Source organism: Cavia porcellus, unplaced genomic scaffold, assembly GCF_034190915.1.
Source record: "Cavia porcellus strain 051 isolate PalLab524CR breed Dunkin Hartley unplaced genomic scaffold, mCavPor4.1 scaffold_5, whole genome shotgun sequence".
NCBI classification, from domain to species: domain Eukaryota; kingdom Metazoa; phylum Chordata; class Mammalia; order Rodentia; family Caviidae; genus Cavia; species Cavia porcellus.
The window spans coordinates 75,724,337-75,868,515 of record NW_026947488.1 but is presented as its reverse complement, the minus strand read 5'-3'; the positions used below and the strand labels follow the sequence as shown (position 1 = coordinate 75,868,515).

Genomic DNA, 144,179 nt, shown 5'->3' with positions numbered 1-144,179 from the left:
TGTAAACAGGCATGATAGTTTCAATGAACAAGTAATCCCTTTCAAAGAGTTCTCAAAAAAGCTTTAACACAAAGTAGGCCATAGACCAATATGTAAACAACAACAACAACAACAAAAAAGTACAGCATCTGGAAGAAAACATAAAACAAATCTACATGACCTTGGGTTAGGCAATGACTTTTAGATAAAAACATGATCTGCATAAAAAAGTGACATATTGGTTTTTAAAGAACTTTTAAAACTTTGTTAAAGACGCTCTAAGGAGAATGAAAAAACTAGTTATACACTGGAACAATTTTTCAGGAATTACATGTCCATGGAAAGCATGCACTCAGAATATATAAATTATTCCCTAAATGTTACAAAAAGAAAACAACCAATCAAGTAAAGCTGAGCAAAATATTTAAACTAAAAAGGGTATATGGAGAGAGGAGGGAAATGGGATGAAAATAAGAATTAAAATGTGTTATGTACATATATCAACTTCCCACAGGAAATGTAAGCATTATGTAGTACATACACGAACTAACAAACTAAAAAAAATAAATGCATCCCCTCCAAAAGATACATAGATAACAAACTAGTCCATGAAAAAATGTTCACGATTATATTCGTCATTGGGGAATGCAAATTCAAATCACAATGAAATATTGCTATATACTTATGAGATGGCATAAAATAAAATTGATAGTTCCAAGTGCTGACAAGTATATGGAGCACTGGATTTTCATATACTGCTGGTAAGGAAGCAAAATCTTATAGACACTCTTCAAAATAGGTTAGCAATTTCTTGAGAAACTAAACAAACACAAACTATATGACTCAGCGTAAGTATTTAAAATAGAAAAATAAAAATTCAAGTTCACACAAAAACCTGTATCCAAATGTACCTAAATATTGATAGTTGTATTAGTGGTAATTGCCAAGAAGGAATCTGTCAAAATGTCCTTCACTGGATGGATGAATGGGTAAACAAACCATGGTCCACCCATACAATGGATGCTACTTACCACTAAAAAGAAAAGACCATCAATATATGCAACAATATTGATGATTAAAGGCATGTTAATGATTGCTGATCAAGTGCTTTGTGCTAAGTGAATAACAGTCATAAAAAGTTATATAGTGTAGAATTCAACTTAAATGTCATGGAAAAGACAAAACTATATGACAAAGTTGTGAGGATTTGGGCAAAATGAGTGCTTTGAACTATGCTGAGAAAGTATCGGGGACACAGAATGAGAGAATTATTTTGTATTCTCAATGCGACTTTGGTTGTATGACTTTCGACATTTGTTAAAACTGACAGAATTGTATCCCCATACCAAAGATTAGTTTATCACATGCAAACTGAAACTGGAAAAAAAAGTTCTGCAAATAATGGAAGTGAAAAAATATAAAGTTATCAGAGAGCTATTCCAGGTTAATCATGAAGCCTTCATTTTTTTCTAAGAATAATTCTGCTTTTCATGCTTAATTAAAAGACAATGAATACAAATGAACGTTTTCCTGATACTGTATTTACATATTACATAGAGTGACCCTTAAAGCTATTCCCAAACACAGGACAGCTATACTTCTTTGACTTTCCAGCCAACCTACCCGACACTCACGATCCTGTGACTTCGGGAGAATTCTGGCTACCTAACAAAACAAAACACTGATAACACCACACCCTGCAATTTTTCACCTGAGCAAATGTCACCAAGACTTCAGGCGCCTCATCTGCTTTGGTAAGCATGTGGCTTGTGTACAGAGTCTGGAGGAAATTTCCTTGACCTTCTCACCAAATCCTCCCTGACCTTGCCCCACAGATTAGGGCTTCCTTTGAGGACAGATGAGACCCAATGTAGACAGTGTTCTCTGGGCTGGGCTCACCTTTGACAAGAAGAATTTACATTTTGCTTCTTTCCCATACAAATCTTGTCTTTAGTCTCATGACTATTTACTGATTAGAAATCACAGGCTTCCTTGAAGGCTTTTGCGTCCTTGCAATCCCTCTGCCATGCTCTTGCCACTGCTTTTCTCTGCCAGCCTGACGCCTCTGTCTAAGGCTCTAGGGAAGTAGGGCAGAATTCAGTCTCCACATTCCATGTTTTACCTCTTTATGTTCTTAAATTGCCATGCAATTGAAGCTCCTCAAACTCCCTGGGAATATCATGGAGCTCTTTCTGCCCAGGATGTTTTGTGTTTTTGTAGTCTTCCGAAGCTGATTGTGTGGAGTACCTTATCAGTGCTGTATTGGAGTTTGTCATATGTCTGGATAATGACTATGTTTCAAAAACACAACTAATAGAAGTTTTAGCTGAATTTCTAAGGCTGACAGAGTTGTGTCCTTTTTCCTTCTCTGGCTTTCACTCTCTTTCTGTCTCTCTGTCTGTCTCTCTGTCTCTGTCTCTCTCTGTCTCTGTCTCTGTCTCTGTCTCTGTCTCTGTCTCTGTCTCTCTCTCCCCCTGGGTCCCTCCCCACTTCCACCAACTACTAGGGCATATATTAAAGGAAGACTTGCCAAACTTGCTTTCCTGAAGAAATTACCTCAGAAATGGAACTGAGATTCCAGGGGTCCTGGCTTTGAAGATGATCTAATCCAAGAAGACAAGCAGAATCAAGAGGCCTAGGAAGACATCAAGTTGGAAGGAAAAATTCACAACTAATTTGGAAGATGAATAAAAATGTAGTTCTGCAAAATGTGAACACATTTTTCTAAGTTCTCCAGAAGAAAAAGGGGCCTGGGGATATTTCAGGAGAATTGTCTTTTCCATCATAGCCTTTTTCTCTCAGGTGTGGCCTTCAACCTGAGCAGCCACAGAGGGCTGTTCCAACGCCCTGTGTTTACACAGCTTTACCCTTCCTACCAAGGGTACAACAACATCATAGCTTCTATCAAATTTTTGCAATTTCATTTTGATTGCTTATTATTATCTTTTTTCTATTTTTATCAGCCTTGGTTCTGAAATTTCACTTATTTGGAGGGCTTTTCCTCTGCTACAGGTAGAAGAGAACTACAATGAACGTAGTCTCAAGAGTAAAACTGGGTAGTATGTGTTTCAGAGCTAATCATTTTGCTAATCTTCACATTCCTGCTTTTCAAAGGAAATGTGATCTTTATGATTTTACCTTATTTATACTCCATTTACTTCTCCTTTGCAAGACCTGTGTGATGTCCAAACAGCCTCTTGATACATGTATGCCTTTCCATAAGCCTCTATAATTTTTCCAAAGTTGGAACCAATGTCCTTCTAACTATACACTGAGAATCTGATTAAATGTGTGATTTAAGTAGATGCTCTGAAAGTCTACAAAAAATTCTATGGTGTTCTATCAATTAATTAATTAATTAATTAATTGTTGGTACTGGGGATCGAACTCACTATCTTGTGTTTGCCAGGCAGGTACTTATGCTGCTGAATTAAATCTCCAGTCCTTAATTTATTTTTTGGTATCAATGTGCTCTGATCCTATAGCTAGTCTCACCAGGTAACCACATATTCAAATTCTGTAGGTCACATCTGTGCCTTGTAGCAATGCTAGAGATGGGCTCTGGAGCCAGGCACTGTGTGTTTGAATTTTATCTTTAATCTTTATCTTCTTAGATAATTTTAAATATTAAGTGGATTTCAACAGTCAAAGCACTTAGCACAGTGCTTGATACAGTCAGTCAGTCCCATTAACTATGACCACTAGGTTTTTGTGCACTGCTTTTGGCAATTATTGGGAAGAAAAAAAGAAATTACTTTAATTACAGGAAGATATTTTTACAATTATTGCAAAACAACTTTTAAAAATACTGATCCTTTTACTTTTCAGTGTCCCTCATGGAAATATGCTTTTGTTGAGTTTGAATTGGATACTTTAACAAAACATAATCATGTCTTTCCTGACTGACTAATGATAATCTTCCTGAAATATGGTAAAGTCAGTGAATGGCTGGACTATGGAGGATGGGAAAACTTTTTTTAATTCTTTGTTTTATTACCAAGAATTTAGGATTTGTGTTTAGTTGCAGTAACTATCCTGAATTTAATAGTAATACCTAAATAATAACTCTTACCTGACTGATATTAAGAGCATTTTAAAATGTTTTTGTATAATGTTTGTACTACCTCCAAAATGTAAAAAAAAAGGGGGCTATTGCTGCTAGAAAATATACCTGAAATTAACAGGGTGTTTTTGAGGCACTTATCCTGATTCTGAGCTGAGGTATTTCTTTTTGATATCAACTGGATGAAAATACGGTCAATGTTATAAATTTTAGCAGCTGTTAAAATTATAGCAATGGTCCATTCATACTATCTAAAGTTACACTGTGGTGAATTTGTTGCTAGTGTACAAGGAAGGAAATCACCACCTAGACACTGATGAATACTTATTAATTGGACATACATATGGACAGAACACTTTTACCTGTCCCCCACTTTGGATCTTATACTTTGTTGTACAAAATATATAGCTAAGGCCTTCCAGAAAGGTTTCTAATTCTACATGTCCTCCTGAACATGCACATAGATATAAAATATGTGAATGACCAGGTCTATGACTATACCCCAGCAATTATTATCCTAGATGTACCAGGCCAGGGGGCGATCAAAGAGAGTACAGAGCCAGATGAGAACTCAAAGATTCTGGATGGACTTTATCATTTTTCATCTGAGATGGGATATTTTAAGAATGAAAGAGGGCACAACTAATGATTTTGCTAGAACTATAGATATAAACATATCCTAGACAAATTAGGATGTATTGTCACCATATCTAATAGGATCAGATCATTCTGAACCTACTATAATGGCTTCTGGGGTTCTGAGAAGGATTTTGAGATAGAATATTTTTCTATCTCTTGTTTGTTCCCTACTGCTGACGTAAATTTCACCTTTCCTAATTCATCCCTTTAGATCATAGATTCTCAATTTGGGATAATTTTGACTGCAGGGGAGTTACTGGCAAACTGATGATGATTTTCATTGTCGTGACTGGCCTGCAACTGGCATCTAGTGGGTTGAGAACAGGAATTCTGCTAAATGCCCTACAATGTACAGTACTGTGCCCCAGAACAAAGAAGTTTCCAGCCCAGAGTCCATAAAGTTTAGAAACCCTCTTTGGATGAAGCACTATCTCTCCTTTGGCACACAAGGGTCAAGAGAATGAGAAGACAAGCCACAGATTAGGAAAAAAAAATATTTGAATAAAATATTTTACAAAGGACTAGAGCTGTTGCCTAAAATTTACTAACAACTCTAAAAATTTAGCAATAAAATTTAAAAAGAATCTTAATTGAAAATGGGCAGAAGGCCATGAATTATCACAGAAGATCTGTGGCTAGCAAATAAGCATTAGCAGAAAAGATACTCACTATCATGTCATTAAAAACAATACTACTGCAGTTTAAAACCAATACTACTACTACACATCTCTTAGAATGTCCAGGAAATATCCTGAACATGGGCTGGCAACACCAAGGGCTGGCAAGAAAAGTGGAGCAACAACAATCCTCATTGGTGTTCGCAATGCAAAATGGTGTAACTGCTTTGGAAGCCAATTTGGCTTTTCCTCCCCACCCCCACCCTGTCCCACTGGCACTGACCATCAAGCCTAGTGCCTCTGCACTGAGCAATACTCCATACCTCTTACTCCCCTACCCTTTTAAAATTTTGTGACCAGGTTTTGCTAAGTTGCTAAATTGAACTTGTGATCCTCTTGGCTCAACCTCCCAGGGTGCTGGGATTACAGGAGTAAAACACAATGCCTGGCTATGTTTGCTATTTCTTACAAAACCAAACACACTCTTAACCATATGATCCAGCAACTGTGTTTCTTATTTACACAGAGGAAATGAAAGGAGTTTATGTCCACACAAAAACCTGTACACAAAGAATTGTTTATGCCCACACAAAAATATGACTATATACAGCAGTTTTATTCATAATTGCCAAAACTTGGAAACAACCCATATGTACTTCTGCAACTGAACTGATAAATATATTGCGGTAACTTCAAACACAGGAATACTAGTGCTAAAAAGAAATTAAATATCAAGTCATACAAGGGACATAGAAGGAACTTGAATGCATACTAGTTGAAAGAAGCCAAGCTGAATGTCTACATATCATATAATTCCATCAATATGACATTCCAGAAAAGGCAAAACTATACAGATGGTAAAATGATCAGGGGTTTCCAGAGATTAGGAACATGTAGGGGTGAATAGGTGCAGCACAGAGGATTTTTAGGCCTTGAAATTCTGTACGGTACTATACTGGCAGATATACGCTGTTATACCCTTGTCAAAATCCCTAGGTATACAACACTTAGAGAAAACCCAGTGTAAACCGTAGACTTCAGATGAAAAAACATGTCAGTGTCTATTTGTCCATCGTTAACATTCCCACTGCTCTGGTGTACCATTTGGACATTTGGGGAGAGTGTGAATTTATGGGGGCATGGGTATGTAGAACTGTGGTACCTTTTGCTCATTATTCTTGTGAACTTAAAACTGCTCTGCAAATAGTCGATTAAAATATAAATACATGAGAGAAAACACATAAATACTTAGATTTCCTATTGAGTGATTTTCTCAAATGGTAACAGCAGATGATAGATACAAAGGATCAAAGGTAGAAAAATTACCATTTTTAGCATATGGCCTATCCGTATTCTATCATAGTAGATAAGAGATAGGTGGTCCAGAGATCCTGGGGGTGATGCAACTCCCTGATGTTTTGAGAGACATTAGAACAATCATTCAATCAGTGGTTGATTCATTTTCCAACAAAGCACATTGTATTATGTACTTGCTGTTTGCCAAAATGGGCTTCCTATGCACACGTGTGTGGTGGAAAATACCTCTAGAGCTTGAAACACTGAAGCCTACTTTCTGGTCATTTAGAGACCATAATTTAGCATGCAGTCATTAGACCTATGCCATCATCATTAAAAGTTTGGGTAGAACTTTAAAGCCAGGCTATTGTTTCCTCATTTATGGTGTTACTCAATGATTAAAGAGTCACCTATCCATCTTGTGGGGAAACGCAACATTGCAACAATGCCAGGTCTCTGTGACCGTGTAGATGGGCTGTGTCAGAAAGGCCCTACATCCTAGATCTTCAAATAAGTGGAAGATGAAGAAGATCCTCATTTTTCTAGAGAAATATGTCCCTCAGTGTCCCACACATGCCAATAATTGGCTTTTGTACTCCACTAATATCCGAAGCGAAGCTACACAGAGTGCCAGTTTTCTTCCAGAGTTTGTCCTGCTGTCCCATTTACTTTAGACTTTAGAGACTTTCACAGGTATCCAAGCAACACCTAGTAATCTCAGCCCTATTACATCAGTGACACCAAGTCCCCCGAGTAGATGCCCTGGAATGGCTGTTATCAGAGAAAGAAGAACTGACTGGATCAATGGTGGCATTAACCTGGGCTGAGCCTCAGTGGAGGGCTTTTATTTCATCTCATTCTTGGCAGCTGTGATGAGCTTGTTTCTCCCTCACCTAAAAAAGCAGAGAATCCTTGGTTTTTCCAAAAGTAGGACGATTTGCCTGATTTAAACAGCAGATACAACCACAATCTCATCTCAAAGACCGGTTTAAAAGGAATACTTTTGCTGTGGAGTTTCAAGTAAAGAAAGAAGTAGCTTCCTGAGTACTTTGATATTGAGATGTTGTAACTCTGAAAGTTTCTGTGAAATTATTATTCTAAGCCAATTTTAAAAAAATTTATGAGTTTAGAGGGAATTATTTTAGATACCATTTAACCTGTCCCCATTTTTTCTAGTTATCTTCTCTTTTTCCAAATCCCCATGTCTTGAAGTTGTAGATTCTCTTTTCATTCAGACATCTGTTTCTGGTTTTTATAATCCTTCTTTCACTGCTTTTCTTTTAGGTCAGTCTGATGCCTTTTATTCTTTTCTTTTTAAACTATATTTTTATATGAACTTTGGTACTTATTTATTCCCAGTGTCTTTGTACTCCCAGTTTAGTGCCTAAGATTCCTTTTTCTGTTGTGTGTGATTTTGCTTTTGCCACTAGTATATATTCTAACTTCTAGGGATTGTTTCATTTAAGAGAAGCTGGAAAGTGAACATTTTATATACTTTGATTTGTGATCTCTGTTTATATTTTGAGTTCTCCTGTTTGAGACTCTCTGCTTGCTACAGAGCTTGTCCTTCTGGGACTCTGACAATCTGTCATGGTATTGTGGTCTAACTTAATTAAGTGGACCGAAGTAAATGGCAATGAATGATAAAAAAAAACTGGGCTGAAATTACTGCCACCATTTTTTGCATTATTTGCTAGAAGACTTGATCTTTCCTTTGGGATCTGGGGCTGGCAGAGCTCCTTTTCCTGGATGGCCTCTGCAAATATATTTCTCTCTCCCTTGATGACATGTGCATTAGAGAAGCTTCTGGAATAGACATTTAATAACTCGTATTACTCTCTGAAGGAAATTACCTTGTGTTGCCAGAAATCTCAGAGAACAGCTAAGAATGCGGCAGCCTGAGCAGAAGAGTGGGAATATCACAAAAAAGAGGTTTCAGGAGTTGAGAAATAAAGAAGAAACCAGAGTGTTCCACTGGTTAAGGAAAATCTCAGCACGGGCGGTGTCTGTGAGTTCCCTAGTAGCTGAGTTGCATTCCTTCCCCTGTCACTTTGATGAATGGCTATTTATATTAACCCACACTGTCCATATGGGTTAAGCTTTCTCTTCAGAAAGCCACCCGCCCACCTCCATTTCCTAACACCTAGTGTCCTAAGGAAGAACTGCAGAAACCTGACTTTGTACATAGGGATTAGTAATTTAAATTTGTTATATAGAATTCTGTAGTTCTTTCAAATAAAAAAAACCACACAGATGTTAAGCAGTTTCTAATATCTCTTGAAATAGGTAGGCCACTGGCTTGGGTAGAATCGTTCCTTTGAAGAGAAATTGCCTATACTAACAAGAACTGGCATGCAGTGTAAATTTATTGAGGGTTAGAGGTGTGTCTTTTACAAGCTTATATGTTCAGAGAATTTAACACAGAGATTTGTATATTGTCAGCACTTAATAAATATTTGTTGACTTAATGCGCAAGGGCACATATACCAAATTTCAGTTGGATGAGGTTGGATGAGGCTCTAGTGAGCAGTGTGTGCTTTTGCAGTCTGACTGAGGTAAATGGACATATGCATATGAAGGGTTCCTTCTTCCTCAATTTGCTTTCAATATGGGAACAATAGGGTCAGTTCTTGTTCTTAAGGATTCATGGAACTGGCACTCGCAAGCCAATTTGCAGTTTACAGAGTGCTCAGAAACAGTTTGATGGAGACAAACTCTAGCAGGACAAGTATGTATCACCTACCAAGGGCCTTCAGCAGTCAAATTGGGCATTCAGAACAAGCTTTGTTAAGCAATTGTATAGCTGAGGCAGTGCTGGAAAGCCAAGCAAAGTTAAATACCAAGAGACTAAAATAATGCTTCCTGAGAAATTATATTCACAAATTGATTTACAGGTCTGATTAGGCATGAAGCTCTTCTATTTTCTACAAAGTCAAGGAATACTGGTTTAAACCAAAAGACTTTCTCATTTCACTGGCGGAACAAAGTGTGGGTTTCTGAAAATACTCAACACAAATATTGTTAGAGAATTTATGGTGTTGTTGGTGAACCAGGAATTTTTTCTTCCTTTTAAGTAGCCTGTGACTGATGATTGGTTAGTGACTAAGCAAGCAAAAAACAAGTATAAGAAACTATTGGTTGTTTCTTATCAAGGGGGACAATTATATCAGTTTACTAGTAGTTAATTATGCTATTTGCTGCTGAAAGTCTAAATCAAGATAATATTTCTACAGTACAGACCTGGAGTCACTTCTAGCACATTCACTGACTGTGAGCAAGATTTTGGCTCTCTTCATTGCATGAATGTTTACTGGGAAACACCAGGTGCCATGCACTAGGTGCCAAAGATAGAGAAATCAAGGACATTGCAACTGCCTTAACAAACTGGGCTATGTTGGTGCCAACCCAACCTAAAGGAAGCTGAGAAACTTGATCTTCAATATCTTTTCCTTCCTGTAAAATAATGGATATCTTGGTGATTTAATTGACTTCTTGCTTCCATCCTCAACCCATTTTACCAATCTTTTTGTTTATTTGTTTGGTTTTGTTGACACTGGAGATGGAACCCAGGGCCTTCCCACTGAGCTACACCCTCAGCCCTTTTTTATTTTGACATAAAGTCTTAAGTTACTAAATTGCCCAAGATAGATTCAAGCCTGTGATTCTCCTGCCTCAGCCTCCTAGAGTGCTGGGATTATAGATGTGTACCACCACACCTGGTCCACTACAGGCTCTTTGAGAAGACTTAATTCAGACAGGATGATATGATTTATATCATGATAGTACTTTTTAAAAAGATTTTTAAATGATGTAAGCTACAAAAAGTCTGTTGGAAACTATGCTTTTACAGACATTTTAGGTGATACATTTTTATTAGTTGACAATACCTAATACCTAATAGTTATACAATATTTATAATATTTTCTAATTGAGCCTCATATAAAAATAAAATTAAAATCTTATCATGTCATGCTATGGCTACATTGAAATATGATATATTAAGATAGAGCATTGATTCATTTAGCAATTATTGGCAAATAAAATAAATGTGTTATTTGCTCAATGTTATTATTTGATTACCTTTTTCCAGTTATGTTTTAAAATAACTTTTCTATTTTAGAGCCAACAAATACAGCAGAAAACTTGAAAAGCAAAGCAAGTCAAAGCCAATAAGTTATTTTAAATTCTACTACACAGAGACAACTTCCATTATGCTTGGTAAGGCCTGGTGATTTTTTTCCATGTATATTTATCTCACCTTGCTTGATAAAAATTGTATCACGTAGTACAGCTTTGATTCTGATGTCAAAACACGTAGAAACACATTATTTTGAAATTCTTAATAAGATTCTGATTAACGGCTGAATTGCCTCAAACTGTGCTACCTTTGTGCTGCCTTACCAGGGTCCAGTGGAAAAGAACCCCTCAAGCAGTGGTTTTCTCCACTCGGAGAAGCTGGAGAAGTGGTTCTTTGCATTCTGGTAGAGTCCTCCCCTTCGGAATGTGAGGCTGATGATGCCAAGAGTGTCCTTGACCTTCTGGGCAGGATGGAGAGCTCTTTTATTTTCTCAGGCTTCTGCCTGATAAGAGTGATCAAACAGCGAGATTCATTTATTACTTGGGAATCTAACTTATTTGCAATTGTTTGGAACTTTCTTCACATCTCAATCCTGATCCTTTTACCTATTTGCTGCTTTATTTTAGAAACTCACCAGCTGAAGCCAGTATGCATCAACATACCCCAAAGGCCTCAGGCCACACCCTGTTACAATTCTAAATCCGTTTCGTTTTTCTGTTATGCAATCACTGCTGTAGTGATCAGTGTCAACACCTTACGTTTGTCTAGTACTTTGTGTCTACAGAATGCACCTAAAATATATCTATCAATTTTTAAACATATAAATCAATGGAAAAATCTATTTCATAATTTTATTACCTTGTGAACATGTTAGAACATGTATATATATATGTGTGTGTGTTTACTTATACCTTTTAATAAAGCCTCAGTTTTAAAAACTGTTTCTTTCAAATATATTAATTCTAAATTTCTAAAAGTATTAGATCCTGTGGTTTGGCATCTTGATAAATTTTAGAATCCACATTTAGGAGTACTAGAGATACCTATAATAAATAAAAATAATAAATTATTTCCTAATCATAATAATAAAGATAATAATCGCAGTAACAATTAACAGGTATTGCACTCATAATATGATTTTCCTGCCTGCGTATTTTTATATATCATGTTTTTCCTTTTTTTCAGTTTTTATTTTTATTGGCACATTTGCTCTATATAATGTAGAGAGCAGAGTTGGTGCACGTATGTAGTGATGTCTTAACTTTTATCCCCTTTTCTTCTCTACCCTCTCTTTTCCCCATCTCTTAATCCCCTTCCCATTTGAACAAAAGCACTCTCTCTACTTCTTATTATCTATCTTTTATTTTGTCTTTATTTATATATTATTTTATTTAACTTCTCAAAGCAGTCCTGGAAGATAGGTGCTATTATGAGGCCATTACTCCAGATGAGGAAAATACAAGTTAGAATTCTTAAAAGGCTATTTTTGGACAATTTCACTGTCTTCCGCCTCTAAGAAGCTCAGTATAGAGCTTCCTCTCAAAGTTAGTAATGATATTATTATTATTATTTTTATCAGTACCAGGGATAGAACTCACAGACGTGTGCTTGCAAGGCAGGTGCTTATGCCGCTGAGCTAAATCTCCAGCCCCACTAATGATATTATTAATAGCAGTATGAGTCATCATTCATTGAGTACAAATCATGGGGCAGATGCTTCATAAATATTACTCTTGATCCTCACACAGTTAATTATAGGTGCTACCTCAAGACTATCTCTCTTACCCATGATATTCTGTAACGTGACCTAATCATTCTCCTGGCAAAGAAATCTGTTTCTCAATCTCCTCCAATCAAGAGGGCTCTGTGAGTATTTTCACCAACAAAATATGGCAGAAGTTATGCTGTGCCAGTTTCAGGGTTAGGCTTAAGATTCTAGCTTCTTCCACTTCTTGACTCTCAGAATACTTGCTGTTGGAAGCCATTTATTATATAAGAAATGTGACCACTCTGAGACCACCATGCTGAGAGAAGCTAAAGATACATGGAAGTGCCCTATGGTGGGGTTAGTAAACTATAGTCAGAAAGGCAAATCTAGTTCACCCTCCTGTTTTATATGCCTAATATGGTAAGAATGGTTTTTATAATTTTCAGTGGTTGGAGCAGGAGTCAAAAGACTAATATTTTGTGATATTTTTGTGATATGAGAAAAGTAAATAAAACTTAAATTTCAATATCATAAATAAAACTTTATAGAAATACAATCATGTTCCTTTGCTCATATATTGTCTGTGGTTGCTTTTATGCTATAATAGCCATAATTGAATAATAATGACAAAGATCATATGGTTCTTTCTCTTTGGTCCTTTATGGAATATTTCCACCCTAAATGTATAAGAGACAGCAAGAAGAAAGGATAAGAAGGCCAGGAAGAACCAAGGTACTCATAAATATAAACTGGCCCTATGTCTTGGACCTCTAGCTTCAGTCAAATCATACATTGTAGAACAGAGAAAAATTACCCAGCTGAGCTCTTCCCAAATTCTTGACCTACAATAATGAAAGCAAATGAATGTAGAATGTTGGGTAGTAGACGATAACTGCAACATTTTACAACTACCCTACAAAAGAAAGTATTGTGTCCACACACTAAAATGAGGAAAAGGAGGTTCAAAAGGTTAATTCATTCCAGTTCACATAGCTAGCAAGTAGGGGAATGATGATTTCAAGCTCTATCTTTTGAATTTTTAAGCTTTACTTATGAAACAATTAACTCCCAAATAGCCTTTTCTCTACTGCTATGTATTGTGTACTCTTGTCGGTCTTCATAAAGGCAATAATGCCTGTTAAGAAGTCCCATTGCATGGAAATGCTATAGTGAGTTTTATGGGAAAGCAAAATGAATTCAGATGGAATCTGGAATTTTAACTTTCTACTTAGCTAAAAAGACCAAGGATTATAATAATGTGGCTATATATGGAGCACAGTAAATTCAAATTCAAAATACTTATTTTGAATTTGATGGCCTTTTGAATCCCACCGTGGACAATCAAACTTGCAAAACAGCTCTGCACTTAAACAATGTCACAGTTTTCAGACATTTGAGGGGAATAAGTCAGCAGTCAGTGAACAGATAACTTTAGAGCTCTTCCCACCTACCCACACAGTTCCACATTTGTTTTGTTTTATTTTATTTTATAGTTTTCAGATTCACTGTCCTCTTCCATGTTCAAAACATATGTAATCATACCTGAATGGAAGTTACACAGCTGGAAGCCATTAGGATTGAATGGCAATGACAAGCAGGAAGCAAAAGCCTAGAGTAGGTAATTTTGAAGGACCAGGGTAAGGAATGTGAGGAAAAGTACTGAAGGATATTTCAAGTGGTTTCCAGTCTTTTCCTGAGGTCACTGCTGTAGACATGTCAGTCAATGAAGCAAATGTGATCAGCTTGGAGAACATTTAGATGAATTATACAGAGATAAAACAGAAGCAATTGGGGATTTAAAGGGCCTTTCTTTGTTTATCATGGGCGCTTGCTTCCTCAGTTGACTTCTTGAGGGCAGAAGCATAACTCACTCCGAACACACCCTATCATTCTTGCCACTTTCCGAAGCAATGCCAGAAGTCCTCTTTCATGTCTTTAGTTCTGCTGTTGCAGTCACCTCTGTGTCCTGAACTAATTTAAAACATTTACCTTTCATGGTTATCTTGACTTTGGGGAAAAGCCAGAAGTTGCAGGCTGCAAGTTCTGGTGAATAAAGTGGATGAGGACACACCGTAATGTTTTTACGAGGCTGTCTTCCTATTGGATGTCGCTGGGCAGCAGTCTTTACTGCAGTTTTTATCACACTGTGTAAAGACAGAAAAGAGAACTGCCCAAACTGCTTCAGAAAGTGGAAAGAATGATGGGATAAGTGAGGAGGATTAATGGCAATATGTCTTTTACTTAAATATATTTTTAAAATTTAAACATTTGCTATATATTTCGGTTTCTTTTCTTGTTGCTAAGACAAAACAACCAGAACACAAAGTTAAAGGGGAAAAAGATTTTTTAGCTCATAGTTTGTAGAGGTTTCAATCCATAAGTGGATGTCTCCAAGGCAGGCTGGCACAATTCATGGCAGCATAAGACAGCAAATGCAACAAGGGAGAGTGAGACAAACCTCTTTCTGTCCCTTATATTGTTCCTTACATCGAAGCTACTGAATTAGGCTGGTGCCAGTTCAATCAGTGGACTGATCCAGCAATTATCCACCTTTAATTCCAGCACCCTAATCTTAGCATCGCACATAAAATCAATCACACACTCTAGATTCAGCTGCCTCTGAAAAAATTATGACTGCATGAGGCTTTGGGGTGACAGCTAGACATAAATCATAACACTATGTATTGCAATTACCCTTTGCAGTTAGTACTTTGCTGGACTCTACTGTTTATGAGAGATGTTATATTTTTAAGAATTTTTGTTAGATAACTTGAAGTCAACCACAGTGATGATATTTATACCATGGAAATGTGCAAATATTATAGATTAGGCCCCTACCCACTCACCCAGAAAGACAGTTTACTATTACACCATCAAGACAGAGTTGATTAAAAATTACTAGCAGTGTAGTCTGAAATCCTTTCCATAAGTCATATATAGTGAAACAGAAGACAATTATTACATTTTTACTTTTAAGTAATTTTATAAATATGAAAAAAATCTGAGAGCAAAAGTTTATCTCTAATATAGTTTTAATACATTTAACTATGCACTGAAAAAAATAAGAATGAAAACGGATCAGTGTCTTCAAAGCCCTTGTCTTTAGGTTGTGATTTTTTTGTTCTATTCATTAACATGATGTCTTTCTGAAAGGTTTGGCCCAGACAGGACACTGTAGCCAGGAAAGCCACAACCGGAAGCAGGAAGCCCCATCTTGCCCTGCCCCTAGGAAGTTACCTGTGACGCCATCTTCCCGCCCCTGGGAATTTACATATGGCGCCAAACCTAGGACCAATGGGCTACCTGTGTATCCCTAATGCCCGCCTTAGGTTCCACCCCAAACCGAGGCTATTTACAGGCCCCCACGCCGCGTGTCCGCCGGAGAGATTGCCGGACGCCAGCGGTGGGGTTGCCGGTCATCTCTCTCCATGTTCTCAGAATAAAGGCCGCTTTTTATTTTATATTTCTCATCTTTTGTTAATATTTTTCATCTTTTGGAAATAACTCTATCATTTGGTGCCGTGACTCTATCGGCAGGCAACTGACTGTTGGGCCACATACCCAAAGTCTTCTAGCCGATAGCCAGATAACATCCTGGATTAATCCCGAGCTTTTTCCTCTCCCGAGACGTTCCTGTCGCCAGCCGCCTGCACTCCGAATCGGCCAGACTGATTTCAGGTGAGCACTCCCTGGGGAACTTTTCGCACTGGGCAGCCCCAGTGGAATGTTCTCCCCGTTTGCGTGGGTCTGTGCATTTTCACGTCCTTAGGACCGCCCAGGGCAGGGTTCTTTCTGGGCAAACCTGCGCCCACAAAATCTCTCACGTTCTTTGGGTTCGGATAGCCCAAAGCAGAGATTTTTGGGACCGCCCACACTGAAAGAATGCCTCACTTCCCTTAAAGCCTTGTGCTTTCACGGGCAAAACTGTTACTGACCCCACGTAGACTCCATTCGTAAATCTCAGTGACGACTGGAGTTTACGGTTTGGAACCGTTCCGCCGCGTGGTACCACAAATAAGTGACGACTTTTTTCTGGACCTCCGGTTTTTTTTCTTGCCTGAATCAGTCATGGGGAACGTATTTTCTAACTCCCAAAAGACGCCTTTAAAATGCCTAATTTCCAATTTACGTACTCTAAAACTTAAAGGTACCATAAAAACTAAACAACTAACTTTTTACTGCCAGGAGGTCTGGCCAACCTACCCGCTTATCGGCAAGCCTTGGCCTCAGCAAGGAACATTTGACCCCTGCATTCTCAGGAACTTGTATGATTTTTGTCAAGCTGGCAACAAGTTATTGGAACTCCCTTATGTCCAAGCCTTTCTTATTCTGAGAACACGCCCATCTCTCATTAAGTCTTGTGCTCCCGCTGAGATACTTTTAGCTAAGTCTACTGCGCCACAAACTTTTCCGTCCTGCCCTCCATTGTTTTCCCAGCCGCCGCCTGCCTACCACCAAATTCGTTCCCTGCCGTTACCTCCCGCCGGACCGCTTTCTCCTCCCCCTGTGCCTGATTCTCTCAGCAGCTCTAATTCCTCTCCATTGCAGATACCTCCCACTGTAAGATCGTCTCCCTCTCCGCCTTCCAGGACCCATAGTTCTCCCAGCAGCTCTAATCCCTCTGTGTCGCAGTTATCTCCCGATGTTCCATCCCCTCCCCCGCCTTCTCCTGGGACCCATAACTCTCCCAGTGGCTCTGATCCCTCTGTTAGTGCTTCCTCACAGTCTCCAACTTCTCCTGAGAATTCTCTATCCCCTACAGCATTCTCACCGCCTGCCCACCATACTAGGTCTCGCTCGCTGTGTCCTTCCAGCAGGTCGCGTGATTGTTCCAGCTTGCGCGGGGAACAGTCGCCATGTTGCAACCCTCTGCCACATGGCATGGCGCCGCCATGTTCTGGAGGGCCACATGGCGACAGGGCGCCGCCATGTTTTGGGCCACGTGACAGGGCGCCGCCATGTTCCCAGGCGCCGCCATGTTTTGGGTCACGTGACAGGGCGCCGCCATGTTTCCAGGGCCTTCACTGTCAACAGGCGTCTCCTTGTGGCTCCTCTTGTGAACTGCAACAGCCGCCCTGTTGCAGTGCACATGACGCTTCATTGTGCTGCCAACAGCAGTCCTCTAGCTGCAAGGCACACAGTGAGACGCCATCTGCTCGTGTTTCCCACGGTGACCGGCAGCAGCTCTGTAGCTGCTCTACAGATGATTGCTCACATGCGCCTACCGGAAGGATGGCTGCCCAATGGCCCTGTGCTCTGGAATCTTCTCCTCAGGCTCTGCTACCACGTCGGGAGCAAGCTGGCCCCGAGAGACTTGTAAACATCCATGTGCCTTTTTCCCTTTCTGATCTATCCCAGACTGTCCATAAATTAGGTAGCTTTTCTGTTGACCCACAGAATTATATCAGGCAATTTAAATTTATTACTAATTGTTATGATTTACATTTTAAGGACGTTTATAATGACTCTGGGCCTATAGCTGTGCCAGAGCAGGACAAGCATACTAACTATAACAAACTTTTAAAACAGGTCCAGGAGGCTAATCAAAACCCAGCTGTGTTCCTAAATTGGCTTTCTAATCCTCGAGCCCTGCGAGCAGTTCCAGCTTCACGCGCTGTGTCGGGCCGCCTCCCAGCCCCTCCCCCATGTGCCGTCCCAGCCCCTCCCTCCCCCATGCGTCGCCGCCGCTGCCACCTTACACGTTTCCGGGGGCAGTCCGAGCCCGCCCCTGCGTGCTACATCCCAGCGCTTGCCCCACCTACTGGGCGTGCTCTGCCGGAGCGCCGCGAAACAGCAGCTCAGCGGCTCTGCTCAGGCATGCTTTTTTTACAATTTGGCTCCGCTCAAAAGATGCTTTTTATTACAATTCTCAAACCATTTAATCAAGGTTATTGGCCACCTGATAATTTTACCAGCCTTGTTTATCAATCAAAGCCTTCACCAATCTCCTGTTTAACAACTAAGGTAATAAATTCCTTTTTGCTGGGAACCACTAGCTGTATTTCAAGACAAGGGTTTTCTTAAAGTTTTATTTTATTTGTCTTGGTTCATACTACTGCAAATAACAACTTTAAAAGTAAATGTGTTCAGAATTTAACAGTATTAGATCAGTTTTGATTGATTTATTCATAAGACTGCTAAACCTTTACTGCAAAATGTTTCCATTAAAGCCTTGTTTGGTAGACTAAAGCTTTGTTAATTCTACATGTCACCCTAAAAAAAAAGCGATATGCCATCCAGATAAAGCCTGCTCTCTAATCCAAAATGCCAATATTAAATTCCTGCATACTTACTTAATTCTACTATAGTCCAAATCCCAAACAAAAAGGCAAAACTTGACCTTCAAACCTTAGAGAGATCTTAATATGGTTTTTCATATTTTTAATACTTGTGACACTTGGAGTTCTGAGACAGGTAAACCTACACAAGGTGGAGCTGCCTGCCCCCTCCATGGACCATGCTCAAATGCAGCAGAAGATACTGGACAAGAAAATGCCCCATCCTGGCATTCTTTGAGACCTTACTCCAGGGCTACTGGACTGTCCTAGCCACCAGAGAGTGGGTAAGCCATCCTAAGTTCTAGCCCTCATAGGAAATGTCGACACTGCCAGATTCGTCACCGACAGAAAATCGCTGCTGGAGGCTGAGGGGGTTCAGGGCAACAACAGCCCCCTTTAAGGTGTCTGTCTCAGATTCCAAGTCGCACAAAACTCTCAGGTAAGACATTCTCTATATTTGTGGACATAGAGGCCATATATACAGAGTTCTTCCTGAGTATTCAGGCTGCTATATTAAGTCCTCAATCTCTATGATGGGGTATTGATGGTCAACCTATGCCATTTACAAACAGGGCCTATTTTGAGCAGGTCCCAGTCCTAAATCTTAAAATGCCTTTTATACAGGCTGACTTAGACACACTGAGGCCTCAACAGCTCCTACCTGTTGTTGCTGGTGGACCCTTCCTCAGTGATATAGACCACCCCCTTCCTTTCTTATTCACCAATTTCTCAGGTAACCCTAGTCAAGACACAGATACATTTTTATCTTCTCACTTGGTTTATACTTTTTCAGGATATATAAAAGCCTTTCTCATACTTGCTAAAGTTCTGTTACAGCAAATCATTCCAAGGACTACAACCATGCCCAAATCAAAGTTGCTAGACTGCCATTCTGGTTTCACATCGCTCAGGCTAGGTGTCCTTCCAGCCCTAAATCTGATCATTCTGAGTGGTCATCTCATCTTCTGCCGCCTACCCGTCTCCGTCTCACAAAGGCCGCGCAGCCACAGTTAACAGGCTAAGTCATGTTTTGTTATCCATTTTGGTTCTTAATTTCTTACATTCTATTAATGATCATTTTTACAGCAGGACTCTTTAACAGTAGTGCCTACAGACTCCAACATCATGCCTTCCAGAGACAAGCCTCACCAACCTACTGTCTTAACTTTTATGCTTTCAGATGGGGGAGTAATCACCTCTCATAACTCCACTCCTCCTAACCCCACGTTTAATTTTCAGAATTCTGCCTCACCATGGAAATGTTTCTACCTCAACATGGTCCTGATAGAATGATATGTCTAAATCAAAGGCACCTTTCCTTTTACCTCACCTGGGTCCTTAAATATGACAGTGCCATGTCTCCTCATAACATTTTGTCTCTTTATTTTTCCAGTCTGACATACGTGCATTCACCAGTGAAGTTGTCCTGGCTAAAACACCTGGCAGCAGCGTCTACCTGGGCATCAACCTTCATCCCGTTGACTCCCCTAGGCTCCAGTACAGCGCCCTTTGCCAGCAGGAAGTAGTTAAAGAGAGAAATCTTCGCCCCTTTTCATAATAATAACCATAAGACGGGATATGAAAGGTTTGGCCCAGACAGGACACTGTAGCCAGGAAAGCCACAACCGGAAGCAGGAAGCCCCATCTTGCCCTGCCCCTAGGAAGTTACCTGTGACGCCATCTTCCCGCCCCTGGGAATTTACATATGGCGCCAAACCTAGGACCAATGGGCTACCTGTGTATCCCTAATGCCCGCCTTAGGTTCCACCCCAAACCGAGGCTATTTACAGGCCCCCACGCCGCGTGTCCGCCGGAGAGATCGCCGGACGCCAGCGGTGGGGTTGCCGGTCATCTCTCTCCGTGTTCTCAGAATAAAGGCCGCTTTTTATTTTATATTTCTCATCTTTTGTTAATATTTTTCATCTTTTGGAAATAACTCTATCACTTTCTACAAAAAGTAAGTGGTTTTTCTCTTAATTTAAAAATCCATCCTTAAAAAAATGATGGACCTAGGTATTAACATTTTTTGTTCTGTGCACAGTAGTGACTGAAAGACTGGATAGAGGAAGAGGCAGTGGAAAAGAAGTGCTGGCTATTGCTCTAAGTTTCAGTACTGCAAGAGAGGGGGTCAGGAATAACTACCACAGTTTGATGGAGACCGGGAATTCTGGCAGAATGGGGGAGAGAAATGATGAGGGAGGTGGAAAGAGAAACAGAAACAAGCAGTAAAGGTAGTAGAAGGAATCCTAGAAGGAGAATTGAAAGTTCTGCTCCTAGCAGCTACACTAAGAACCCATGTCATGGTCTTTCACTTTTGGGGCATCAATTCTCCATCTCTGTGAGTAGCTTGCACAGATTTTATTCTAATCAAGATGGTGAAAATGATCCACCTCTTGTGGGCAGCCAGATTTCAAGGACAATGTGGGAAAGCTTTCAGGTCTTTAGGCAGAGAAGAGCAGTGCCTGAAGGTTTGGTGGAGGGACTTTGCTGGAGGGGAAGGGAGTGACTCTTGTCAAAATGAGCGCCCAAGCTGTCAGTAATGGTGATGCCAGAAGAAAACTCCTGATTTAAACTCAAAAGTAGTGTTGAAGAGATGCTTGGGAACAAAAACAAGGCTCTGATTTTGTTTTATTTTACACAAAAATGTTTAAAACACATCTCACAGACATATTTCTAACTTCTTCTGAGGAATTTCTGAATGTCTGCATGACATGATCCCCTAGTGTTATAATGAGAAAATCAGGGATCTTCTGTTATACAGTTCCAGTTTCCGGAACTCAGTAAGTTCCATCTTATATTGCTGTAGACACAACTCTTAAAAGTCCTTATCTTTTTTCCAGGATCGTATTATAAAGTAAACACAGCTTAAATTTATAGTAATATTTTCATTAGTTTATGACTGTGATCCGAGTGTTGTTAGATAGGAGTGGAAACTGTGGTTCTGTGTATTGTTTTATGTTTGGCTTCTAGTGATCTACACAAAGTTGTTTCTTATTTCTACAATAACTTTATATCTATCATAGTTATTCTCAAACATCTGAAAAGGAAAAAAAATCACCTGATATGAGGAAGTACTATGGTTCTTATGCAAATATTTAAGATTTAATTAAAATTTAAACTTGATTCAAGATATGCCACATGTGTTTTTTTCTCTAGGAGCACGGTATTTTTAAGATGGCTTTGTCAGTAAGATAGCCCTACATATACATATAAATTGGGAACTAGTTGTTTCTCTTTCTCTGTTTAAATTTTAGAGATTTGTAAGAAAAATATCAATGTCGCTTTGCACTGTGTCCATCTTCTCAAATATACTTGTGCAAGTCTAACTTCCCCCAAGGCCATGGCCCCAGTGCTGTGCAGGGCTGGACACTGAGGAGACTGACACATCTGTAACCAAACCCGAGAGTCACAGTATGAGCTGAGAGACATTTCTCTGGAATGAGGGCCTTTCATTCCTTTGTTCTCAATATTTCCTGGCAACGTGTCCACAAGCACATGCTATTAACAGATGGTGGAAGGCATAATTGAGATTTTTATCATAACATATCCCCCATGCTTCTATCATACACCAGACACAGAGATGTATGAGCTAGCTGGCTTTATCACAAGAAGATTAAAAACATCTACTTCAGACCTCCAAAGGCTTCAGGGCCTCCACTACCAACACAGTCATCCAGTTAGATGTGGTTTTTGGTCAGAAATACAGAGCGTACTTGGATAGACATCATATCAGATTTCTTTTAAGATCATTTGTTAATATGAGAAAGATTGATATCCTGGAGCTGAGTTTCTTGGTAAGTTGAGGCATACATCTGTGCCGCAGAGCGAAAGCCTATGGGATTGGCAGAGAGCCCTGAACTTTATACAGACAACTGTGGCTCGAAACCCACAGAGATGAAAAGGTATCCTTTGCTTAACCCCATAGCTATGTGCTGAGCAAGTAAAAAAAGAAAGCAGGAGAAGTACGGAAAAGAACTTACCCAAAGAACCTAAGAGGATTAATTTCGATTTTTTTGTTATTTGTGTTCCAGTCTAAAGTGTGTTGTCTGGGTCCAAAATCATGATTGCCCAGGTCTGTGTGTGTGTGTGTGTGTATTTACATGTTTGTTTCAAGAAAATTAATCCCTTCATGGTTAACAGGTGTCTAAAGAAGTGCTGTCTGCAATATTCATAGGACTCTTGTACATTAATGAAACTGGCATCATCCAAAGAATTTGAGGGTTTATTTTTTTTTGTGTGTGTTAAAAGTACTGTATCTGCTGGTTGGGAACCCCTACACTACATATAGGAAGACTAAAATCACAAGACCATTCATTTACAAATGTCTGAGCATTGTAGTCAGTGAGATTTATGGTTGGTCATCTATAGTACAGCGAGAGGAGTGCATCAGACAGCTTGAAATCTAAGATGGCACTGCTTATAGGTGGTGATTATAGCCAGAAGGGTAGGACTTGGGTTGGTTTGAATCTGAATCTTCTAGCTAAATGACTTTGTTCAAGACACTCAGCTTCTTAAATCTTGAAATTCTTATTTGTCAATAGGAACAAAAATATTACCTACTTTAAGGTAGTTGTGAATTTGAAATGAAATAATGTATGAGCAGTACTTAACATAATGCTCAGAGCACATAGGATGTGTTCAAAGAACATTGGATCTTTTTGTTTGGACAACATGAGAAATGAAGATAGCTGCATAATTTTCAGACTCTATGGAGAAGAGAAAATGTGGGGTCTTTTCTTCAAGTCTGAAACAATCGCCATTTAAAGTACTAAAAGAAAAAATCTTTCCCTTCCATGTTTTCTCTCAGCTTGTCATGGTGTTGTTGTTTTTAATTAACTGGCTATTTTTAGAGCAGTTTTAGATTTGCAGAAAAATCAAGCAGAAAGTACAGAGAGTTCACATGTAACTCCCTCCTCCAGTTCCCCCTTATTAACGTCGTATTAGTAGAGTATATTTGTTACATTTGACAGAAAAATACTGATATGTAAGTTGTTAACTGAAGTCTATGGTTTACATTAGGTTTACTCTGACTGTTGATTAGTTCTATGGGTTTTGATGAATGCATGGTGTCATGTATGTATCCTAATATATTATACGGAGCACTCTTGCTGTTCAAAGGACTCCTGTGTTCCATCTAGTCAGCCCCTTTCCACTCTCCCACCAATCTCTAGGAGTTGCTACCTTTTCACTATCTCTACACTTTTACCTATTCTCAAATTTAGTAATACAAGATGTAGTTTTCTCAGACTAATTTCTTTTAATTAGCAGTACTGCATTCAAGGTTTCTCCACTATGAATTTTATGGCTTGATAGACTGCTCATTTCTTTTTATTGACGAATTCCATTGAATAGATGCACCACAGTTTGTTTATTCACTTGTTGACTGAAGATCTTTGTGGCTTCTGATTTTTAGAAAGTATGAATAAAATTGTTATAAACATTCATGTATTCTGTGTGTATAAGTTTTTAACTAATTTGGATCAATAGTTAGGTATCATTTCTGGATTATATGATAAGATCATATTTAACTTTATAAGAAACTGGCAGATTGTCCCCCAAAGTGACAGAACCATTTTGTGTACCTATTAGCAATTAATAAGAATTGCTAGCTACTTGCTAGAATTCGATGCTGTTAATGTTTTGGACTTCAGCCATACTGTTTGCAATTCCCTAATGACATATGATATTGAGTTTCTTTTCATATGGTTATTTGTATCTACATATCTTCTTTGATGAGACATCTCTTCAGATCTTTTGCCCATTTTTTAATTGAATATTTTCCTTTCTTATTGTTGCATTTTAAGAATTCCATGTATATTTTGGATGACAGCCCTTTCTAAGGTATGTCTTTTACAAATATTTTCCCTCAATCTGCTTCTTGTCTTCATTCTCCTAATGGTGTCTTTCACAAAGCATAAGTTTTCAATTGTAGTTAAATATAAATCAGTTTTATCTTTCAGCAACTATGCTTTTGATGGTCTTATAACTCATTATCTAACTAAAAGTCATCTACATTCTCTATGTTATCTTCCAGAAGTTTGCATTTTTTCATATAGTTTGCATTTTATATCTAGTTCAAGATCCATAAGATGATTTTTTGTAAGGAATAAGGTCTTATTATAGGACTTTGTTTTGGAGGTGTTCTTGTATTTCGGGATTTTTGCAAATGGCTATCCAGTTGTTCTAGTATTGGTATTGGAAAAGACTGTCTTTTCTGGAATATTAACTTTGCTTTTCAAAGATCAATTGGCTCAATTTGTGTGGCATTTTTCTAGGTTCTCTATTCTGTTCCATTGTTTTATTTGTCTGTTCTTTCAACTAATAAATGTGGTCTTGAGTCCCATAACTTCATAGTAATTCTTATTGTAGAATTCCTGTTCTCTGACTTTATTCTTCAATACTTTGTTCACTGTTGTGGATCTTTTGTGCTTTCATGTAAATATAAAAAAATAACTTGCTTGGATTTTGATTGGGAATATTTAGAATGTACGGGTCAGTGTAAGAAGTACTGAAATCTTAACATCATTGAGTCTTCTTGTTTGTAAACATGGAATATATCTCCATTTACTCAGATCTACTTTGGTTTCTTTCATTAGAATTTTGTAGTTTTCCTCATGTGCATAATGGTATACATGTTTTTAGATTTATTCATAAATATTTCATCTCATATTGCTTGTTATTTAATATTGTTCTGAATAAAAATTATTACAAATTTTACTGTTTATTTGATATGCAATTCTAGTTTACGTTACAATATAAGAACATTGAGCTTATATGTACAATAACCAAAATTACACAATTTTTATTTTGTGGCTTATGCATGCACTGTATTTTTTCCTTCCAGAACAATGGAAATGCTGTACAAACATTATTTAATGATTAATTTTACTTCTTGATATCTACAGATTCTATAACACTCTACCCTTAGCTTCTAGGTATAAGAAAGACTTGAAAGAAAAAGATCCATGAGTTGCCCTACCTTTTTCTTTCTCTTTATATCATCAATTCTTTGCATAAGTAGTTGACTTATAAAGGGAAAGAACACAATGTCTTTCACAAAGCAGAATGTTAGCATTCCTTGGTTTGCCATGCTTCTTAGAATGCCCTGCCTTTTTTCTCTGTGTGAAGCAAGTTCTGGTTCGAATAGAGAACTTGGCCTCTCTGAGCCATCAGTACCATTGCTTACACAGTCAGAGATATTACAGCCTTACTTTAAGCTTGTTTTGGGTCTTGCTGAACTGCTTTGCAATATGCATCCCCTGGGATTCTGTCCCCATAAGTACCTAGAATACTACACTTTTTGAGGTGGCAGGAAACAGTGGTAGATATGCATATATTATGTATCTCCTCTTTAATATGCTACATTAGCCCCTTGAATTTCACTTAGAACCACAAGTTCAAAGGTAAAGTTATCTAAGAATTTCAAGAGGACATCAGTGCAGTAGCAGACCAAGCACAGGACACCCTATACGTGCAACTTGGTGCAATTGCCCAGGATGAACATCTGCACAGACACATCTACTGGTAAACGGGAAGTGCAGAAGATATAAGGGTCCTAACAAATGAGGGAATAAAGAAGGCCTCAGCTGGAAAGGAAGCAGAATTAATCTCTGGGTCAGGAAATGGGGCTCATCATGTGAGTGGTCAGGTGCACATGAGGAAGGAGCAGGATGAGGACTCCTTTTTCATTCAGGCAGAATTAGTGAAATACACAATATGACATTCTTTCAGGTTTCCCCATTCACAGGATTTCATGTCTGCTAACATCCAAAAGTTATTGACTTGGTACTTCTGGAAATATCCAGATTTATACCCTGGGAGGCCAAGCTGAATCCCAAAGCAGTTATGAGTGTGGCAGATGTCACAATAACTTTTGTCACAAAAACTTGTTGAAAGATTTAATTAGTTCATCATAGTGATAGTTCTTTAGTACTATGTGCTTTTCTTGCTAGGAAATAGAAAAGGACCCAGTATTCTTCATGGGGAGAAAAGTGATTGGGCTATGCATGTTCTTAGCAGCAATTTTTGCCACCTGAACCAGGCTGAGATGTGGAGAAATCATAATATATTTCAACTTATAAAATAGTTGTGTTATTCTGTGCTATGCATTGGGAGCTATACAGACTTCATTTCAGAAAGAATTCTCTTACATGAAAATAAAGCTAAAAATCACTGATCTACTCATTTCCTTCTACATAAACCTCTAAGAATGGTCACCAGATTTATCATAGATGCTCAACTAACATTACCTACTATTATTTCCTGTAAATGGAGAATTTAAGACCTAGGTTGACTTAAGTATGTTGTCGAACATATATAGACATTTAGCAGTGAAGTCAAAAGTTCCAGTGTGCCCTGACTCCCAAGATTATTTCTCTTAAAATCCATTGCAGCTGCCTCTAGATCCTATAGGAACTACCTTCTAATGCTAGACTGTGGCCCTACATACAAATTTAAATTATTCAGAAGTCCTGCTTTTGAAAACTTTGCAGCCAAATTTATGCATCATTTTAAAAGATGTTCTCAGACCACTCTTCTTTCATCCTTTTGTCAGAAATCTAGTTACCCGGGCTGCTTCAGTCAGCTGGGCTTTACCTCATATGCAGGGTTGATCCTTGTCTGTAGCTTTCTAGACTGTGAATGCCTCTAAATTAGGGCTAATATTGACAACTGAATAAAACAAACAAACAAAAAAGCAAACAAACAAACAAAAAAAACCCGTGAAGACCAAAATCCCCTAGAAATAACTAAAAATGTGATTAAACTATTATTTTTAAATATACATAGCAAGGAATAGGAACTTCAATATATGCTCAAATTAATGAGTTGGTTTTTTTTTTTACATATTCTCTTATTTTCTTTTCTGAATATTTCGAATGGCCTATAGGTTAAAATGGTGGCTGAAAAGCACATAGTTTGAGAAGGTGAACAACTCAAAAACAGCATTGTCTTGACAGGGAGATTTGCCCAACCCCACACCAGGCTGCGGGCTGGTGGTTTAGTGGGGTGAGCGAATTGCCCTAATTCAGCCGGCTCTAACCTACTCCCCCTTGTGGTCAGTGTAAGACGTTTTTGAGGTGGTTTGGATTTCCCTCCCATTGTGGCTTTCTGTACTTTTAGCACCGTATTCTGATCTAGAGATACAGACAAGACACACACACACACACACACACACACACACACACACACGAAAACATCTCGAAACCAAAATAGTTTGACAATAGACTAACAGTGAATGCGAGGTAGCCCTAGGAAATTGGTCTCTTTTTTCCCCATCCCTTCCTTTCCTGATCAGTTCCTTCACTTTCAAGACTCATCTCTTAAAACAGACCTCTAGAAAATTTTCTTGCTCTCTGGGTTTTGAGGCTCCGTTTGTGACCTAATCATAGTGCCAATCATTCTCTGCGTGTCTGTGCATTGATCAGTTATCCCTACTGGATTGTGAACAACTTGGGCGGAGGGTGGAAGTGTTGCCTGCTGTGCAGTCTATGTTTGGCATGTGTTTATTGCAGTTAAATGTTTCTTCACACACACACACACACACACACACACACACACACACACACACACGCATCCCAGCCCTAGGCAACTGGCATTGTTGCGTTAAAGACATTTAGGGATTTTGAAAATGTTAAAAGCTTTCTAGCTTTCCCCAACAGGTTTTAAATTTCTGTATTGCTTCAGTTAATGAACATCAAAAAATGTTTATAGCTATGAATTGTAGAACATTAGTAGTTAATAAATTCTGTCATAAAATAAAACTGTGTCCAGGCTTTTATCAAAAAAAAAAAAAAAAAGATAAGAGATAACAAGTGTTGGCAAGAATATTGAGAAAGGGAAAACTTGTATACTATTGGTGAGTGTATCACTGTGGAAAATAGCATAAAGGTTCCTAAAGAAATTAAAAATAGAGCTACCATATGACCCAGCAATCCCTCTTCTGGGCATATGCCCAGCGGAAATGAAATCATCACCTCATAGATATATTTGTGCACCCGTGGTCACTGAAATAGTATTTACAATATCCAAGATATGGAAATGACCTAAGTGTCCACCAACAGATGAATGGATGAAGAAAATGTGGTACATAGACACAATGAAATATTGTTCAGTCTTAAAATAGGGAGATTGTTCCTTTTGTGACAATATGGATGAATCTAGAGGAAACTATGCAAGACAGATACAGAAAGAAAACACCAAATGATTTCACTTACATATGGAATCTACATTTTAAAAAAGGAAAAAATCCCAAATACATAGTAGAATGAACATTTAGGGCAGAGAGATGGAGAAAATGAGAAGATGTAGATTAATGGGAACAAAGTTGTAGAATAAATACAGAAAACTAAGATACACAAGGACCACAGGTAATAGCATATGTACTATATACCGGTAATCTTCTAAAAGAGTGGAGTTCAGATAATTTGGCCACACAAAAAAGTAGTGAGGTTAATGGACATATTATTTTTTGACTATAGTAATCACTTCACTATGCATATGAAAACAACATGTTGTACACCTTTGCACACACAATTTTTTAAAAACCATCCCACATTTAGGAAACATCAGAAAAGGTTTAATACAAGTTTAGAAGTGAGGGCAAATGAGTGTTTATTGTATCATCCTTCCAGGCTTCATTGCTGTAAGGATCTAGTTCTACCAAAGGCAGAGAGATTGGGTGTGTCCCAAAGGTAGTGAAAGTTGGAAATTTGTTTTCCCTGGAAAAGAAATTATTCAAAAACAGTGGGAGTATCAGGAGGAGACAGTCCTTTCAGAACTGAGGTGAAATTTTTTTCAAGTTAAACTAAATTTGGGGCCTTGTACATAGAAATGAATATTTCTGATAATTAAATTAGGACAGGAGAAACCTTTAACTAGTGGGAAAACAGAGTTTTAAGGTAAAAGGAGGAAAAGTACATTTTTTTTTTAAGTAAGAGAACCTTTGCTGATAGTTTTTTTTCTTTTGGTTGGTTTTTGGTTTGCTTTTTGTTTTTTGAGCCTCATTGCTAGTTTGTAAGTATGGGATGTTAGATTATTTTTTAAATGGCAGATGAAATAGAGTTATAAGGCCTGCATTTAGCTTTACAGCAATCTTGCCAGGAGCATACTCACATGCAGATCTGTTCTTCTGGCAGGTATCTGGGATAGGGTTGTTCTGTTAAAATTGCAAGGACCCCTCTTTTCTTCTGGGGCATTTTATTCTGCAAGGTTAAAAAAATCTACCACACTCCTTACCAAATATTATAAAATGATGGAAAGAGTGATCTGAGATTTTGAAGATATGCATGGGAATTCTAATATATTGAACTCATATTATTTTTGAGCTGTAACAAATAATTTTAATATATCTTCATGATAACAAAAATTTGTTTCTCTAATAATGTGTATTGTTTACAATGTGATGGCTGTTCTTAGGAAAATAGTTATATGTTCATATATGGTCTTTTTAAAGGCTTTATGGCTCCATGGAGCCTGGCATCCCAGGGACACTTAATAAGCATTTGTTGACTTTTAATAGAGGTTACAAAAAAAATTCCTCTTATGCTACAAAAAATTTATATGGTATATCTTAACCACAGTAGTGATTTACCTAAAATTCACATTTTTCTTTTTTACATTTGGATTTCTTGACTTTTAAAGAGTAGAAAATAATTTTAGGTTATTTTTCTCAAACTTGTGCAATAAAATATTCTCTAGGTTTTACTTCAAAATAATAAACCAATAATAAATCAAAATAATAATAATGACTATACATTGCTCGTTGTTGAAGTTAAAAGATTGACACATAGGGGCACCAATATACTATTCTCTCTCTCTCTCTTTTTTCTCTCTCTCCAGATACACACACACACACACACACACACACACACACACACACACACACACACACACAGAGACATATTTAAAAGCCTGTAAGGTTAGTTTTTAAAAGACTGGTGAAACTGAGATAAACACTTGGTAAAATACAGTTCTTGCATCTTTCCCAAATACGTCTTTCTCCTTCTGGATCCCTTATTTCAGAGATGAAGAGGTGCTGGACCTGTCTCCAGGCTCCAAAAGTTTGATAGTTTTATTTACCTTCCTAGATTTGGGCTTCCTCTCGAACAGTTTCTGGGCAGGAATGAAGTCTTGTGGAATCTTCTCAAGACTTTTACGTGAGCAGCCTACTTTAGTTCCTAGTATCTTTCCCAGGATTGGAGGGAAGTGACCTTTAGTTTCAACAATCCACAGGAATGTGGCAGGTAAGGTGGCTGCACTGAGAGAAGACAATGGCCGCATTCCTCTCTTGGAGAAGGGGCTGTGAAGGTGTTTTCCTGTTGCCTCAGGGTCCTCCAAACAGCTCAAACAGCTATTGCTGGGGGAGGCCTGTAATCATTTTGTAACTGTATTGGCAACTTTCCCTTTTCTTTAGCCTTTGGAAAAGCAAACTCATCTCACTGTTTATTTAACTACCAGAAGAAACACAAGATTTATAGCTGAGCTAGTGTACTCTGACAAAACTGTATTGTGTCCTGTTAGCGTGAACTGCTGCCATAGTGGCCATCAAATGGGAATTCTTTTTGATAACCTGTGATTTGCAGATAATATTTAAACAAAAGAGAGAAACAATTCAAAGCCATCTTTACTTTTGCCTTGTGAGATTTTCTGACACCTCTTCCAGTGTCTTCACATGGTTTATATTATAATTGAACCGGCGTCAGCTTTAGTCTTTCTCTCATTAACAAATGCTCATATCTATATATGATACAATGAAATCATATATATGTACCTCCCTCAAGCAGTGCAAAAACTAATGCATTTGCATTTGTAACACTACAATGACGTAAAAGTTGGTTTTGTTTAACTTTGCATGATTAAATATTGACTAGCAGAATCAAAGAATTTACCTTTCCAGAAAGGATTTTTATTTTTTATTGTTGGTATTGGGAGTTGAATTCACAACCTTGTATTTTTAAGGTAAACTTTCTTACTTTACACCATAGAAGTACTGAGGAGGCCCAGAAAAGCAAAAGTGTCTGGTTTATCATCACAGGTCCCTTGAAAAAATTTAACTTGGTTTTTGTTCTCTCTGTATGGCGGATTAACAGGGTTTACAAGAAGACACGCTTAGCACACCCATTGTATAAACATTAGTAGCATATAGGAGATAGAGCAGAGTAGAAAAAGGAGGTTAACATTTTCAGTTTTATTTCATTCAAGACAAATACCATGGAGTCCCAAGCTTTAGAGTTCTCCTGGAGACGATGCAATGTTTCTGTTAAGAAAAAGAAAAAATCGGCCATGAAGAGATTCAGCTCAAAAATTCAGTTCATGTGCATTTGGGAAATCAAAATATCCTTCTCGTATTTAAAGAAAATAATTACTGTTAAGGTCAATTTTGCAGAGGTATGCTTTTAATAATACTTTCTCTAGAGAATAGTCACACAAAAAAATTGAGAAAATAGATTCAGCCTCAAGTCAAATGTTCTCTATGCACCATACTGACAAGAGAGAAATAAAAGGGGGAAGAGATTTTTTTAAAAAAAGAATCAGTGGTTGGAAAGTGTATTACCAAGTGAAATTCAGTTAGCATTTTATTTCTGTTGAAAAAGCAGAATATTGGTAAGAATCAGCTTTCTTCTGCTTATAAACTGTGTATTAGTATTTATAACTATGTAAAGAAAATAGAGAAAGGCTACTTACAGCTGTTTACATTTGTTCCTCCTCTTTTACTTTGACTTACTCTGATCACTGCCACCACACACAGAATCCTTCCCATTCTAAAGGAGGCAGAAACTATTTTATCTGACGACAGTAGCTTTCCAGACTTATCATGTGGCTTTTAGAGAGTGGGGAAAAGGGAGGGGGAAAGAATAAGGAAGGTAGAAGGAAGAGCTCCCTTCTAACAACCTTTTAGAAGTAAGATTGTTAGAAATATTTAACTCTTGTAAACTTTGCCTTCCATGTTTGCCAAGTGCTAAGCGAGACTGACAGTCTGTAATGGCTGGCTATAAAGATGGCAAGAAGATGAAGATAGCTAAGAAAGAAACAGTGCCTGCCCACAGACCCTGGAGAAGGAAGCAGAATCTTGTTGGAGCTGTGAAGCACTCAGCCATCAGTACATCTGTGGTTCTGAAAGATAAAGGGCATCTTACACTTCCTATTTTAATTTCAGTTGACCTAAGTGCTTGAAATCTGGCCACTGGATCACTAATTCTCCCTGCTCCTACTCATGAGAGGTTGTGAACTGAGTCATTTCAGCCTGTCATGTGGGAGCCTGATTTTCTATCAAAATGAATTTTAAGCTGCTGACAGTGGGACTATGGAGAAATTATATTTAAGAAAGTTGGAGAGTGAATGGATTTTTATACTAGTAACATTTTATAAGGCATTATTATAAAGATTCTCAAAACTACTTGCCTACACAGGAGCCACTGTGAGGAATACATTTTGTATCATGACATTCATATCCATTTATGAATGTAAATTACTGATACCAAAGTGTTATCAAAAATACTTTTTTATTAGATATATTATGATATTTTCCTTTTTACCCTATTTTTTTTTCAAAAATTCAGGCTTTATTTTGTTTTGTTTTTGAGAAATTCTCCCTATGTAGTTCAGACTGGTTTTGAACTACACTATTTAGCCCAAGTTGGCTTGGAACTCACAGTGATCTTCCTGCCTCAGCCTCCTGAGTGCTGGGATTATGGATGTGTGCCACCCTGTGTGGTAAAAAAAAGATTCTGCTTTGTAGTCTATTAAAATGATCTTACCACCCTACAAAGAACTGAGACTCTGAGTGGGAAACATAGACATAAGCCAATCAGGGAGCTGGTTGGACTCAAAATTAATATGAAATTCTAGTCTGTTTTATCTGAGGCAAATAAGTTTTGTAGAAGTCAGAAATGACTTTGTGGTTTATTTTCCAAAATGTAAAACTTTAATTGTTCTGAAATCAAGCATTTTTAGAAACAAAATATGGCCCATGCTGATAAAGGATGATTTGGTAGTATAGCTCTTTAAATTAGATATTGCAATGAGAAGAACATTTCTTAACCCAGGAGTTTTAAATATGAAGTTGCAACCTAAGATAAGAAAGAAAATCTTCTCATGAAAAGTCTCCTAAACAGAGAAAACAATCTTCTAAATGGAAACTGACAACACCCTGGAGATAGGAAAAGTTCTGAAAAATTACAGAACACTCTCTGTGACACTGTATGTTTACCACTGAAATCAGCTTTCCACAGAAAAATGAACCTTTTCAAGAATTTTGCAGTTAAGGGATCTTAAAGTTTTTCTACCCAGTGTTCCACTTAGTAAATGCAGGGCACCCCTTTGTGTTATTTGTTCAATTGTTAAAAAGATATTATTGAACATCTACCATATATTAAGAAATAGAAACAACCTAAATTTTAATTTTTAAAATTTTTCCTTTTTTTTTCCAATCAGATTTTATTGGTACATTTAGTTACACATAATAAACACTTTCATCGTAGAGAATTTGTACCTGCACATGAGTATAAACAACCCAAATTTAAAAAGCTATCTCCTAGATACCTACAATTCCTGAAAGGAAATAAAAGATGAGCAAAATACCGGAAGGCAAAGTGGACAGTTATTCCCACAATCGTCTCCTTATTGTCTCGTCTTACAGTAACTCGGTTTCCTATGGCTGCTGATTTCCTTATTAGACAGCACTGGATTTTAGAGAGCTTTTTATATTGAACAGTTTTCTAGGTGAGATCTCTGACCCTATTTCTGTTCTTGCTAGCCACATAGTCTAGTAAGAAACAAATTTAGAGAAAACTCAACTTTACCAGACTGACATCAAGAAAAGTATACATACCCAACTGTGAAAATTTGACACATCCACTAGCATTCCTAATTCTAGGGAGGCTAAATCCTGGTCTGAGTCCTAAAACAGAATCAGAACCACAGACTGTTTCAGTTGATAGAGATCCTGCAAAGACAGTTCAACCAATTTCTATAATTCTTCAAATAGGAAAATGAATTTGCAACCTATTCCACTGAACATTTTCTAGGAAATGTGATTCTGATTTCATTAAGGATATCAGTGGGAAAATAGCATTTACTTTTCAGAAGTTTAATTAAGTCAACTTAGGTGTAACAGATTTTTCTACTGGAAGCTGACATTTAATAAGTTTTAGCTTCCAAAATAATGTTAAACATGAAACTCTATATTTTACAATGAAGAATATTGTATAAGCAATTTTCTCAAATGAACTAAAAGTACGAGGAGTTATTATGAACAAATGATATATTACAGTGTAGGTCTTTTCAAGTTTTAAATAATTACTGTTATTCTATTATTTACACAGTTTACAAAGTGTGTTCACAAACCTGCTTCTTTAAAGCCCCATAAGAATCTTCAAGATGGATATTTTTCATCCCTTACCTTACAAAAGAAAACTAAGGAAGAATACTCCTATACTCTTAATGAATGAGTGTGATAGTACAAGGCTTTCTTTATTTTATAGAACTCGATGAATGAAAGGTTTAAGCTATGAGGCAGATGAGAATTAGATCTCAGGAATAAGACTCTCTGGAGAGGTCTTTGCTAAGGTTCTGTACATATCTGCCAGAATTCTATGGGAGTGTTTTTTTTTTTTTAAAGTCACATTAGTTTCCACTAACCATTTATAAAATAGAATTATAGTATACCTAAAATTTACCTATTGAGGGATCAGTTGGTTATAGCTTGGACATCTTTCCACATTAATATTGGTGTTGCAATCTCCATTTTATTTTCAAAGGGTGAAATAATCAGTGTTCAGTAGGTTTACGTTATGGTCAGTGTATAAAATGTTTCCACATTTGGAGCCAGCCATCGGGGACTGAAACTTCTGAAAACACTAGACAAAATAAACATTTTCACCTTTAAATTATCAGGCATTTTGTCCCAGCAACAACAACAACAACAAAAACTGGCCAACCAGGTATGGTGCCGCACACCTCTAGTCCCACCACATGGGAAGCTGTGGTAGGAGGAGGATTGCTGTGAGTTCAAGGCCAACCTGAACTGCATGGTGAGACCCTATCTCAGCCTCCCCAAATAAAAAAGCTGACCAATGCAGTATGCTCCAGTGTCACCATACCTATTATCTCTGGCCATTGTCAGTCCTTGACTTGCTTGTGCCCACAGCAACCTGGCCATTTGTAGATATTTTGAAAACTTATTCCTGCACCTGACTCTGTGTTCCAAAAATAAGGCAAGTGTGTATTTCAGTGCTTGAATATAGCCAGCTATATTTCCCAAGAAACCCAGAACCAAACAAAGACTAAAGCTATGTGGTAATTAAGCAATCTCTTCACAGAACAGAGTTGGCACTCTGGTGTTTTAAGAGTAAGGCTCAGTCTTCTGGTAGATACCTGGGCTGAATTTGGAAACTGATACTATATCAACTGATATCTTTTGTTCTTTGATTTTTAACAAAAATCCTGACTATTGGAGCACCTTTCATGGGTTTTCTATTTTCACTATTTTGAATTAATTTAAAGGGACAGTTAGGTTTAATGATAGTCTTTGAGAATTAGGAAAGTGATTTTCTTCCTCCACAGCATCTTGAGTCACAATTGTACACATGCAAGCAGTTCACAGAATACCCTTTGATGGAGCTATCAGTATGGCTGAGAGGGGCAACAATTTGGCAAAAGCTAGTATTTGGTATTTGATGGTAGAACTGGGGGAAGGAATTTGATGTTCTTAATTTTTTTTCCAAAATTCCTACTTTTGGAAGAATGTAAAGTGGAATTATTTTTTTTACTCCTAACATAAAAAAGAAAACGTTCACCACCGTTCCTGATGATGTTCTTGTGTACTCAGTTTCTTATGTTTCTAGATTTATTCTTGCAGAAAAGCAAACAATATCCAGCATTTTAAATTAGATTTTAGTGATTTCGACTCATATGTCTATCAAGATGATAGTCACACATCATTTGCAACACACTGGAAAATCCAGGGTCTTCTTTTGCAGTAAATTCAAAACCTTCATTAAATCAACATTATTAACAGGGAGAATCCCTCATTGTTATCTAACCTTCAAATAATAATAATAATAATAGTGTAAAAATGAGAATAACTGAAGGGAAAATGTCTACTTAGGTTTGTCAAACAGTGGATGAGGCTGATAGTGGCAATAGATGGTGTCTTGGTTACTCTTCTTGTTGCTGACACAAAATACCTAACACCCAAAATCAAAGGAGCAAAATTTATTTCAGATTACAGTTTATAGAGGTTTCAGTCTAGGTTGACTGGAGAAACAGTTCATGACAAAGCAGGGCAGGCAGAAAGTAGCCAGCAGTGAAGCAGCAGCTGCAGGAGCAGTAGCAGTCAAGCCCGTTTTTATATTCCATCCAGGCTTCCCACGCTTTGGGCAATGCCACCCACATCCAAGGTGGGGCACCCTTAATACCAGCATCACATTTTAATCCCTAACATAACACACTCTAGATCCAGCCATATCCATAAAACCCCCTATGACTGCATGAGCTTGGGGGGACTTTTAGATACAAGCCATAATAAGTGATATACTTTCTTTTTTCTGGGAACTTGGGCCTAGAACTCTGATGAAGGAAATTTTGTTTATTTTGTATGACACATGTGCTAACAATATCTTGCACTGTTTAATGTACCCATTGCCAAATCTAAACACACTTACTTTAATAATTCACTTATTTCTTGAAGTCATGATATACTAATTTATGAGTTGGAAGAAATAGAACAAGCATCATATTTTTAAAAGCTTTATTTTAAAGAGAATAAAACCAAACATAGTGAAACAAAATAAAGCCAATCAAAACAAAACAATGAGAGCAATACAGGACTTCAAAACAAGATAATAGGAAGTCAACACTGGCTACCATAATGTCTTATGTTGCCTTCAAAACAAACATCATATTTTGAAGGTCTAACTTCTGTATTTATTTTTTTACTATGGAGGCATATATAAAATTAAAATATAACTGAGCTCATCTTAAAACAGAACATTCTGCTCATAGGATGACACAGAACAATGTAAATCGTACTACAGGTATACTGACTTGACAAACAGCTAATAAACATGTCCTAACTTGATTTCATCATGGGAGCAACAATGAAGACCTTCTCATTTTAACTTCAGATTACCAGACCAGGTAATGTAATGTGACTAAGGTTTTTATATTTTATGTACCTCTGTGAAAATAATAGAGAGACCACTTTGATTCTGTTTTTCTCCTGTCCCCTGGACAATACACAAATATATATGATTTTTCAATGGCAGAACAGATGTCTGTTAGAGGGTCTGTTGTTTTGACCTCAGTTTTGACCTGTACCAACAGGTCTGTAGACAAGATCTGTATATTTGCTCTTAGATACTCTTTTCTTTGATCTAAGGAAACAAATACTGTCTAAGCAAATGTGAGCACACCTAAGAGAAGTAATGTATAAAGACAGTAGCAGTCATTAGCATCATAGCATAAATCATTCAGTTTAGGTATTAATATTTATTATAGGACTTCTGAGGGCCTGTATCAGGCCAAGTGACAGTAAAACCACGCTTATGAGGAATATTAGACCTCTTCCACTTTTTACTGGACAATATTGGGCAAGCTTTGGGTTCAAGTTTGCATGCATGAATTGAAGGGATTAGATTAGAATGATACTTTTTATTTTAAAATCTCAAAACTTTCAGGTGTTCCCTCTGGGAAGGGAAGTTCTTGATTGACTTACTTATATATTTGACCTTTTTGCAATGTTTTTTCAGAGAAATATTTTTGCAATTGGAATATTAAAAATTTCACAGTAGAAAGTGACCCTATTGAAAGTATTTTAGAATTTTTTTTAAAATTGTAACATCTGGTTTTTTTTTTAAATTTTATTTAAGGAGAAAAAGAAAAAAAAAACAGAAAAAGGGTACAAGTTATACAGAATTTCAGAAAAAAAAAACCAGTAGGAAATCACTAGTTAATGGATTACATATTGTCATCTTAGAAATATTTGTTCAAGTTACAAAATTAAAGCTTATAAAGTGGACATTCAAACATGAGACTGCAAACAGTTCTGTTCAATGATCCAACAAAACTCAGTAATATCATTGTCTATCTTATACACTTAAATATACATGCAGTTATATCATTTAGAGCACTTTCTTTTGTACAATGACTATTACACTTTGGGTTTTATTACTCCCACAGTTCTTATTACTTTTTTGGAAGAGAGTAAAACCAAATGTGACATAACAGAACAGAATCGGTCAAATCAAAAGGGTGGACATAATAGATAATGTAAAAAATATAATACAAGGTGATCAACAGTGGTTACCATAATGCCTCCTGCTATCTCACATAGAATTGCCTATATCATCATTTATAATAAAATTGAACAAAACAGTAAAGAACGAAACCAACAGAACCAAAACATTGGAGACATTATAGGTCTTCAAAAGCAGATAATAGTCAACCAGAATGGGCGTCATAATGAATCTTCACAGCTGTTGCCTAAACTTTCGAACCTGGTACTATCAAGCAAAACAGAATAGAGGAATATCAGTCAAAACAAGACGGTGAGAGCGATACAGGGCATCAAATCAAGTTAATAGAAAATCAAAGTGGGTTACTATAATATATCCTGCTATGTTTTTATTTACTTTTCCCTTAATTAAAAGGATAAAAATAAAAAAGTAAATAATAAAATGGAGATTGAGATAAAAGAGGGCATAACAACAAAACAGCGCAGATCAAAACATTACCATTTAAGCAAGATAGTTTCACCACAAGATAATCCCGACATAAAAGTAATTACCATATTTCTCTTTCCTTGAAGTCTTTGAGTATAACTTCGTATACTGTAGCATCAAATATATCAAAACAGTGTAAAACCATTCAAGAGATGACAATATTACAGGGTATTTAGGATCAACTAACAGAAAATGAACAATGGTTTCTGTATAATCTCCTTGTCTATAAAAGTTTTTGTTTATACTATCACATATAATAAAATCCAATAAGATACAACATGTTAAGACCTATAGAGACAGAAGAACAAAAAGCTTGATGGGACTTCAAAACAATATGATATTAAATCAGCATTACCTATTATGATGTCGTTTTCTCCAAAATAGTTGTTCCTATCATCCAATCTTCTCTGCCGCATTTCTGTTGAGCTCTTTTTCTGTCATTAGTTGTCAGTTTGTCTTCTTCATTTTGTTTTCTGCTCCATTCATTGTGGCCTCTCTGCCACTATTTCTGGATTCTTCGTATTTTTCTTTTTTAGAATATCCTGCAGTATTCTCTGTAGAGTTGAATTGGTGGTTGCATATTCCCCTAATTCCTCTTTATCCTGGAAGCACCTTGTTTTTCCATCAATTTCCAGGGATAGTTGTGCAGGACACATGTTGGTTGGAGGTTATTATCTTCCAAAGCTTGAATTATTTCCCCCCACGCTCTTCATGATTTGATGGTTTGTGCCAAGAAGTCTGCTGTAATTCTGATAGGTGTTCCCTTGTAAGTGATCTGTTTCTTGTCTCTGTTGGCTTTTAATATTCTGTTCTTACATTGGATTTCTGGTATTTTGATTATTATATGCCTGGGTGTAGCTCTGTTTGGGTTGTAGGTGGCTGGGGTCCTGTATGCCTCATATATCTGAGCATCTTTACCTTTTGCTAAATTAGGAAAATTCTCCTGCATTATTTCTGTGAGTAGGTTTTGTAGTTCATTGTTTGTGTCTCTACCTCTTCTTTTATGTTCTTAATTCTTAAGTTATAGATCCTCTTATCATCTTCTAGTCTTTGTATTATTGCCGTTTGTTTCTTTGTTATTTTTAAGAAGTTTTTCATTTCATGCTCCCATATTACAAATCTGGCCTCTAGTTCAGATAATCTATCCTTAGTTTCTTTCAAGCTGTTATGCCAGTTTTCAACAGAGTTTTTAGTTTCCTGGTAATCTCTTTGAACCTGCTTCATGTATTCTATGTTTTCTCTATTTTCTCCATCAAACAATTCTCCCTTTTTTTTCTGTTCTTCTATTCCACCATCTGTTTTTTCTTGGGTGGTGCTTAGCATTTCTCTAACTATTCTGCTTATGTCTTGCTTCAGGTCATTAATAACTTCATTCCTGAACTCGTCTATGAGGCTCTGGAGAGAGCGCTTTATGTCTATTGGTGCTATGTCTGCTATTGCCTGTTTCTCAGGAATGGGGGCCGAGGAGCTTTTCTTGTTGCTCCCTCTTCCCATATTCTTTGTTCCTTATATACAAGCTATATAGGAGGCCCAGCTTCCTACCCTGTCAGCCACAGTCTGAATTGCGCCGGCTAGGTGTTCCCATCCACCGCAGTGCACCAGGGAGTTACGGACTGGGGAGCCTATGCAGGGCCCACCCCTCCAGGTCAACCTACCAAAGGCTTCACTGCTAGGGTGCACCTCCAGGCACTGGGACCTGGGTTGTGCTAGCCTACTGGGTCTCAGCCAGCAGTGTCACGTAGGCTAGGCACTGCTCACCAATCCCGCTTGAGAGGGAGTATGTGACTGAAGTCACTACAGCGCCCTGTTCTGGCAAGTCTGCCCAGTTTCAGAATGTCCTCTGTTGTAGCCTCCTAGACTGTGGAAGAGTCCCAGTTTCCCTCACTCACCACAGGTCGATGCATGGCTCCCCGCCGATCCCGCTCTCCACTCCGTTCACCGATTCCTGTTCTCAGAGCTTTTGCGTGTCTCTCTCCCTGCCGAGCAGACTCAGACACAGCAGCGGCGGCAGGTAACCCAAATCGTGGCTTCCAATGGCGCAGGCTCCAGCTTCCATGCTAAGGTTTTATCTGTTCCTGTTATAGCACCAGGATTGCATACCCAGTTGGTTTCTCTCAGCCCAGTTCGTTCTTGGGTCAGCAGGGTATATCTCTTCTTGCTTAGGATTCCTCACTCCGCACCATTCCTGGATTCTAAGCTGGGTCTCTCAGAGAGCCTCTGTAGCTGCTGCTATCTGTCTGCCATGTTCTCCCGGAAGTAAATTGTAACATCTGTTGACTTTCTATATCCTTAGTGACCTGACCCTATTTTCTTGGTTTATACTGGGATAAGCTCCTGAGGGACATTTTCACGAAAAGAATCCTGTCAGGACACAGAGCTTTGTAACCAGTGGTTTCCAGGTGTGGGTCAGAGGGAGCCCAAATTCTTGTACTTGGAGGTCCGTGTGGATTTGCAGCAGGTAGCACTGTTTGCCCAGCCAGCTGGTTTCTCAGTGTTTCCCAAGACTCACCATTGCACTATCTATTTCATGGGAGAGAATCATCTACTTCATGGGAGAAAATTTCTATCTGAGAAACTTAACACTTTCCCAATGTCATCTCTTGCTAAGACGTACATTTCTGGCCACTTTTCAGGAAATAAATTTGGGGTTTTAATAATTTCATGGCCAGACCTCACCAAACAAAATGTAGCTTAAAAATACATATTTTAAAAAGTGCTTTCTAGATGATGATCTTATCAGGTATAAAGAAACTCTAAATATAAAGCATCCCATGACTTGTCTGTTCCTTGGTACTAACTTATAACTTTTTCTGGAGTTGTTCCAGCACAACTCTTTTAACAATATCCAAAAAGATTTGAGGACATTATACAAAAGAAGGGGTACTACTACTGTGATACTTGGATTGGGAATAAAAATGAGGAAGTTTGGGAACTGTCTGGGATCTTTATCACTGAGATCATTAGGGTTTGAAGCTTGAGAGAAAATGCCCTCCCCAGTCCACTAAAGTCTCAGCAGTTAATGTCAGAATGAATTTCAAAAAGCAAATTTTCAAGAGCCTGGGAGTAGTTGTCAAAAAGGAGACAAGCACAGGGTTGACAATGGGCCTAGGCATCTTGGCATCTCTGTGCGGTCCTGACCGTGGCAGTGTATGTAATTGTAGTAAAGTGGGAGGACTTTTGCAGAGACTGGAGGGAAGGAGACAAAGCTAATGTCAGTACATACTGATGGCTACCTTCCAGACTTAAGGGAAGGTAACATGGGTTTGTCTGTGGTCATGGTTCAATGATCATTGAAGTTTGACAACCTTCTAAGTGACTTCTGGCAGAGGACAAGTCTAAAATGATGTGGGTATGGATCTTGTTAACTCCCATTGTAACTGGGAGAGCATTTTATCCCAGATGGAATAATATAAAATATATCGAGAGAATGCAGATGCCCAGTGAATTCTCATTGGCTATACTTTTCTCTAACTGACAAGATCAGAGCAAGTACAAGGTACATGGTTAGAGGGATGAGTAGCATGGGGACTGAGAAAAAGTCTTGCTGCATTTACCAAGTTGTGCAGTCAAAATTCCAGCCTTCACTTGGAAAGTGATCTTCTCTTTTGGAGGATCTGACTTGGCTCAAGCTCCTTCCTCTTTTGGGTATAAAATGCATATACTGCTAGTTAGGAAAGATGCTCAGAAGATTGGCTCTAGGTAAAATTCTTCTCCGTCAGTCTAAGGTAGGTATAGATTGCCCGTACTTTCTGTTAGTTTTAACTCTATCCCTATTGCTTTTTAAACAGGAAGAGGTTGAGTATGATGTTTCCTATAAAGCTAAAAGTTTCTAAAAAAGCAGGCTATTGTAAGAACAAAGTCAAAACAATAGGATATTTGTATTTTTAGAATAGTAAAATATTTTGCTGTTAGATTGGTGACATTGTGTATTGTATATCATAGTGCTGTTTTATACTTCTGCTAAGGCCTGGTAAAAGATCTACAAACCCTGTGTTGAGAGAAGACAGTGTTCTTGCAAAGAACAGAGGAGACAGTGTTTGATAAAAGGGGCTGTTCCTGCAAGTCAGAAGCTGTAACTTCTGATTTGGTGGTATCTCCAGTCAATGAAGTTGCAAGGCGAGATCATTTGGAACATTTTTCATTAACTTAGGGGAGGTAGATAAAAGAGGAAGCACAATTTTAGAATGTGAGAAAGATTTAATCAAAATCAGAGAACCATGACCTATTTGAGACTAGAAAGAGAAAAGGAGAATATGACAGCAACTTGTAATAAATACCCAGCCTGCTGTTTCTACACTGGTTTCTGCTTAATGGGAAAACTGTAGTTCTCCAAACTAAAGACAATAAGTCTGATTAGTGATCTGCCTGGAACCAGAGTGTACTCTGACCTCCTGGAGAGGGGTTTTGCCTCTTAGGCACCCTGGTCACATCCTCTGTGTACTCTGAATGACTAATATTTATTATAGAGCCATGTGATGGAAAGGTGAACAAAGGTTGTCCCTGGTCACCTTGTGTCCATCACCACAGTTGCACGTCCTGTGAAATGTGACAACAAGTACTATTTTATATACACAGCTCAGAAATAAGCTTATCAAGTTCCTCACTCTGGCTCTCAGGGGCATAAGGGTTTTCTCAGTGCCTCCTTTGCCATCCTAGGTGTGATTTGATTGGTTGAGAATGATGCCTTGACACTTTTTACTTAGTGAAGGCAAGGAACTGAGTACCGCATCCACATCGTGTTAGCTAATAGGAGAAACTGAACTCATAAGCCTCAAGCCATGTGGTGCTCATTGACTCTGAGGCTCTGATGTGGTAATCAATATGCCAACTAGGTGTCCTTTATTTTTGACAGCTTTTGCAAGTTTCTGTTTGCATTGGTTGCTTCCTCTTGAGCTATCTTTGTAAGTTTAGTATTTCGATCCTGCTGTTAATAAGCTGAGTCTTTCTGTAAACATAGAGCTATCTACGCACAGTTTGAAAAGAAATTGGCAGACAAGTTTCTCTGCTGTTGGGAGCCGCGGCCGAGCCCGGTCGCCTTACTTGGCGGACGTGAGGCCTGTAGGAAAGAGCAAAGCCTGAGCTAGATTACCCCTCCCATCGAGTGTGCTAAGATGGCGCTTATCTCCTGCTTGGTAAACAACCCGCCCTGTAAGATCTCCTGCTTCCTGCTTGGTAAACAACCCGCCCTGTAAGATCTCCTGCTTCACAACCCGCCCTGTAAGATAGTCTGCCTAGCAACAACTGAACCCTATAAAAGTGAGTGTCTCTCCCGCCAAGGCAGAAGAAGCACGCAAGGAGCCGCGGAGAGCGGACCGGTAGAGGCTTCGGGACAGACTGTAGGGAGAAGCACGCAAGGAGCCGCGGGGAGCGGACCAACAGAGGCTTCGGCCGGGAGGATTCCCGGGGCAGGCTGTACGGAGAAGGAAAATAAAAGAAAAGGTTGTCCACTGCCAGACTTTGTTGTGTGTCCTTCCTGCCGGCCGGGAGTGACACCGACACTCTGCCTTGACAAAGTTTTAAGACAAGTAATCTTTGTTTATAATTAACAGTTTAAGCACCAGATCTTTGCGGTTCGTTTTTATGAAGCACAAATTAGAAAGGAGGCATGTGATGAGGTGGCTGTAGAATCTATTATTAAATTTCATGAGTTTAGTCTAGGTTAGGTATCTCTCCAGCATTTCCAGAAGGTAGGAAAATGCTTAATGTAGATTCTAGGAGTAACTGTTGAAATCATAGATAGGAGTGAATGTATACAGTAATATAAGTTAGGTGTCATGGAATAGACCAAAAAATTTTATTTTTAGCAGAGATAAATTCTGCCAAAATTTCACAGTTTTTTTTAAAGGATGATTATACCCTAGTGTATGTAACAACAATATTTTTATAATTAGTTTTATTATAATTTGAGGGTTGAATGACAAAACAAAAGCTAGGAGCTCCAATTAAAGCAAAATTGGGCTTCAGAATCCCAGGGGGATCCTGAGGCAATACTCAGTCTAGGAAATTTAATGCTTTCATATCCTCATTAATTTGTTCACATGATAAACCTAACAAATTTGTAGATGCTGATGAGGGACATTTTACATAATTTTAGCATACTCATTAGAAGCATCTGTGTATCAAAAATATTTCTCAAAGCTTGTTTCACTGACAACTTTGGCTGGTTTCTCAGGATTTTGAGAAGCTACATTATTGTATCAGGGGATTCTGTGTCACTCTCTTGAAACTGCTTTCCTGGGCAAAATTCATAATGTATTATGTTATTATTATACAACATTCATTTTCTGAAAATGCAAATATATGTTGTATGGATAAACATAATCTAGGATATTTATTAGAATATATATTTGTCAAAGACCTATTAAACTTCTTTAGAAAAATGTTTGTAGGCACTAACCAAAAATATCTGAAATTTTTAACTTGGAGATCAAATGACTATAGAATGTATTTAAAGTTTAAAAGTTCTGTAAAGAGTTATCAATGATTTGTTTGGTGCTTTGTAGATCTATGGCTTAGATAAGATCACAAGGATCTAATGATAATCTATGAACCACAGTGCCCAAGTTGTGCTCAGGTAATTCTTGTGGTGGGAATTTATCGTTTGTAATGACCCTTCTACCTTCATATTCCAGGGGAAATTCAGCTAGTTGAATTTGGGCATCAGTTTTAACCTGTCTGAGTCTTCATTTTTTTCATGTGTAAAACTGTTCAACAGTTTTTCAAATTTCTACTATGGGTCAGGGAACCCCAAATCTTGTTTTTACGAAAGTGGAGACCAAAGCAGGGCCTAAATAGACATGTAAGTCATATGAAAAAAAGTGCCATGCTGAAGTTTTTAGACTCTGGGTAAAATATATGAGACCATCTCTAAATGGAAAACCTGGGACATTAACAGATACAAAAATGTATAGAGCGATTTAACAAGATTTGTGGAATTCTAGGAACACTGAAAGGCCATAGGAATGCTTTCACTGACTTTTTAAACACCTCCTTCCAATTTAAAACACTGATTGCCTTTAAAAATTGGTCAGTGGCCATTGTCTGGATCAGTATTTCTCACCAGTCACTTCCTGTCCACTCCCTTTAGAGTTCCTTAGGCTGTACATTTCCATGAAGGCAAAGACCGCCTTTGTTTTGTGCATCTTTTTATCCAGGTTCTCACATATATAGATTTCTAATAAGTATTTCCTGAATAAATAAAGGAACTCTATTCATTAAGTAATGGGAATTACTAAAGGAAGTTATGTGAAGTAGTGATATAATCTTCCCATCCCTTGTTGGGCCATCTGGAAATGTCATTCAGGTAGCAATGGAGACATGGATCAAAAGAGACTGAAGTGAAGGAAACTATGCAGGAGGGGATGGCATTAGTTCAAGTAGGCAGCCATGAGAAAACAGGTGGTAATGAGGACATTATGGGGTGGGGTTGGTGACCTCCATGGCTAAGAATTGGGAGATGAGAAAGTGAGAGAACTTGAGGATCACTGTCTGAGTTCTGGTTTTATATCATTGGTTAAAGTAATACACATGGGAGGGGAGCAAGTTTGAGAGATGGGCTGTGAATTCAATTTAGAGCATATAGTGATGAGTGTGACTGTGGGCAACTGGACGGTGAGACACTCTCTAGGCATTCATCAGACCAGTCTGGGGCCAACACTGCAGACACTGCTGTTGATTCCACAACACCTATCCACTCTTCTCTCAAAGTGATTTGGGAAACTGACATCATCTCAAGGTGGGTCTGCTTGAATATATATATACTGAAAATTCTGAGAAGCCATTCAGTTTTTTAACTTAGCTTTTTGTGGCTGCAACAAAATTCCTGAGATAACTTAAAAGAGGACAGGTTTATTTTGGTTCAAGGTTTCAGTCATTGGAACCATCAGCTGGTTCCAAGGCAGAAGGATGTAGTGAAGAAAGTTACTCATCTCCTTGCAGACAGGAAACAGAAGGAAGGACAAAATCCGAGAAGATATGAGGGAAAACATATAGTTCCTGAGGTCAAGTCCCCCAGAGCCATTCCCTTCAACTAGGCCTTCCTCCCAAGTTTTCATTATGTCCTAATAGTGGCATCAAATCTCTCTGACAGATTGATTCATGGATACTAGGTAGAACCCTCATAATTCAGTTACCTCCCATGAGTCTCACTTCAGAACACATGAGACTTTGGAGAGACATTTTTTATCTAAAAGAAACACCATCCAATCATGAATTTGGGCCTTTGACTCAAGATTCTTTTTTAGTACACTCAATCTTCTTTAGTAAACTCCAAGTCTATCCTTCAGCAGGTAGCTGTGTTTCTAAATATGCTATTCTAAATATGGCCATTCTGTGTTTCAGTGATATCAGTTGTATATTGTGGGAATGTATTCAGTATTCTTATACTCACCTATCTGGCTAATTCAGGTTTGGTGAGCATATTTTTATATCCCTGAAGCATATACAACTGTGGTATACCCTTTTAAAAGCTGGATATACAATCTTGGAAAAGAAAAGTACAAAGAAGAGGCCTTGAAGCATCAAGATCTGTTTTTCCCTCTAGTTGTCCATAGTCATACCACCTAGAATATAACCAATCTCGTCTGTTTTCTCCTGGTTAACTTCAAGGTTATTGTGCAGACTGAGTGAGATAAAACATGTAATATGACTAGCACAGTCAATGTTACCTGGCATGATTATAAATTATTTTAATAATTAAAATAATGACTAGTGAAAAAAATTAGCATTTTCTTCATGTTAGCTTTCCTTTCCTATCTCAGCTTTTTAGTTTTTCAGGTCACCAGTTTTCAGAATGAAGAAATATGATCCCTTTTGGATGGGAAATTCAGCATAGGGAGTTTCAGACCCATCTCTGAAACTGGGAGCGTGATTCCTGGTGGAGAGTGGTGCCACTCTGCATTTTCATGCTGGAACACAGCGAGAAGATGAATGTTAATTAGGGTTATGGTACCATGGAAGCTTACTGCTCTGTGAGAGCTCAGGGAAAAGAGAATGCCACTTTTTTTTAGAAACAATCTTGAGTGTCATGTGTGTATTAATTCTTGGGCTCAAGCCAAGTTACTGTGGGTGTGGGATGCCATTTATGATTTTTAGGTCCTATTAGGTAGGGATGTAGGCTATTATTTTAGGTTATTTAGCTTAGTCAGAGGTAGGTTTGGCTAATTTTAGATGATCAAGTTTCCTATTATGAACTTTCCTTAAAAAACTAATTTTAATGTTATCATTCTTAGTCCATGCTTATAGAGAGCTTAATATTTGAAGCGTTAGTTGGATCAAGGGGATTTCATGCCTGGGTACTTTTTGCATTTTATTGTTTTCCCACTTACTTGCTTGATTTAGGATTCCTACAGCTTCTTAAATTCCATGAATAAGTGAGTTCAAGAGAAAAGCATACACACCCAAAACAAACCAGTACTAAATTCTCTCCTCCAATATCACTACTGGCCTCAAAAAGATATATATAAAGTAAAAAATAAAGTGACAAGTTTCCTGTTCCATGAATGCCTTGAATTTTAATGATTTCTTAAAGAAATTTAAGACAAAAGCTTTTGTAAATAATGTACAAATCATTAAGAGCGTAGTCTCTAAACTCTATTACATAAAAATTTACACTGATTGCCCAGGATGATTTCCAAATGTTTACTCTCTCTGCATGTAATCAAATTTTAGTAAAAAATATAACTTATTCAACAATTGTTCTTTTTTAAAAGAACAACCCTCAACAGACACACAAAAGTGTTTTGCACTGAGACACTACCAGGAGCACTATCACAGTCCTCATGAAATCTTCTTCAAAAATCTGTCTGACATAGCCAGGCTTGGTGGCACACAGCTGTAGTTCCAGTACTCAAGAGGCTGAAGCAGGAAGATCACTGTTAGTTTGAGACCAGGCTGGGCTACATAGTGAGTTAAAGTCTGGTCTGAACTATGTAGCAAGATGCTATCTCAAAACAAAACAAAACAAAACAAAACAAGACAAACAAAAATGAAAAAAAAAATCTGTTGGATTTAAATCTATCTCTAATTTTAACCTGAGAAGGGAAAGTTGAGCTAAGGAATGTGATGGATCAATCACTTCAAGCCCATCAATTTGGAGGAAGTTGCCACAGAATTTGCATGACAGAATAGAAAATTGGTATAAGTAAATTATTGGGTTTGTATTCACAGAAGTGAAAGGAAATAGGAAGAAGATTACAATGGGCAGTAAAATTAAATCTTCAGGGAGAATCAATATATTACAGTAAAACAGGATATGAACATTGTTTTCTTATGTGTTCAGAATTGAAATGATAAGTTTGTGAAATGCTTGCAATGCATCAAGTGGAATGTGACAGTGTAACGCGCAGCAGCTGGAGAGGAGACAGATGCCACGCTGTGAATGGAGAAGGGAGTGGAAAGGCAGGTACACAAGAGAGCAGCACGAAGACATACATCATGCAGAAATCACGACGATCTCTTAATGAAGGGAGATGGTAAAATAATCAGATTCAGACTCATAAAGCAGATGGAGAACACTGAGAGGAAAAGGAGAAGGAAAAATAATTTGACAGGAGGGAAAGGATGAAGAGGTAGACAGCGAGCACGCACTGATGGAATGGTTCTGTAATGACCTGTTTCTCATGAAAAATGCATTATCCTAGAAGGGAATGATTTTTCTCCTCCCTCACACTACTTTGATTTGTGTGTCTACAACACACCAAACCCGGTGGGATGTAGCCAATGAATTCAGAGCTTCCAGAACAATCAGCCGGAGACTGCCATTGCAATAGACACCAAATACAGCGTAGTTAAATATTGATGCAAGTCAACTAACATTTTTTGAGTGTGTACTCCTAGAATGATGCGTTCATCGGTATTCTGACAGAAGTTTAAGGTCTTAACAGAGAAGCAAAATCCCAAATGAACCACAAAAGTGATTTAGGGGAAGAGAGACTCAAAGGGATAAATGTAATTTAGCTGGGTAGTCTTCAGTCTTTCTTGAAATGACAGACATCTTTGGAAATCTCATGAAAACCTCAGACTTAAGCCCAGATACATATACATTTGTTTGTACCAACAAAATTTTGTTTTCATCAGGAGGCTTATAGATCTCTTGATGTTTAGCTGTATATCCCTTATTTTAAGATTTTGAGATGATTGTTGAACTTAGTAGACAAGATTTTTAATGGTTGTAGTTAAAAGGAATTACTGAAAATCATGAATTTAAAATTGGTAAAGAAAGAAAAAAATTAGTAAGAGTAGGAAATAGAAGTCTTCCTTTTGTGAAATGTTTAACAAAACAATTACTTTCTCAGTACCCTTTGTGGAATACTATTTTTTGGTTTATTTATATATTTATTTGTATCTTGGAATAGTCCATAAAATTTTGACTTACAGGATGGGGAATAACTTAGTTGCACAGTGCCTGCCTGCCAAGCATGAGGTCCTAAGTTTGATTCCCAGTACCAAAAACAATTGACTTATAAAAATGCATACACACACACAGAATCAGACTGAAAAGTAAACATGAGTTTAAAAAAATCCAAAGACAAAAGTAAACAAATCCTGTGGTATCATGGTACACGTAAACTCAGCTTTGGAACTTCCTGTTAGAAGGCTAAATTAAAGACAGAATAAGGTTAAATTAAAGTTATGACAATCCATAAAATAAAAATAAATCTACATTTTATGTTGTTGGCAGGGAACATTAGGTTTCAAGTAGCAGACAACCAACTGATGGCGGTTTGCATGGGTTGGTGGTAATTTTTCTCATACCAGTAGGCAGTTGTTGTGAGAGATGCAAGCCTTTTCTGCCTGTCTTTTCCATTGTCTTAAGTGTTGTTTTTCTTCACACTTGCAGATTCATTGCCTCAAGTGAGCCTCTGTAACTCTTTACATCACGTGAGAAGGGGTAAAGGAAACCTAGGGTACACTTCCCATCTATCTTTCATCAAGATGTAATTGCCAGGCTAGAACCCTCTCCCTTGATTTCCTTTTATGTTTCCTGGTCAGAATGGGATCGTATGAACATCCCAGGCTATGAAAGGCTGGGAAAATAAGCATCTGCCCTTTTGGTGATTTTAGAGAGAGGGAGACAAAGGATGGACTTGAGAATGACTTGAACATAGTGTCTTCCACACAGGGTGTAAATAGTTTTTCTTCACATTCAGCAAATTCACTGCTGGGTGTCCTCAGAATGAGGGTACTATGGGAAACATCAGAATATTCCCTAAACTTCAAAGCCCACTGTAAATATAGCAGTGAGTTCCATAGCAGAAGTACAATGGAACTTCTATTTCTTCTTTGTAGGTTGATTGATGTCTCAGGTTAAGGAACCAATTTGGAGAAGGGAAATAACAGGAGAAAAACACAATATATCCAAATATACAGTCCACTATAATCTGTTTTCATCCAAGAATAGCATGAATCTTATCATAATAATGTATGGGCACTGATGCCTTCGAATGATTCTTTTGTAAAAATTATTTCTCATAAGTAGAATTTGAATATGAACGGAGCATTAAAGGCTATAATGTCCAGCACCAACCTACCTAGAGCACAAAAGTCTATACTACTGATATGGACCAACTAGTGAGAGAATATGTCTTAATAAAAATGGGATCTTAATAAAAACGAGAAGCCAAAGCAAGACATATGCCTAATGAACATTCAGTGACTGTAGAGATGAACCCTAGGAAGTAATTATTCTTCCCACTATATTCTCTTAGAATGTGTCTCTATTTCAGTGATGATGTGTACAGTCCCTATCTATGTAATTCTATTGTTGGCCATGAATCTGCTCATTTTGTAGCCCCAGATCGTTTGCCTTTTGTATAACAGGCTTAGGTCTGATTTTCCTTTATGTATTTATTTTTTTGGTACTGGGTATTGAACTCAGAGCCCTGCATTTACCAGGTAGCCACTGTGTCTCTGAGCTATAACCCTGGTCCTTAGGTCTGATTCTAGAGATATTTTGAAAAAAAAGTTTTTTGAACTATAGGGTAAAAGATGCTTAGATAACATTTTGAGGGACACTTGTGCACAAAAATTATGTGATGATTTGTTTCAGTCTATTTTCAATAGTAACTGCCTACTTGAAATAAAAATATTAGCATTATTTGATCTCTCACACTTGAAGACCAGAATAGACTGAACATGAGTGGCCAGACCCTTGATGGAAGAGAGCTTTGGCTTGAAGAACCTATGAACTAGTTCAAGAAAGGGACGTGTAAAAGATATCTGATAAAGGAAACCTGAACTTTTATAAACACTGTTGTCTTAATAAGGATTATGACTGAAAGATAAACATTTGACTTAATTATGATGCTTCTATGTCTATTTCTATGTTAAATTTTCTTGCTCTGACACAAAGAATTAAGATCTGTGCCTTGCTTTAAAAGTAGACGCATTAGTGAATGAAAAGAATTGCTGAATGTAGCTTCCATTTGTGAAAATTTAAAATACATCTCCATCATTTACAATCAAGCTACATCTTTTGTACTAATTGTTGGTTTAGACTAGGAACACAGAAACACAATTTACTAATTGTTGTTTTATTGCTGCAGACTCAAGGAAGCATGCCAATCTTATTTTTGGTTTAGTAACAAATGGAAAATAGCATGATACAAATTACTCATTTAATTGCAGTAATAATGAGAAAGGAAATCTGAACAAAATGTGAGGAAAACAAAATAGGCTTATTTGTTGCAGAAAGTTTAATAAGTGATGGAATGTGAAAGAATGAAATTTTGGGGATAGAATGTCAGATATTATATGTTCAGAAACAGATTGATGGTACTTCTTTATTTCCAGTATCACATTATGGATTCTTTGAGGGAAAAAACTATTTTCCAGTTTTATGTTTATTCACTTAACACATATTATGACACTATAGGGAATCAAAAATAAAGAAGAAATGACCTTTGGCCCTCTGTGGCTCATGCTTTACTAGAAAAGAAATGACACTTGCACAAAAATCTGCAATAGAAGATAGATTGCTTTAAATCCCACAGCAGCAAAATAGAACAAATTCCTGGAATTCTGGATGAGGAATGATGATCTCTAGCTGTGCTGCATCAGGAAAAATTTCAGAGAGGAAGAAACCTCTGAGCTGGATACTAAGAGTGCAGCAACACTTTGCCCCTAGCAGATGGAAGAGAAATGGAGCTGAGGATAAAGAGCCGATGACAGAAGGTCCCTAAGTAGAGAACAGGAAAACGTTTGATTTTCTTCATCCATGAGCACTCATTAAGTGGAGAAATGAAAGGTAACGTTTCAAACACGAGTTGAAGTCAGGTTCTGGATAGTCCGTTAGGTTTCGACTAAGGCGCTTAAACTTTTGTCTGATCCATAGTTAGATGCATTATCCATTGTGTCACTGGCCCATTTCTGAATTTTCTCTGACAAAAAAAAAAAAAGGAGGTAAGCTATTTTTTTAGTCCCTGAAGGACCAATATAATTCTTCCATTGAGGATGCATTCCAAGACCTATGGTGGACTCCTAAATCTGCAGGTAGTACTAACCCATATGTACACTATGTTTTTACACTCACACACACACACACACACACATACACACACACACGAGTACATACACACACAATAAAGGATAACATTTAATGTATAAATAATTATGTAAGTAGTAGATCAGCAACAATAACTGAAATAGAATTAAGTAATTATGACAATACGGTAGAAGAAAATTACTTAAAATTTATGAATTGCTTATTTCTGGGATTTTCTCCTTAATATTTTTAGGTATTTGATTATAAGTCACTGAAACCAAGGAAAGCAAAACTATTCATTTCTGAATGGAGGAATTGTCAGGTGATTTGAACAATGCTATCACTCTGCACATTTGGAGGTGCCTAACATTGTTAACATATACTAATTGTATGATAAAAGTTTTTAATTTGCTACAGAAAAATCATGAGCAGAGGACCCATCTACAAGGCACTGAGAATGAAAACTTAAAAGGAACAAGCAAGAGAAGAACCAAGTTTTTTTATTGCATCCAGTATTCATCTGTACGTTACCTTCACACATCTCTATTACAACTGCATTTTTCAGGCTTTTCTGATGTCAGAAGTTAGATGCAGTCCAGGAGATGAGATACCTTCCATAAGATTTGGAAGATGAAATATTGGTGGAGGCCATTATTTTCATGGTAGTAGTGACTTTGGCAGAAATAACTGTTTTTTTTTAGTGCCAGGTATCAAACTCACCACCTTGTGCCTGCCAGGCAGGTGCTTACACTGCTGAGCTAAATCCCTGGCCCAGAAACTGTAGGGGGCAAACTTCACATTCCACTCTCTAGTGGTCAGCTTCATGAATGTGGTTATGAAACTGGTGGCCATCCCTTGACCTTTGGGTTTCCTGACCTCTGGTTCATAGCTTCCTGGTTAAAAACTCAAAAACCCAGTAGCAGCATGATCTTCAGTAGGGCTTCCTCACATTTCCTCTTCTAATGCTTTTGTTGTACCCAATACTTGTGTTAAATTCCTATCTACTTTAGATATCTAAAACAGTTTTTACTTCCTGTACTGAACCTTGACAGCAAAAGGGACCAAGAAGACAGGAAAAGGGAACAAGAAGACATGCAATGCAGAAGGAAACAGTCACTCAGGGACAAGTCAACATGGGATTAAAAGACTGATCCAAGTTGGCCCTTTTGCACTATAAAAGGCATCCAAGTATATTTTGGTTTCTCTGGGGCAGCTGTTCTTCAGCTTCTCTCATTTACCTTAAAAAATATTTTTTCTTGTTTATAAAATTATATATATATTCATTGTAGAAAACTTTGGAACTATGGAAAATTATAAAGAGCAAAATAAAAAGCACCTATAAATATGCCAAAGATAACTTCTCAAATTGGTAAGAATAAGGTTGAACTGTTGAGTTGTAACAGAAAATGCACCCCTTTCCACCAGCCAGTGCAGCAACACTTTGCCCCTCTCCTACTTACATAATTATTTATACATTAAATTTTATCCTTTACTGTGTGTGTGTATGTACTCATGTGTGCATGCATGTGTGTGTGTGTAAAAATATAATGTACATATGGGTCAGTATACCTGCAGATTTAGGAGTCCACCATAGGTCTTGGAATGCATCCTCACTGGAAGAAAACTTCAGTTACTTAGCTGCCCAGGTAATAGTTCCTGTTACAGTTCCTGTTACTATTGTCTTCTATGAATCACAATGACATTGTGATTCACATTGTAAGAACCAATCAAAGACTGTCAAGTACTCTGCTTCTTGCTTGCGACCCCATAAGAACTTCCCTCCCTGAGCCTTCAGGGCCTGACATTTTGAGGAACAATTGATTCCTTGTCAGTGTAATTTTGATGCTTCTGCTTGCCATTGCAGAGTCACAGCACCTCATTACAGGAGTGGTAACATAGATGGACATTTCTTTCTTTCTTGTATTAAAAAATTATTCAAGATTAAGCAATCCAGGTGTGATATGTTGGCTCTATGACCACCAGGAACTCAGGCTCATTTTCTCTTCTAGTTTTGCTATTCCTGACACACATTTCATTGACCAAACAATTGTTCTGGCCCACTCTGTCATGGCTGCTTTCCCCAGTAGGAAGGAAGAGAGGAAAATAAGTGTTCCCTTCTCTTTAAGGAAATCAGTCACATGATACAGTTTTCTTCTTTTCTCCTTGTTCATAGGAGTTTATACCTATTTGAAGAAAAATCTGAGAAATGCAATCTTTATTCTGGGTAACTGTGGACTTAGGTGAAAAATAGGTGTTCCATCCAAGAAAGAGGATGAGCATACACATTAGAGACCAGTCAGGAATTTGAGTTGCATGACTGTCACTAGCCATTACTGTGTCATAGAATCTTGCTGTGTCTCTTTCTTGACTTGTAAGGTTCCAGTATCACTCCATTCCAAGTGATAATTTAAATTCATCCGCAATGTCATTTTTTGTCATTTTGACTTGTCCTCCTTTCTTGGAGCATGGTTTTCCTGGAATACTTCTAGGATTATTTTATCTATAAAAATTATTATTAGTTGGACATAATGGCACACATCTGTAATTCTAGTATTCTAGGAGGCTGATAAAGGAGGAATGCAAGTTCAAGTCCACCCTGGGAAACTTAGTGATTCAGCAAGACCTTGCCTTAAAATAAAAAATTAAAAAGAGAGCTGGGGATACAGCTCAGTGTGAAGGCCTGAGGTTTGATTCTCAATCCTTCATAAAAAAAAAAAAACAAAAAAACAAAAAAACACAAACAAACACCTTTACCATTCCATCTTCTACCACTTGAGTTTTTTTCTTTTATAGTATTAGTTTACCTGAAAATGTAACATCCTACTGGTCTCCCGAAACAAGCTTGTAGAGTGACAACTAGGAAAACCATCTTGACCTGGCCTTTAGATCATTTTCCAAGATCTACAAGATGTATTGTTAGTCCTCCTGACCCATCATTTTATCTTACCTTCTGAATGTCAACTAGTTCGGAAAACATCTTCCTCAAAGCTTCTCAGACTTAACATCAGCGCTTATGCATCTCAAGAGAAGAGCCAACCAATGTCCCACCTGCACCTTTCAGTGTTACACATTATTTGCATTATAATGCAAACTGTGCCTCAGAAAGCCAGGGTTCTTTCTGAGTTCTTTCGACTTGGTGAGTTTCTTCCAATCATGTAATTTTCCCTCTTTTTCCAATATTATGTTACAAGCTTCTCAAGGACTGAGGTTATGCTGGTCATAGAGATACATGCAGATCCCATTTGACCCAGTTATTCCTCTTCTAGTTATTTTCTCAGAAGAATTAAAAGCATCATATCACAGTGATATATGAGCAGTCTCATTTAGCAACACAATTTATAAAAATAAAAAATGCCCAAATGCCCATCAACAGAGGAATGGATAAAAAAGATGTGATATTTTTATACAATGGAGCACCATTGAGCCATAAAGAAAAATAATCTCAAGGTTTTTAGAGTAAATGGATGCAACTTGAGACCACAATCAAAAGTGAAATGAATCATATTCACACGTATACACTAGATTGTCTTCTTAGTATAAGAAACTGAAAGAGTAAATAAGATCCAAAATGTACAATAAACATTGTGAAAGGAGAAGAAATTGCTCAAAAGGAAAAAATAAAGGGGATGGGAGAAAGGAAAAAAGAATGAAGGAGAGAAGATATACATATATACAATAAAGCTGAGATAATTGTATAACTAATTTCTATGAATTCATTGAAAAGAATGGTTTGTACTTACATATTTTGATCAATTTCTCATGTCTATGTCCTTGTAATCTGAGCAGCTATTTTGAAGATAACAATATGCAATATATTAACCATTGTTATTATCTTGTTTTGAAATTTTCTATCATTTTTATTGTTTTTTCTCTTTAAAGTAAAAAAGAAATATATGTAGAGATTTAAGTAGTGTATTGTATAGATGGGTTTTTTTTTTTCAAGGTTTCCATTAAGCTTAGCAATCTTCAGTAAACATCTGACATCTTTCTTGAACCAACTGTGGCTCTTACCTACAATATTTTGGGCTTCCCAAAGCTTAAGACTTTAAGACGGAAGGACAAACAGTTGGCTTGTAATGCTGTCTCTCGTAGGGATTCAGTTCCTGGCTCTGACAGTCTTTTGCCTAAATAAGGTAGGAATGATTTTCCAAGGACATTAAGGATCACTCCAATATAGCCCAGAGTCTAATTTCTGTAACTGCAATAGGACAAGAAAAAGTGTTATGTGTCTTCATTAGTCAGTGATATTCTAGGTTAGGCTGCCATAACAGTATTCAAATCTTAGTGACTTTAAGCCAAAGGAAGAGTGATTTGCTCATGTCACTTGCCCATTGTGGGTTGGTAGGAGGACTTCGACATTATGGAGTCCCCAAACTGGGAGTACCAACATTTCAGGGAAGGAGTGTGTTAGAGGATCTCCACTCAATAATACTTCAGCCAGGAGGAGACCACATCACCTCTGTTCATCTGTTAGCACCAGGAAGTGCAATCTACCTTACATTTGAAAGGAGAGGTACCCAGAACCATTTATAGAACTAATGACCTCCCCAGAACCTAAGGGAAGTCTTGTCAGCTGTGGTGATTAACATTGACAAGCCAGTATTTGATCCAGACTAACTTGAGATAATTGCAGTGGGTATTTCTAAATCTCTCTGTGTTTCAATCAAAGGAAATAATTTTCATCATTTTGCTCCTAATTACTTTGTATCTCTTTCAAATTGTTCCTACTTCAAAGTACAATCAGTAAAATGTTCTGAGAGCTCTGGTGTAAATCCCAGGCCTGCCTCAGCTCCCTGGCTAGCACCTTCACCTTGGCACTTGGGCTCTCCTTGACTGTCTGACCTGCCTCCTCCCCTCCCCCAGTACCCTGGGCGCCACTCGCAAGCATCCCTGTTTCACTGGATGGCAGCAATACACAAGGGCATCTCGTTGGAAAGGAACTGCCTCCTGCCTGCCAAGGACTAATGCAGACACACAAAGCAATATCAGGCAAGGCTTCACATCAAAGGAAGCCTTGCCTGGACTTGCCAAGAGCAGACTGCCTCTGTGTCTCTCTCTCTTTTGCCTTGTTAGTATTCTTAGGGCCCAAGGGACCCAGGGTGTCCATGCCAGGCCATTCATTTCCCCAGCCTTCTGTTCTCTGACACCTGAAGCTCACGGTGCTCCCTGAATCTGAGTCCGGGCTGAACACAGCAGAATGCCAAGTGTTTAAAATGCTGGGTGATTAGAAATGAAAAGCTGCAAAAAATATTTACTCTGTGAACTCTATTTGAGTAAGAGAATAGAATACTTCCCTTGTTCCAAGCAGCAACACACTGAAAGAAATTTCTGCCCAAGGCCTCAAGGGGGAAAAAAAAGGCACTAGAAGGAAAATTTCTCTACTGAGGAAGGCAGGGTGCTCCGTGAGCAGAGCACGGGGAGCTCCACCACCAACGCTGAGGTGGAGGCGGGCTCCCCTGGCATTCAGACCCAGTGGGAGGAAGGCTGTGCCAGACGAAACCCAGAGAAACTGCAAGCTCTACTTTAGAGTCAACGTAAGAACTCACATTCTATAGCTTTCAGGAAAAGGCAAATTCTGTGTTTTAACCAGAAACATAAGAAAAAAAGGAAGAGGGAGACTGGTAGGAAGGAAGAGGACAGAAAACTCTAGAAAACAGGTAATACCTCTGTTCTGCATGCTCAAGAACTCTTCCAGAAAGATACATGTATCTTCAAAACACAATGGAAGTGAAAAACTTTTAATGTCAAGCATTTTGAGGGTTGGAAGGGTGTTTTCAGCGTAGTCTTTTTCCTTTTTTTTTTAGGTTAAGGTTTGAGAATGTCAAAGGTTTGTGCTTGTTTGTTTGTGCATTTTGTTTTGTTTTTGCTTGTTTTGTTTTCACAGTCACACAGCTGGTGTTCAGGGTGAAGCTGTCGCTGGAACCCTGAACTTTTGCTTCTCAGGGATGGACTGTGAAGTTGCAGCGTGTTATAATGGTGTTAGGAGCAGCGCGTGATCAGAGCACACGGATCTGCACAGTGTTAAAACATGGTGACTTCAACCATTTGACTAAGATCTTCCACTGTAGCCAAATCTACTGCACTGTTCCAACAGTTTCCCAGAATGGTAGTAATTACAGAAGAACAGAAAAAAAAGATGGACAGGACCCAGAGAAAATGTCAGTTTACTAGTGTTGGGTGGAGGTAGAGATGATGCATTTGTATAACTTAACACTTTTTGAGCATTTCTTTGTGACCACAGATTCTTTACCTGAAGTCCATGATAAGAACTGAAACATTCAATATGAGAAGATGGTTTGCATCTTTTACAAAACTGTCACTGAAATGCTGCATTCCCTTCATTACAAATGTAGGTAACAAACTAGAATGGTGTTTGCAGTACTTAGATTTTATCACTGCTAGAAATAAATATTTTCTACTAATATTTACTTAAAATATCTATATCTTTGCAATGATGGCAATTTTTTTGATCTGCCACTAGATTTTGTTATATAGTGGTTAATAAATAAACATATATTATCATGCTATGGATTTTTGCTTTCCTAACAATATTAATATAACGATTCTTTTATAGTTCTACCTATTCTATTTTAAGTAGTTAAAGATGTATTCTAAGAAGCGATCTGCACACTTGATACAACTGTCGGCGGGGTCTCTGACATGTGAAGGGTGAACAAGTGTCAGCTTGCTGATGGATTCCCATGTCACTAGGTCCTATGTCCCTGTCCCGTACCCTGTGGGCTCAGAATGACAGAAATGATCACTTGTCATTCTGGTTTGGAGAGCTGCCAGTGACTCTCGCCACAGTCTGTTTTTAATTCCAGGGTACGTCAGCCTTTGAAAATTGGCACGACTATATTACAAAATATGACAGAAAGGAATCCATTGTTTGGCATTATTATTCAAATGAAGGTCAATGGGGAGATTTTGATATTTATATTAAAAGAGTTGTCCTCACACTTCTCACGGAAGTTGATTTTTCTCAGGGATATGGCACTCTATGTCTACTCCAAGGGAAATCAGGATTTTCATAGCTAAGGTGGCATGGTCAATAAATGTTCAGATTTACTATGAAGCCAAGAAAAAGAAGTTTTAAAATATGAAGACTTTTTTTTAAATTTTCAAATAGGCTAAGGGTTTCAAAGATAATTGTCAGGATGTCATGAAATAGATATTTTCATAAGCTGCCCCCAAGATGAGGATTTGGGATAGCCTCTCTCTGTAGAGGGTGATTTGGGCTGTAGGTTTTAAAGTGCTTTTTATTCTATAATTTCATTATTAGGAATTTTTTTATAGATAGAATTATAAGAATATCATTTAAAGGATATTCTTCAAAATGTTATTTACAATAATGAAGAATTAGAAACAACATGAATGTCAACAAAAAGGTTGCTTGTATAAATTTTACCACATTTGCAGGATGAACAATTATGTGGCTAATAGAAATTCTGAAAATATGTATGAAAAGAGTAACGTTAGAATTCAAATGCAGCACATAAAACTGTATATTTAAAATCATCTTTTTTAGTTGAAAAATACATGTTACATTTCTTTATAATCTTACATATGTCTAAAATAAATATCTCTTTAAAAACTGGAAAGAAATGTATTAAAGTGTTAGCATTGGCAGTCTTTGGGCAGTGGTTATTTTAATCGTTTTTATTTACTTCTTTTATACCTGTTTCCATCTTTCAGCATTAGATGAGCAGTAGGACATTGTTTATAAAAGATGAGCTAGTGCCACAAAAGCTGATGTCTATTTACAGTCCCTTCTTGTTGCTCCCGACAACTCTGTTTTGCTGGTTGCTACTGAGTGTTGTTTTTTTCCCCTAACCTTTGCTCTCTTTCCCCACCACTGGCTTCCAGATGTCTGAGTTAACCAAGTGTGGGACACTCTAGCTTGAACAGAAGATTCACAGACTTCACCAAGGCTGCCAATCTGATAGTCAGCGCTGACATGAATGTCAACCAAAACCCTCTTGGCATCATGAAAAATGGCTCAATGGGGAAATTAAAACTTTTGTAAACAAAACTATGGACTGAGTTCAAATGGGCTGAGAATTCATGTAAGTATCTGCCCCTCTTCCCTCTGCACCTAATTGTGCTTTGTGCCTTTCCTCCAGGAAGGGAGATGAAAAATAATTCTACAGCAGCTTAACTTTTTGCAGACATTTGATTAAAAATGAGGAATTTTCAACAGTAAGTAATTATTTAGCACACAGTATTTTAAATGGCTGGGAAAAAAATCTACTTGGATAGATGTAAACATATTTTCTACTGATTTTACCTTGGAAGTAAGAAAACAAAGGTGGTTTTTATTAAAAGTTCTTTTAGTTGCGATGTCTTTTAGAAGTTTGAAAACACTGGAGTCTATATTCCTTTCCTCTTCTTTTTCTTAAACTTGGACCAATTTTCTCCTGGGTGAAGTTTAAAATAATAAAAACTGGGAAACCATTTACTCAATGCCTCCTGTTGCATAGCAATCTAAACAAACAGGCCCCTTTCCTGTTAAGAACTTCCAATAAAACAAATCACAAAGGTTGTGTTTAAAAAAGATGATTTTCAAGAGTACTTCTTTTTTTTAAAACTTCCTTTTAAAAAAATAGAAATGCAAAAGATTATAGAAAACACAAAACAACAACAAAAAACTAATCCCCCACCCACCCACCCACATACACACAACAAAAACCCAAACAAGTTCAGTTTAATTATTTAGTGACTCCAGTCTCATGCCACTGCAAGGCCTAGAAAACATTTTCATTTGTGGTGAGGCCAGAGGAGATGAGCTGTACATGAATCCCGAGCTAACTAATGCGGGAAACAGTGAGACAACAGTAACCATTAAGTGTTCAGTATTATCTGTGTTTCAGTCACTGAGCTATGCGAGCTGTTTCCTCTCCTTGCAAGGCTTTTGTGTGGATTATCTTTCACTTGAACCCTGGCCATTCTCTGTCCTCCATTTTTTCTCTGCCCAGGGAGGATGGTCTTTGCCGACTGTAGCAAAGGGCACCCTTGCTGTCCCAATGGCACTGGCAGGCGAGAGGAAGGAGGAGGGTAAGACAGGGTATTTATGTCCCTGGCTCTGTCTCTCCTGGTTATGGGCTGTGTCCCTTCACCCAGAGGTACAGTTCTTGCTGGGCTGCCCTCTGCCCACGTGGCCTCCCTCCCTGGGCCCCCGGAAGTGGCCTTCCTCCTTATCCTCTGAGTCTAGTGGCAGGAAGAACTTCCTGCTTCCGGTAGCTTCATAGCAAAGTAAACGCTCACTGCAATTTATGCACAATTTAGTCACAGGCAATTTATACACAAAATCAGTCAGATATCATTTTGCCATATATTCTATAATGTTTTAGAAATAACATTTATATTTTAAATTGTCTTTTCAAAAGCAAGGACTTTGGTACCAAGTAGTTTTGGCTTAGACTGTAAGTTCTGTCAATATTGAAAGCTTGGGCAAACTATTAATGTAGCAGATTCTTTATATTAAAAAATGAAAGGCTAATAGTAATGCCTATCTTAAATGCATTGTGAAAATTTAGTTTATACAAATGTCTTGTTATAAAATATGGCATATACATGTTTTATTCCTTATTTGTTCCTTTTGCCTCCAGTCAGGGATCAAAACCAGCTCACATTTATTGAATGCTTTTGTATCATGTATTATTCTAAGCATTTTACACATACTAATTTATGAATAGCAATCATTATTCTGTAGCATTATTCTCCCTATTTTATGGTTGGAGAAATGGAGGTAAAAAAGAGGTTAACAAACATGGTCAAGGTTGGCAGGGCATAAAATAGTTCTAATTCACATTGAGATTTAGACATTTTCAGGCAAAACCCCATTATCACATTTCACACTTAATTCTGTTTTTTTGAAGGGCCTAACATGATGTCATCCATATAGTAGGTGTTCAATAAATGTTGGTTTCATTCCAACAGCAGAGGCAATTAAGCTAGGGTTGCAATAGGCAGGGGGCCAGGAAATCAGCACAGTCCAAGCAGCAGCTGCTTTCACAGACTGGGAGTAAGCATGCAGCTAAGAGCTCATCTTCTGGGGCCCTGGTAAGTGAGGAAGAGCAGGAGCTGCTGGAAGACAGAAGGCACAGAGCAGCCAGCGGGGGCGAGGCAGGAAAGAGGAGAACTTGCACTGGGAGGCCAGCAGCAGTGGAAACTGCTGAGAGCACGGCCTGGACTCTCTGTGCAGCAATCCCCTTGGCTCTGAGACAGTGCATCTCCCTCACCCTGTGCTCAGACCACTGACACACCTTTAAAAGTACTCAGCTCCCACTTGAGGAACCCTCTTCTGCTGCCTTTCTCACCTGAACCACCAATCTCAGAGCTGTCTGGGATTTCTGTTAAAAATGCCCAGAGCCCAGGAATCCTTCTCCACCAACACAACTGTCACTCACAGCAAGCATGGGACATATGGTTGAGCATCTGGGAGGAGGCAGATCAGCCAGGAGTGTTGGCAAGCGGCACAGGCTTTCATTATAACGGACGTGTCACCCTAAATCATGGCGCAAGTGTTCCCTCCCCTCCTTTTTGCATAGCGAAACATAAAGGAAGAGAATTCTGTTTGCATATACCGGAGCTTGTGCTGGGGACACTCACTGACATTTCCTCAAATATCTTTTTAATATCTTGGCCAAGTCAGGCATACCAATGGCATTACAGAGCGTAGGAATCAATGCCCCAGCTGTTTTTTTTTTTTTAAGTAAAACTGAATGTGGTGCACTTTAAATGATTGTCTTCTGCCTCCCTAGGTTTTTTTCCTCAAGGCTTTCTGAGAAGAGAGCTGTGGGCATCCCTGAAGTCAGGACCTGGCTCTGAGACACTAGTTGTTCCTAGACTGAGGGGTGCCGGTGGGAGGGTTACTCTTGCCATCTTTTCCTAGTCCCCTAGCCTTACAAATCTGTTGGCCTCATAAATCTGGTGAGCTACGTGATTCACAAGACCAGTTTGTGGTTTTCTGCCATTCTTAAAAAATGAGTTTATGAAAATATTTCGGAAGAATCAAAGATTTCAACTTCTAAAAGTCACACTGGTTTTTTTCATCTATGACCAACCAAGCCAAGTGATTTACTCATAATTTTATTTGAGTTTTTATTCCAGGGAACTCCTTTATCTCTGATTATCACTATAATGGAAATTGATAGATCTTCTACCAAGAATTCAATCTCTGCACATAACTTTTGTCCTCTGAAGAATATGGAGTGTGTAAAACTGTCACAAACAGTAAGATACTGAGAGTCCACAGCCTCTAGCATCCTCAACTACAACGGGAATTCCTCATGCAAGTAAGGAGGGGATTTTTGTCAAATCTAGGATCCTAGTGGGAGGAAAAACCCAATCTAAGTGACTATAAATCTGAGTTTATAATGATATTAGTTGACTGCAACTCATGTGGGTCGTAAATGTGATGCTACAATAAACAGTCAAGCTTCTTTGAGGATATATTTGAAGACTTTTTTTATTGGTTTTGAGAAATTATAGTATCTCTATCAGGAAAGTCTAGTCTGCTGTCACAGTTTATTGCTTTTATTTCTGTAGTATATGCAAAATCTCTTAAGATTTTTTTCTTCTAATATTTTGCCTTGGATACGTGAATGCAAGTCCATGTCTTGCATGTAGGTCTCTGGAGAGGGCTCCTCCCGCCTTCCCCCAGCTCTGACTTCTCTTAATAAGTTTCAAAGGAACTAAACCCCCTGCCCCTGTCTCTTTCTCTTACTCTGTCTTCTCACTTCTTTCTCTTTCTTTTTTCTTCTGTTTTTTTGACCACAAGCAAAGTTCTGTCTCCCTGATTCTCTGAAAGTTATCCATTCCTGAATTTTACCCTTAACCACAGAGGAGGGGAGGGAATAGCTGAGGTCAGGAAATATGGAAAGAATGTTAGCAATTTACCACTAAAATATACATTAAGAATATTTTCAGCAAGGGTAATCTCCACGTTGAGCTTCTAAATCTAGAATTCTGTCATCATGTGACCATCTTCACATGTAAATGTGCCCCTTTTGGCCTGAATCCACCCTGTCCTAAGTGAGCTCTTTGTGACAAGTAGGACTGAGCCAAAGCAGACAGGAGAAGAGTCCATTTCCTTCCCTACTCAACGTTTGACCACATTGATTATCAGCGGTGAAGGGCTGAAGTTGAAATTCCTGTATTTTATAAGAGCTTATGCGTATTATAAGATTTTAAATAGATATGAAAAGAGAACTGAAAATACATGCACAAGTAATGTCGTCAGTAACTTAATAGAAACTCAGAGTCATAAGTATTTTGACATTCATGAGAACAAAAGGGATTGCCATTTCAGGTGCTTCTCAAAAAATTGTCACAGAATGTGGCTTGGATGTCACTTGAGTGTCCCCTCAAGGATTCATGTGTTGGAGGCATGGTCCTCAGTGTGGAGGTGTTAAGAGGTAGAGGGAACTTGAGGAAATCATGTTAGGCAATAAGCTGGACACAGAGAGACAAGCACCACATGTTATCTCTCATATGTGGAAACTAAGAAACAGTGGACCTGAAAACAGAATAGTGATTACTAAGGACTGGAAGGGTACTGGAGGGGGAGCTGGGAGGTTAGAAGAGTGTTATGCGTGTGTGTAAATACCACACTGAATTACATTAATATCACAACTAATATGTGTTAAAAATAAATAAAAGTATAATGTTTAAAAAAGAGGTAGTGAGACTTTTAAGAGCTGAGATCTAACAGAAGGTCATTAGGTCACTGGAGGCATTTCCTTTCCAAGGAATTAAGGTACTTCTCATGGGGCTCTGACGAGTTCTCCTGAGAGAGTTGTTATAAAACAGCAAGGCTGGTTTCTCTCTGCTCTTTCTGGCTTTCTGCCTCACCATGTGATCTCTCTCTCTGATTATAATAGCTATGAAGCCTTCACTAGAGGCCAAACTAATGGGCAATCTGAGTGTGGACTGTCAGCTTCTGAACTATGAGCTACATAAATCTCTTTTCTTTATAGATTACTTATTATCAGTTGTTTTGCTATAGCAGTGGAAATATATTAATATAATTAGAAAGGACTAGCAATCTTTTTCATCAATTCCTTCATCTTATAATTAATAAAAATTACCATGCCAGTATATATTTAGTCCTTATGATAATGCTAGAATGGGTTATCTCCATTTTGGAGATAATAAATGGAGGCACAGGGAAATGAGGTAACTTGCCCAAGGTGAAGAGGTAGAGGTAGGATTCAAATGCAGTCACTCAGCTTCCTAATTCAAGCATCAATTGAGAGACTGCACAAGGACTTGAACTGCTGTCTGCCCTGCTCTGGGGCAAGTGAATAGCTGCTAACTGGCTGGCTTTATACACTCTTTTGTGACACATCTCAAGCTGGCTTAGAGTGTCTGTCATGATACAAGATGGATATGCATTTCCCCGAGGGTTCAGCAAGCGCCTCCCCAGGCATGCATGTGGAGCTGCATCTGTTACTAATGGGATTTCCAGATTTCTGCCTCTTCATGAGCCTCCATTTGGCAGCTTTGCTTATCCGTGAATCTAATGTGTGTAGTTGTGCTCCTCAGCTGTTCCAGTTTGGCAGATGAGTGACAATGGATATGGTTTATATTAGACTCGAGGGCAGACTCGAGTGGATTTAGTGTTCTGAGTCTATCTCTGAGACACTGAAGCTACCTTAAGGTTGCGGTATGTAATGTGAGAATGGAGACCTTGGACATGTCCAACACTCTTCTTACTTACTAAGAATTCGCCCGTTATTTCTTTGTAAGTGAACATTTCTTAGAAATATTTCCCCTTCTCCTCCTTTCTTAAGTGACATACACTTTGAAAGCCATTGTGTTGTCCAGTTTTCCTGCATAGGTTCCTTAGCTTTGGGCATTAAACTATGAAAACAAACAATTATTCAAATACAAAATTAGCTTGCAGTAAAGCTTTTTTTTAAAAAAATTAACCTGTTAACAGACATTTGTTATTTCTTAGCTAGTCACAATCTAGTCTGTATCCCATTTTCCCATTAGAGAATTATCTTCTGTCATACTGTGAGATGGTAGCAGTTAATAAGCCCAAGTACCTTTTTTCCAGGAGTTGCTTTAGTGGTTTATTGTTGGTATCAAACCCAAGGCCTCGAATCTGTTTTTCACTCTGGAAGTAAAGGGGCAAAGTTGCAGGGTTGTTATGTAAATCTAACGAGTTAATTCAGAAATGCCACGTAAAACATGTAGTAACTTCTATTACTAGCTCTTCTACTTGTTCTTATTGTCTTCAAATTGCTTATATTTAATTTTTTACTTATGTTATTCTTAGTACTATTATTCTGTGGACAACCAATATCAGGACGTTTTACCTGAATGCGGTCACTCAGATTCTTTTTACCACCCTGTTAAACGTTATATGGGTGTCACAAGGACAGAGCATATGAGAGGCTTTTTAAACTAAGACACTTAGAGAAGACTGTACCAAGCTACATAAAAGGCTTACAAATAGCTGAGAGCAAGCGCACATGTAGCACCACTGTCAAGATTAGTAGTCCTCCGAAGTTTCCTGTCAGGAGCAGGAGAAGTGCACCTGCATTTTCATTTTGCTATAATACCCACAAAATAAGTAGCCAGTCCTGTCTTCATTCTCAAAATAACCATTATCCTGATGGTTTTCTTGCTTATCCTTTTAATTTCACCACCTTTGTGTACATTTAGTGCCCTTTCATCAGTGTTCTGCCATCCTGTTTCTGCTGTGACATCTTTACATCTTATGATGCCTACGTAGGTTTCCCAATGCTGCTTTTTGTTGCTTGCAACCGAAGAAATATAACTGGTACAACTCTTTAAAAGACACTTGACAGAGAAAAAGACAGTGCATACTAGCTTTTCTTTGTTTTCTTTTCTGCATATACCTCAAAATCTGATGCAGTTCCATAGATGTAAGATTTGCTTCAAAATCAACTAACATCTGACCTGGTAAACACTTATTTTCCAGCAGAGAAAGTTTGAACTTAAAGTTATGGAAGTAGTTAAATGTTATCTTCAAGACAAGTCATAAAGCCCAAAGTGCTTGCCACAATTTTCTCAGATAAGTTCTTCCCGTGACTTGCTGCTAGGGATTGGAACACATGTATCTCCATCCTCTTCATCCCAGTGATTAGCAAAAGGGATAAGAAAGTAAACCAAGGAGAACCTGTAACAGTACTACTGAGATTCTGTTCATGATCTGTCAGGGGAGCTCTCTAGTCTTTGGGATGAAGCCTTAGCATTGCCAAGGTATAGGGAAACTATTTCCACAGCAATGAGACTGAAACTCTAAAGATACACACAAAAGGAAGTAGCAGAGGTCATGAGGCAACAGAAGCAATGGTATCTAGGGATTTTGTAGTTGATGGTGGTACAAAAGCAGAAGCAGGAAAATGTTGACTGCCAGCCTGCTGTTGAGCCTCTGGGATTACTGTAAGGGCTTAAGGAACATTTCAGTGCTCCACGAAGCTTGGCTTTTCCAGTGTCAAGATAATTTCCTCTGCTTCATTGCTTCCTTTGCATCCTAAAATAAGCTTCCAACACCTGTCTCAGCCTCTACTGTCAGAACTGATCCCTAAAACAAAACACAATGTACTTACAAACCCTGAACTTGCTAACTGTACATGAGGTTCTAAAAAAAAGCTTCTGTAGACTCACTGTACTTACCCAACTACTGTTCTTACTAACCGTGCAGTTCCTTTGTGCTTAGTCCTTGCAAATCAAGGGTATGTGAAAAACAGCTTAAAGCACATGACATGATAAAGATCACTCAGTAAAGAGTACCTAATAAAAAATGTCTATCATATTGAAATATTGATCTGGATAACTGTGAATCATTTTTACCTCCATCCCTATGCTCTTGAATATATTTCAGGCCACCAGAATGGTTCCCTTGAGTTGAGACTGTTTTCTTTGTTTGAAATCTTTTCTCTCTCAACTCCATATTCCACAGAATAGCCAAGGCAATAATGATAAAATTAATCATGCAGTGTCTACCTATTCCTCTTAGGATGTGGCCCTAAACTCTTTGTAGATATTCACGGTTATTTATAATGTGGCTCTTACCTCTACAGCCTCTGTAGCATCCCTTACTTTTCTGTGCTCCAAAGTTAAATTGCTTCTTTTGCCTGTTTATATTTTACATGAGTTTTCTTCTCTCTCGAATACCTTCCTTTACCCATCCTCCTTACTTTTTTTATTCTTCTTTAAGGTTTTAGTTTAACTGTCTCTTCCTTCAGGAATTTCCCCTGAATCCCAAAAACCAGAGTTTATGTACTTTGAAGAGTTCTCTTTTCTTAAATTAAAATTACCCTTTTGAGTACAATAAGGAGATGAAAAATAGCTGAATAAATGGTTTTTGAAAAAGATTAGTAGATCATTGAAGAATAGATGTTGGTTTGAAACTAGGGAAAAGTCAGAACTGTGGATGATAGAGTCAACTTGAAAAACACAATAACCAGGACTTCTGGAAAGATTACAAATGCTAGACTTACTTCTCCCCCCACTACACACACAGCAAAGCAAAGCAAAGCAAAGCAAAACAAAACAAAACAAAACAAAACAACCCCACAATGCCCCTCATGCACACACACACACACACACACACACACACACACACACACAGAACAAAAACAGATAATAAATTACTGCTAGTTAACTAGAGCTTCTGAGAGAGAGCACAAGTAAAATAGGGAAACTGTGGAACATGAAAACTTAAAGTGGTCTTGCAAAGGTCTAGCAAAAACAGTTTGCATCATTCACCCTGGTGACTCAGCTAGGATCAGGTTGAGAATGTGGCAGTTTTTTCATAAGAGAAGAAAGGTATTCAAGAGGCCTTTTGCAGCCTCCTTTAATTTCACAGACACCTGAGAAGGTTTTGCTGTTGGGGATCTCACCCCTTCAAGCCCAAGCCCAAACCCAACCCAAGCTGCTGGAGAATGGGCACTATTGCATTGTGCCAGTTAGCAAGCACAACCCTGCTGGGTCCTCCCCCACCCAGCTGCCCACACAAAGCCCACGGAGGCTGAGGGGTTTCCTGTCTCCACAGTGGTGTGAATATGCCCAGGCTTGACTAAATGGTGCTATGTCCATGTGGCCTTTGGAAGCTGACAGGGGCCCTGTTCCCTCTATTGCACTTGTGTATGCTACTGGGGCCCAGTGCAGTGACCTCATGAAAACTTATGGGCACCTTACCCTCATAATGACTATAGCCAGTTGCAAACCCACCTTGACTGACAGTTCTGTGTTTCAGCTAGTGCAGTAATTCCTCACCCCCCTCCCTACTCCCCCAAATCTAGGCACCTTGGACACAGAGCCACTTGACATTGATCACAGCTAAAGAAGCCCATGCATACTCCGCTGCTGTGCCCACCTGGAACCAAAGCCAGGGTAGCCAGCCAATTGCCACGGCAGAACACATCTCCAGGAAGAAGTCTTTTACTGTGAAAGCTATCCTATGAAATTATTAGGGTAAACTGATCTAACAGAATCCCTTGTGTAAATATCAATGTAGGAATACAAGAAGCATGGAAAGGCAAGGTAACATGGTACTTCTAAAGGAATATAGTAAATTTTTAGCAACATACCTCAAAGAAAAGAAATCAGTAAATTTCCTGAAAAAAGAATTCTAAACAACGACTTAAAAAAACTCAGAGGGGGCTGGGAGTATAGATCAGCAGTAGAGTGCTTGCCTGGCATGTCCAAGGGCTTGGGTTTGATCCTTATCACTGGCAAACTAATAAACCAAAATATATGTCCACACACACACACCCTAGAAAGATATAAGAGAATATAGACATCTGCTTGAACAAAGTAAAAAAACAACTCATGATCTGAATAGAACATTCAACAGAGAAATGAAAATCATAAAGACAAACCAAGCAGACATCTTAGAGCTGAAGAACTCAGTAAAAGAAACAAAACTGGACTAGATCAGGCTAAAGAAAAAGCCTCAAAACTGGACTAGATCAGGCTAAAGAAAGAACTTTTAAGCCTAGAAACAGATCTTTAGAAATGATCCAGTCAGATAAAAGGAAAAACAAAAGGAGAGAAAGAAGGGGGAGAAACAGGGAGCAGGAAGAGAAGAAGGTGGAAGAGGAAGACAAACAGAAAAATGAAGAAAACCTATAAGCAAACAAATATTCACATCATGGGTATTTCAGAGACAGAAGAGAAAAAAGTAGAGAAAACTTCCCAAATCTTAGAAAACATATAGATACACAGGTCCAGGAAGTTTAGAAAACCTCAGCTAAACAAGAAAAAGTATTCTCTGAGTAATATTAGCAGTGTACTGTGAAAACATAGAGAATTCTAGAAATAGCAAGAGAAAAGCATTATGTTGTATATGAGGAAATCTCAATTAGGCCATTAGCTCTACCTGCTGCAACCTTATAAGTCAGGAAAGAAAGAGATGAGTTAGTCAAAAGAAAACACTGCCAGTCAAAGATACTGTCATCAGCACAGCTATCCTTCAGAAAGAAGGAGAAATAAAGCTTTTTAAATGCAGGCAAAACCTAAGGGACGTTATCACATCCAGGCTGGCCTTAAAGAAATGCCTGGATACCTACATCAAAAGAAATCAAAAGAAATAACAACCATCATCACAACATAGCAGAAATAGAAAACTCGCAAATATAGGGGCTGGGGATTTAGTTCAGCAGCATAAAAGCCTGCCTTGCAAGTATGAAGTTGTGAGTTGGATCCCTGGTTAAAAATTAAAAAAAAAAAAAAAAAAAAAGAACCAAAACAACTCACAAGTATAGTGGACACATAAATTATAAAGATAAGGAGTCTAATATTATTTTTAGAGCCAATGAAACAACAAAGGAGGAAGAAAATAGCATGTACAACACAAGCAGAAAAAAAACTAATAAATGTGAGAAGTGAGTCCTTATCCATCAATAACCTTGAATGCAAATTGATTCATGTCCCTAGTTAAAGAGTTTAAACTGGCTGAATGGATGTTTTTTTAAAAGAAATCCAAAAATATGCTCTCTATAAAAAACTCATTTCATCAAGAAAGATACAAATAGATTAAAAGTGAAAGAATAAAAAGAGATTTTCCATATACACAGAAACCAAAATTAAACATGAGTAGTTATACTATCAGATATAATAGACTTTATATTAGAAACTACAAGAGAGACAAAAAGGTCACTGTATAATGACAAAGGTATCAATTTAGCAATAGAAAATACTAATTGTAAATGTCTGTGCACTCGATATCCAGGCAATTATTTAAAGCAAATGTTACTAAATCTAAAGCCAGGCATAGACTTTGATATGATGATATTTGAGATGATCAAGACTTTCACCAATGAACAGATCAGCCAGACAGATAAATCAGCAAAGTAACATTGATGTTATATTACACAGTAAAACAAATGGATCTAATGAACATTTACAGGATGTTCTGTCCAACACCCACAGAATACATATTATCTCATCCAGCACATGGGACATTCTCCAGGATGGACCTTCTGTTAGTCCGTAAAAATGTCTCAATAAATTTTAAAAAGTTAAAGATTTTAGTGTATATCTTCCCTGACCACAATGGAATAAGCTAGAAATAAGTGAGAAAAACTTTAGAAATTGTATGAGCAAATGGAAATAACATGCTCTTGAAAGACCAAAGGGTCAATGGAAAAATTAAAAGGGAAGCTGAAAATTTTCTTGAAATAAAATGGAAATGGAAATACAGTATGCCCACAACTATTGGCTACAGGAAAAGCAGTACTGAAAAGGAAAGTTTATAGCAATAAACACTTTTAATTTAAACAGGAGGAGGAAAATAAAAAGAAAGATTTTAAATATACAACTTAATGATGCAATTCAAGGAACTAGAAAAGCAGGGTCAGACAACCCAAAATAAGTGGAAGGAAAGGAATAATAACAAAGATCGAAGCAGAAATAATACAGTAGGGACAACACACACATGCGTGCGCACATGATAAAGTAAAGAGTTAGTTTTTAAAACAAAGTTAACAAAACTGTAGCTAAATTAGTCAAGAAAAAAGAGAAAAGACTCAAGTAAATAGAATCAGACAAGAAAAATGAGATATTAAAACTGATATCACAGAAATACAAAGGATGTTTAGGATTATTATGAACAACTACACAAATGGGTAATCTGGATACATGAGTAAATTCTGGACACATATACAATGCACTAAAATTGGATTATGAAGACACGTAAAACCTAAATGAATCAACAAAGAAAATCCTAGAATTGAATGGTTTTATGACTGAATTCTACCAAACATTTAAAGAACTAACAACAAATGTCCGTAAACGATTCAGAAAACATGTAGGCGAGAGAACTCTTCCAAACTCATTCTATAAAGCTATCATTGCCCTAATACCAAGACCAACAGACACACAAAAGAGAAACTAAAACACCAACATCAGTGATGAATATTGATACAAAGATTCTCAACAAAATATTAACAAAATGAATATAACAGCATGTCAAAAGATCATACACCATGACCAAAGGAGATTATTATAGAAATGCAAGGATATATTTTTATCTGTTAACCAATAAATGCAATACGTTATATGCACAGAATGAAAGGCAAAATCTATGTGATTTTCTCAATACCTGTAGAAAAAGCATTCAACAAAATTCAATAGCCCTTCCTTGATAAAGAACTTTAAAAAGTTAAGCATAGAAGGAATGTACCTTAGCACAATAAAGACCACATGTGGCAGACTTACACCCAACACAACACTGAGTGGGGAAAAGTTCTAGCATCTAGAATATGACAAGGCTGCCCACTTTTACCATTTTCATTCAGCAAGTTATTGGAAATCTTAGTTAGAACAATTAAATAAGAGGAGGAACATCGAAACAGAGGAGAATGTCAAATTACTTGTGTTTTCAGGTGACATGATTTTGTATATAGAAAAACCTAAAGATTCCAGCAAAAAAATTTTTAAAAAAAATTTTAAAACTTTTTGAACAAATAAGTGAATTCAATAAAGTCCATTAAAATTCCAGGATACAATCAATACACATAAAAGATCAATAAATGCATTTTTCATCCATGCCTAATAAATTTGCTGGCAAAAAAAATCAAGAAAACAATCTCATTCACAATGTTTATACACAAATATTGGGATTAATTTGATCAGGAATGTTAATGATCTCTTTGAAAATTTATAAAATAATTAAGCAAATTGAAGAAGATAAAAATAAAGATTCCATGTTCATGGATTGGAGGAATTAATATTGTTAAAATGTTTACCCTACTACAAGCAACAGTGGATTCAATTCCGTATCCATCAAAATACTGATGACATTCTTCACAGAAATGAAAAATATCTAAAATTTATATGGAACCCAAATGATACCAAATAAAATAATCTTGACAAAAAAGAACAAATCTGTAGTCATTATCTGCCTAAATGTGTTATTAAGCTTCAGTAAAAACAAACAAACAAACAAAACAAAAATCATCATGATCCTTGCATAAAATTGGTGCATAGCTCAAAGCAAGAGAATAGAAAATCCAAAAATAAATTGATACACCCATAGCCAGCTAATCTTTGACAAACACACCAAAAATATACATTGGAGAAGTATAGTTTCTTCAATAAATGGTGCTGAGAACTCTGAATATCTATATACAAAAGAGTGAAACTAGATCCCTATTTCTTACTAGATACAAAAATCAACTCAGAATGGATCCAAGGCTCAATATAAGACTGAAACTATGAAACTACTTGAAGAAAATGGAGGAAAACTCTCAAAGACATTAGTATAGGCAATTTTAAAAAATAAGATCCCAGAAGCATAGGCAACAAAGGAAAAAAAAGATGGTTATTTTAAGATGTTTTTGTACAGTACAGGGAAAAATCAAGAAGAGACAATTTGAAGGGTAATAGTAAATTTTGTAAATTACTAATAAAATCAGAAATTAATATCCAGAATATAAAACGAATTCAACCAAATAATCCAGTTTTTAAAATGGGCAAATGATCTATAAAGAAAGACATACACATAGTAAGTTTTTTCAGAATATATATAAATAGTCAATGAGTAGATGGTAAAAGTTCAAAATCATTAATCACTAGAAAAGTGAAAAGCAGATCCCCCATGGGAGGATCAGCTCATTCCAGTTAGAATTATAATGAAAAAGCAAAAAAAAAAAAAAAAAAGTTGGCAAGAATGCAGGCAAAAGAGAAACTGTATATCCTATTTATACACAGCCATATGGAAAACAGCATGAAGTTACACAAAAACTGAAATGATAGGATCTAACTATCTCACTATTAAGTATACATTCAAAACAGATACCTGTACTGCCTTGCTTAGTCACAATAGGCAAGATGTAGAATCAGTTGAGACATCCATTGATGTATGAATAAAGAAAATGTGGCATGTGTACACCATGAAATTCAGCCTCAAAAAAAAAAATCCTGTCATTTGTGGCAACATGGCTAGAATCAGGTAAACTTGTGTTAAGTGTAATAAAGCCAGGCATAGGAAGACAAATACTGTATATTCTCATTCAGATCTGGAAGTTTACAAAGTTGATCCATAGAAGCTCATATTGGAATAGTAGTAACTAGAGGCTAAGAAGTGCAGGAGGGAGGGAAGTACAGGGAACACTGGATAATGGGTATCAAGTAAGTTAGACAAGATAAACTCTAGTCTTCTATAGTACAGTACGTTGACTATAGCTTGCAACAATTTATTACATATTTATAAAGAACTAAAAGAGAGGAATTTGGAGTTCTCCAACATAAAGAAATAATAATGGAAATGTTAACTACCCTGATTCGATCATTGCATATCATTAAAATGCATCCAATTATCACAACCAAATTAAAAGTTTTAAAAATCTTTTTTTAAAAAGAGAATAAAACCAAGCTAAAGTCAATCGAAACAATTCAGTGCAAACAGGACTTCAAAACAATAGGAAATCAACAATGGTTACCATAATGCCTCCTGCTGTCTTCAAAATAGCTGCAGATATTCTTAGACATAGTAAAAATCAAAAAAGCAGAACAGAATAAAACCAATAAAAACAAAACAATGAATGCAATAAAGGACTTCAAAAATAAGACAATAGTAAATCCAAAATGGCTACCGTAATATATGTTGCTATCATTTGAAATAGCTGCCCATGCCATCAGACATAATAAAATCCAACAAAACAAAACAGAATAAAACTCAACCCAATGAAACAATGAAAATGATACAGGACTTCAAAACAAGATGATAGGGAATTAACAATGGCCACCACCCTCAGAAAGAGAGGCCCCATAAATGCCACACTACATGCTGTTATCCTCCAAATAGATGATCAGACCACTGGCCCTAGACCTGCAAGGTTGGTGAAGCACCAAACACCACAAGCATCAGATAGCATCGCACCTCAGTACCCATCATTGCAGCCTGTGTTTCTCCGGATCAGCCGGTTGCTTTTGGTGGTGGTAGGGAGGGTTGGTTTTTCTTGTTTTCCTGCCCATGCACTGGAAGGCGCTGGGGTCTGGCTGTCCCTCCAGTAGACTGCACATGGCACCGATTCGCAGGGAGGGCTTGCTTCTTGGTGACTTCTTGTTTTCTTCTCAAAAGTTTTAAAAATCTTATGACAAGAGCTGGGCATGGTGGCACACACCTGTAATCCCACCACTAGGGAGGCTGAGGCAGGAGAATCGCTGGGAATCTGAGGCCAGTCTGGGCTACACAGTGAGTTGAAGAGCAACCTGAACTACATAGCAAGACTCTATCTCAAAAAACAAAAATCTTATGAACAGAAAAAATTATCCTTCAGCTTATCTGTCTTTAACTTGGTTGTAAATTCCTTTAGGATGACTGGTGCATAGCTGGTGCATAAGTGAATGTATGAGATTGTAGGGAACAAGGGGATGCATTTACTTCCCTCAAAAAGCCCAGGGCTGTGATGTTGGCAAGAGAGATAGGAGAATTGGGACAAAATGTGGGGCTAGGGGTCTCAACCACTGGTTTAACAAGGCCAGCAGGAACCATGAACTGTTTAGTAAACTACCATCTTAGTACTGTTTCCCTGAAAATAAGACCTACTCAGAAAATAATCAGCATTCAAAACTAGAGACTGAAAATGCCAGCCCCAATCAACCTACCCTAACCTTCCCTGCCATCACCATTCTCTTGCTTGATGGCTATTCTGGAAGGCAGGGAAGCCAAGTGCAGTCTGAATGGGGCTGGCATTTTTGATCCCTAGTTTTCAAGGCTGATTGTTTTCTGGCTGGGACTTATTTTCAGTCATTTATTGTAGGGTTGTAGAGAATCCTCCAATCCATCCAATTTTCTTCTTGTATATCTGAACTTGAAGCAAATAATAGCACTTCTCAAGGGTCAGTGTAAAACGACTTGCCTATTTCATAATTTCTCAAAACAAAACCAAAAACAGTCAATGAGGAAGCCTGGTAAATTGTAATTAGAGGCTTTGCTCAGGAGATCATTAATTGAGATTGTTTGGACTAGCAGAAGGACAAAGTGCAAATGATTAAGTGGATTCCTTAAATTCTAACTGAAATAAAAAGAGAGATAAGAAAACCTCCATCTTGGCTGGTGTGGAAGAGTTGATAGGTGAGGGACAGTTTATACACTACTAATGTATAGAGGAATATTGTTTTTTTCTTTTCTTTTTGAATGATTTTCTTTAGAAAACTCAGATATAAACAGCAAAATGCTGAAAAGCAACATGTTGCCATCCAAAAAGCACTGGGTAGAGTCCGGTAAGTTGCTTGGCTTCTTAAAACTGCAGTTTCTTCACCTCTGAAGCAGGGAAAATGATGACAACCGAGTCTTCCCTGACTTCTGAGAGGCCTCACAGAAGAGCGTTTCAGAAATAGCTTTGCAAAAACCAAAGCCCTCTGTAAGTGCAAAATAGCATTTTTTGTCTTAAATGGCTTATCAAGGAAACAATCCAGGAAAACTGAGTCAGTAAGTCATGAATTTGGGAGAACTGTTTCTGAGCAGAACTCATGAGGTCAAGCTTTATGAAGCGGGAAGGAAACAGGAATCCTCATTTTCTTTGATTTAATCATTTTTAGTGAATTCCCTCTTATCAACCACGGTGTGACTTTTTTGGCACCTTAGATTGTTTTACACAGTGTTGTGTGTTGCGTGCTTTTTGCTTATCTGTTGAAATCAATAATTGGCAAAACAGTTACAGGAACTGAAGTTGCCCTTGCTACTCAGCAGAGTGGGACTCTGCTGGAAGAAATGCACCGGAATATATTTCTATGTGGGTCTCAAGTTAGAGTGGCCACTAGCACCAGTTAGGGATGGACTCGGCAATTATGGGGCATGCACGCAACAGAGTCCCTTTACCATAGCAGACATGGGCAATCAATCACATCTTCTTTTCTCTCCCTAAGCCTAGAGATAGCCTCAGAATCCTTCCCAACACTGTGGTAACTGGATCAGATCAGGGCAAAATCCATTTATCATGTCACATCTAGACTCTGTTCTCAGGCCATGACTCTTCATCATCACAGTGTTAAACAGCTTTTAAGGGATGTCCTCATGCCCTACCCATAACATTAAAGCAGCAGCTTACAAATTTATAACTTAGCCTTTTACTTTCAGAACACGTATTGGTTGCATTTAAACGAAACAAAGAAAACAGGGTAGCAGTTAAACCAAAACGCCCAGATTGTAATTCCAAAAACATGTATTTCTCTTCCTCTAACCACACAGGATATTCGATCCTTCTAATGCCATTAACTGTTGGCTTCAAACAACTGTGAAGAAGAGGAAACCTGACACTTGAGCTGGTCGGTGTTTATACAGATGCTGCTTCTTCCTTAACATATTTGGTTAGGAGAAGCTCAAGGAGATGAAGGCTGAATCTCAGGAATGTGTAAATAAAGACATTGACACAGACCTTTAAGAACATTTGCAAATCTCATCCTACCCTGGTTACATCAGGGGTTCTTAATCATTACTGGGCATCTATCCCTTTGGCAGTCTGGTAAAGTTTATGAACCCCTCTCAAATTATCATCTTTAAGTAAGAGAGTGAAAAAGAAACACTGTTTTGTAAGGGCTCTGACTATATTGAAATGCAGTTATTGTTATTATTATTATTAGCAGTAGTAGTATTAGTACTTAGTACTGGGGATTGTACCCAGGTTCTCTGCAGGTTCTTTGCACTGAGATACAACCCTAGCCCTTCCTTTTTTTTTTTTTTAAACAGTGCTCAGTAAATCACTAAGTTGCCGAAGCTGGGCTCAAACTTTTATCTTTCTACTTCAGCCTCACAAAGTGCTGGAATTACAGACATGTACCCTACACCTATGAACTTTTTATACGTTCTGTTTAGTAAGCATTAAGGAACAAGCTCTAACTGCAGGTGAAATGATTTCATAATTCTGCAGTAGGGCAAATATTTTGTGGGACAACTGTATATGAAGTTATCTGTGATTTCTATCATTGACTAAATTGCTGGTATTAATAATACTACTAGAATTTATCACATTTAAAATAGAAAAGTTAAATTTCAGAAAGCAAAATTTCAAAGTAGTACAAATAATGATCAATCCCTTCCCCTATTCAACTAGTTGGTGAACCTCCTGAATTATGTTCAGTTACAAATCTTGGACTTGGTCTAATTTGGACACAGGGATCTCTGGACCATCAGGGAAAACATTCTTACCACCAATTCTTTATTCTATAGAAAAAATGTATTGTATTGAGATAGGGGAAAAACATGATTCCTAACCTGATAGATGTCAGATATCTTGAGTTTGTATTCCCCAATATCAAAGACTGAAGTCTAAGGAATAATAGAAGTTAAGAATAGGAAAATTTATTGAGAAATAGCTCCTGGGAGAATGGAGGAGACCCAAAAGTGAGTTGCCACAGGGAGATCCCACTTCTCCAAGGAAGTTTAAGAGGCCAAAATCACAAGGTGGCTGTAAAATCATGAGATTGGTAAAAACAATGACATCATGGGTCAACACCATGATCAACCAATAAGATGCATGTATAGGCACTTCGGTAATACTGACTCAATGGGGTAGCAGTTCATTACCAAATGTACACAGGAAAATAAAGAACATTTTAAGAAGGGATGGGACAAGAGATCCTAGTCACCCATCTGGGTGATTGATTTCTATCTTGACTTTATTAGACCAAGTGACACCAATTATAGTATAATCTTTGCTATTGTTTAACCCTTGTAGAGCCAAGTAGGCCTGGTCATTCTATATTTATCTTGAGGTAGAGCCTTCAACAAATGCCGCTCCAGCTATGGTTGTAATGTCTTTTCATCTTCTACAGTGACACCCTTGAGGCCCTACCGCTATATGACTGCCTACAATATTTCTACAAAACTTAGTTGTCTGAAATAGTCCCCCTTCTGAAGAGGTAACCCTAAGTGCCATAAGGGGTCAAGGGGCAAGACAGTCTGGCTACTTGCAGCTAAAGGGGGTTACAATTGTGATTGACAGTCAGAGATACTCACAGAAAGCCTATCAATATATAACAGATGTTCTCATCATGGGGCGGCATATAGCTTTAGGTCTGAAGGATATTAAGGCCAAAGGAACAGTTAAGCATGGGCCAAATCAAAGGATCAATATGACTGTCACAAATACAATCAACAAATGTTTCCACCAGGAAGGGTCAAAATTAACCTCCCACAAAGACGGTAAGAAGAAGGTCCAGGGAATTTCAGAATCTGACATAGCATTAACCTGTCACTTATTACCTTGAATAGCCATTGGAATACTATCTGAAGGATCAGGAATGTACACACAACATTTAGCTTTTACAATTGCATAATTACCCATTTGAGTTGATATTGGGATATCTAATGTCATCTACTTTTGGAGTAAGGCTTGCCTCATTAATTTTACTTCTTTTCAGAAAGAGACCAGTTGAAATGGAAGGCTTGTTGAGTACAGAAACAAGGCCTCAATGTGTTGTGTGATATCTTTTAATCCCAGGGAAGGCACAAAGATAGAAGCTGAATGATCAGTGAAAGACACAGCTACACCATCATCGTCATAGATGGGGTAAGTTTGCAGGTTTGTTGATATTCTTGACATTCCTGCTTTGTAGCCATGCAAATCCCAATGTGCATCTCCCCCTCCAAACAGGGGTAACCAGTTCATGAATTGGTTCCATAGGGCCAATGAGTGCCACGGGGATTTCTCATTTAATTCCAGGTGATTAAACTAGTCTGTTACAATCTGGTCTTTGACCTGTAAAGTTATGGTGTGGATATATTGCTTGGAAGTGTCGATCCCAAGAACTTAAAAAGTTAGGTCAATGAGAATAAAAGTGATTTCTTTGTTCCCAATGTAAGAGACCCTTTCTATTAAGGTATCTGATGGTGGGAATTAATCATATATAATAAATTTATATTTGAAAGTAGTCATCTTTATATCTATGATCATTGGCTCCCATGATAGAATGTCTTGCTTATTTAATAGGGATTCTACCTGGGTCCATGGAGAAGCTTCAGTGGCATTCTTAGAAAAAAATATGATTATGTCTAGGAACATTAAAGGTGAAATCTATAGGCCACTCAGTTACCTTATAAAGTGGGCTGAACTATGAACCACTGAACTTTTTGTGTCTCATCAATGCAGCCTTGTAGTTAATTCCATTTGTCTCCTTGAAATGGGAACACTCACCAAGGGAGCCTTTATATACTTGACAAGGGGAGTCGGCCACATATCCAGCAATGTTATGTTTGTTGTAATGACACTATATATTCCTGTGCCCATACTAGAAAGGAATTGCACTCTGCTTTTTAAGTGGTGTGGAAGTAATTAGTAAAAAAAGATAAGAGTAATGTCTTATATTGCAATCTAAAGATGACTTTCTTTTTGAACAAGAACTTTAAATCATCTGTGAGGTCCCAAGAATATTTGGATGGTTGCTTATACTCAGAGACAGTCTCTAATCCCCAGGGCTTGAATAGAGTGTGGTATATCCAGGCATCCATGCCTGCAACCTTGACAGCTGTTGGAATTGACAGGATCACAGTGTATGGTCCTTCTCAAGTTGGAACTTCGGAAGGAACTTCGGAAGGAAGGAGGTGATGAGGATCTAGACTTTACCAGTACTAAGTCTCCAGGATAGAATATGAGATTTCCCCTTTTGTTAAGATTGAGCTTCTATTAGCTGCTGAAAAGTGTGTTGGAATTTAGCCAATGAAGGAAATCTTTTAGTAAGGCATATGCTTATTTATCAAAGAGAAAATCATCAATGAGAAAAAGGCATCCATAAAGCATTTCAAAAAGATGGAGGCCTAGAATTTAAGGTGTATTATTACTTTCTTTGATAAGAGCTATAGGAAGCAAATGGGGCCAATGCAGGTGAGTTTCTTGAGCCATTTTTCAAGGGTACCTCTTTAGAGTCTTGTGAATTATCTCTACCTTTCCTGATGATTGTGGCTTTCATGAACAATGAATATGATAGAGAATGCCCAGGGCCTGAGACACACACTGTGTGGTCATTGTTTTAAAAGAAGGCCCTTTATCACTCAAAAACAAGCTCTTAGGTATTCCAAATATGGGGATGACTTCTGAAACCAAAATCTTTACCACCTCTTGGGCTTTATCTTTTCTATAAGGAAAGAACTCAACCCAGTTACTGAAAGTATCTACCTGGACCAACTGGTATTGGAGCTCCTTACTCTTTGGTATATGAGTAAAATCAAGCAACCAATCTTCTTAAGGGTATTTATCATGTCTCTGTATACCTGGAAGAGCCAGGACCTGATTAAGAGGGTTGTTCTTCTGGCAGAGCTCACATGTCTTAATCATCTGTTGTATTGCCAAGAAAGTCCCTTTCTTATGAATAACTTGGAGGCCATCTGCTGGTTCTTATCCTAAGTGAAAGGTTTGGTATAAAAACTTAATAATTTTCCATTGACTAGCACCAAGACGGGACAATTTAGCATAATCTGACTGTAACCATCTTAATGGAAAGAACTGACACCCATGGGATAGAGCCAATTTGATTTCTGATTGAGAATATTTGGGTCACGTATGATCAAGGGACTCTTCCCAAATTGGGGAGGCCTGAAGCGGGGCCTTCAAGTGTTTATTTGCAACTGCATCAGCTAGTTGATTACCTTGAGGTACTGTAGTCCATTTTGGTGCTCTCTATAGTGAATTATCACCACTGTGGGTGGTACATAGTCAGATGGTAAAAGTTCATCTACTTCTTATGGTACTTTTTGGGAAATCCATTAGCTGTTAATTGTTTTCTTTCCATATGGCTGCATAAGCATACAACACTAAGAAAGCATACTTTGAATAAGTATAAATATTGACTTTCTGCTCTTCACTGAGTTGTAAAACCTTTTCAAGAGCTATGAGTTTTGCTAGGTGGGCACTAGTCCCAGAGGCAAGTGAGGAATTTTCAAGTATTTGATGTAGAGTCCCTACTTCACACCCTACATTTCTTATCCCATTTCCCATGAAACTGCCATCACAAAAAAGGGTCAAATCAGGGTCAGTAAGCAATGTGTCCTACAAATCTCAGGCTGTACACATGTATTTGTAGTCATGTCTTGATTTACTCCTTTTTCTGATAGAAATGTAGCAAGGTTTGAGGAGGGATGTGTCTTTATATAAATAGCTGGTCCTTCTAGAAGTAGAGCTTGATATTTAAGAAGTCAGTTGTCTGATAGCCATAGCTTCCCTCTGGAATAAAGAAGTTATGCCATATTTTGAGGTGTATATACAGTGAGATCTTTGTCTAAAGTCTTCTTGTATGCCTTCTATATCAAAAGAGCTACAGTTGCCACAGCTGTACAGCACACAAACTATCCCTTTATTATAATGTTTAATTTGTGACTCATATATGCTATAGACTCATATGCTATATATAGAGCTCAGTCTTGTGTAGCATCCCAAAACCATGCCCTGCCTTTCACCAACATACAGATTGGTGTTCTGTCTTAGGCTCAGTACTGGGGCATTTAGAAATGCTTGCTTAATCTTCTAGAATGCAGTATGGAAATCACGTACTCAGATTAAAATATGGGTATCTGCATTTTTGGCTTCCTTTATAAGATAATAGAGGGATCATGCAATCTCACCATAATCTGCTATCCAAAGGCGACAAAAGCCTGTAATTCCTAGGAATCCTCTTTGCTGTTTTATGCTCTTGAGATTTAGAAAGAAAGTATTGATTTAATTCTCTCTTCCCCCAGTCTTCAGGTTACCCTAGATATGATAAGTCCCAAGTATTTTACCTCAATTCCGAAAAATTTTACCTTAGCTTTGGAGACCTTATAAATTCTGCCTGCTAGAAAATTCATCAGGACCCAGGTGTCTTGGCTAGAGAGCTCTCCTGAGGGAGCACATAATAGTATATATCATCTATATGTTGCAGAATTGCAACTAAGGAGAACTCAAAACAAGCTAAAGCCTGGGAAAGCAATTGACCTAAGAGATGAGGCCTGTCTCTGAGACCTTGAGCAAAAACAGTCCAAATCAATTGAGAGGCCTGGTTGTGAGGATTTTCAGAGACAAACAGAAACTGAGACTCCATATGGAAAGGAGTACAAAAGACGGTATCTTTTGAGTCTAACAATGAAAAAATGACTGCATCTGAGAAAGAAACTTGTATGAGTTAGGTATCACGGCCTCATTCACCAATATGTTCTGTGCTGACCTCCACTCTCCAATGGGTTTTTTTAATTTCCAAGATTGGACTGTTGCAGGGTCTGTCTAAATAAACCTTGTGGTCTTAAGTTGTCAATTATAGGTAATAGTTCCTTTTTAAATTTAGCCAATGTCCTTAGAGGGCATTCAAGAGAAATAGTAAAGCATTTAAGATGTATTTGCACTGGAGCAGTTCTTATTGCTCTTTGTAGTTTACCTTTAGCTGTTCATACTTCAGGATTTATTTCTGTCTACACAAGAAGGAGGGAATGTACCAGATCTAGTAGCATGTATATTTCAGCATTCAAGCAAGATAAGATATCTCTCCCCAACAGGAGAACTGGACTTTCAGGCACAATCAAAAAGGAATGGGAGACAAAAAAGCCATCTCAGGGTTGTGAGAAACTGAATTATTTATTCTCCAGTGACTCCTTTTACTGAGGTATAACAGCCATAAGGAAGGGGAGAGTCTCAAAGAAGGACCAAGAGAACCATGTCATTATTCAGCAATAGGCTGGTTTCTCTTCCCTCTATGGTCATGATTACCCAGGGTTCCTCTGTGGAGGTCATATTCTGGCCAGAGGAAGAAGGCAGACAGTGCCCCAGGGCCCTTCAGTCTTGCTGGACCAACTGGTGAGATGGGTCTGATCCCTGGACCTCTGTCTCAGGGAGCAGCCCGACTTCCTTCCCAGTACATGGCTCGGCGCATCCCACTTGTTTCAACGGTTCTTATCACTGTCCTGCCTAAAGTGACCTGGCTTTCTGCAGCAGTAGCAAGTGAGTTTAGTCATCTAGCTCTTCTCTGAGCCCTGAGAAAACAGATTTAGCGTTTATTCCTTTTAAGGCTGAAATCAAAGCAGTCACTTTTTCTTGGTCTCTGTTTTTTCCCTTTGGCCTCTTCCTGGCCTTGATTATAAAAAACTGAGGAGGCAATTTTGACTAAAGTTTCAAGAGATCTATCTGGAGCAACAGCCACCTTTTGTAGCTTTTTCCTAATATCTGAAGCTGATCGAGTAATAAATGTGTCTTTAAGAATAATCTGTCTTTCTACTGAATCAGGAGCCAGGAATGTATGTTTCATCAGTGCTTCCTGTAAATGATCTAAGAAATGGTCTAAGATCTTTCTCTTCATGAATAGACAATTTAAAGTAATTGACACACTTAGTTTTCATCTCTCTAGACCTTCAATGATACATGTCTGAAGACATTTCCTATTCCAATCTCCCATCAGGTTAGTAGGCCAGTAGGGATGTTGTGTAGGGACTGTTTGGACTCCAGTAGAAGCTGGCTATTCCTCTGGCTGCCTGCTTTCTGACCATCTAAAATCAACAACATTATTTTCATTTTCAATTGTAATAGTATTCTGTAATGATGTTAATCTCTCATTAGAAGTCAATGTTAGATTTAAGAGTAGCATTACATCTTTCTGGTCAGTTCATAGGTCTGAGTGAGTCCCCTAAAGATCTCAATGTACTTATCAGGATTGTCTATTTTCCCAGATCTCATTTGATCTGTCTGAGGTCACTGTGAGAAAAGGACACTTGGACATGGGCAGAGCCAAATTCTCCACCCACCTGCTGTCAGGGATATTGTTCCTGAGGATCATGAACAAAATCAGGTAGGGATGGGTAAAGCCCAGAAGAGGCTTTAGTTAAGGTTGGCTTGGAAGCCTCACCCTTAGAGTTCGGAGGGCAAGTGAGAAGAACCCCAAGCTCAGTAATAACAGATGCATCTGATTGTGCCTCTAAGGGCCAGAGTTGGACACAACTAAGAATTGTACCTTACTGTAAAGAAAGTCTAAAGAGAAGATAATTTAACCATTTGCCCTTTCACTTACAGTACAATTCCGGTTGTGAAACAGTTTCATAGTCAATACTTTCCTCTGCATTCTGTTTTGCCTCTAGGGGTAAGCAAGACATACTTGGATGCTGAAAAATATTAAATAGCTCTTTCTCACTATGTGGGGATCAAACAATTTCCAGTATGTAAGAGCACACTCTAAGGAGTAAGAGAAATTGACACTGAGTTTACATCTGCAAAACAACGATGAGAACATAGGTGTCTCTTTTAATCCCTGCTTGGCTTCTATATGCTCTTAAGGAATCCCTTGAGATCACCTGATCCAGGAGCATATCCAGAAAGTAAGTTCACTGGCCGTCCTTACTGACGAGTGCCCCTACTTTCTCCAGAAACTCACACACCTAACTTCAAATTGTGTTTCCACAGCACAAGCTACAATTGATTTCCACTATAACAGGCACGTTTAAAAAAGGAAACATTGCTAGCAAAATTAAACAAATGATCAAGAGACTTGAACAATTGCTTTTAAACTCTTTCAAAGAGATTAAAAGGGGGGAAAGGGGACAGACTGGAATAGCAAAGCACTTCCCAGCCTGCAAAAGGGATCACCTCCAGAGATAGACAGAGGCAAGTAATGGCTCTGAAAAATGCTGCTCTGGGCCCTAGAACAAAGGTGACTCTAAGACATGAGTTGTCTACCTGATCACCTAGGCAATCTTCCTTAACAGCAAGACAAGGCTAAGATTGACTCAAAATCCACTCTAAAATTCTGTGTCTATCTGCAACACACTTAGGAAACTCACAGGTTAAAACTTGTACTCATTGTGAAGCAACCAAAATTTATTAGTGAAAGTATTTCCCTCTCTTACACATGTAAATGATGAGAACCAGATCTATTGGGGAGAGAGAGAGCCAGGAGGTTGGGGATTCTCCCTTAAATTAAATTTGTTTCTTCCTCTCAAGTATTGCGCTTAGGAAATAGCTCCTTCTAGTCTAATCCAGAAGTCAGTTCTTTCCATGGAGTCTCAGATTCAATTTCCCATACCTGGGAGAACAACAAGCAGACACATTGCTTTCATGTGCTCTTCAGAACAGGCAAAATTCTGACCCAGAGACGGGGGATGTGTTCTTCATCTAAGAAAATGTGATTCATTTTACTTGAATTTGTGTACTTTCTGTATGTTTATATATGTGCACAAATATATACACACACAAAAAAAAACTTTTGGAAGGATGCTCAGCTTCTGAGAATGGGAATGAAATGGAAAGAATGGCAAAGAAAGAAGTAAACTTCACTCAATTTATTCTTGTATTGTTTACAGTATTATTCTACCTCCTTCAAGTTGCTAAAAATTTCCTAACTGTGTTTCGTTTTCTCTCTCCATAGGAATGAGTGAAGGTGAGAAGAATAGGAAAGGGAGAGATTATAATTCCCTTTCTTCCTCTCCATCACCTTTTTCTCACCTCCCATCCTCCTTCTGCCCAAGATACACACACACAAAAAGAGGCCCTCTCCTGAGAATGCTCTTCCCTTCCCAATTTTGTCTGGGCAATGCCTTTCATCTTGCAAGTCAACCTTCACATTTTAGCTCTTTGAGTTTCCCACCCCACCACCTAGTAGGTCAAGGACACCTCCTCCATGTTTCCATGGCCTCTCTATGATGCGTTAAAGTCCCACCCACATATAACCTGCCTCTGCGGATAAAAGGAACTTGCTGTTTATCATCAGCACCTAGCACTGTGATCAGCAGTTAACAGGGGCCCAGTGACATACTGAGTGACTCTGAGCTGAGGTACCCTAAGTAAACATCTCTTTACACAGTATACACTTGATCTAGTCACCTTTAAATCTTTGTTTAAGCAAACATCAGGTTATGATCCAGCTGGAAAACATCAGAGTGTAAGACAAGGTGTACAGATAAAGACAGTTTAGAATAACATAAATCATACCAGCATTTACCATTCCCTTCTCTGACCTTCCCCACACTCATCGCATCATGAAAGATCACTCAGATCTTGGCAGCAGGCTCTGGCAGACTGAAAAGGAGCCATACCTGTTTTTCAGTCTTTATTTTGAATTTTTATTGACATTTTTACCTGTGTTCTGCCTGATGTCTTTCAGGCAAGCTCTGATACAACTGATTGATATGCTGTTTTCCCTCTGCAGGTCTGCCCAGAGGGAAGGAAAGGGCCTCAGAAGGGCTGACGAGGTGTGTCTAAAGCAGCCAGTGAATCAGACACTGGAGCCAAAGCTGACTCTTTGAATTCTAAAAGTGAATAATGAGATATCTTGAGATTAGCTCAGTAGCACTAAAAAAAAGTCACTAGGGGGAAATGGCCACATCTTCTGGAAAGTAAGAGGCTGCTCCCTAATTCAGCCTATAGGGACATTCTGGAAAGTAAGAGAGTAAACTATATGATGGTGAATGTTTAAATAAAAATTTATCACAAGAAAAGACACATTGCCATTCATTCCCCTCAAAATAATTTCCCTAGCTTCACACATTTTTTTTTTTTTTTTTTGCCACTTTCTAAAGCAGTTTTGGAAGCCTCTTTTTGTGAATACCTTTATGAAGTGTGATAAAAAATGTGTTGCCTGGAGCTACTGAGTGCCCTCCAATGGAAAAAGTGGTCTCAAAAGAACATTAGGATGTGTCTTCATTTGTCTCATTCACCAAATCTGGCACCATGTGATCTCTGGTGCTTCCCAAAGTCAAGATGATGATGAAAGGTAAAGGTTTTGAATTTATTCAAGACCCCAAGATATCCATGCCTTAAGACATTTGTGAAAGAGGACTTACAGAAAGCTGCATCAAAAAGTCACAAGGATGATGAGGATATCCAAGTGCTTGCATAGGGTGGGAGTTACATCAAAGGGGATTAATGGTAATGTGTCTTTCACTGTAATAAGTTTTTTATTTAAACACTTGCCTTAGACTTTTTTCAATCTTGCAGTATACAGTTCATGCTAGTTCCACTTTTCCACCAGATGGCTGCTCCCTAATTCAGCCTATAAGGACATTCTGGAGAAAACAAAGAGCCATAACCCTTCCTTCCACCCATTTGCAGAGCTGCTCTCAGGTTTGCAGTGTCCCCAAGCCTGAGGGAGCAGAAGTGAGGATGAGGAAAGGAAGAGACACAGGGACCAGCATAGACCGGTTCTTTCTCATATCTTCCTTCTACAGAGAAGCATGCTAACACCCAGACAGACAAAGAGGCCACATCCCTCTGGTGGTGAACCATGGCAGGCTTCTGAGGGGAATTCGGGTCTCTTCAATGCTAGTCATGATGGTTTCTCTCGCCTGGCTTTCAAATGAGGACAACAGTTATTGATTACACTGTGCTATAATATGAGTCTAGGACAGGGATCAACTGTAGCTCAAAAGACTTCTCCACCTGACTTGCCAATTTCCCATATAAAGTATTGATTTTATTCTTTGATTTTTTTGTAAATGTACCCTTGACAAAGCCAATAAATGCTTAAGTGACTGTGAATCTCTTAGGTAGAGTGGTTAAGGGCCAACAAGGGCCTGGAAGGAAGGGTGTGTGTGTGTGTGTGCGTGCTTGAATGTGTGAAGATTTCTAACTTTCCAAGTGGAATATAATGCTAACAGGGAAGAGATAGTTCTAGATCTACTTTTTGTCTAGAGACAACTCTGGCTTCAGGGACTTTCCCATCAGGAGTGTTCACCGTCATTCCAATCACAAGCAGGATGTGGGCTCACTATTCTATACATCCTGGCCTGGCTGTTCTTACAGCCATAACCTCCCTTGACCCAGATTCTCCCTGGCAGCCCAGGGAAAGATGGCTCTATGTTGATCAGCAGACTGGGCTATAAACTGAAAGGCTGCCAGGGCATGTGTCAGCAGCTCTTCCTGGGAGCACAAGGTGAGAGGGCAGGGCGTGTGCTGTGTCCCACACTCATCTGTAGAGTCCTAAACCACTTGCTCATTCCCATGCCTATTCCTTCCCCCTCACAGTGGACTTTGGGCCATTGCTTAACTCCCACAGCAGGGCTTCCTTCAAACCCTGACCAGTGTCCTATTCTGGTATCTCTGCCTTTAACACTTGTCCTAAGCTCCTTCTAAACACTGACCTGTCTCTACAGTTCTACTTACTTGGAGGAACCTAGAATGGGAAGCGAGGAATAAACAGGCTACTCCTGCAAACGCACATCAAGGAAGCCTGTGTGAAGTGATCTGACCTCCTCTTCCTCTTAATGTTTCCTGTGAGGGTGGATAAAGGAACCTAATGCATCCAAAGCTCTCAGAAGTTCTGGGGGACAAAGGTTATGAGGGCCCAGATTCTGCGCTTTAATTGGGGTATTTAATAATACCACTAATAACTAGATTTCCCCCTCCTTAAACAAAATTTGATTGCATGAATCTCCCAAAGGTCTCCTCTAGATAGAATTCTAAAAAGTCAACAAGTGGAAAATATTGCAGTCTTCAATAAAGACTGACCCCAGACAGTGCTTTGCTGACACTGGGGGAGGGGACACATTTCCTATGCAGCATGGAGAATTCTTCCTTTCTGGAAAGTCTCAGAGGCTGAAGAGGTAATGTGAAACACTAAAGTGAACTTGATTACCGAGATTTAATAAGGTCTGACATTTCTATGCCTAATCCTCATATATATTCCATTATGGTGATTTTCCAAGGCAGTCCACCAAAATGAAGCTGTCTTGGGTACAGAAGAGAGGGTGAAAGGCAAGAGGGACTATAATCATTAAGAAAATAAAAGCAATCACAAATAATCCCAACAAAACTTCTGGAAAAAAACAGTCCTGATTCAGATTTTAAAAAAACAACTTCTCCCTTTAAATTATCTTCCAGACTCCAGTGAAACCCTAAACTACGTTATTTATATGCTTACATTATGAAATCCAATGTAAAACTAAACATTTTAAAAATAGACTCATGAAATGACATTGCAGAAAGCCAGGAGAAAGTAGGGTTGGTAAGAAAATCCTTTGCAAACTCAGCCTGCCGGGATCTGGACAGGGCAGGAATTCAGTCTCCTCGCTGTAGCTCTGTAGGGCTTCTCTCTGTGGCTGATCAGACATTCTTCAGTGGTGCTTAGTCTAAAGGTAAAAAAGCTAAAAACTCACTCCAAAAAGCGAGCAGCTCCCTTTTCGTGACTGTTAGAACTCAGAATGTCAGGCTTGTGTTCACAGTGACCAGATGAGTGAAATATTACAGGTCTCACATAGGGAGGCTTCCAATAGCATGAGTAATTTTGTGCTATTTTTGGATGATGTGCTTCCTTAAAACAAAGCGATAAATTAAAGTGGCCTCAGCAATACAATAAAAATGTTGAACTGTGTTAAGGCACAGGGAAAATGCAGTCTGAGTGTACAAAGAAGGAGGCAGAGGATGGAAAGGTTTGGAGCTGTCTCTTGACTGGGAAAGGAATGTAAACCGACCAGTCAGGCTGGTATTGAATTTGGGGACTCACACTGTGTCCAGTATTGTGCCTGGGCCTGAGGAATTGTTAAAGAGAATTTCTGTTTGTTTGTTTCTGAATATTCAGTTCATTCCTTGAAAGCAAGGACTTTATTTGTGTTTTTACCATCAGCCTGTGCCTTGCCCAGCCAGGTAACATCCCACCTTCACTGACCTTGTTTTGGTCTTTGCTGGAATCTTACCAGGCTCCCCAAAGTCCAGGCTCTATTTCTCCAGGTTTACTTTGCTAAATCCTACATCCCACATGTTCTCCCAGCTCCAGTTTAAACTCCCCGCCGCTCCTTAGTGACTCTGCCCTTTGCTGGTGGCTCCTTTCCCCCTTCTCCTGATGCACTGAGGGCTAGAGCACACAGCAGTAATACCTGGATGAGCAGCATCGAGAAAGGGCATCTTAGGAGCAGCATGGGCAGAGGCAGACCCAGTGCCCAAAGTGATGCTAAGGGGAAAACTGGAGGGGCAGAGGGAGCTGGGAAGGGAGAGAAGCCAGCAAGATGTCACTTGGGAAATCTGAAACAGAGTAAAGCAATCTCAGAGACATCCCTCAAAATGATTCCCAGAAGCATCTGCAAAATAAATAAATGCATTAGTGCTGAGTCCTCTACCCTAAATCATAATGGCACACTGGAGAGAGGTGATAGGAAATAAAGGTAGATTGAGAGAAGCTTCTTTTCTGACTCAGATCCCTATCCTTCCCACAGTGGCACTTCCTTTCTTCCTTTTGGTCATGCTGTCTGTTCCTGCTTGGGTACTGTAGGTATCTGTGGTTGAGCAGATTTCTCATGTGACCATATGCTCCATGCTATGGTTACATAGGAGTATTGTGCCCTGAAGGTCCATATGCTAAAGGCTTTCTGTTGAGCTGGTGTTATTGGGATGGGCTGTGGGCCTTGCTGGGGATGTAGCCTTGCGTCCAGCTGTAGTCCCTTGTTTGCTTTTTCACACTCTCCTGACACAGTGTGCCACTATTACCAGAGGCTAAGCCAACAGGACTTACTGATCCTGTGTACAAATCCCCAAAACTATTAGCTAAGCAAATCATTTATATGCATAAGGTTAGGTGCCTCTGGTATTTCATTGTGGCAGTGCAAAACTGACTAATACCCTTCCCAAAACAGAATCATGATATTTTCTTTCACTGTTGTTTCAAAAGCTGAGTCTGGTGCATGGGTAAGTATGTGACATAAAGATCTATTTTCAATTATCTGTCTTACTTGCTCTTTATTTATGAGAGATGGAGGAAAGAGGGGAGGGAATGGGGCTGAAAAAAGGAATTAAGATGTGTTATATACATGTACCAATGGCCCACAAGGAATGTAAACATTACGTGCTGCAAACATGTACTAAAAAAAAGTTTTTTTTAAAATTGAGTTACTAAAAACCAAGTATGTGAGAGAAGAGTGGGTTCACCCTCAGAGTGCTGGTGGCATTGACAAATTGCTTTGGAAAGAGCATTCTAGAAGTGGGAAGCTAGTTATCAGGGAGTGATTAGAAATGGCAGCTCAGTACCATTGGAACTTGAGAAATTTTTGAGATTTGTTGTGAGAGAGTTTTATTTTTTGTCAGTGTGAACACCTTGCTTCTCAATCCTGGTGACAATGTCCAGGTTTGGTACTATGACTTCTCATCAAAAATCTAAGAGGGGGCTGGAGATTTAGCTCAGCGGTGTAAGTGCCTGCCTTGTAAGCAGGCAGTCTTTTTTTTTTTTTTAATTTTTTTTTTTTTTTTTTTTTTTTTGTCTTTTTCGTTTTTATCGGTACCAGGGATCGAACTCACGACTGCCTGCTTACAAGGCAGGCGCTTATGCCGCTGAGCTAAATCCCCAGCCCCATTTTTTTTTAAATTTTTTTTTTTTTTTTGTCTAAGCAGGCAGTCTTGAGTTCAATCCCTGGTACCGATAAAAAGGAAAAAGACCAAAAAAAAAAAAAAAAAAAAAAAAAAATCTAAGGGAGCTCTCAATGCAGCAGAAATTACTTTCATCATGTTTGGCTCAACAGATGTGTGTTACAAGATTTATTGAATGTTCAGTATGTATGAGGCGCTATCCTGAGAACTTTACATGTGTTAGTTTGGTCAGGTCTCATGACAGTCCTATGAAGAGGCATGCTATTATTCTGATTCCCTGGGGGAGCCAGGATTCCAGCCAGTCTGACTTCAAAGCCACTAACCTTAAGGTGGGTCCCACAATGCATATTTCCCTCCACCCTCTGGGAAAGAACTGCATGGCTCTCCTAGAATTTGCAAGTGATTTTGTTTTATTTCATTTATTGAATATATGACTAAGGAATATTGAGTAGAATTTCAAAAGTACAAGCATTGGGAGGTAGTGGCTAATCCATTTACTTTGCATGTTCAGAAATTCTTCAATGACGGATTCATCTGTTCAGGGCTCTTTTCATCACATTGCTTATCTGACTCTGGCCTTTATCAAACAGGACAAAGACAATGTTCCGGGGATCCGATGCTTGTAAACACTCTTCCATCACCCTGGTCGTGGCAGCCTGCCAAGATAGGAATGAGGCCAAATTTGGTGGGTCCTTCAGCACAGTCACCCTGGTTGAAACAGTCCCCTGATATAGCAAAGGGAAGACCAAAGAAAAATGTGCTGTCCTACAAAGTCCAAAGCCTGGAATGATTCATTCTCCTGATGCAGGTGGTGATTTATCACTGGATGCCAGTCATTTATACATGGCTGTCAGCAGCTTCACAGGAATTTTAATCTGGACGCTTGTCCTAAACATGTGATTCCCTAGCTACGTCCTCATGGTCTCAAACTCTTGGAGGTTTCCTAGCCATACTCTCCTAGTTCTCTTAGTACTTAGCAAAAAATTCTTTAACAATGTCAATTATTCTGGGGAACTTGAGCAACTCCCTTAACGTCTTGTACCATACCTTGTTTAGTTTCAAAAATTAGCAGCTGATTTCAAAGATCTCTCTGGTCCTAAAGTCTTATGACAAGATACATTTGAGGAACCCCTGTGAAACCTGAAGAAGGCACTGGGTTTTCTGTACTTTAAATCCTGGCTGGTTACCCATCACTAATGGTGTCATCACTAATGAGTCAGGTGGACTCTGCATGTGTTGTGACTTGTCTACTGCACTGAGACTCCCAGCACACCTCGGAAACTGCTCTTGCTCAGTTCACTAGTGGTTTACCCTTTGCAAACTTCAGTAAATATTTATAATGTGAGACACAAATTGTATGTGTACAGGGGATCAAACTCACAGCATTGCACCTGCCAGGCAGTTGCTTACACCATTGAACTAAATTCCCGGCCCATGAAACATATTCTTATGAAAAATCAAAAAAGCAGAATTCTACAGTGTTTCATATATAGAGAGAGGAAGCCATGCATACATGTAAATATTTAGAAATATCCCAGTGGGAGGTTATTCTAATTGTTTAGTTTAGTTTAGTTTTTACAGAAATGGGATCAAAAGGACTTCATTACATTGAACACGCTCTTCTTTTGAATGCTTTGTCCAGAACTCTGAGGGTGAACCCACTCTTTACTATGTTGGCTCATGGGGTCTTTAATGTGGACACACACCATGATTTGTTTGCTTCTTTTTTAAAATGACTTTTTTCACTGATATTTAATTTGCTTCTAGAATTGTGCTATTGCAAAAAATAATTGCTGCTATAAACTTGTATTTTCCCACTTACTTGACAACTCTAAAATACATTTGTAGAAATGAAACTCTTAGGTTTATGGTACTATTTTTCTATTCTTAAAAGTTCTGTCAATAGGGATTTAGCTCAGTGACCTAAGTGCCTGCCTGGCAAGTGCAAGGATGTGAGTTCAATCCCCAGTACCCCCCCCCCCATTCTGTCAATAATAGTGGCAATAATAGCTTCTCTATATTCTTATTGATTTTTTGTTGGTTTTTAAAATTGGACTTTCTTCATTAGCAAGGTTGAGCACTTTTACGTGTGTTTTAGTCATGTAAATTACTTTCATAGATTTCCTATTTATACTGTTTGTTTGTTTTTAGATTTTGGTTGCCTTTTCTCTTTTCAGCTTTTAAAAGCAATAAAAATGTTTTTAAAAATGGATTCATGCACCCGTATCCTAACTTCAGTATTTTCTAGTCATGGCCAGGGCTAGAAATTTCCATGAATTTTTTGAAGGAGATCTCCAACATTAAATTACTTCATTTGCTAATATTTTAAGTAAGCCTAAAAGATCAACAATTTTAAAAATACTAACAATTTTATTCTCACATATAAAAAGGATAACTCTATTAGTATCAGCAAATATTCAGTGCTCATATTTGCTGCATTAGCTTTCACATTTTTAAAAATAATTACCTTAATATTATCAAATATACAGGCAGTGTTTAAATATCTCTTCTGCCTAATAAATCTTTTTTAACAATTTGAATCAGTATGCAGATAAATTTCATAAATTTTTATTGGTAAATATGCCCTTTAAGTTTCTTTTGATTTATAGGTTCTTTTTCATTGGTCAGAGAATCCTGGTTTGTGTTTTTTTTTTTTTTTTTTTTTTGCTATGCAGTTTCCCACAGCCTGAATTGTGCTGATAACATCTGATGGTATCATTTAACATGTTCCTGTGTTCTGCATGCTTCTTGCAATTGCATTTAGATCTAAATCTTGATCAGATTCAGGGCTGATGCTTTGTTAAAGACACTTGAAAGGTTACGTTGTGAATCTCCAATAAGATCATGTAACTCCACTGTATCTCTGTTAGCAGCCATTCATGATTGAGTCATTTGGCTTCAGTCAAAAACAAACCGCACAGTAATTCAATTATCAGAAATTAAATGTACACAATTATCAGCATCCGATCGAAGGATAACTATGAAGTTATAGAGACCTCTAAAAAGTACCTAAATTGGAGAGTGTCCATGAGAAAACAACTGAAGGTGAATTCTCTCCAAGGCTAGAGTTCTGACTTTGTTGGGGAGGTGAGCTTGTGGCACACTGAATAGTAGTTGAGTTGGGTTGCACCTGGGTTGCACCTGGGTTGTCTCATCAGAGTTAGGTCACAGGTACAAGGAAAGAGGAAAGAACCCAAGGCAAGTTGAGGCTGGTGAGTGAGACACACACATGTCCAGCTGGTGGAGGGCCTGGTATGCAGCATTCATATTGAAAAGACAGTGGGAAACAAAGTCCTGGGCCATAGGCCCAGTAAGGCTGGAGGGCAGTGCCCAGGAGGAGTCAAGGCTCCACTATGGCTTTGAGGCTTGGACCACAACAGTGTCCATACCATAAGGGCTGAAGGAAGGTGGTCCCTGGGTCTAGGCGTGGCTCAGACTCTCTGGTACTTCATATTCTAAATACATCGCTGGGACAGTAGATCCCCACTACATGTGCTGCCACGGAGAGGCCTTGAAGCAGGAAATAAGAACAAAGGCCTGACCTAGGGAACCAGGAAGAAAAACCCCTTCTTCTTCCTGCAGTATCCCTCCAGCGACCTCTACTGACAAAGCTTACATCGTGCTCACTGCAAAGGAGAAACGTTAGCGCGCAATCTGTAATCTCAGAGCAGGTACTGAAGGGAGGATTTGCAGCTGAGGGACAGTCAATTAAAAACTGGCATAATGACCATTGTCTAGGTCCATTCCATATTTCATTTTATGTCTCAAACTAATGCCATTCTAACTCTATTCATCTTCGTATATTAGCTGGAATCGTTTCCACATACTCTCTTTGAGCGCCCTGGGTGCAGAAACCTCTCTACTATTTACCTAGGTAGATCTTTAGGGTTGCAGTACATTTTGCTTCTTTAATTCCAGGTCTGATCTGAACTCTCTTTCAAGTTCCTGTCCCCAGACTTCTCTCTTCCTCTCTTCTTCATCCTGAATTTTTTTTATTGTAATTAATTTTTTTAGATTGGGTCTCACTGTGTGCTTCAGGTGGCCTTGAACCTACTACGTAGCCCAGGCTGGCCTTGAAGTCCCTCAGCCTCCCCAGTGCTGGGGCTATAAGCATGCACTTCTATGCCCAGCTACCGCCTGAATCTTCACAGATTCCCTGAGCAGAGTTTTTCTTTCACACTTCATGGGATCCTCACAACCACTTCATGTAATGAGTGTTGCTGTTAGTATTTTACAGAGAGGGACCCAGGTGCTTAGTGAGGTGAATCAAGCACTTCTAGGTCCCCCAGCTGGTGACAGGAAGAGCTGGGATTAGAATGGGAGGCTGCATAACTAAATCACGAGACCTTTGCAGTTCAGGAAAAGTCAACTTTAGGTTCCTACCTTCTCATCATTTCTATCCCTCCACTCAAGACATTGGGCCATTAAAAACTTTTGTTTACCTTACTTCTTCCTTTTGAAAGTTCCCAATCTGTCTTCCTGGTTTTCTTCCGCCAACATCCAGTCCACGTCTCCATCTAGGCAGGTACTTCCTCTCAGACAGCCTTATGCCATTCAATTGCAGTTCATTTCTCTGTTCCCAATTAGATGGCACAGACACCTCGATCCTCTGTGGTTCTGAAGATACTCTTTCCACTTCTTCCATTTCCCTGCACACCGTAGAGAATGAGGATGCAGGCAAGGGTTTCCCTTCCCAGAGGTACGTATGCTACTTAGGGAGCTGTGGAGAAGAGAATAAACAAGCTTGGCTTTGGCATTCGTTGATACTGGTTCTTTTCATTTTCCACCTCAGGAAAGTGGGCCAGCTGTGAAGTTCTGATCATTCCGGCCGTGTAGCCTGCAGAAAACCATGCTATTTTTCTTTTTCTCTTTGTTCTCCAGTTCTTCCTTCCTCCTCCTCCAACTCACTGCTCTCTTTCCTCTTCTTCTGAGTCATCCTCTGCACCCAGAGGCCCCACTCCCACCGCAGATCTGCCCGCCCCCTTCACTCCTTCCTTTTGGTCCATGGCCTCTTCTCTTCCTCGCTTTCCTTCCTCTTACCCAGGACCGAACACAATAACAAAAGAGTGGGGAGTAAGTAAATAGCTGCCTGCCCTCTTTTGAAAGTCCCAAGAAAGCAGTTTCCTTTGCCTCCTTTGATAGAGTCTTTGTATTTCAAAATGTCTGGCCCTTATTCAAGGCCAGCCACAGTAGCCATGGAGTCATTGTGTTGAGGCAAGGTAAAGCTAGGCCGCTTCTATTTTTAGGTGCAACTGTGTTTCTGGAAAACACTGTATAACACTTAATAGGAAATCCTGAGAGTGTGAAGACTGTCTCCTGCTAATGGAAGCATTATTGTCTTTGGCTGCTCTTACCATGCTTGAAACCTTTGAATAAATGGCCAAAGACGCAGGGGCAGGGGAGGAAAGCACAGGACTGATGAGAAAGTAAGTACGGAGTCAGGGAAAGTAGGGTTGCCAAGGAAGGTGATTGAGAGCTGCAAGCAAGAGCAAGGAAGTTGTAGAACTCTCTCACAGGATGAGACCAAAATAGGGTCAGCTACAGGGAGGTGCTGCCAGCTCAGGACGTGCTGCTTGTTATTTAAAAATGGCCCATGAGTAGGTGGCTATCTAATGGATGTGCTCGAGGATGATAATGGTGACAGTTGTAGTTTACATGTACGTGTCCTCTCAAAGCCTCCTATGCTCAGAGGCAGGCATTTTGAAAGGTGGTTGAATTATGAGAGTCTTACAGCTAAATGTGATGTTAGAAGGTGGAGCTTGGCCAGAAGAGGGAGTCACAGTGGGTGTTCCCTGGAAGTCTCTATCTTTCTTCCTGGATGCCATGGTGTGAGCAGCTTTCCTCTGTCCAGCCCTTCCACCATGACTTCCTACCCTGCCACCAGCTGACTTTAGACTAAAAATGTAAGCCAAAATAAACCTCTTCTCCTTTTTAGAAAAATTTTATTTAAAGAAAGACAAAACAAAACTGAAAATGGGCAGAAATATTACATACTTTCAAAGCAAAGAAATAAACAGTAATAAGTCACTAGTTGATATATACATATTGTCCCCCCACAAATAGTTGTTTAAGATACAAAAGTGGAACATATAAATGAGAATTCAACCAGGGAGACTGCAAACAGTTCTGTTGAACTACCCAACAAAAACTAAGTAATATGGCTATCAATCCTATTCACGTAGACATGTACGCATTTATCCATATCCTCATTTATGTTGAGACCTAACAAAACTTAGTAGATTAAAATCATTCTGAACAAAAATTAATAATATTTCTGGATTTCACATCATGACACTCCAGAATCAGCACTGGGTACTGCAGTGCCCCTTTTTTTCCTTCAAAGTATTTGTTCATTTCATCATGTGTAATAAGATCAGTTCTCATAAACTGTTTATAGGTTCTACACATGCATGAGTCTTAACATGTATTTCTATCTTTAGAGGGAGAAACAGAACAAAATGTATTCCTATTGATACATAAAACTAAAAAGACATATAAAACTGCTGTATCAGGAGATCTACCATGGTCACTGTGCTATCTCTTGTTATCATCAACAGAATTGGCTATATCATCAGATAAAGTATAATTTAATATATCAGTACCTAACAGAATCAATAGAAATACAACTTGATAGATAGTATAGAGCTACAAAAACAGGTAGTAATCAAATCAGAATGGATATCGTAGTGAATCCGTATAGTTGTCTATACTCCTCAACTTGATACCAGCAACCTAACAGTTTTGAATAAAATCTGTCAATAGTAAGCAGCAATCAAACAAGTCAGATTTAACTAAGATCAGTCATGATACAACAGTATAAGTCATACAGGTATCTGATTCAGTTAATACGAAATTAAAGATGACCACTGTGCTATATCCTGATATCTTCGGGACAGCTGTCTGTGCCCTCAGATCCAGTGCTTGTATACAAACTGGGACGGAACAAGTTCCATTCAAGCAGAGTTGTGTGAGTAATAAGGGTTTTAATTCCTGATACACTATTAACAATATCTTCTGCTATCTTTTTTTAAGACTATTCATCCTCTTGCACTCCCCCAGGAAGCACTGTGTATTTTTGGGTCTTCCCAACACTCTCGGTTTTATAGTGGGGGGGCAACCTGCTATTTACCTAAGTGTTTCTGAACTTTCTCACTCCTGGACTTGATTTCTAGTTATATTTCTTCACTTATTAAAGCCTGTCTTTTCAACCTATCCATAAATACTGGTCCAGTTACCCCTATTACTCTCTGGTTCTCTATCACATCAAGTTCCATTTTCTCATATTTGATTTTAGTTCATATACCCTTCTTCAGGTTAATTATATTTCCTATAAAGAACATCTTGGTGGACCCTACCTTTTGATCCACTCTGCCTGTGATTCTCTTTTTTCCCTTAAGTTAGTGTATCTAGGCCATCTATATTAGCAATTATATCCAATCTTCTCTGCCTCAGTTCTGTTGTGCTCTTTTTCCATCATTAGTTGTCTGTTTGTCTTCTTCATTTCATTTTTGTTCCATTCATTGGAGCCTCTCTGCCAATGTTCCTGAAATCCTGGCACTTTTCTCTCTCTTTAGAATGTCCTGTAGTATTCTCTGGAGAGTTGGATTGGTGGTTGCAAATTCCCCCAGTTCCTCTTTATCTTGGAAGCCTCTTGTTTCTCCATTAATTTCTAGGGACATTTGTGCAGGATATATCAATCTGGGCTGAAGGTTATTTTCTTTCAAGGCTTGGATTATTGTGCCCCACACTCTTCTTGATTTGATAGTGTGTGTGGAGAAGTCTGCCATAATTCTGATGGGTTTTCCCTTGTAAGTGATCTGTTTCTTGTCTCTGACAGCTTTTAATATTTTGTTCTTATATTGAATCTCTAGAATCTTGATTATTATGTGCCTGGTTATAGTTCTGTTTTGTTTGTAGGTGGCTGGAGTTCTGTATGCCTCATACATCTGCATATCATTTCCTTTTCCTATGTTTTTCTGTGAATAGCCTTTGCATTTCCTTTGTTTGTACCCCTGCTTCTTCATTCACATTCTTTATTCTTAAGTTACAGATCCTCTTGTCATCTTCTAGCCTTTGTATTGTTAATGCTTGTTTCCTTGTTATTTTAAAGAAATTTTTCTTTTCATGTTCCCACATTGCAAACCTGTCCTCCAGTTCAGATAATCTATCCTTAGTTTCTTTCAAGCAGTTTTGCCAGCTTTCAATGGAGTTTTTAATTTCCTGGTAATCTCTTTGAACTTGCTTCATGTTTTCTATGTTTTCTCTATTTTCTCCATCAAACAATTCTCCCCCCCTTTTTTTTGTTCTTCCATTCTTCCATCTGTTTTTTCTTGGGAGGTGCTTGGCATTTTTTAAATTATTCTATTTATAGCTTGCTTTACTTGGTTAAATACTTCACTTTTGAACTCATCTATGAGGTCCTGAAGATATTGTTTTATGTGTATTGGTGCTGTGCCTGATATTGCATGTTTGCTGTCCTCATTCTCCTTTGCATTTACCTTTCCTAGATCAGTGTTCTCAGGATGGTGGACTAAGGACCCTTTCTTGTTGCCTCCTCTTCTCATATTTTTTGTTCCTTCCATCCAGGCATATATAGGAGGCTCAGTTTCTTTCTTTGTTGGTTTCAGTTTGTCTGAAGTGTACTGACTAGGTGGTCCCACCCACTGTAGCATACTAGGAGGTACAGACCTAGTATGGGCAGCCTATGTTGGGCCTACCTCTCCAGGTCAGTGAACCCGCTGAAGACTTCACTGCTAGGGTGCACCACCAGGCATAGGGACTTGGTTTGGGCTAGCCTATTGGGTCTCAGTCCATGGCGTCACCCAGGTCAAGTGCTCCCCACCAATCCTGCTTGAGAAGGGAATAGCTGACTGAAGTCACTGCAGGGCCTTGTTCTGGCCAGTCTGCCCAGTCCCAGAATGTCATTTGTTGGAGCTCCCCCTTCTCTATGAAGGGTTTTTATTCCCATCACTCACCGCAGGTTGATGCAGGGTTCCCTGCCAGCTCTGCTCTCAACTCAGTTCACCAAATCCTGCTCTCAGTGCGTTCATGTCTCCAGTGAGTTGAAACTAGCAAGCTATTCCGGCTGCGCCAGCTCAGGCTCTCTCGGCAGCAGCAGCAAATTCAAGCAGTGTGTTCAAGCAACAGCACTGAGACTGTAGCTATTTCAATCATAGCACCAGGACTGTATTTTTAATTGGTTTCTCTCAGCTTAGTTTGTTCCTGGATTGGCAGGGTGTATCTCCCTCTGTTTGGGACTCCCCACACTGTATTATTTTTGGAATCTAAGTTGGGTATCTCAGAGAGCCTGTATAGCTGCTGTTATCTATCCACCATCTTCTTCTTTAAGTTTCAGGTGTTGGATATTTTGTCCCAACCACGAGAGAAGTGACTAAGGCAATAATCTGTTGTGATGATGGAGCAGTGTTGGCAGTGTTGGAGAGACCTCTGTTCATTCATTTTAAAATAGGAATAAGAAGGTATAGGTTCTTAGGCCTGAGAGGTACTAGATGGTTCTGGAGCAATGCTTCATGCATATATGGGTGAATTGTTCAAGTGCTGATTTCCACTTAGTAAGTCTGGGGTGAGTGGTCATGCATTCCTAAGTCTCAAGCAAGTTCTCCTAGCTAACCAATATCTGCATCCTCTTCATGCACTCAAGGATCAAGGCATCTTTTCTCTACTCCATGTTCTTGGTGACTTAAATTGCCCAATGTGGAAAAATGCACAGCATAAAAATCAGCAAATGCAAATATATAAATGAGACTCTGTTCATTTCCTTTCCTTTTTCTCCTTCTTCTTCTTGGAGATCTGGTTTACCAGCATACAATTAGAATGGAAGAATGACTACATTGTGATTCATAAAAACTTTCTTATTTTGAGACTGACCTGGGCCATTTATCATGGTTCTTTGTGCAGCACACTAAAGGGGGCTATGGTAGTGTTGTATCAACTCAGATCCTACCTCTAACAGCTTCCTAAAAGATCTAGGTAATCCCTTTTCCCCAGTGTGGAACTACTGAGGTCAGTAAGTAAGAAACCTTGTGGGGGAGTGTTGGGAGCCACCACATTGTCGAGCCGCCGCATATAGCGATCATGCGGCCTGTGGTAAAGAGCAAAGCCTGAGTTAGATTACCCCTCTCATCGAGCACGTTAGTTTTCTGCTTACCGCGTAAACAACCCGCTCAATAATATGTTAGCCAATCAGCTTGCCTTGCTTATTTTAATATGATTGGACACTGTATCTATATATATACTGGTGCCACCCCTGGGGGGAAGTAGAAGCCCGGAAGGAGCCGCGGAGAGCGGACCGGTAGAGGCTTCGGAGCGAAGCCCGGAAGGAGCCGCGGAGAGCGGACCGGTAGAGGCTTCGGAGCGAAACACGAAAGGAGCCGCGGGGAGCGGACCAGAGGAGGCTTCGGCTGGGAGCGATCCCAGGGCAGGCTGTACGGAGAAAAAATTAAAAAAAAGGTTGTCCACTGCCAGACGTGTGTCCTTCCTGCCGGCCGGGAGCGACATCGACATTTGGTGGCCCGCACGGGGAACAACTGATCACCCCCGAGACGTGGTAGTGGACAACGTTCCTTGATACAGCACTGAGAGACAGGTGAGTAGGGGATAAACCTGGGCCCTGGGTGGCGCGCACCTACAGGGTTTTTAGACTCCCCTCAGGCTCACGCGTAAGTGGCGGATTTTTGGGCCTCACGCGGTGAGTAACATATTAAATATGGGTAACGTACCGAGTAACGACACCTAGCCCTTGGTACAGGTCCTCCGGAAGCTCTTAAAGTCCAGAGACCTCAAGGTGGGACGCAAAACGCTGGAGAGCTTTTTTGAAGAGATTGATAGTTTCGCTCCCTGGTTCTTGCCCACAGGGCACTTAAACCTGCCCTCGTGGGAGAAGTTGGGCAGGGATCTTTCTCTAGCGGAAAGGGAGGGCGGGGCTTCGGTCTTCGCTCGGCCACTGTGGGAAATGATATATGCATGCTTGAAGAGCGAGGGTGGTTGCAGGGAAGGTTCTCAAGAGCTCATTAAAGTGCGTAGGGCATTCGAACAGGCCCAGTCAGGGAGCTCCCGGGAGGGGTCCGTCAAAGGAGACAAAGATATAAAGGAGGAAGACGGGGCTCAGGCCTCGGAGTCGTCTGACTCCGAGAACGAGGAAGGCTTAGACAACGATGAGACCAAGGAGCCTAGATGCCAAGAGGATAGGCCGCTCGATAAGGAGTCGCAGGGTTCTTTCCCAGCGTTGCGCCGCGAATTGCGCTCCGCTCAACTTGGTCTGCAGAGGAGTAGAGAGCTCCTGAGCGCCCCCTGGCGCGAGAGGGAGGCGAAGCCTTCCGCCCCACCTTGGGGGCTGTTCCCGGAAGCGATCCCTCGCCACGAGGCGGCCGCGTGGGAGCTCCCTCCCCTTTCGCCAGAACAGGAAGTGATGCACGGGCCCCCATTTTCCGCCCAATCACGGCCGCAGTCTTATGCTCCGCCGCCGGCGGGTCGGTATTTTTACAGGCGGCTTTGGCAGGGGGGACATTTGTCTCATGAGGTACATCCACCACCTGGGATAGATAGTGGCCCCTACGGGATATTTCCTGTACAAGTAGCTGTGGGCCAGGGACGTAATGCATGGGAGCCTTTTGAGATAAAGCAGATTAAAAAACTTAAAAATGCAGTTACAACCTTTGGGCCGACTGTGCCTTACACCATTGCCATGCTGGAGAACCTGTCTTCTGGGCCCCTCACCCCCGCGGACTGGATTCAGCTGGCAAAGACGTGTCTGCCCTCGGGTAGTTACCTAGATTGGCGAGCCTGGTACACAGAGTTCTCTGCCGAGCAGGCTGAAAAAAACGCCGGTCGAGAAAATGGGGGCTGGGGATTTAGCTCAGCGGCATAAGCGCCTGCCTTATAAACAGGCAATCGCCAGTTCGATCCCTGGTACCAATAAAAAAAAAAAAAAAACAAAAAAAAAACGAAAAAGATAAAAATAAAAAATAAAAAACAAAAAGGGGGAGTAAGCCAAGGCCTGCCTCCAAAGGCGCGGTTATCTATGGCATGACAATGGATGGGCCCGGATCCGGTAATCAGCTGGAACCGAGGCGCGGTTTGTGTTTTTCTGCAGGAATCGGGACGAGAACCACTGTGGGTACCAGAGAGACTGACACGGGCGACAAAGCCCTCGACTAAAGATCAGACCTGCCCTACCGGAGATCCATCACAGACCAACCAACAAGATAAATAAAAATAGCGGTAGCCCAAAATAGACAAGAAGATCCTCAGGCATATGCATGGCTCGCTCGCCTAGCCTACGACCGAGTCTAGGGACGGTGAGCTTCCCACACTCCTCCTCTAAAAAATTATGATATAGCAGGGTAGATGAGTCAATGACGGGTAAGAGCATGCCTCCCCAGCATGACTCAACCTAAGACAGGCCCTACCCCATACCGCACGAAAGCTGCTAAATTACTAGGTTCCGCCCGAACCAAATATCGCCCCGGGGAGATCATGCGGAGCGACATGAGTGTATGCCTGTGTGCATCCAGGTTCCGTCCGGTTCCTTCCTGGCCCTGGAAAAAGGACGAGGGCCTCGGGGCCTCGGCAGACTCGGGGACGGCCGACCCGGGCCGACGCCGAGAGCCCTTGGTGGGCCTCCTATCAGGGCATAGGCCTCTACACTCAATTCAGGACGGGCTGCGATGCGTAGACTTATTTAAAATAAAAAAGGGGGAGATGTTGGGAGCCACCACATTGCCTAGCCGCCGCATATAGCGATCATGCGGCCTGTGGTAAAGAGCAAAGCCTGAGTTAGATTACCCCTCCCATCGAGCACGTTAGTTTCCTGCTTACCGCGTAAACAACCCGCTCAATAATATGTTAGCCAATCAGCTTGCCTTGCTTACTTTAATATGATTGGACACTGTATCCATATATATACTGGTGCCACCCCTGGGGGGAAGTAGAAGCCCGGAAGGAGCCGCGGAGAGCGGACCGGTAGAGGCTTCGGAGCGAAGCCCGGAAGGAGCCGCGGAGAGCGGACCGGTAGAGGCTTCGGAGCGAAACACGAAAGGAGCCGCGGGGAGCGGACCAGAGGAGGCTTCGGCTGGGAGCGATCCCAGGGCAGGCTGTACGGAGAAAAAATAAAAAAAAAGGTTGTCCACTGCCAGACTTTGTCGTGTGTCCTTCCTGCCGGCCGGGAGCGACATCGACAGGGGAGAGTCTGAAAAAAAGGTATTCATCTCACAGAGAAAAACTAGTATAAATATTTTAATACTAAATTTGTTGAAACATCATGAGATTAATACAAGTTACCTTTGGCTTCTACAATTGCAAGTGATGCTTGAAGTTGTGGCCATTAGATTCCAGAATTTATTAGCACTGCAAGCTGCTGTTAATTTGGTCACTGAGATTGCTGCATGTGCATTTTTTATTTCTTTTCTAAGGCCCAGCAATGTAGTGAGCTTTTGTAATACCTGCCATCCTCTAGTGTCGCCAATAGATAAAAGTCTGCAAGTGTTAAATCAGGAGAACATGCACCTTATACAAGTTTTTTCTTTCCTGAAATGTATATACATTTTGCTTTGGCAGACTCTATTTAACAGGAGCTTAGATAAGATCCTTCTCCAACGGAATCTGGCCTCCTTCTCAATCACTGAGCTCTGGACCTTAGGTCCAACTTACATTCGAAAACTTAGTTTGAGACCATGAGTTTTTATTCTTACAGTTAATACTAGTCTTCTGTTCACATATATTCCCCCTGATTTAGGGGATATATAGGTCAAGCAATACACTTATTGACTGTCCAAAATCTCATCTTTCAGCACACTTTGGAGCATCAGCCATTGGCAAAGACCCTGCTGGTCAAGCCCCCTTGGTATCCTTCTGCTTTGCTTCTCATGACAGTTACCTGCACCTTGCTTCTGCTGGTTCACTTAGCCTTTGATATTCCAGGGTAGCATCATTTCATTTCCTATGATCCTGGTTATAATGTAGCGGGTCTCACAAGCAATTTTGGCCTACAAAAGAGTCACTGCTGAACTCTCCCTGGCAAGCAGCTTCCTCTGTACCCTCACCAGAATATTAACCCTGAATCACAAGAAGGGTCCCTACTTCAACAAGCCCTGCCTTATTCAGTTGGTGTTCTGTCCAGTGACCTCTGGCACAATACTCTCAAGATCCATTCCAATCCACCTGCTCTCAATTCCCACTTGTACTCATTATCCAGGTCCTGTTCTGATGAATGCTCTTTCTTCTCATAGCAGGGATCACTGTGGGAGCCCACCAAGTTGTGCTTTCCTAAGAAACAAAGTCCCTTACCTCAACATTTCCCTGACCTCTCCTTCAACTCTATTCACTGAGTTATGCAGAGCTGGCTATGTTGAATCAGATGTTCCCTTAATTGCATAAGAGAATGTGATTGAGACTGGGTGAGAATTGTCCCCCTCCCCACTGGTTGCTGGAATAGGGAATTGAGCAACAACCTGTGGAATTCCAGGGCTAAAACAGGAAATAACATCTCAGTGGAGATCATGGAACTCAGAAAGAATTATGCCTTCCTGGTGGTAGAGGTGCCAGTCTTGCATACAACAAGCTATCTGTTGCATTGCTAACTGGAGGCCTTTGTGCCTGGTATAAAATTGCTCTGTTTCTCATGACAGTCAATGCTCGCAAAGTTTCTTTTTCCTGGTACTCTCTTATGTCCCCCACCTCTCTGCTGATACCAATAAAAGCCATGATCTTTAAGACTTGGGGCCTTTTGTTTCACAGAGAACATTGGTCATCCCAGAGCTCCTCATATGTTGGGTTTTCTCTCTTTGTCTTTATTTTGCATCCCAGTGCCATATTGCAGGGTGAGAACCTGAACCTTCCACACAGGTATCAGTACAACACTTCCACGTCTTAACTGTCCCTTGGCCACAACTATTGATATAACAGCAAAGAAGAGAGACAAGACCAGATCTTCAGGACAACAAACATTGTCTAGTAAATTACCTGGATCAGGAGTAAGAGGAGGTTTCTCCCCGTTAGCAGGCAAAAGGTTTACTTCTGCCAGCTTCAAGGTTCTTGGGCATGTGGAGGTTCAACATTCTCAGGTACAACATCCTAGATTCTTTATATTGGTTATAGTTCCCTTTCTTATCAGGGTCTTCACTTTCCCATGGGAAACCTGCTGAATTAACATCATTACTACAACATTTAAAGCCAGAATCCTAACCAGACTTTCTTCATGACCTATTGTCCAATTTCAAGAGATGAAGTTTGTTAAATACTGCTACAAATCCTTCTGATCTTTAGACTGTGCTCTAAATTGATGATCAGCTGATCTGATCCTTTTATTTTCTTCTTTTGGGGTTTCAATTGTAGATAAATTAGGCTTTCACCACCATATTTCTACAGTACCAGCACTCTTATATAAGCTAATTTACCTCCTTCCAGCGAATTACCTCTCAACTTACTGCAGATAAGAATCTTATCAAAATTGACCTGCGAAAGAGTAAGGTGAAATATATTCACAATTTTTCAAAACTCCACATAACACTTGCACAGGGTCTTGTTCCCACTGAGAAGTCTCACACCGAGAGACTGTTGCCCAAGACCAGTTTCAACACCAACTGTCTTAGGTAAGATTCTTCTTGAATCGGACCCTAACAAAAAGATTTGAGTACAAGTAGTTTATTTCCAAATGGACCTTGGGAAACAGTTGGAGAGACACAGAAGAGTAGGAAGTCGGTAAAAGATGTGTATCTAGCAGGAGACCTTGTGTCATATTGGGACTTAGTGGTCCTGGAGAAATGGGCAATACTCTAGAACATTCCTCAGTTATCCAACCTTCTGGGGAGTGGGGAGTTGGTTTATTTATCCACTCACGTGTCATCTGTCATTGTCTGAGGGCTGCTTCTGAGAGCATTCGTTTTATACCTGGAATAACTCTTAGCAGAGAAAAAACATGTTCATAGAAGTAGCCATTGGTATTAAATATAAGTCTGGCAACAGCAGCCTGTGCTGCAAACTGAGATAAGGACCACCATACCACAGTGGCAACAGCATCTCCTCTTGGATCCAGAGCAGACCCAGCCCAAATGAGGAGCTTGGAAAGTGCCTTGGGGAAAGACCTGATAGAGCCTCAGGGATTGTGCTGGAGTCACTGGGTGGTACCATAGTGCTCAGGATTACAGTTTTTGTAGGTCTCTTCAGAATATTGTGTGGACAATACTATCATTATTATTTTGAAAATGCTCGTAGCTGTGGCTTACATTTACTGGAAATTTTTGAATGTTTTCACAGTGCAAGCGACCTCCTAACAGCCAGTGCGCACAGCCGAGGCTGAGTGTTATTGGTCTCATGGTACAGACGACCCATAGGGGCAGCGTGGGGAAGGGGCTGGGGCTCAGCTTGGATCTGCTGCCCTGTAGTGCTAGGCTTATTCCTAGATTAACACTGCCTATAAATTGCCCCTTCCATTCAGTGTAAAAGAGCACCTTAGTGGCAGGAAGAGATCTATTACATGCTTTCATTCCAGGGCTGCCACATTCAGAATCCTTAATATTTGTCAACTAAATGACTAAAAATTCTCTCAAGAATGTTGGTAAGGGGTATAGCAGCCTCTGGCAATCCTGCTTGTCTACCTCCCCAGGATTACTTGCAAGCAGCACTCATAAACATATGTGCACTCAATGCACACACACACACACACACACACACACACACACACACACACACACGCACGCACAAATCCTGATGCTTTTGTGGAAATCTCCCATAAGGGAGAACCTGAGAAATATATGGAACAGGTGGACTTAAAGGAGTTCTCACATTTGTGAGAACTTCCGTGGGAGTGTCTGTAGAGTTCGAAGGTAAGATTTTGGCTAATTCCCAACTCTGTTAGAACTGTCTGTCCCTAGGGAATCAGGTCCTTTAGGTCCCTGAAGAGCCAGCAGTAGGTATGCAGTGACCAGCGAGAGCCACAAGAGGGAGCCAGTGGTGCAGGGAGCCCCACGTAAAGGAGTCACCTGCAGCGGGAAAGACCGCTGCCCTGGGGCTTAATTGAATCCACAACAGGAATCTGGACTGAGAACCCAAGAGGGGTGGGGGAGAAGAAGGTCTTTGAAAAGCAGAACAGAGAAAGCCTGAGAAAAACTAGAAAACGTAGCATCAACGAAGGGGCGAAGAATTTTAATTAATCGCATTTAGTATAAAAGATAAACGGGTGATTTTCATCTGTTACTTTGTACTCTGATTTTGGAAAGAATAAGCATAAATTACTTTCACAATTAATAATGAGTAAACGTAAACTTCAAACAAATTTGGAGAAAACAAAACAAGCAGTAAGCACAATGATGGAAAACTTCCAAAGTTATTCTGGCAGTTCTGGTGAAAATGGGTACTTTTAGAGTTTGCTTTTGCTAACACACTGTCCTATGCCTCCACTTCGACACTGATATCAGTGATCTCCTTTTTCATTGTTATTCTTTTATGGATTTTAATTGCCTTGTTGAGCACACAGCCTCTAGCCTGTAATTGAATAGAAATGAATTAATAGCAGATAATGTCAGTGTTTTTGCACTGATTCTTGATGGAAGCTGCCGAGATATCATTTCCTTCCCTTTCTGAAGATAAGCCCCCTTAACGATGGATGCCATAATGAGCTATAAATTTAATTGTTAGAACTTCATTAGCAACAATAGTAAAAGTATCTTACTTGCCTCTTGGAAGCCTCTATTTAGAGAATTCATTTTGTGTATCCTTCGAGGCACAGCTATAAAGCAACGAGAATCCTTTTAATTAAACATCTTAGACCCCATATATCTAACTGACACTTTTCCTACAAACCACAGGAACCAGTGTGATTACTACAGGCATACCCAAAAACATTTAGCTTAGGAAATTGCTGTCTGGGTCCATTTAGGAATAATACAAGGAGAAAAAATCAATTTGTGTCGTGCCTCTTTGGGACTGTAAATGTTATTAGCTATATTAAAATATATTTTATTTATTGGAGTTTAGCTGTGGGTGTTGCAAAGCTTTTCTGGAAGTTAACCCACCCCAAGAGAATAAAGATCGCCACCTGCATCAGAAGGTTCAGGATGAGGAAGAAGGTATGAGGGACAAGCAGCGTTTGGCTTGGGTTTCAGGGGACAGAGCTGTCTGAGGGGTGAGGAGGCTGGTGTTCTGCAGCTTCGTTGGCTGCCATCTTGTTTTGGGTCTGTTCCCACACAGCAGAAATGGTGAAGGAAGCCTCAAAGGCATTCTCTGCTCCTCTGTTCCTCTCCTAAGGTTGGGTCTGGGGCCATGGGGCTTGTGTCTTCCCAATGCTTCTCAAAGTTTTGTACGTCACAATTACATAGAAAGTGTTAGTGTTTATGTAAAAGGCTACAACTGGAGGACATTTGGAAGCATCTGTTTGGGCTTGGTGAAGTTTTCATGGCTTGTTTCTTACCATTAGGGAAGTATTGAGTTTGTATGAAACTTTCAAGTAAAGTCTTTAAAATTTAGTCCTTCAGACTAAACATCCATGTGAATTTTAAATCATGAGCTATTTAAACTTTTTATAGTTATTGTCATTGACTTTGTTTCCTTTTGAAGATAATATAAATATTAAGAGTAGGTTAGGGGGGGAGAGAATGCCAGCCCCCGGAGACCCCAGAGGGTCAGGGGCTCTCTCCCCGAATTCTTAAAATAAAGGTCATTTGTGTTTCATACTTATTATCTTTTCAGCCGTGCCAGAATTCTATCATATAGTTCCCTGACCGGGAATCCAATTCTATCAGTCTAACACAGATCTTAACCAGTGTTGGTACACAAGAAGGACTGTTCATACGGAGCTTCCTTAAAAAGGAAGGAAGAAAGGCCATTCAGCGGGAATTCTTAAATGAATCTGAATTCTTAATGGAGTCTGTATTCTGTGAACAAGTTTTAATTATCAACATAGCAACGTGAAGAAATAATTTATTTAGTTATCTTATGAATAAGGTAACCTGCTAGTGAAAGGACCTGAGATAGATTTGGGTGATCAGATATATTGATAAGAATTAAAATAAGAGTAGGCAGGGGGCTGGGATTTAACTCAGCACTAAAAACACCTGCCTGGAAAGCATTAGTCATGAGTTCAATTCCTAGTACCAAAAAAAAAAAAAAAAAAAAAAAAAAAAAAAGAGTGGGTTAGGGCCAGGGATTTAGCTCAGCAGAAGTGCCTACTTGGCAAGCACGAGGTTGTGAGTTCAGTCTCTGGTACAAACAACAACAACAACAACAAGACTGATTTAACAATCATTCAGAATCTTACATTTGAAATTATAACAAAAGAGAACCCGACTATTTTTCCTCTTGATTCATCAATGAAGAGAATGTTGGCATTTTGTGTGATAGAGGCACTGGAGTTTGAGCCCAAATTCAATGTTTTGAATATCAAATGAAGGAGCTCAGATTTGCAGACAGTACAGACATCATTAGAGTGATTAGCATACTGTAAATAGACAAAGAATCCTGGGAATATGAAGACAGAAATTAGGGAGCTGGCTGGGAATCCTGCCAGGGCTTCCTCTCCCCATTCTCCGTTGGCCATGCTGGGGCGCAGACTCCTCTGGCAGCTGCCTGGATCCATTATTTACTCAGGCAGTGCTGCCTTTGCAGCTGAGGAAGCTGCCCCAGAGGCCGGCCGCACCTCCTTTGCTGTCTTCAGCTCACTCTGTGCAGTCATGGGTGCCAGATGTAACTTGTGATGCCGCGCTCTTGGGCCATCAGGAGGCCTTAGGAATCAGGGCTGTAGGATTCCCTAGTAACCCAGTGGAGCACACTCCTGTGCTATAATCCTGTGGCTGGGAAACTCACATATAGTTTGGGCCCAAGGAGATTTCTCCATTTGTACTCAATAAGCTCCTCAGGCAAGATTGCCAAAGGCAGCTTGGATCACAGCTTCACACTGCTTACACCTAAGCCAGACTGTCCTGGAGTTCCCTGGGGTTTTCTACGCCACAGGAAACGGATGCTTTAAGGTTCTTTCTTAGGGCATCTGCTCCTTTTGAAATGTGACCAACTTCTTTCTTATTCAAAGTGGCATAAGAGTCATTCTAGATATGTTTGGAACAACAGTGCTGTTACACACAGCAAAGTTAGGTAGAAGTGTTACAGGCAGTCAGGCAGGGCGGGTCCGTGGAGGGAGTCAGTACTGAAGATGAGAACACAGTACTACTGTGCAGGAGGTGAATCTGTCAAAGATCAGATAAAGATGGAATGACAGGGCCTACATATGTCCCCAGTGGGAAAGCAGCAACTTTGTTGCACTATAATTGACATCATGCAGTTCAATAAGTCTAGATAGACATAGATCACCTGGGTGGATGATCAGGACCTCCTGACACATCCCTTCCTAGAAAGGTTTTTGCTTTTTCCGTATGCACTTGCTGTGTGACCTGCTTCCCCACTGGATCAATTTAATCCAAGACACTATAGTTGAAATCTTGGTTGATCATAGTTTTGACCCACGTTGTACCTACCTCATGATTTTGCTCTATAAAACTTCCTTTGAGATGTGGGCTCAATGGCAACCCACTTTCAGGTCCTCTTCTTTGTCTCAGGAGCAGTTTCGATAATTTTTTTCTACTGTTAACTTTGGTAGTTCCTTAGAATTCATTCTTTGATTTGGGGGAATACAAACTTGCATATCTGACATCTAGTGGTTGGGAGTCATATTATCTCCTGGATATCAGTGTTATTAGAATAAGTGAACACTTACCAAGATGACCATTTTGAAAGGAATGGCAATCATTTGGATATTACAGTTCTCATGTTGGAATAAGCTGGCTCTTCCTCTCCTCGTACATGTTTCTCTTTATCCCCAGTGGAAAACTCTGCTGAATTGCAGAACTAGCTAAATGCGGAGGTGAGTCAATATGGAATTACCTTTGACTGGCCTTGTACTAAGCTTAATTCAATTTGTATTTTTCCTTTGTATATAATCCCCCCACTATATAACAAATTACCAAATTAGTAGCTTAAAATAAGGAGTATTTACTATCTCCCAGTCCCCACTGGTGCATTCTCTTGAACTGTCTCTCAAGCTGCAGGAAAGCTTGGGGGCTGTGTCCTCATCTGCAGACTCAATGGAGTGGGCCAACTCCTGGGCTCAGCCACATGGCTGGTAAGGCAGCAGTACTTGAGGATTCTTGGACTGAGTGCCTCAGTTCCTAGCTGGCTTTTGAAGAATTTCCTTCATTTCCTTGTCACATAAACCTTTCCATAAAGCAACTTCCAGTGCGGCAGCTGCATTTCCTCACAGTAAGCAACAGGAAGAGAAGTCTCCATGATGGAAGCTACTAGTGGCTTGTAACCTACCCTTGAGAGTGATATCCCGTTACACAGCCCTTGTCCACTTCTTAGAAACAAGCTTCCCAAGGACGGAGGCACACAAGGGATGAGTGTCTTTGCTAGTCACGGGGGAACCACCCAACACATTCCCCAATCCTCACACTGTTCCCTTGTCTGAGGCTGCTCTGCTTGATGAGCTGGTTTCTCCATGCCCCAGGACGGAGGCATTGCCTAATATTTTTTGGCATCCTCTTCATGGTCAGTCCTTCCTTCATTAAAGAAGCACAATCAGCTACAAGTGTCCAAAGTTTCCTCATCTGTGAATTCAATTATCTGTGGATCAAAATATTTGGGAAAACAGCCACTGTACTGAAAATGTACAGATATTTATTCTGGGCCATTATTTCCTAAACAGTACAGCAGCCATCTACACGTGTTAGATATTATGTAAAAGTAATTCAAGTTATTTAGGAGGATGCATAGCTTATACAGGAACTCTATGCCTTTTTTATATAAGAAACTTGAGCATTCACAGATTTCGGTAAGCAGGGAGAGGTTCTAGAACAATCCCGCATGGACACCCATGGGTGTCTGTGAATACTGCGGCATGTTAGATGACAGGAGCCACCCTGGGCTCTCGGGAGTCAAGGGAACAGGCACCCTCTGCACAGACTCTTTCCTTCTGACAGCTTTGGGCTCTGTGACTCACTGTGGTCCTCTCAGAAGTCAACGGTGCTGGACGGCGGGCTCTAAATCTCTGTCCCTGGCTGCTATGTCACACCTGCCACCTCATTCCTGGTTCTGCCTCCTTCAAGGCACTGACTCTACCACCATCCCTGTCACCGCCTCTCCCAGCTTCTCCAGTTCAGTGTTTTCTGAATGTTGGAACCCCTCCCTACCTTGGTTTCCCACAGATGTGGACAGTAAACCGAGATAGCACAAGAAAATAGAGAAGTGGCTTACAGAAGTAAGCATTTATTTATTTACTTTTTCTTTCTTTCTTTTTTTTTTTTTTTGGTACTGGGAGATCAAACTCATGATCTTGCGCTTGCCAGGCAGGCACTTACATCACAGAGCTAACTCCCTGGCCCAGCATTTAGACATGACCTCCCCAGTGATCACGATTCTGCACACCTATTCAGTCATCTTGCCCTGGAATCATCCCATACGGCTGTGTGAACGAGAATGTCAATAAAAAGTTTATACTTGTTTGCTTCAGCGTAATTGTCACTGTAAAGCTCCTCTCATAAAAGCACATCTTGTTTTATTCTGGAACTTCTGTCACCAACAGTGGCTGCTTTTATTGCCCCTCTGCACGTGCCTGGTGAACAGGCTCTTAGTGACCACTGACCGAGGTCAGCAGTCCTGTACCCCTGCTCCACTGCCCCAGCTCACTTACACTGCCAGCAGAAGCAGGAAGTTTGTGGCCCAGACTTCATTTTCCGCCTCACTGGGGCAGCCTGTCTACAATGCCACATGGTAAACTGCACGCCAGCTGTTTAGAAAGGATTGCAGAAAAGCCAACCGCTGTGCTGAAGCTGAGGTCCCTCTCCTGAAGTGGCTGTGCTGAAAGCGAGCCCCGTCACACGCCTGCCAGGCCTGATCTTGGCGGAGTTCACAAGGCAGCCTGCCTGCGTCTGCCCACTCTGCTTCCCTCTCACAAGCAGGTATTTCTGGGAAATGGCCGGATTTGCCCTCCGGCTGTCACTGCTGTCCCAGCCATGTCACTAACTGCTGAGAGCATGGGCTAACTTCCAGGGACACAGATAAGTGTTGTGTCCTCATCTTAGCTCCCATCTGTGGCCCGATGAAGAAGCAATAAAAGAACTTGGGATGCTCGCTGCAAACCACAGCTGGGACACAGGGTGTGGTGTCTGAGAGGTGGTCGGGAAGCTCAGCAACGCTGCTTACCAACGCACCGAGGTCCGCAGTGCTGATGGTGGAAGTGGGCTGAGGGCGGGGCGCTTTCTCTCCTGCCTTGGTTGCACCTGTGTGTCCTCCTCTGGTACCCCTCTTCCTTCCCTGATTTTCTCCCCCTCATCCTCCCACCCTTCGTCTTTCATCCCTCATCCCTCCCATCACTCACTCCACCTTCACTGCCGTTTTCCCCATGAGCCTTCTCCTCTCTGTCCCTCATCCTTGGATCTCCTACCTGAGAGGAAGCGTGCACCCCACCGCTGGTCTTCTTTCTCCCATCCACAGGCCCTGCTTCTCCCAAACCCCTGCAACTGTGGGTGGGGCAGAGGGCCGTGGAATGTGGGAGCTAACAGTGTCTGTGGTTATACACTTAGCAAGCATCAAGAAGTAGAATGCATAGATTGCTATTTAATGGGAGGGGGTTACTGACTTTAGGGCACCCTGTCCTTCATCTTGTACCCTGTCCATGCTTAGGGGCATGGCTTTCATGAAAGGCATGTTTGTTTCCACCTGGATCTTTAAGACTGACACATATATGATTGAGGATTAGAAATTGTCAATTAAGAAATTACCAGAATATATAAAGAATTCCTACATTCAAAAACAAAAGCCAAGCAACCCAATCAAAAAGAATGAATGGAAGATTTGAATAAACATTTCGATGATATTTAAATGGCCAATAAGTATATGAAAAGATGCTTGATATCAATAAGTCTTTAAGAAAATGCATATATAAACTACAATGAGAGAACATTCCCCACCAGCATGTGTAGCTAGAATTGTAAAAAGAGAAAGAGAGGAAGGCAAGAAGAAAGGGAGGAAGAAAAGAATGGAGAAAAAGAAAAAGAAAGAAAGAAAACAAGCAAGCAAGCAAGCAAGTATCAGGAGGATGTGGAAACCCCAGCCCCCTGCACATTGCTGGCAGAAAGGTAAAATGTAGAAAGCGGTTTGGCAACTTCTCAAACAGCTAACTAGGGCTTGCTCTATGACTCAGCAACTCTGAGGTACCTGTTTCCAAAAATTGAAAACGGAGACCCAAACAGTGTCACTACAGCATCACTGACAATAGGCAATAGGTGGTAATGACCCAAATGTCCGTCAACTGATGGGTGGATACACAAAATATGGCATGTCACAAATAGAACATTATTCAGCCATAGCGTGAAAGTTTCATGCGTGCTATAGCACAGAAGAACTTTTTTTTTTTTTTTTTTTTTTTTTTTTTTTTTTTGTCTTTTTGAGACAGGGTCTTGCTATGCAGTTCAGGCTGGCCTTGAACTCAGGCCAGGTTGTAGCCCAGGTTGGTCTTGAACTTGGAAGGATCTTCCTGACTCAGCCTTCTGAGTGCTGGAATTACAGGCACGCGCCACCACATTCGGCCTCAGCACAGATGAACTTCTAAACATCATTCTACATGAAGTCAGTCACAGAATGACAAATGTTGTATTGATATAGGAAAAATATAACTCCTGATCTGTTAGTTGTCAAATGTGATAAGTTTGTGGTCTCACAACTTGGAGGAATGAAGTCTCAAACCAATGAAGGAGGTCAGGAGAGTTTTACTGGAAATAAGGAGAGAATAGTTCCTGGACTTCCAGGAGAGGTTTCAAGTGGGGTGGCCGCTGAGGCTCTTTGTCAAAGCAATTTATACAGCAGAATTACAGCATGGTTGCAATATGGGCCAGTCTACAATCAGCACTTAAGAGTGTTAGTTATTTCTGGCACAATAGAAAGGCAAAAAGAAAAAGAGGCATTTATTGAGGACGAGAGCGGAAGTGCACAACTCACAGGGCTCCTCTCATCTGAGACAAAGGGAGCTGGGGTTTATATGGACTTTGGCTGGAGGCAGAGTTTCAGGGGTGGCTGTTAATAACCCATTAGGAACTGATTGGAGTTTCATACTGGTGGGAGCAAAAGAAGAAGTATTTAGGACTGAGGAGAGAAAGAAAGGAAAGTGGTCACTCAGAGACAAGCTGTTGTTCTTTGGCCTTCTGCCAGGTTAGACCACCACCATAATATTCAGCAATTTATACTCGGGCAGGAACCAATGAAAGATTCCCAGTTATAGCCACTTAGCTAACATTGACCCAATAGGGAAACAAGTCACATAGCAAGGGTATATGGAAAGATTAAAGGAATTCTGGGGAAGGGAAGGGAGTATGGGACCACGCATTCTGATCATCTACCTATGAGTCCGATGCCAGTCTAAACCCACTGGACCAAGGATGCAAATTACAGGATAATCTCAAATTGCTGCTTATCTTGCAGGTCTGACTATAGCATCTCCCTCCAGAGGACTGGCTTTCTTTAGATTTGCCCCTCCCCAAAATTCAGATGCCAGTATTCTTTTGTGCTGACTTCCTCGAGGGGCCGGCGGATCCTTCTCTGACTGTGTATTACTTTCTATCTAACTTAGCAGTCTATAATAATATGACACCACTTTTAAAAATGCCCAGAATAAGGCAATTCAGAGTAGAAAGATTAGAGATTATTAGAGATTATTATTTGGAGAAGGTAGGAATCGGTGGGCACAAGTTATTATTTAATGACTACAGTATTTCTGCTCAGGGTTAATAAAACATTTTTGAAAATGGGTAGTGGAGATGGAGATATAGTATGAATACAACTAATAGCACTTAATATAGGTTTGAATAGTAAAATGCCACAGCCTAGTCTCATATTTCATGTAGTTGTTTAATTATTTGATTGCAATAAATATTTAAAAATACAGAGAAGAAAGGAAACAAGAAAATATCAAACAGCAGGCAGGCACAGCCTGTGGAGGAGGAAGAGGTGGACCATGTGGGTCCTGTACTAAGAGGGTGACTACCTGCAAGTCATAACCTTTTTGGGGCCCCGGTTTTCTTACCCAGGAAGAAGCAAAGTGTTAGAGGACAGGCTCTGCACTGCCCACATGGTCCAACCCCTGCTTTAACTGTCTGTGTGATCACAGGTGAGTTCTTGAGTCCTTTGCTCATTTTCTTCATCAGTAAAATATGGGCAATATTACTTGATGCATTGGGTTTTTGCTAGACTTGATTAAATTGTTTTGTGTGCCAATCATAAAATAGCACCCTGTTTTATTTACATAATAAGTGTTCAATAAATTATTCATTGTAAAATGGGAGTGTGAGGGAAAGGATGGATTAATTTAGAGATTATAAGCAATGAGAAGATTATTTTCAAAATTAAAAATGAAAAACACTAAAATACTGGAACATAAAAACTTTCATGCACACTAATACTGTAATAGCTTTATTCTCCCCAAATCTTTAGATTTTTCAAATTTCAAGTAAATTTATTGAAGCGCAAATTTTCTTTCTCTTCCCCCTTTGGATGCTTTTGCTGTGCTGATGCCCTAAGCATTTTTAAAAGTTACTGGCTTTCGGAAAGGTCAATAAAAAAATACTATCTACCTCAAGAGGTGGTTTTGAGGCTTAAATAAGATAAAAGTGTATGCAAAACTCCCGTTCTTGGCATGCTGTGTTCCTCAGTTCTATGAGACCCAAAGCCCCTTTTTATAGTCATTATTGTTTTAAGCTTATGACAGGAGGAGCTCTAAGACAGCCACTGAGATTTCCATCCCTTTGTATAATCAATCCCTTCCCTTTGAGGATGAGATAGTTCAGTGAATGGGATGAGGCTGTGGTTCTGTGGTTAAGTTACTAAATGGTGGACAGTGGGTTAAAGAAGCAGGTTATCACAAGTGGACCTGGCCTAACTGGGACCAAACAAACAGCCACATCATGAGAGGGTCTGTGGAAGGAGCCATCCGGCAAGGACCAGAAAGTTGCTCTAGATGCTGAGAACAACCTTGGTAAACAGGCTGCAAGGAAACGGGGTCTCACTCAGTCCTGCCTAGGCCCCCGCAGAGAACTGAGTCTTTCCAATAGTCTGAATGAGGCTGGAGGCAGTTTTTTTCCTAGCTGACCCCCAGAGGTGAACACAGCCAGTGTCATGCCTTCCTATGAGCCTTGAGAGATCCTGAGTGGGGACCCTGTCGGTGTTGTGCTGGCCTCCTGCCCATGGGAAGAGATGGTAATGAATCTGTGTGGTTTTAAACAGTTGGGTTTGTGGTGCTTCTCTTCGTGAAGCAATGGAAAATCAATAGCCTCTCTGCCATCTCGAAATAAAATTCAGAGATAATATAATCCACTTGGACACATAGTTTGAAATATCAGTGTGGTATACTGGCTACCTTGTAAGAACAAGTAAGAGAAAATCATTTCTAAGAGAAGGAATATGCTTGTACAGATTCCAATAAGTAAATTCCCAGGCACAATCAGACTGGAAGACATAGGAAGAAGTCAGATGCTGGCACCTGTGAACAGAGCCACATCACAGGGGCAAATGCAGAGTGACGGAGTCTCAACTACTGCATGTGATTTTACCAAAAAAGTGAACAATATTTGGTAAAATTCTGTACAGAGCAAGGTGCAACCTCCTGTCCACTTCTATGTAGTTACAGTCCCATAAAAATTAGAGTAGGCCAAAACCTTACAAAAAATTTTTTTCTTGTTGAGTTTTATATGGATATAACTAGGATCAGTTCTCTCATTCGTACAGTTGTCCTGTGTGACATTTGCAAGTCATCCGGGATGGCAAAAAATTCCTGTTTGGGATATGAACCCATCCACTGAAGCCAAGAGTTCCCTTTCTGTCTAAAAACCTCGCACCCCCAAATTTCCAGAAAGACCCCAGAGGATGCTGCTGCTGCCAGCTTCAGTCTGACATTCAAGTACTATTAATATCTCCCTTCTTGCTATGTGCTCTTTTTTTTTGGAGTTGCTACACAGAGAAAAGGTACATTGTTAAACATTATAATACTTCCAGAATAGAACTTTTTTTTTTGAGTGTTTGGCAAAACCACTGCACTTAAGTTATAAATAGGAGAACCCTAGACGGCCATTGCAGACTCAGGCAAAAGACAGTGTCCCTTACCTTGCAGTCTGGGCAGTGTCTCAGCAAAGATGTAAATGGAGGCTCAGCTGTGAGATTCCCTGGGGCACTGTGGAGCTCTGGAAGCAAAAGGAAGCCACCTGAGCATGGATGTCTGCAGCTTCCAGGGCTGTGGTAAAGTGACTCCGACTCTGGCAGTCCAAGGCTGTGAATGCGTCTCTTTTGCTGCCCTCAAAAGGGAAGCGGTGAAGTGTGTGCTTCCCAGCCACTAGGGAAAGGCTCATCCAAAACGAGAGCCTCTGTTGTATGACAGTCCCACTTTCTGCAGGGGAAGACTGTGCCACTTCACTTGACGGAGCAGGAAGGAAGGAAGTTGTTGAGTCCAGCCTGGGCCCCTCAAAACGGGACCAACTGGATTCCTTTCTGAGAGACTCTGGAAGGAGAAATGCTCAAAGTTTAATCTGCTCCCCTATTGCTACTGCCAGTGATGGCACCTCTGGAGAGCTTTCTTTCTGGAAATTTTGGTTTCCAATCTGGGTTGTGCAGAGTCTCGTAATAGATAGCTCAGCAGCAAACCCAAAGCCCTCAAAGCAGTGAGCCTCGGAAGTGGGCATCACTTTTTGACTGAGCATTAGAGGAAAACAGCAGGAAGCCTGACTACTTCTCCAGTAGCATCAGGATAAACACATTCCCAGGATGATCCTCCCAGGATATAAGCGTCACATCTTCAGTTCATCTGCATTCTGGATTTTAGTGAGTTTTGGTCTAAGAGAACCTGGAGAATAATAGTGCTCAAAATTCAGTTCCTGGCGTGAATGTGCTCTGGGGTGGGTGCAGTTCGTCCGGGTCTTGGGCTGGCTCCCTGCACATGTGTTCCCTCTTGGCCCTCATAGCCAGACATGCTCTTTTGCAGCCTACTTAAAGGGAACATTGCTGCTTCAAGTCTAGAATGGGAGGACTCTGTGCCATTAAATTCACAGGTCAGACAGACACAAATTCCACGGTATTTGTTTGCCCAGACAATAAGAAGATAACAGCTTACTGCTGTCCAATGCTTTCACTTCTGAGCAGCAATCTCTATGGGGATGTCAAAGTGATCCCTCTGCTCTCATTAGCATCAGTGATAGAAGGAACAGCTCTCTAAATGTGGGCCTTGTGAAAGAAATACAGAGTAAGGCTGAGAGTTTCAGCTGTAGGACAAATATGGTGCCTGAAAAATGCTTGTTCTAATTCCCTCCCAGAGTCACGCTTTGTATTAAGGACCACCACGTCCCCCACTTCCAAAATACGCATTCCTTAAAATTTCAACATCTTTAAAGCTTGACTGTATTTGTGTGTTTTTAAATATTGTGACTGTGCAGAGCATCTTTCTTTCTGCCACATAAAATATGATGTGTCTTATAATAGGATCCTGAATTAAATGAGATACTGCAAAGGGTTAAAGCAGCCATGGAGAGAGCCTTTCCTGAATTTAAACAAGTAGGAAATGCACTGTGAATAAATTTCGGGTTATCTCTTTTGATAGAATTGTCAGATTTACACATGACATAGATGTAGAGAAATGCTTCCAGAGTGCCAAAAGATACTGCCTTGTTCACGTCAGCTGCTATTAAAAAAATGCCATAGACAGGATGATTTAAACAGCAGATATTTACTTCTCACAGTTCTGGAGCCTGGGAAGTACAAGGTCAAGATACTGGCAGATTTGTTTCTTGGTGAAGGCATCCTTCATGATTTGTAGATAACCATCTTCTCCCTGCATCCTTACCAGGGTTTTAGGGGGAGAGGAAGAAAGAGGAGGAGGACAAGGAATAGAGGAGGAGGAGGAGGAGGAGGAGGGGAAAGAGAGAGGGAGGACGTCTCTCCTCATAAGGGCACTGATTTCATCGTGAGGGCTCTATATTTATGACCTACCTATCTCTCAAACAGCCAACTCCAAATATCATCATGTAAGCAATTAAAGGGTACATCCCGGTCATAGCATCAAAACAGATACTCTTGCTGCTGAGGTGGTACCACAACATGGACAATAATTTTCCTAAATCAATTCTGGTAGAAGAACATAGTACATAAGACAGAGTACTTCACACACTGGCCATTGAGTGTCATTTTTGAGGGCCCTTTTCAGGTCAGTAATTTTCTCTCCACGTCTTAACAAAATTATCATAAAATTGCTTGACTGTGTATGGTTTGTTCAAAGCACTAAAGGACAATTTATATGCTATGTGGGAAATAATTCACACTGAATAAAAGTAACAGTGTGGAATAGAATTTAACTAAGCAAAGGAAATTTTCATTTGGGTTCTGAGACTCAAAGTCATATGCGTAAGATGGTACAGGAAAGTACATGGTCTTTCTTTGTGGAGGAAAATTTTGTTTGGCATTATTTAATATGAAGGAAAAGTGTGACCGAGTCATGAAAAGGAATAGTAAAATACTTTACATTTTAGAAATTGTCTTTATGTTTCAAACACATTGCATTTACTGGCTTCTAGACACACGTTAAGTGATACAAAGCAGAGTTTCTCATTCTCGGCACTATGAACACTTACCAAAGAATTCTTTATTGGAGGGTGTGTCTTTTATGATACTTAGCATTCATGACCTCTACCTACCAGAAGACTTTATTCCCCATGGCCAAGTCATAACCATCAAAAATGTCACCAGTCATTGTCAAACGTCTTATGGAAGGCAAAATCGTCTCTCCGCCCCTGGGATAGAATCACTGATGTAAAATGCTATGTTCATTTTTTGAAATAACATATTAAGAAGGTAACAACCAAGCTACTAAAGTATTCTCTGAGAAGGCAGTGATTACATTAAAGCATTTACTGAACATGTACAGCGTACAAAGCGGATGTTGATAAGGAGCATTTCAAAGCAAGATCCTTGGATTTCAAGTGTCCATTAATGTCCCTCGCTCCACACAGCGCTCTGTAACAGCCTTCAATTACTTGAAGAACTCTTGAATGAAGATGGACCAGGTCAAGGGAAGAGGTTGCAGGGAGGCTGATTTCAGGATACAATGAAAACTCTTAGATATTGTTCTAAAAATCAAATATCAAACTGGGGTACAAATAAAATTGGGAGCTACTACGATTAACCCTCAGTCTATGGGGAGCCATAGCTAATAATTTGGGGGAAATTTTTCAAACCCTTTCAGGAAAGGATCAACACTGTAATGGTCACAAACTTCTTCCCTTCCTCTCTCCCCACTTTCTGCAGAGTAATTGTAACAACTCGGTCAAATACTCCTCTCCTGTGACACCCCACTTCTCACCTCTCACTTTATGAAGTCTTTTTGCCAGACTGATTCCAAGACTTCATACTTCTTATTGTGGAAATTTCCTAACCTCCTCAAAAGGAGGGACAGTAATTAAAAACAGAAAACAACTCTGTTTCCATCATCCATTTTTAAGATTTTGCTACATGCATGTCATTTGCCATTTTTAAAACAAAATTTCAGTATTGTGTTATTTCACTCCCAACATACTTTAGGGTGTTTCTCAAAAATGTGTGTAATTTTGAGATTTTTATGCTGTAAAATCAAAGCATGGATAATGTAGGTTGGAGCTGAAAACAAAACAAAAACAAAAGCAAAATTCCTGGGAGAGGAAAGGCGAGGAGGACCCGGACAGAGGGAGGAAGGTGAGGAGGCAGGAGGAGTCGCCAGGAGAGCAAGTCTGGAGCCACTGGGTTGGGGGTGAGGAGGGGAGTTTTAGGCTGAGCAGCTGAGAGGCTGGGGAGACTCTGAGATTCATGAAAACAGTCAGGAGAAGGGCTGGGGGCAGAGTTCAGTGTAGAGTACTTGTCTAGCATGCATGAAATTCTGTTTAATCCCCAGAACTGCAGAAACAAAACAAAACAACAGAAATGGGTAAGGAGAGATAAGGAAATACTAAATTATTCTGCATTATAGTTGGTCACCCTTACATTCCTTACACTCTTTCAAAGAATGGATTTTAAAGGTCTGCTTTTTTCGTATTTTAATATTTTCATATTACTATACTCCCAGTTTGAGTTATATGGGACTTGGCTCCAATAAAGCACATACATATTAATTGTGTTAGTTTATCTTATAATGAAGATGGAACACGCAGTTAATCTCTCTGTACTGTAGGCATTTTAGGAAGGCCGGTTTCCCAAAGATCTCATTACCACTGACCGAGGACTGCTCTACATTCTCCATGTGACTCTCTAGCTCATTTAAATTCATGAGTTTTTTTCTAGAGACTATGATTATCTTCATTTTATAAATGGAGAAAGTATTGTATAAAAATGTCTCAATATCTTGTCCAAGGTCAAAAAGCAGATACTGTTTTCAAACCCAATCCTATCTTACTGCAAGGTGTGGTTCTTACTTTCCCATACTATCTGTGCTGGTGGGTAGATGCCCATCCATCCGATAGGGTCGGAGAGTGTGGGTGGCACTGTGCTATTGGAAATGCCACACTTCTTACAAGTCCTACCTTCCTTTCTTGTGGTCTGTGTTAGTCCATTCTATGCTCCTATAACAAAATACTTTAGGATGGGCACTTATAAAGAAAGAAGGTTTATCTGGCCCATAATTTTGGTGGCCAAGGGTCCAAACAGCATGATGCCAGCCTCGTGATTGCATCACAGCATGGGACAGAAGCAGGAAGAGAAACACTAAATGCAGGCAGGGCCAAACACGTGGAGTAACTTTATAACAACCCATACTTGCAAGCACTAACTCTCTCTTGCAGATCAGCATTAATTCCTCCCAATGGTGATGTCTCAGAAACCTCATTACCTCATGCTAAGCTCCACTTGTTAAAGGTCCTGCCAGTTCCCACCACATCCAAACTGAGGACCAAAGTTTCAGCATGTGAACATTGAGGAATACTCTCAGACCATTTCCATTCCACAGCAGGGTAACACAGGGGTTACTGTCTATAAATTCCTATAAAAATATGAACTCTCCCAGGAGGGTAAAAACAAATTTGAACTTCATGCTCATGGATGTGATGACCTGGTGGGGACTCAGATGAACCTAGTCTCAAATCCTCTCCCTGCTTTAACGAGCTCTAGGACATTAAGCAAATGGTTTAACTTCTCTAGGTCTCCATTTACTCCTTGGAAAACTAATGGTTCTACACTATTACCAGGTTTGGAGAGGGACAGAAGGCTAGGGAAGAGTAGCATAGTTATAGGTACTAAGAGAGAAAAAAAAACACAGAAATGTAGCAGTATAAATCACGCTTCACCAGGTGAGCGTGATCTTTAGTTCTGCATATTGGAACCTTTGAAAAGCCTGAGTCCAACGAAGTCTAGATTATAGTTCCTAAAGACTCCTTGGTAATGTCACCCTTAAAATGGGCTAGACTTTGTAGGTAGAGAGCACCTGCTGCCATATGCTGTAGAAAGAAGCCTTGGGAATTGTGCATAGAGTTAGAACAGAACAGTACTAATATGACAGACAGCATGCTAATTGGGGTTGATGAAACATTGCCGAGCATGGTTATAGCCAGCTGGTTCCCTAGCATGAAGCCCAAGGTGAACAGCCACAGAGGTGGGAAGTTCAGTGTCAGAACTCAGAGCATGTAGGGAACATGGGATAAATTGGTCGTCTCATGCACGGCTTCAGGGGTCATCACGACACTGCCTTCGGGAGTGAGCGACAGCCCTTGGGTGGGGCTGAGTTTGTGCAACTACTCATCAGTCCTGAAAAGAGTGGTTTTAAAAATCTAATTAAATTTAATTTAAAATTAAAATTATGATGGGCAGTTTCTCCGCAACTAACTCCAAATGCCTCTACTAATGAGAAAAATCTAGAGAAATAAGTAACAAAGTTACTTGGTCTCTTATTTGGAGAAAGGCAAATATTGTTTTAATCAATAAGTCAATTTATCTATGTATGCCCCTTGTTGTTTCTCCTTTTTTACATTGGTATATGTTTGTAATACACAATATTTACATTTATTTTGGGGAACGGGTAAATACATACAATATATCTTGATTATTTTCAGTCCCTTTTCCCTCCCTGTTCTCTCCTCTTCCCTTTTCCCTAAATTCTTTCTCCGTCTTCAAAACATCTACTCTCCTGTTTTCTATCATCTCTATTTTATTTTATTCTTTATTTACATTTTGGGTTTCTCATATAAGAGAAACCATGTGATATTTAACCTTCAATGTTGGATTTATTTCATTTAACATGATGATCTCAAGATTCATCCATTTCTCCACAAATGATTCAAATTCGTCCTTTAATGAGTAATACCCCATGGCATATATACACCACATTTTCTCTATTAATCATCTAGTGATGGACATCGAGGTTATTTCTATAGTCTAAATTGTGTGAATTGCACTGCTCAAAACGCCAGTATGCCTGTATCAGTATAGTGCGATGTCTAGGAAAATATGAGAATTGTAGTGGGGCCAATTGGAAGTTTTAGTTTTAGTGTTTTGAGCCATTTTCATACTAATTTCCACAGTGACCATACTAGTTTACATTCCCACCAACAATGTAGAAGCGTTCCTTTCTCCTCATATTCTTGCCAGTACTTTTGTGTGTGTATGTGCATGTGTGTGTTCTTGCTAAAAGCTTATATTTTTTATTCTTATTGTAATAAGAGGAAATCTCAAAGTCATTTTGACTTTTATTTCCATAATGTTAAAGATACTGAGCACTTTTTCATGGACTTATTGGAAAATTGTACTTCTTTTGACAACTGTCTATTCATTTCATTTGCCCATTTTCCTTTTTTAAAGTTTAAATTTTTGTGTTCTTTACCTTGTATATTTTAGATATTCTCTATCAGAAAAATGTTTTTCCCATTATGTAGGTTGTCTTTTTACCCTGTTGGTTATTTTTCTTTTGTTTTAGAAAGAAAAACAGGAAAAAAGATAGAAATGATACAAAATTTTAAAAAAACAGTAGGAAATTAACACTAGGTAATATATTGTATATTGTTATCTTAGAAGTAGTTGTCCAGGTTGCAAGATCTAGACACAAAAATAGCCAAACAATGATAGCACAACCTGTTCTTTTGATGAACTAACAGAGATTGGTAGTACTCTATCTTGCTTACATATACATACATACATACATTTATATATGTTTACCAGCATACATATAATCTTTTCCTTTCTTTTTTTTCCTTTTCCCTATCCTAGTTGTTCTTTGCTTTGAACATTTTCTTTCCCTGTCATTGTTACAATATTTATTGTACATTTTGGATCTTATACTCTTTCAGCCTTTTATTTTTTATACTAGGGAGATAATACGGTATTTATAAATGTAAGTTTGGTTTACTTCACTTGTGAATATGGTCTCAAGTTGCCTCCATTTACGCATAAAAGCCTCAAGATTACCCTTTTTATAGCTTAGTAATATTCCATTGTCTAAAAATATCACATCTTTTATATCTACTCTGCAGTTGATGGGCATTTGGGCTGTTTCCAAAAGTTAGCTATTACAAATTGTGCTGCTATACTCATGGGTACACATATATTACTGTGGCATGACATTTTCAATTTTTCTGGGAAAATACATAGAAGGGAAATAGCTTGAATGGGACTTCCAATCCTAGTTTTCTGAGGAATCTCCACACTGATTTCCACCGTGTTTTTACCAGTCTACACTCCCAACAGCAGTGGAGAAGAGTCCTTATCCCCCACAGCCCCACCAATATTTGTTATTGGTTGATTTCTTGATGGTAGCCATTCTTTTTGGAGTGAGGTGGAATCTCAATATTGTTTTAATTTGCATTTCTTGAATGATCAGTGATGTTGAGCATGTCTTCATGCATTTATTTGCCATTTGTATTTTTTCATCTGAGAAGTGCATGTTCATTTCAGATGCCCATTTTTGTATTGGGTCTTTGAATTTGGGGACCTGATGTTTTTCAGTTCTTCATATGTTCTAGGTATATGTCTTTTGCCTGACAGACAGCTGGATAAAATTTTTTCCCATTCTGTGAGTTTTCTTTTCATTTTGTGATTTTTTTTGAAGTACAAAAACTTTTTAATAAGAAGAGATGCTAGTTATCGATTCATTGAAGTACTTTCTGTGAAGTTTGTGTTTTGTTCATGAACTTTTTGCCTACCCCTATATCTTCAAGATTTCTACTTATCTTGTCTTCCAGTAGATTTAGTGTTTCTATTTTAATATTAGGTCTTTGATTCACTTTGACTTTAGTTTAGTGCATTTTAACTTTAGTTTAGTGCATGGTGATTGGTCTAGTTTCAGTTATCAGCATGTGGAAAGCCGATTTCTCCAGCACCATTTATTAAAGAGGCTAGCCTTCTTCCAGTGAACATGCTTAGCCCCTTTGTCAATGATTTGATTGTTGTAGTTTTATAGTATAATTTCAAGTCAGGGATTATGATGCTTCTACCTTGCCTTTGTCGCCCAGGATTACCTTTGCTATTCTAGTTCTCTTCTGTTTCCAAGTGAATTTTAGGAATGTTTTTTCTAGATCTGTAAGGCATGTTAATGGTGCATTGGTCGGGATTGCATTAAGTCTGTTTTGGGAGTATGGGCATTTTCACAATGTTAGTTCTTCCTAACCAACAGCAAAGGATATCTTTCCATTTTCTGACATGCTCTCTAATCTCCTTTTTTAGAGCACTATAATGTTCAATGTATAAGTCTTTCACATCCTTTGTTAGGTTGATTCTTAGGTATTTCATTATTTTGGATGCTATTGTGAAAGGTGTCATTTCCATAATTCCTCTCTCAGTGAGTTCGTTGTTTGTGTACAGGGATGTAATTGAATTTTTAGTGTTGACTTTGTATCCAGCTACATTGCTGAATTTGCTTATTCACTCCAGTAGTCTTTTGATGGAATTTTTGGGATCTTCTATGTAGAGTATCATGTCATCTACAAACAATGATGATTTAACTTCTTTCTTTCCTATCCTTATTCCTTTTATTTCTCTCTCTTGTCTAATTGTTCTGGCTAATGTTTCCGCAGAACTATATTGAATAGGGGTGATAGTGACATCCTTGTCTTATTCCTGATTTTAGAGTAAAAGTTTTCAGTTTCTGTCCATTTAGTAAAATTTTGGCTGTTGGTTTTTCATAGATGGCTTTTATCAGCTTTAGGTAGATACCATCTATTCGAAGTTTCTGTAAGGTTTTTAAAAATCACAAACAAGTGTTGAACTTTATCAAAAGCTTTTTCTGTGTCTACCAAGATGATCATGTGATTTTTGTTTTTGGCTCTGTCAGTATGGTATATTACATTTATTGATTTGCATATGTTATGCCATCCCTGCATTCCTGGGATAAATCCCACTTGGTCATGATGTATAATCTTCTTGATGATTTGCTGCATTCTATTTGCCAATTTTTTATTGAGAATTTTATTGAAATATTCATTAGGGAGTTTGGCCTACAGTTCTCTTTTTTGGTTGGGTCTTTCTCTGGTTTTGGTATCAGAGTAATACTTGCCTCCAGGAATGAGTTAGGAAGAATTTCTTCTCTTTCAATTTCATTGAAGAGTTTGAAGAATATTGGCATTAAATTTTCTTTAAATTTCTTGTAGAATTCAGCCATGAATCCATCAGGACCTGGGCTTTTCTTTGTTGGTAATTTTAAATCACATTTTCAATTTCAGTAGCTGATATTGGGTTATTTAAAATTGCTATATTGGGGCTGGGGATTTAGCTCAGTGGCATAAGAGCCTGCCTTGCAAGCAGGCAGTCGTGAGTTCGATCCCTGGTGCCAATAAACAAACAAACAAACAAACAAACAAACAAACAAAATTGCTATATCTTCTTGATTCAACTTTGGTAATTCATATGTTTCTAGAAATCTGTCCATGTCCTCCGTGTTTTCTACCCTATGTAAGTAAAGATTTTCAAAGTAGGTATTTGTGATTTTCTTAGTTTCCATGGGATCTGTAGCAATTTCACTCTTTTCATTCCTTATTGCATGAATTTGAGTTTTTCTTTCTTTTTCTTGATAAGGTTGGCTAGAAGTTTATCAATTTTGTTTATTCTCTCAAAGAACCAGCTTTTTGATTCATTAATTTTTTTGTATTGCTTTCTTAGTCTCAATTGCTTTAATTTCTGCTGTGATCTTTATAATTTCCTCTCTTCCATGAATTTTAAGTTTGACTTGCTTTTCTTTTTCTGGAAGCTTGAGATATAGCATTAGGTTGTTTATTTGTGCTTGCTCTGTTTTCCTGATTTGACAATTTATTCCTATGTATTTTTCTCTTAGGACTACTTTCTTTGCATCCCAAATGTTTCAGTATGTCATATCTGCATTTTGTTGAGTTGTAGGTATAATTTAATTTCCTTAATTTCACTTGTAATCCATTGGTTGTTCAAGAGGTTGTTATTTAATTTCCATGTTTTTGTGTAGATTTTGCAGTTTCTTTTGCCATTAATTTTCAATTTCAGTGCACTATGGTCAGATAATATGCACGGGATAATTGTAATCCCTTTGCATTTACTTAAAAATGTTCTATGGCCTAATATATGGTCTATTTTAGAGAATGTCCCATGAACAGCTGAGAAGAATGTGTATTCTGATGTGGTTGTATGGAACACTCTGTAAATGTCTACTAAGTCCATTTGCTCACAGATTTGATTCATTTCTGTTATTTCTTTGCTAACTTTTTGTCTAGTTGATCTATCTCTTTGTGACAATGAAGCATTAAGGTCCCTTGTTACAATTGTGTTATTACATATTTGTTTTTTCATGTCTATTAGTATTTGTCTTATATAATTTGATGCTCCTGTATTTGGTGCATATATACTTATGATTGTTAGCTATTCTTCTTGAATTATTCCCCTAATAAGTATCTAGTGACCTTCTTTCTCTCTTATGATCATTTTTGGTTTAAAATTCATATTGTCTGAAAACAATAGCTACTTGTTTAATTGCTCTCCCTGACTAGTGGTTTCTCTGTATTGTTGTTCTGGGAATTGTAGTCATTTTTAATCTCTCTCTAGTATATTTCAGTACTCTTTCTAGGATTGGTTTGGCGAACATGAATTTCTCCATTTGTTCTTTGTCATGGAAGTATCTTGTTTCTCCATTAATTTTCAAAGAAAATTTTGCAGGGTACATAAATTTGGGATGAAAGTTATTTTCTTTTTTTTTTTTTTTTTGTCTTTTTCATTTTTATCGGTACCAGGGATTGAACTCACGACTGCCTGCTTGCAAGGCAGGTGCTTATGCCTGCTGAGATAAATCCCCAGCCCCAAAAGTTGTTTTCTGTCAGGGCTTGAAACACTTCACTCCAACCTTGTCTTGACTTGAGGCTTTGTGGTGAGAAGTCTGCTGTGGTTATAATAGGTTTTCCTTGATATGTGAGGTGTGTCTTTTCTCTAACAGCTTTTAGTATTTTGTTTTTATGCTGTATGTCTTGGATTTTAATTATTATATGTCTGGGTGTAGATTTATGTTGGTTATGACTCTTTGGCATTCTATATGCCTCACTTATCTGTATATCAGATTCTTTTCCCATGTTTTGGGAATTTTCTGCTATTACTTTTGTGAATTGTTTACTGACATCATTTGTGTTGACTCCTACATCCTCACTGATGCCTATTAGTATTACATTATTTCTCTTTGCATCATCTTGAAGCTGTTGAATTGTCATTTTATGTTGCCTTGTTATCTTTAAAAGCTCTATTCTTTCATGGTCATGAACTGCAACTCTGTCCTCAAGATCTGAAATTCTATCCTCAGCTTTATTCAAATGGCTTTCCCAGCTTTCAATAGAATTTTTTATTTCCTGGATATCTCTTTGAATTTGTTTCATGCATTCTACTTCCTTTCTATATGGTTCATTCAAGGTTTCCATCATTTTCACATACTCCCATACTTTTTTCATCTATGTGTTCTCTAGCTATGCTAAGCAACTCCTTTGCTAAGATTGTCATTTCTTTCTTTATGTGAGAGATTATTTCTAATCTGATTTCCTCCATAGCCTCATGGATTTTTTTTCTTTATTTCACTTGTTATCTTTTCATAAGTTTCAGATGCCCTTTATTTTGATGTTTCCTATGCTTGTTCCTGATGGCCTGGATATTTGAGACTGCATTTTGCTTTTTTGTTTTCCCATTTTTACCTCTTGGGTTAATACTTTGGTCTTTTCAATCCCACTAGTCTCAACTGTCCCTTATGTGTGTCTTAGGGTCTTACTGTGTGGTTGATGTTTGTCCAATTGCTGGGTCCTACAAAGAGGAGGAGGGCCAGCCACCTGAATTCCTCCTGCAGGGCCTGTTGGGTGAGTCCTATATTCTTTCTAGACTGACTAGCCTAGGAGTATTGATGTAAGTCAACCCTTAGTTCTTATTGATGTAATTCAATCCTTAGTTCTTATTTTCACTACAGCTTCAGGCTGTTCCGGACCACCAGATCTACCTGGCTAGAGTATACACCTCAGCTGGGACCCTACTGTGTCCCTGGGTGTCTTGTAAGCCCCTTTGATTTCCTCCAGGTTTAGGGAGGCCTTGTTGGCACTCTCCTCAACCCACCTGGTATTCTCTGCATGGAAGAAGAACTCATCCACACTATTGCCAGGCTTGCCAAGGTCCTACAGCTGAGGGGGAATTTGCTGCTGCTCCTGTTTGCCTACTAAGGTCCTCCATTTGAAGGGGAAACTCACTACCCTGTTGTAAGCCCACTGAGTTCCTCTGTGTGGGTGAGGGGTTGCTGAGGTTCCCACCAGCCCACCAAAGTCCTAGAGCTGGTGGAAGTGGTCGCTGATTGTCTGTGGGCTGCTGTGGTCTTTTGGGTGGGGGAAAAGGAGGCCAACAATTCCGCCAGCCCCCAGGTCTGTGAAATGGCTGATGATCCTGCCAGCCTGAGGTCCATATGTTGGTTATTTCCTTTGCTGTGAAGAAGCTTTTTAATTTAATATGCTACTATTTTTTAAATTCTGGGTGTTATTCCATGTTTTCAAGTGTTTTCCCTGTTTTCATCTTCTAGCAGTTTTAGTGTTCCTGTTTTTATATCTAGGTCTTTGATCCATTTTGATTTGTTGTCAGTACAAGGTGAGAGATATGGATCTAGTTTCATTCTTTTGCATAAGCACAACTAGTTTTTCCAGCACCATTTGTTAAACACACTGCCTTTTCTCCAGAGTATAGTTTTAGCCCCTTTGGCAAAGATCATATGAAGGTGAATGGAGTTTTTCTACATCTTTTATACTGTTCTACTGGTTTATGTGTGTATTTTTGTAAGGTAAATATATTTTTACTCTAAAAATAATAACAGAATTACTTGTCTCCATTTGAAAAATAAAGTCAATTTCCCTTCTGTACTAGCCAGCTTTCCCATCTTTGTTATAAGATACCTAACACTTGTAATTTAAAGAAGGGGAGTTTTATTTGGCTAATTGTTTCAGAGGGTTCAGTCCATGGCTGAAGCCATCAAGAAATGGCATGAAATGGCACGATGGAAGAGCCTGGTAGACGAAAGCTGCTCTGTGGCAGCCAAGAGGCAGAGAATTCAAGAGATCCAGAGTGAGAGACAGACCCTCCAAAGGTCTCCTCCAATGATTCACCTCCTCCAATCAGGCTCTGCTTCCTAACAGCACATTTAGCTATGAACTTATCAATGGACTAATCCACTGATGATTTTAGTGTCTCCATGATTGAACCAGCTTCCAAAAGCCCCATTTTTTAACACATGAGACTTTGGGGGAGGCAGATGTGTTGGTATACACCTGTAATCCCAGCACTCTGGAGGATGAAGCAGGAAGATCACTGTGAGTTCAAAGGTGGCCTGGGATACAAAGTGAGTTCAAAGCCAACCTAAAATGCATAGTGAAACCTTGTCTCAAAAAGGCAAAACAAAACAAAAAAACCTTTGAGGGGACATGTTAAATCTAGCTCATCAAATCTACATTTCAAATTCGTAATTCCTCAGCATTTTCATCTGTATAGAAAGGGTGAAGAAGTATAACAAGGAGAAGTAATATAACAATGAAATATATACATTAAGGTGTATATTAACTCTCATTAAGATTTTGCCATATTCGACTTTGTTATCTCTGTCTGTCTGTATTTGTTCTTATCCTCTCCTCTGTCTCCGTCTATATGTATGTACACAGGCCACCCTTACACTTGAATGCCATTCATGATGTACATATAGATATAGACTTTATATAGTTATATAGATTTTACTTGATAGATTTGAAAATTGTAGACATGACACTTTATCTCTAAGTGCTTTAGGGAACATCTAAGATGAATAAGAGCTAAATGGCATAATTGCCTTGAAGAAAATTAATAATTTCTTAAAATTATACCATAGTAATTTTCCCAGATGTACCCAAATTGTATTTTTATGGAAATATATTACATTAATTAAATTAAAGGACATTGTTGCTTATTCCCTGTTAGTCTTTATCTTGTGGAATGCTGTTTCCCACAATATCAGATAAGACAGAACTGAGTTACTGACCCCTGTGATGACCTGACCAGGCCTGACAAGATCTCCATATAGGAAGGCATCTGGGTTATTACTGGGAATTACTGGGCAGATGGGAATTGGAAGTATAGTAGTTCTTTTAATGTGAAATGAGATATTAGAGCAAAAACATGATCTATAAATCCTGTATAAACATGTCGCTATCAGTGACTTTGGGATGAAAAGGTGTTTTCTCTTTCCCTCTCTCTCACGCTCCCTCTCTTTCTTTCTTTCAGACATGGCATGTTCTTGCTTTCCCAGGCTGGTCTTGAACTCATGGTTATCCTCCTAACTCAGCCTACCAAGCACTAGGATTACAGCGATGTGCCACCATACCTGGCAACTAGGATGAAAAGTTTTTCTTTCTGTAGATGTTAGTGGTAACCCAAGGAAACAACCTAGGCCTGGCTACTTCTGGCATGTGATGCTGCTCTCATTCCTTCCAGAGAGGAAGAAACACTTTCTCCTTCAGCTCTGTCTAGGGAGGGAGAGCACAAGTAGGACCCACCGATGGTGGACTTCCTGGGTCACACCCACCAGTGCTGAATAAGAGCTGTAGATGATACAGAAATGGTTTTCTATGTTATCTTCTCTTGCAGATTGCTTCAAACATACTGTACATGATACAGGCACTGCTCACACCATCTATGGGAACATTTCATAAATTTGTAAAAAGATACATGAAACGCTCTTTGGGATTGGCTGCAAGGCACTAACACCTACATGGGTCATAGGAGGGGACAATCTTTGGTTCACAGGAAAGATTTACCTTGTTACCAGGCACCTGGCTCCTTTTACTTCTCTCCTCTGCCAATCTTAGCATTGGCTTCCATTCTCATGTTTGCTATGTGACAACAGGTGGCTGCTGGAACTGCAGCAATTGTATCTGCTTTCTATGCAGCAAGACAGAAGGAATGGCCTGTCTGTCTTCTCCAAGAGACTTCTTAGAAATCCTACCCAATGACTTCCAATTAATTACTTCTCATCCGAAGAAAATCTCAGAATTGTGTCCTTTTAGCTGCTCTAAATAAAACTGTTTTAGTTAGCCAGAAAGAAGGAAGAATGAAAATTGGAGAGGCAGATGATTGCCAAGTCACTCAAGTTAGTTCATGTCCAAAGGGAAGGATGCAGTCCAGCATGACACAAGTTTGAGCCCAGTCTGGGAAACTTAGGTGATTTAGCAAAACCTCTGTCTCAAAATATAAGTTAAAAAAGGTCTGTTGATATAGCTCTGCAATTCCCAGTGCCGGGGGAAAAAAAAAACTTAAAAAGAGCCAATATACAAGGGAGCTGCAGGGAAGCTGAGGGGCAGAAAGTATGATCTGGCTGCACAGAAGGCAAGAACCAGGAATCACCGGCGACTGGAAACACAGAGGCACCACGAGAGTGTCTTCCAGGGCCTATGTGGTACCTAGTCTGCTCTTCAGAGTTCCCCCTATTTTATTTTTCTTCAGCTTGGCTCTTTGCTTCTCTTTCCACATATTCAAAAATAGTTACACATTCAAAAAATGTCCTACATTCAAGGAAGCATTCAGGGAAACAGGGGAAGACTGGGGCTTTTCTAAATTCTGATCCTTAATTTCCTAGGAAAGAGAACTGATGATCCTATTGCAGTTAGGAAGTACTCTGTATCCAACTCCCTGTGATCAAAAGACTATGGTAAAAACCTAAGAATCCAGGAGCATTCACATTGAGATAAGAGGAATGGAACCCTCCTTAGCTAGAAGAGAGGCTCTTTCTTCTAAATAGTTACAAAATAAAAACAAAACAAAATCAAAAACAAAACCAAAAATCATAAAATGAACTTTCATTTATACAAGTATTAGATAATGAGAAAGTTCAAATTAAAAAAAAAAGAAAAATCATTCTGTCAGTGAAATCATCAAGACCCCACCAGGCCTACAAATGCCATTTGAATCTGATCAAGAAATGGTGAGTTAAATCCTGTATCCTTCGTCCTGCTTTCTTTATCATTCTGAATCTTTAAAAAACACTATCACTTATTTCTGAGCTGGGTGGAGATATCCAGCTGACCAGAATATCCCATTCTTTGGCCTGCCAAGTAAACAGGGGTTTTCTGTCTCCGCTGGAGTCTGGAATGGCTTTCTGTCAAACAGGCTCCACATTTCCATGAGCTTTAAGATGCTGAATATCAGCCAGCTCCACCCCACCAAGTGTAATTGTTGACAGCTGTGTCTTGAAAAGGGTTTCTTTTGTTGCTCATCCTGCTGAGTGAGTGGAATTGCTTCATTAACATTTAGGCCGTGTTTACACGTTCAAGTGCTCATGAGGTATTTGGATTTCAGATGAGGGTTTTTTTTTTTTAATTCTTGTTCCAAACATGACAGCCTCCATTTTTAAATGAGATTTTGTATGTATGAGTGCTATTGAAAGTGGATTTGCATCTTTGTTCGTTTGTCATGCAAAGACACACAGAAATGATTATTATAGGTTGACCTAGTTATTAAAGCCTTTTATATTTGTGAAGAGCAAATTTCAAATCATTCCTTAGAGTAGTGATGACTATTGTTGTTTCACCACCCAAGAAGACTGTGTTAGCTCCAGTGGGTGTTTAGTGGGGGGAAGGGATGTGTTCTTCTATCAAAAAAAAATCTTTATAGGCTTCCTTAAGCCAAACCTCATAAATGTACAATTTAAATACACAAAAAGTGAACTGTCTATGAAAGTTCAATTTAAATATATTACTCTGACCTACTAAGCCCATCAGACTTCAGTGATAAGCCACGTTTCTTTAGGAATTCAACTATAGCAGTAAGCAGTCACCGTGAAGTTTGAGGTCCTAGGAAAAAAAGAATTCCTGTTGCAGACACCACCCGCTATGATAATATCCTTCTTTCCTAGCAGAGCTCAACTACTATGAGGATGACTATATGATGAACCAACAGTCTTTGTCTTCACAGACTCCCTTGCAGCTAGAGGTGGCCCATGAGATCAAAATCTTGACAGTGACATTGAAGGGAAAGTCATGGAATGAAATCTGAAAAATTTTTCAAAAGAAGCAAGATTGCTTGCCATTCTCATAAGTTTTTGTCTCTTCACTGCTTTCTGTCTGCCTCTTTTTCACGTCTAAAACATTGCCTCAATGACTAGAGACATAGGAGTCATCCACTGTGACAACAGAGTAAGAAAATAAGAGGGGTCTGAGTCCCTGATGGCAACCTGAATAAGCTGTACCAAATCCAGGGTCCTTGCCCTGCATGTCTGTTTTCTGTTTAAGTCACTAAATTGGGTTTCCTTATTCGCAGTCAACTATATTTTTAATTGATGCCCCCCCCCCCGAAAAAAACAGAGTGTTTTTTTTTGGTTAGAGTTTGTTTTAGTTTTTATTACAAATAGTTTACTCTAAAACTTACAGCTGGCCTTAAGGAAACAATCATCTTATATCTCCTGGCTTTGTGAATCAGGAATCGAGGCAGTGTCATTTGGACAATTTTCTGATCCTGATGGCATTAATTTAGGTGACTGTTGGTAGTCATCTAATGGATGTGTTCCAGGGAACCCTAGAGAGTAAGGCACAACAGAGTCTGTCATCTGAAACACTGCCTGTAGCTTCTCCAGCATGACAGTGGGTAAGATCTTACATGATAGATCTGATATTCAGGGGGAAAGAGTTCCAAAAGTGAATAGAAGTTTCCAGTTCTTCATGCCTGGGCCTGGAAATAGTCACTGCATTGCTTATGTTGGTCAAAGCAGTTATAGATCCTGTGCAAATGTTTGGGAAAGGAAACTTAGATCTACCTCTTGATGGGACTATTTCTAAAGAATATGTAACCAGTTTTAATCAGTCTCAGGAGCAATGGATCACAGAATGACTTTGACTAATTTGATCTGCAGGCTTACAGACAGGTGCAAATCGGACAGTAGGTCTAATATTCACCATTGGTAACAGGATTCAAGTGGGCAGATAGTCTGCAAGGAAATGGCTGACGCACTGAGAGTGCAGTATAATCAATAAAGTTCCTTTGTGTTAGATTTGAAGTTGAAGGGGAGAGAAAAATATATCTTCCCTCCACTTTTCCATGTTCTTTGGCTGGGCTATGAATTTAACTGACAAGATAGAATAAGAGAAAAAAAGAAGGAACCATATTTAATGACAAGTACAGAGCACACAGGTATCTCATAGGATAAGAAACTCAAGGCCCAGATGACGAAAGGGTATATAGTTAACTTGGACTTCTGGAGGTGGTGAGGACTGAAAGGCAGGAAGTGTACACTGTTGAAAACTGTCTTATCTGCAGGTAAAAAAGCCTCTTGGGTAGTACAAGTTGTCTTCATTAGTATCCATCTTCCTGAAACAGATAACTTATTAATGTAGATTTCTTGTATAGATGTTAACTTCTTTTATTAACAGAGCAGCTCTTTAGAACTACTTTTGTGCCTGTAGTTTCCTGGGATAATGAGCTCAAAATAGGCCAGAAAAGTATATTTTAGGGTGGCATACTCTAGTCTTCTGTTGTCATATTTTGAGGTGGCATGTCCTGAACCCCAAATAGGTTCTCACTGGACATACAAGATGGGGTCACTATTGAGTTATATTTAAAGACATGTAATGGCTGTTGGGACGGAATAATGAGCTTGGTTTGTAGAGGAGAATCCTGGTTCTAGCTTCAGTTTGGTACTAGGATCTTTGTCATTGTAAGAAAATACAGAAACATCTTTGGGTTTCAGTTTCCTCCTCAACAAATGACTGGATTTTGTAATCTCTGAGATTTCTTCCACTATGAAGTTTTATGAGTCCGGGTCATCACTATTTATGATTTTAAAAAAGAGCTGAAGTCATGATTTCTTTCCTTAACTCGTAAGAATAACAAACTTTCTGTAGCCAAATTCCACTCCACTTTCTTCTACAGACATAGTTCATTTATAGAGCAGACCTCAGAGGGAATGCAGGATAAAGGCAATATTTTTGTGAAAATTAAATCTTCCCAGCTAATTTGATTTCCCTGAGTTTCCCTGAGAACTTGCTCTTTCTAAACTTTCCCTGCTGTTCTTTTTAAAATTATAGTATAAAATGTTTCCATTGTCATTGGAATCTGACAAACCAACTGACTAAGGCCAAATGTTCTCAGGGTTCATTGGGTTCTTTTACCACTCAGCTATGTGAGAAGTCTCAATAACAAAATAAATGAACAAAAGCCTCAGAGGGAGAAACTTGGGGTTCAGTTAGGAAAGGGGATCCCTGCATGACTGACAGATGAATGCCTAGAAGTGTAATATGGGACTTGGTGGAGGACAATCTTGCCTGTCCCAAGAAATGTATTCCTTTTTTTCCACTTCAAAGAATTATGCAAATAAAATGTAATTTAACCTATTAAAAATTGGGCATATTCAGTAAACTCATAAAACACTTAAGTGACCAAAGCACTATGGTGAATTTTGGAATTTTAAGAGGCAAAAAACCTGGATTTTTGAGGCACAAAATATGTGACTTTTACTGTAACTTTTTGCAGTATATAGGCAGATTTACTATTACTTTATGATTATATTACAGATAAACAAAATTTGGTGTTGTAGGAAAAAAGTTTCTGTAGTACATTTTTGTGTCATCTTGATACTATTTTCTACTAGCAAGTTTTATATTTTGTTTTGGAATAAATATTATAGGATCCTTGTGATCTATTTAAGAAGTTAGCCTTGTAAAATAAGACTGCTTTATAATAGAGGTCTTGTCTTTGCCTCATATTAATAATCAGTCTCTTTTGGATTTATTGGCCCACCAGGATTCAAATCACACAAAATGATATTTGATAGTGACTATTTTTTTTTGTACCGGAAATTGAACTCATGACCTCGCACGTGCCCGGCAGGCACTGTACTGCTGAGCTGTATTCTTGACCCATTAGTGACTACTGTTATACTGAATTTCACTAAATAATAATAAGGTAATATTAGGAATATTTATCAATGGCTACATGCGAGAAGCGTGTTGACTCTAGGTTATAAGCTCCTTCATACACGATCTTTGTAATCTTCAGAATAGTGCTGGCCGTTTTCATTTGAAAGGTACACTTGAGGGAGGTAGAGTGGTTACTCTGATGAGTGCTGAGGCAGTAACTCTAACCTAGTCCTGTCTGTTGCCAAAGCTGAAGATTTTTCCACTCTTGTCTTTATCCAATTATCTCTTTGGAGGTAATGCAAATACCGCTAGAACACTAAAGAACATTTGAAAACAAACAGTCTGTGTTTTGTTTACTTGGTAACAAAAGACAAGACAATCAGGCAGCAATTACATTGTTGAAACAGGATATTTTCCCTTTAAGGCTTCTATGGTAAATACCCATTGTCTGTGTAGATCTTTTTCACCTCAGCAAATGGTACTCAGAGGCTCATGCAAACTGTAAGAGAGAACAGCTGTAGCTGTGTGGTGGGTAAAAGGTTAAAATGCCTTGTAATTTTATCAAGGACTACCTCTTTGGATATTTTGAGTTTTAAATTTATATTAGCATCCTTCACAGGATATTTTGAGCATTTCGAATTTCTTCTTTCTTGCCCCAAGGGGTGTTCCCTCTCTTCATTTTCAACCTCGCTTGTGTAAGCTTATCTGGCTGCTCTAAGTTTGTTTACTTAAATCAGTAATAACAAATACTTTGAGAAAATTCCTGCTTTCAAAATGATTGCACATAATACTTTCTGTCCTAGCCCCAAATGTTGAATTTTTTCTTATTCCTTAGCTGGGTGGCTTTGCACATATTTCAGTTCAATTCAGAGTTCCTGTTGTCAAGTTGTGGAGACTAAACTTACAAACATAAAGTGCCCCCAATTTGCTGCTTATCTGCAAAATCTTTTAAAAAGATTTTGTTTGAAGAAAGGAATATAAAAATCAGTGACAAAAGTGTAGTTGTTTTAAAAAGTAATAGCTCAATTTGAGGAGAATTGATATTTTACTATATGGATGTTCCAGTCTATAAACAGTACGTCTCTTTGCTTCCTGCCTTCCTTTTTCTTTCTTTCTTTCTTTCTTTCTTTCTTTCTTTCTTTCTTTCTTTCTTTCTTTCTTTCTTTCTTTCCTTCTTCTTTCTTTTTTCCTTGTGATGGAGTCTCCTGTGTACTCTAAAATGGCATTTAC

General features: G+C 39.2%; 2 long non-coding RNA genes across 3 annotated transcripts; both read left to right on the top strand.

Moving 5' to 3' along the window:
• Window positions 1-59,166: 59,166 nt before the first annotated feature.
• Window positions 59,167-94,375, top strand: LOC106029031 (uncharacterized). 2 transcript variants are annotated; one of them, XR_010047621.1, is made up of 7 exons: window positions 59,167-59,517; window positions 59,745-60,209; window positions 61,727-61,926; window positions 64,961-65,157; window positions 81,713-81,861; window positions 86,973-87,091; window positions 87,378-94,375. It is a non-coding gene; the product is annotated as an uncharacterized LOC106029031 (long non-coding RNA). The 2 variants fall into 2 exon arrangements; XR_010047620.1 differs by having other exon boundaries at window positions 59,170-59,517; window positions 64,973-65,157.
• A 2,814-nt stretch (window positions 94,376-97,189) lies between these two features.
• Window positions 97,190-106,832, top strand: LOC134476118 (uncharacterized). Its single transcript, XR_010047619.1, has 2 exons — window positions 97,190-105,187; window positions 106,694-106,832. It is a non-coding gene; the product is annotated as an uncharacterized LOC134476118 (long non-coding RNA).
• Window positions 106,833-144,179: the final 37,347 nt, after the last annotated feature.